General features: G+C 42.3%; 3 protein-coding genes across 6 annotated transcripts in view; 1 reads left to right on the top strand and 2 right to left on the bottom strand.

Moving 5' to 3' along the window:
• Nucleotides 1–9,346: 9,346 nt before the first annotated feature.
• LOC109867359 (excitatory amino acid transporter 2) lies at nucleotides 9,347–69,219 on the top strand. 4 transcript variants are annotated; one of them, XM_031801770.1, is made up of 12 exons: nucleotides 9,347–9,606; nucleotides 37,637–37,802; nucleotides 54,080–54,219; nucleotides 56,569–56,721; nucleotides 56,944–57,194; nucleotides 57,471–57,621; nucleotides 57,937–58,063; nucleotides 58,836–59,069; nucleotides 59,279–59,473; nucleotides 61,268–61,402; nucleotides 61,800–61,988; nucleotides 64,638–69,007. In XM_031801770.1, the coding sequence occupies exons 3-12, from the start codon at nucleotides 54,090–54,092 to the stop codon at nucleotides 64,639–64,641; spliced, it is 1,569 nt and encodes a 522-aa protein (XP_031657630.1). In that variant the 5' UTR covers nucleotides 9,347–9,606; nucleotides 37,637–37,802; nucleotides 54,080–54,089; the 3' UTR covers nucleotides 64,642–69,007. The 4 variants fall into 4 exon arrangements, with proteins under 4 accessions (XP_031657630.1, XP_020312069.1, XP_020312071.1 ...); XM_020456481.2 differs by having other exon boundaries at nucleotides 9,349–9,606; nucleotides 61,800–62,037; nucleotides 64,638–69,219; XM_020456480.2 differs by lacking the exon at nucleotides 37,637–37,802 and having other exon boundaries at nucleotides 61,800–62,037; nucleotides 64,638–69,219.
• Nucleotides 69,220–76,188: 6,969 nt separating this feature from the next.
• Nucleotides 76,189–112,878, bottom strand: LOC109867335 (CD44 antigen). Its single transcript, XM_020456446.2, has 8 exons — nucleotides 112,519–112,878; nucleotides 98,663–98,834; nucleotides 96,010–96,149; nucleotides 95,718–95,816; nucleotides 83,626–84,195; nucleotides 79,936–80,019; nucleotides 79,086–79,164; nucleotides 76,189–78,774 (listed from the first exon to the last, which is right to left on the bottom strand). The coding sequence occupies exons 1-8, from the start codon at nucleotides 112,583–112,585 to the stop codon at nucleotides 78,561–78,563; spliced, it is 1,425 nt and encodes a 474-aa protein (XP_020312035.1). The 5' UTR covers nucleotides 112,586–112,878; the 3' UTR covers nucleotides 76,189–78,560.
• A 21,347-nt stretch (nucleotides 112,879–134,225) lies between these two features.
• LOC109866983 (pyruvate dehydrogenase protein X component, mitochondrial-like) overlaps nucleotides 134,226–144,179 on the bottom strand; it is a 16,599-nt gene continuing 6,645 nt past the window's right edge. The window contains exons 4-7 of the mRNA XM_020455907.1: nucleotides 143,874–143,930; nucleotides 140,968–141,128; nucleotides 135,613–135,677; nucleotides 134,226–134,400 (exon numbers count right to left, since the gene is read on the bottom strand). Coding sequence (XP_020311496.1) covers nucleotides 134,226–134,400; nucleotides 135,613–135,677; nucleotides 140,968–141,128; nucleotides 143,874–143,930 — 458 coding nt within the window. The remainder of the gene's footprint in view (nucleotides 134,401–135,612; nucleotides 135,678–140,967; nucleotides 141,129–143,873; nucleotides 143,931–144,179) is intronic.

Raw genomic sequence — 144,179 nt, forward strand, 5'->3', positions numbered from 1 at the left:
TCAAAAACTGAAAAATTGGGCGTGCAAAATTATTCAGCCCCCTTAAGTTAATACTTTGTAGCGCCACCTTTTGCTGCGATTACAGCTGTAAGTCGCTTGGGGTATGTCTCTATCAGTTTTGCACATCGAGAGACTGACATTTTTTCCCATTCCTCCTTGCAAAACAGCTCGAGCTCAGTGAGGTTGGATGGAGAGCATTTGTGAACAGCAGTTTTCAGTTCTTTCCACAGATTCTCGATTGGATTCAGGTCTGGACTTTGACTTGGCCATTCTAACACCTGGATATGTTTATTTTTGAACCATTCCATTGTAGATTTTGCTTTATGTTTTGGATCATTGTCTTGTTGGAAGACAAATCTCCATCCCAGTCTCAGGTCTTTTGCAGACTCCATCAGGTTTTCTTCCAGAATGGTCCTGTATTTGGCTCCATCCATCTTCCCATCAATTTGAACCATCTTCCCTGTCCCTGCTGAAGAAAAGCAGGCCCAAACCATGATGCTGCCACCACCATGTTTGACAGTGGGGATGGTGTGTTCAGGGTGATGAGCTGTGTTGCTTTTACGCCAAACATAACGTTTTGCATTGTTGCCAAAAAGTTCAATTTTGGTTTCATCTGACCAGAGCACCTTCTTCCACATGTTTGGTGTGTCTCCCAGGTGGCTTGTGGCAAACTTTAAACGACACTTTTTATGGATATCTTTAAGAAATGGCTTTCTTCTTGCCACTCTTCCATAAAGGCCAGATTTGTGCAATATACGACTGATTGTTGTCCTATGGACAGAGTCTCCCACCTCAGCTGTAGATCTCTGCAGTTCATCCATGATCCGTGATCATGGGCCTCTTGGCTGCATCTCTGATCAGTCTTCTCCTTGTATGAGCTGAAAGTTTAGAGGGACGGCCAGGTCTTGGTAGATTTGCAGTGGTCTGATACTCCTTCCATTTCAATATTATCGCTTGCACAGTGCTCCTTGGGATGTTTAAAGCTTGGGAAATATTTTTGTATCCAAATCCGGCTTTAAACTTTTTCACAACAGTATCTCGGACCTGCCTGGTGTGTTCCTTGTTCTTCATGATGCTCTCTGCGCTTTTAACGGACCTCTGAGACTATCACAGTGCAGGTGCATTTATACGGAGATTTGATTACACACAGGTGGATTGTATTTATCATCATTAGTCATTTAGGTCAACATTGGATCATTCAGAGATCCTCACTGAACTTCTGGAGAGAGTTTGCTGCACTGAGTAAAGGGGCTGAATAATTTTGCACGCCCAATTTTTCAGTTTTTGATCTTGTTAAAAAAGTTTGAAATATCCAATAAATGTCGTTCCACTTCATGATTGTGTCCCACTTGTTGTTGATTCTTCACAAAACAATACAGTTTTATATCTTTATGTTTGAAGCCTGAAATGTGGCAAAAGGTTGCAAAGTTCAAGGGGGCCGAATACTTTCGCAAGGCACTGTATACCAAAACATCGCCCGACTGATATTTACACCCTACACACCCTGATAGATAAACATGTCTACCAGAATAATACCAAAATATATGCTTGCTTTATCGACTTCCAAAAAGCATTTGATTCTTTTTGGCATATGTGACTGTTCTACAAAGTTATTGAAAGTGGTGTAGGGGGTAAAACATTTGACATAATTAAATCAATGTATATTGGCAATACGTGCAGCATTAAAATTGTCAAGAAAATAACATATTTTAACCAGGGGCGGGGACTTCGCTAGGGTTGCAATCTGAGCCCTGCACTCTTCAATATTTACATCAACAAATTGGCCACTATTCTAGAAAAATACTCAGCCCTTGGTGTTAGTCTCCACAATTTAGAGGTTAAATGCCTACTCTTCACAGATTACCTATGCCTGCTGTCACCCACAGCACATGGCCTACAGCAGAGCCTGAACCTGCTAGAGCAGTACTGCAAGACCTGGGCCCTGGCAGTAAACCCCATAAATACTAAAATAATGATTTTCCAGAGAAGATCCAGATCTCAGGGAATTAGACCAAAGTTCTCAATTGGTACAACATATACAGAGTACTGCACACACTACAATTACTTAGGTTTAAAAATAAGCTCAACTTGACATCTTAATGAGGCAGTGAATGAACTGAGAGAGAAAGCACACAGGGCATTCTACGCCATTAAAAAAATAATTGAAATACCTATTAAAATTTGGCTAAAATTAATTGAATGTGCCATTGAACCAATTGCACTTTATGGCAGCAAGGTGTGGGGTCTACTTGCAAAACAAGATTTAATCAAATGGGACAAACACCCCATTGAAACCCTGCATGCAGAGTTCTGTAAGATTCTCCTACATGTCTAGAGGAAAACTACAAACAATGCATGCAGGGCAGAATTAGGCCAATATCCACTAATAATGAAAAAATAAAAATAAAATAGCAATTCAGTTTTGGAAACATCTGAAATACAGTGACCCCCTCTCATATCATTACCAAACCCTGCAATGCCAAGAGCAAAGAAAAGAGTCCCCTCATCCAGCTGGTCCTGAGTTCACAAACTTGTTCTACTAACACACTGAAGCCTCAGGACCAGAACATTCAATCAATTAGAATAAACCAAATTACAACACAGTCAAAACAAAACTACATGGCTTATTGGGAAACACAAGCAAAATGCAGTGCTATCTAGAGAGAGAGAGAGAGAGAGAGAGAGAGAGAGAGTGAGGGCGAGAGAGAGAGAGCGAGAGAGAGAGAGAGAGACTTTTTGTCTTTCTTTACTGAAACATTCTCATTTCATTTAACAAAACTCCCCCCTTAAAAATAAACACCAAAATATATCCTGTACTGCATTCATGTACCATACTCACCTTTCCATCTGACCACATGATACAAACCAATATCACAATATCCAAAACAAAACCCACTTCTACAACCGTATATCCAAAACATCTTCCCCAGCTATACAGACAGCCCCCCCAACACACCATATCTCCTGAAACACCTCCACACTTTTTTATCATTCTATAGTACTCAAACTCAACCCTAATGCACGCAGAGACCATCCCATTAAACAATAGTAAAGGGTCTGTTATCCCCCCACCTTTGACCCTGTTTCGCCTTGTTAGCCAAATAGCCAAGTTCGCATGAGCAAACAGAACATTCAACAAAACACATTTGGCCTCCTTAATCGAATACCTGTATCCCATTATAAACATCCCAACAATAAAAACCACCCCCAACCAATCACACAGGCATTCCAACAGAGACATTACTTCTTATGGCTGCAATCCCGTTAACGGGAGCGATATGACAACAGCCAGTGAACGTGCAGGGCATCATTTTCAAAACATCAAGAATCTCATAATTAAAATTCCTCAAACATACATGTATCTCATACCATTTTAAAGCTATTCTTGTTGTTAATCCCACCGCAGTGACCGATTTCAAATATGCTTTACAGCAGAAGCACCACAAACGATTATGTTAGGTCACCACATATAGCCAAAAAAACACAGCCATTTCTTTTCCAGCGAAAGTAAGGAGTTTCAAAAAGCACAAATAGAGATAGAATTAATCACTAACCTTTGATGATCTTCATCAGATGACACTAATAGGACTTCATGTTACACAATACATGTATGTTTTGTTTGATAAGGTTCATATTTATCAAAATTGGCACGTTACATTCACTAGTTCCAAAAACATCCAGTGATTTTGCATAGCCACATCATTCAACAGAAATACTCATCATAAATGTAGATGATAATACAAGTTATACACTTAGAATTATAGATATACCTCTCCTTAATGCAACCGCTGTGTCAGAATTTTTTTTTTAAACGTTATGGAATAAGCCAGCCATGCAATAATCTGAGAAAAATTTGTCACAATTAGCCGCCATGTTGACGTAAACATAAACAAGAAATTACATGATAAATATTCCCTTACCTTTGATGATCTACATCAGAAATCCCAGGTCCACAATAAATGTTTGTTTTGTTCGATAATGTCCGTTTTTATGTCCAAATACCTTCTTTTGTTAGCGTGTTTGGTATACATATCCAAACGCTCATTCTGGTCATAGTTACATCTGACAAAAACTTTAAAAAATGATATTACAGGTCGAAGAAACATTTCAAACTAAGTACAGAATCAATCATTAGGATATTTTTAACATGTAGCTTCAATAAAGTTCCAACCGGAGTATTCCTTCTTGTCTTCATGAGCAATGGAACGCAAGTGGGTACCATGAGGAATAAGCATATCCAGAAAATAGCTGACTGCCAGACACCTGAAAGATTCTGCTATCATTCACTCTCACAACACCATAGAAGTCTCATTAAAATGTATATTGATGGTTGACATCTAGTGGAACCCCTAGGCAGTGCAACATCATTAATATCTCAAGGGGATTTCATTGGGGACTCTGGTGAATACATACAAAGCTCAGATTTATCACTTCCTGTTTTGATTTCTCCTCAGGACTTTGCTTGCCATATGAGTTCTGTTATACTCACAGACATCATTCAAACAGTTTTAGAAACTTTAGAGTGTTTTCTATCCAATACTAATAATAATATGCATATATTAGCAACTGAGACTGAGGAGCAGGCTGTTTACTTTGGACAACTTATTCATCCAAGCAACTCAATACTGCCCCCCAGCCAAAAGAAGTTAATGGCATTAACCTGGTGCACACAGAAAACACATGTGTGTTTTTCCAAAAATATTATTTGTTTAGGACAAATCGCTCCGTTTTGTTCATCACGTTTAGCTACGAAAAAAACCTGTATCCAGGAGTGTAATTATCCCCGCAGCTCATTAGCATAACACAACGTTAACTATTCATGAAAATCGCAAATGAAATGAAATAAATATGCTAGCTCTCAAGCTTAGCCTTTTGTTAACAACACTGTCATCTCAGATTTTCAAAATATGCTTTTCAACCATTGCAAAACAAGCATTTGTGTAACAGTATTGATAGCTAGCGTAGCATTTAGCGTTAGCATTGAGCGATCAACATTTTCATAAAAACAAGAAAAGCATTCAAATAAAATCATTTGCCTTTGAAGAACTTCGGATGTTTTCAATGAGGAGACTCTCAGTTAGATAGCAAATGTTCAGTTTGTCCAAAAAGATTATTTGTGTAGGAGAAATCGCTCCGTTTTGTACATCACGTTTGGCTACCAAAAAAAAAAAGAAAATTCAGTCATCAAAACGCCAAACTTTTTTCCAAATTAACTCCATAATATCGACTCAAACATGGTAAACGTTGTTTAGAATCAATCCTCTAGGTGTTTTTCACATATCTCTTCGATGATATATCGTTCGTGGAAGTCTCCTCTCTCCCCTGAATCACATGGATGAATGCGTGCAGCTTGGAGATTACGCACCAATTTCGACAAAGGACACCGGGCGGACACCTGGTAAATGTAGTCTCTTATGGCCAATCTTCCAATGATATGCCTACAAATACGTCACAATGCTGCAGACACCTTGGGCAAACGGCAGAAAGCGTAGGCTCGTTCAGGGCACATTCACAGCCATATAAGGAGACAATGGAAAACAGAGCCTCAAAAATTCTGCTCATTTCCTGTTTGAAGTTTCATCTTGGTTTCGCCTGTAGCATCAGTTCTGTGGCACTCACAGATAATATCTTTGCAGTTTTGGAAACGTCAGAGTGTTTTCTTTCCAAACTGAAAGGTTACTGGTTTGAATCCCCTGGTTTGAATCCCCTGAATAGGTGAAAAATCTGGCACTGTGCCCTTCAGCAAGGCACTTAACCCTAATTACTCCTTTAAGTTGCTCTGGAGAAGAGCGTCTGCTAAATGACAAAACATTTAAAAATGAGGAGAGGCCAAAACAGTGTGGTAATAGGCCATGTCGATGTTGTTGTGCTACGACTGTAACTGAATCCACATGGTATGGTACAGAAGATAGTCTCATAACCAATTGTGCTATTCTGTATGTTTTTTCGCGTTATTTGTAACTTATTTTGTGATGTTTCTGCCACCGTCTCCTATGACCGAAAATAGCTTCTAGATATCAGGACAGCGATTACTCACCTCGTACTGAACAAAGCTTTTTTTATTTAATGAGTCGGATGCAAAGGATTTACTTCAGACACCCATCAACGCACAAATCCCAGTGATTCGCATGAGAAAGATACGGAGATATCGGGGATGTAGGTCTGCCTCTACCCTCTGTCCTATTAGCCAACGTACAATCATTGGATTACAAAATAGACGAACTACTATCACGAATATCCTACCAACTGGACATTAAAAACTGTAATATCTTATGCTTCACCGAGTCGTGGCTGAACGACAACATGAGTAACATACAGCTGGTGGGGTTTGTGCTGCATCAGCAAGATTGAACAGCCGCCTCCGGTAAGACAAGGGGTGATCGTCTGTGTATAATTGTAAACAACAGTTGGTGCACAAAATCTAACAATAAGGAAGGTTTTGCTCGCCTGAGGTAGAGTATCTCATGATAAACTGTAGACCACACTATTTACCAAGATAGTTTTCATCTAAATTCTTCGTAGCTGTCTATTTACCACCACAAACCGATGCTGGCACTAAGACAGCACTCAATGAGCTGTATACCACCATAAGCAAGCAGGAAACATAAGCTCATCCAGAGGCGGCGCTCCTAGTGGCCCGGGGACTTTAAAGCAGGGAAACTTAAATCCATTTTACCTCATTTCTACCAGCATGTTGAATGTGCACCCAGAGGAAAACAACTCTAGACCACTGTTACTCCACACACAGAGACGAATACAAAGCTCTCCCTCTCCTTCCATTTGACAAATCAGTCCACAATTCTATCCTCCTGATTCCTGCTTACAAGCAAAAACTAAAGCAGGAAGCACCAGCCACTCGGTCAATAAAGAAGTGGACAGATGACAGACGCTAAGCTACAGGAATGTTTTACTAGCACAGAGAGAATATGTTCCTGTAGTCTTCTGAAGGCATTGATGAGTACACCACATAAGTCACTGGCTTCATCAATAAGTTCATCGATGACATCGTCCCTACAGTGGCTGTACATACATATCCCAACCAGAAGCCATGGATTACAAGCAACATCCACACTGAGCTAGTGGGTAGAGCTACCGCATTCAAGGAGCAGGACTTCAACCAGGAAGCTTACAAGAAATCCTGCTATGCCCTTTGACGGACCATCAAACAGGCAAAGCATCAATACAGGACTAAGATTAAATCGTACTACACCGCTTCGACACTTGTTGGATGTGGCAGGGCTTGCAAACTATTACAGACTACAAAGGGAAGCACAGTCGAGAGCTGCCCAGTGAAACGAGCCTACCAGATGAGCTAAATTACTTCTATTCTCGCTTCGAGGCAATTGCACTCCACACATCCCTTTCCCACCTGGACAAAAGGAAAACCTACGTGAGAATGCTATTCATTGACCACAGCTCAGCATTTAACTCCATAGTGCCCTCAAAGCTCATCACTAAGCTAAAGACCCTAGCACTTAACACCTCCCTCTGCAATTGGCTCCAGGACATCCAAATGGGCCGCCACCAGGTGGCAACCGTAGGTAACAACACATCCGCCACGCTGATCCTTAACACTGGTGTCCCACAGGGGTGCGTGCTCAGTCCCCTCCTGTACTCCCTGTTCACTCAAGACTGCATAGCCAAGCATGACTCCAACACCATCATTAAGTTTGCCGACGACACAACAGCCTGATCACTGACAATGATGAGACAGCCGATAGGGAGGAGGTCAGAAACCTGGTCTTTTGGTGCCAGGATAACAACCTCTCCCTCAATGTGATCAAGCCAAAGGAGATGATTGTGGACAACAGGAAAAGGAAGACAAAAAAGGAGGACATTCTCATCGACAGGGCAGTATTTAAGCAGGTTGAGAGCTTCAAGTTCCTTGGTGTCCACATCACCAACAAACTATTATGGTCCAAACACACCAAGACAGTCGTGAAGATGGCACAACAAACCCTATTCCCCCTCAGGAGACTGAAAAGAATTGGCATGGGTGCTCAGATCCTCCAAAAGTTCTACAGCAGCACCATCAAGAGCCATAAGACTCCTGAACAACTAATATGTACCGGTACCCCCTGTACATAGTCTTGCTACTGTTATTTTACTGCTGCTCTTTAATAATTTGTGATTTAAATGTTTTACTTATCTATTTTTTTACTTAAGAACCCACCCTTTTTTTCAATTGCTGCCAAAAATGACAAAAATCGAACTGCCTGTGGCTCAGGACCTGAAGCATGGATATGCATATTCTTGATACCATTTAAAAGGAAACAGTTTGAAGTTTGTGGAAATGTGAAATTTATGTAGGAGCATATAACACATTAGATATGGTAAAAGATAATACAACGAAAAACATGTGTTTGCACTCTCCTCAAACAATAGCATGGTATTATTTCACTGTAATAGCTACTGTAAATTGGACAGTGTAGTTAGATTAACAAGAATTTAAGCTTTTTGCCAATATCAGATATGTCTGTCCTGGGAAATGTTATTGTTAGTTAAAACCTCATGCTAATCATATTAGCCTACTTTAGCTCAACTGTCCCACGGGGGACATCTGCTCTTCACTCAGACATAAAGTAACGATTCATGACAGGTGGATATCATTGGTCAAATCAAATCATTTTTTTGTCACATTCACATTACAGTGAAATGCTTACTTACAAGCCCTTAACCAGTTTTAAGAGAAATAAGTGTTAACAAATGTTCTAATACAGACAAACATACCATATAATAAGTGTGACACTTGGAGTTTTCAAGCAGTAACAGGGAGAGTTAGTCAGGTTTCAGGCAATGTTATGACTGGTTCACCCAACCACCTCTGCTACACTGCGATCACCTTTGACTAAGGCTACTCCATCTCTCCACAACTACCACAGAAATTGATACATTAACTGACATTTCTGATTAAGGCAACAACGGGACCCACTGAAATTGGTGACGAATTTGAATTTGGTCAATTAGCCTGCTGAGTTAAAGAAGGCAGTGGCTTTGGGAGTTTTTAGATCTCAGGCAAGGCTACTTTTTACATGAGCAGTGTTCACCAAATAACCGCTAGTCATTCTAAACCCCCAATATAACCTTTACTACTTCAACAGAAAATAGTGAACTTGTTGTTAAACCCACAATGACTACACCTGACCAGATAATGACACCCATTCAACAAACACACGAACAAACACATGCACAATAGCTTGTGAGTGTGTTATATGAAGGTAAACTTGTTTAACATTTAAATAGATATATAGGTGGGGGGCGTCGAGGTTGCATCGTCAACCAACGAGGAGCAGCATTCCAAAGCACGAGACAGAGAAGAAAAGGGGTGAACAGGAGGAGGGGAGGTGGGGGAAGTGAACGCGCGATAGAGCGAAGTGAGGCAGAGCTCGTTCAGTCGGACTGTTGAGCACCGGAGCTCCACGGATTACTGTGATATAAATCCGTCTGTTTGGTTTCTGCTGCTGCGCTCGCTCATGCCCTGGGCGCACTGACGGCTCGGCTCGGCATTTCAGTGGTCGAACGTCTCTGAAGCGGATGCGCGAGACCCCGAGAAGGGAAAGAAGAGACTGAAACTTATTTTCCAATAACTCCGTGACGAAATTAAAGGTGAGAGGCTATTATTATGCATGTACATTACATGTTTACAGTACATGAGCTTTTGCCTTTAAATGGGATAATAATAATAATAATAATAATAATAATACATTTGCACTACTAGTAATACATGAATGACAAATTATAATTATGATGATCAGCCCACGATAATTAATGATTATTTGATTATAGGCTAATTACTATCATTATTATAATTATTGTCACTATCATTATTCTTCTTACTCTTCTTATTATGTCCATGCTTCTTTACACCAACTTAAAGTAGTCTTAATGTGGTCAGCCATCATATGGTCCAAACGCCCATATACTGCATTTATAATGGCATGGTCAGGAACAGTGTTGGAGCGCTCCTCCCTTAAACAATGGTCTGCACTTCAGATTACGCGCGTGGGCTAAACAGGTGCACGAGGAGTCCATTTTAGGCAGCACATCAATCTGCACTCCCTCTAGAATCCAAAAAACATCTGCCAATTGTTACATTACATTGTCTTCACATTGTTTTATATAAACCTAATAAAGGATAAACCTGCAACTAAAAGCTATAATTCAAGATGTGTTTCTGCCATAAAACACTCTCATCTAGTATAATAGTGAGTCGCCAATGTTTGCAGACAATGTGTCGTAATTACGTCACGGTATATCGTGCATCGGGGCTTCAAATTGCGTTGATATAATCCTTCTACCAAATGTCTCCACGGCTCCATACCTCTGTGCCAAATCGCGCGTTTTGCACGAACTGCATCATATCTGTTGCCCCGCGCAGCATTCCCACGTGTGTGGCAGGTAGCCTGCCAGGTCTTACTCAACCCGAGACAGAGAGAACAATGAAGAGAGATCATTGATTGGAAGTTTGTTTTAGTGTTGTATGTCCAAGTTCTTCTAGCGGTCATTCAGTATCTTATCGGTGTTCAGTATTTTATCAGTTGTCAATGAGCTAATACGTAGTCTTCTACATGGCCATATCCGTTATGTTTGGTAAGCAGAGTTATCTTGCATTGACTATTAGTTATAAAGGCTTTGGTTTCTCGGAGCCTACCTGGTCTGTTGTTACTGTAGCCAAAGGATGGAAAACTGGCGGCCATCAAATCAATAAGTATATATATACAGTACTAGTCAAATGTTTGAACACATCTACTCATTCCGGGGTTTTTCTTAATTTTTACTGTTTTCTACATTGTAGAATAATTGTGAATTCATCATAACTATGAAATAACACATATGGAATCATGTAGTAATCAAAAAAGTGTTAAACAAGTCAAAATATATTTTATATTTGAGATTCTTCAGTGTTTTCACACACACACAAAAGTGCTATATATTTACAATTTACCTCCCCTTCCTTGAACCAATCACTTCGCACCTCCTCCCCTCATTCAATTGCATACTCATGCACACAAGATTTGGTTGGGCCCCCCCCCACCTCATGGGCAAAACATTTTAGTGACACCCCGCTTCTTAACAGTGGAGAGAAACAACGTTTTAAAGTACATTTCCTGGAATTATACACATGTTGCCATGGTGCATCTGGAAATAAAGTTTTCTGTAATTGAATTCATTTTGCCATGGGGTGGAGAGAAAATTGTGCAATTGCATAACACATTTCATGCAATTCTGCCCATTTTGCCATGGGGTGGAGAGACATTTTATCATTTTTAAAGCTAATTCCTGCAATTCTGCCCATTTTGCCATGGGGTGGAGAGACATTTTAGCATTTTTAAAGCTAATTCCTGCAATTCTACCCATTTTGCCATGGGGTGGAGAGACATTTTAGCATTTTTAAAGCTAATTCCTGCAATTCTACACATTTTGCTATTACTTATGCCATATTTATATAATATCTGAGTGACATTGACGAACAAAATCAATGCGGCCGCGGGGGTCCACACACACACACTCTTCTCCATGGAAACATGCTCTCTTGGCACTTGATTGCATTCACATTACTCTGACAGCCTTTCGTTTGAACACAACCAGAGGACATGTTTCCAGATCCAACATCAATCACCACTTGGGTGATATTGGTGGTCGAAGCCGGACAGAGTGGAGGTGTCTTGTCAGGCCTTCAGGGGCTTTGATAAATGCATGTAGAAGATTATGAGTTAATGTTTCATCCTCCAGTGGGAGTCAGTCTGTAGGGACAGTGGCTTGCTGGAGCTTGTGTCTTCAGGCCAGGACCTGATAAAATTGTGGCCGCGTAATTTTAGGGAGAATAGGGAGGGGAAAGGGTCCATGTGTCTAATATGTTTTGTCCCGAGCCCGGAGGCTGCACCCGTAGACTGCAGCACTCGCTGGCTGCTGCCATACATGAATGAATACACTGCAGACATTCAGGGGGAGCTTAATGCACGCCCATTACATGTATATGTGTATCTGGAAAGGGTGCACACAAACGTGTGTGTATCTCGCAAGGGACTGTCTCGAGTGTCAACAGCCGTTTACAATAATCTATATGAATGTGCTTCTGGGAGAATGATTCTAAGGACGAGGCTCACATTAGGTTTGTCATAGTATTCTCCAGTATTTGTACTCCCTGAATGCAGAAATAGACTTCATGGAATTGCAAAATCCATATCTAATCTCCTTGTTGTTTTGTATTGCCTATATTGGTGACTCCATGTGAAAAACCAGAGGAGGAGAAGGAGCTGTCCAGTCCTCATGGATCTTGTGATTTTCTAGAGGGCTCTCTTGGTCTGATTGGGGTGTCTGAGGCTAGTCTGTTAACCTGGGAAAAGGATCTGGATTACTATGGGAGATTATTAGTCTATGGGAGATTATCCAGAATCCTTCCTAGATTACGCTATGCATTGCCTCTGTAGAGGAAAAACAGAAAACGCAATAAGATACATATACACCGAATGCTAATTCTAACCCTAATTGTAACCCTAAACCTAACCCTTAAACTGTCCTAGTGGGAACATTGGTAGTTCAGGTACCGACAAGGATAGTAATACAAGATCACGCCCGCCCGCCCGCCCGCCCGCCCGCCCGCCCGTCCACGCAACCACACCCACACACACACACACACACTAGGTTAAACCCTGGAGTGGTGCTGATCTAAGTGGACAAAGCCAAAACAATATTAAACAGAATCTATTATCTCAAACATCTTTGAAGGCATGTTTACGTACAGTATGTGTGCGGGGGGGGGGGGGGTCTCTGCTTCTGAGAGGGAAAAAACACGTGTAGGGGACAAGGGAGATATAAAAATGAGCTCACGAAGGCACATTGGGAATATGGGAGGAATAAGGAGTAGCTGCTCAAATTTGCCAAAACATACGATCCTATATGCTTTTTTTGCCCTAATTGATCACTCTTTAATATATAGCGAGAACATAGATATGTAATATAGCAGTTATCCAACTAATATTTTCCACTCTAATTGAAAGAGGGTGCCTTCCCCTATGATGCTGTGGAAGTGGGAGGGGAGGAAAATTAAGGGCTGATAGACTGGGAAAGGCCAGATGGTGGATTGGAGTTAACCAATAAACAAGAAATAACTCAAATAAATGAAATGGCCTTCACGCTGGTGCAGATGTTGTTAAAGAAAGACTATACATTAACATCAACACTAGGTTCTCCACATGGGGTAGACAACAAAGTGTTCTTCTTGTTATAACAGCCAGGCTCGTTCACATGGCACAAAGATTACTCACAGTTGAGTGTGTGTGTGTGTTCACTTGGTAATAGAGCTCAGGTAGAATGGAGGGAAGTGATACACTTTCATTTTCTGGCAGCAGAGGAGAGAAATGTATATATGAGAGAGAAAGAGAAAGGGAGAGAGTGAGAGAGAGACAGTGAGAGAGATGGTGTGAAAGTGAGAGAAAGTTAGAGAGGGCGAGAGTGAAAGTGAGAGAGGGAGGGAGGGAGAGAGAGAGAGGGAGATGATGAAAGGGAGAGCGAGAGGGAGGAAGAGGGTACATAGAGTGATCTATCAGGTATTTTATTTGGAGGAGAGGAGATAAATGGGCGGAGGGGTGACAGTGGTGTTGGTGTTGGTGGTGGTGGGTTGGAGGTTGGTGGAGGTAGAGAGACAGTGGGACACTGTTTGATGCTAAGCGTCGCTCTGTGTGCTGAGAGGGTGAGGCCATAAGGGGGTTGCAGGGCAGTGCCATCCTCCTAGACATTAGGCATCTGTTACCTGTCACCTGCCAGTGGTAGTCAACCTCTCTCTCTCTCTTTGCTGCTTCTCTGAGATAGCCAGACCTGGGAAAGACTGCTACTGAAAGAGAGATAGCGAGAGAGAGGGTGTGGGGGGTAGGGAAGAATAGAAAGGAAGAGACAGAAAAATATGCAGTATAGGTTGAGATGAGAGAGGGAAGGCAAGCAAAGATGAGAAATTAGAGTGTGCATTTATGTGTGTGTGTGTGTGTTTCCATTCATAGGGCTTCACTGTGGGCTCGCTGGCATTCTGTAGCATCTAGCTCTTGAGTAATCCTCCTGGGAACATGCAGAAACTGCCAAAGTATAATCCAACTCCCTTTTCACCGTTCACCACCCTATTCTCTCTACATCTCCCTTTACTCTCCCCTGCATATACTGTATCACACTCCCTCCCCTGTCCCGTCAAACCCTGTGTTTCTTCCTCTACTCTCCCCTGGCTATCTCTCTCTCTTCCTCTAATCTCCCCTGTCTCTCCCTCTTATCTCCCATGTCTATCCCTCTGTCTTTCTCTCTAATCTCTCGTCTATCTCTGTAATCTCTCGTCTATCTCTGTCTCTCCCTCTAATCTCCCCTTTCTATCTCTCTGTCTCTACCTCTAATCTTCCGCTGCCTATCTCTGTCTCTTCCTCTAATCTCTCATGTGTCTCCCTTTCTCTCCCTCTTATCTCCCCTGTCTATCCCTCTGTCTCTTCCTCAAATCTCCCCTGTATATCCCTCTGTCTCTCTCTCTAATCTCCCCTGTATATCCCTGTCTCTTCCTCTAATCTCCCCTGTATATCCCTCTGTCTCTCCCTCTACTCTCTGTCTCATCTCTCCTGTCGCTTTCTCTTTCTCCCTGGTCACCCTGTTTCATCATCCCATCTGTTTTTTGCCTCTCTCATTCTCTCCTCATCTCCTTCTCTGTCTTTCTCACTCTTCCCCTGGTCCTTCAATTTCATCAATCCATCTCTTTCCTTTTTTCTCCCTCTCTTTTACTTTCTTCCTTTTCCCTCACTGACACCTTTCTTCCCATTATCGCTGGCACTCTACACTACTATTCTTCCTATCTGCTTTATATGACTCTCCCTTTTCTAAAGGATACTTGCTATTTTTGCAGCTGTAGTCCTCCCTGAGAAAAAATGATAGCCCTTTCCTAAGGGTTGCACAAACAAAAGCCCCTTTCCTTGCTCCTTTTCCCTCTGTATGACTGCACCACAACAGACACACAGGCATTCACCAGCCTGCCTACCCGCCTTCCTGTCTACCGGCCTGCCTGCCTACTCGCCTGCCTGCCTGCACATGGTCGGCACACTAATAGATCTCCGCTGGTCATAGGCAAAAACATTTCCTCTAATTTAGAATATCTATTATTCTGGGTCCCTGCGGATAGCCTGTGTAGGAAAGAATCTAGTCCCAATTGTGTTTTTCATAACTGTTTGCTGTTTCCTCACCTTCTCTCAGCAGTTTGATTCTGTTTTGAATAATGAATCCCTTGAGACTTGCGTTCAAGTTTTTCCTAATTATCCTAAACTGTGCTTCTAGGAAAGATGAATGGCATTACAGCTCACAATTCTTCGAAATATAGTGTGATAAAGCTATCGCTAACACAAACAAGCTATTTTGGTTTTATCTTCCCTGGTTTGGTGTTCAGGAGAGGGGCAAAGTGCACAGGTGGACAGTTGTCACATAAGAACATGTCTTACTGTAGAACATTACAGCACTGTAGCTGAAATGTTGTGTATTCTTTCCTTTTACAGAAAAATAGACATGATTCCCTTATGCATATATTTTACAGTAGTCTGCCTTAGTTGAATGTTATAGTAATGGCTAGTGAATTTGAATTTACTTACAATTTGTAGGCTAGCTGATAACGGTAAAAGCCCAAAAAAGGTAGGAAGTTACAGTTGCAAAGTAGGCCAACTCTGAGGTCAGATCAAATGTCAGTCTAGAATGTCCCTTACAAACATTGATATAGCCATCTAAATCAATATCTGTAAGGATATGTGACAAACTCTTGCAAAGTGTATAGAATAGACTCCAACTCACAGAAATCCATGCATTTTCCTCACATAGAATGTTTGCGTCAGATCCCAACTGTACTTGTGTATTGTTCAATATTCTATAGTTTTAGTGGAATCTTACTGCTCTCTGAATGGTTTCAAGATTTGAAGTGCGCTTCTCTTGAAAGGCATCCTGTCGTATGACATAGATACCCATCGAAGCCCCATATACTACCCACCACTGCGACCTGTATGCACTCGTTGGCTGGCCCTCGCTCCATATTCATCGCCAAACCCACTGGCTCCAGGTCTTTGCTGGGTAAAGCCCCACCTTATCTCAGCTCACTGGTCACCATAGCAGCACCCACCCGTAGCACGGGCTCCAGCAGGTATATTTCACTGGTCACCCCCAAAGCCAATTCCTCTTTCGCCGCCTTTCCTTCCAGTTCTCTGCTGCCAATGACTGGAACGAACTGCAGAAATCACTGAAACTGGAGACTCATATCTCCCTCACTAGCTTTAAGCACCAGCTGTCAGAGCAGCACACAGATCACTGCACCTGTACATAACTCATCTGTAAATAGCCCATCCAACTACCTCATCCCCATACTGTTATTTATTTTACTCCTTTGCTCCTTCTCTACTTGCACACTCATCTTCTGCACATCTATCACTCCAATGTTTAATTGCTAAATTGTAATTATTTTGCCACCATGGCCTATTTATTGCCTTACTGTCACAGCTGTTGAAAGAACTGGACCAAGGTGCAGTGTGGTGAGTGCACATATTCCTCTTTATTTAGGATGAAAGACCATAAACAAAGTCAACTTCCCACAAAGACCGGTGGAAAAAGAGCTACCTAAGTATGGTTCTCAATCAGAGACCATGATAGACAGCTGTCCTTGATTGAGAACCCTACCCTGCCAAAACATAGAAATACAAATAATAGAATATAGAATACCCACCCCAACTCACACCATGACCAAACCAAAATAGAGGCATAAACAGGATCTCTAAGGTCAGGGCGTGACACCCTTATCCTACCTAATTTGCACACATTGTATATAGACTTGTTTCTATGGTATTATTGACTGTATGTTTGTTTATTCCATGTGTAACTCTGTGTTGTTGTTTGTGTCAGACTGCTTTGCTTTATCTTGGCCAGGTTGCAGTTGTAAATGAGAACTTGTTCTCATCTAGCCTACCTGGTTAAATAAAGGTGAAATAAATCAAATAAAGTAATATCAAGGACGGAAGCCCAAGATTAATATTTGTATGGAGGGGGTGGCAGGGGTGGGCTGGGGGGGGGGGGGGGGGGCTAGTACAGACCAGGGATGGGTTATAGTGGTCAGTATTCACAGATGCAATGTGAATGGCTTGCCCCCCTCTCTCTCTTCAAACCCAAACCACCCACGATCCCCTTGGCACCCGCTCCAGCGGAATTCAGGTCAGCAGGGAGGGTGCACTCTTTTTGTTCCTTCTCTTGGCACCAAAGCCCATGCCACTGAGAAACAATCCCCCATTGTGGGTAAACAAAAGAATCATCATTATTAAAGCACATTAAGGAATCATTAAAAACAAATGGAAGAGCTCATCCGAACAATTGTCCCAATATGTAGCACACCAGACTCCGAGCGGCCATCAGATGGACACAGCATTGAGAGTGGGCGTTGTTTTTTGGCACTCACTTTGCACTTTGCACATAAACCAAGCTGTTGGTGAGTACCATATCTTGTTGGTGATAAGATTGGTTGGAGTTTTATGCCATGAATAAAAAATTATACTATTCAGCATATACAGATGTAGTATTTTAATTTGATCTCCCTGTTTTTGCAGGAAATGTCCTGAACAGCAGTGTATTTGAGGTTTAAAAAGGTTTCTAAAGTTTTTCATTTTCACTTAAAAATGTATCAAAACCTACACAAATATCCATTAATGATAATCCACACAATAGTTCACATGTCCTGTTGCTGCAGGATTATTTTCCTGCAGTGGGAAACTGGTCAAATTAAGATCCTACATATGTAACTGTTATTGTAGACAGTAGGAACCCGGTCCCACTAGGCCATCCTGTTTCTCTCCCTCCAGTGAAACCACTCAGCAGGGAACACAAGAGGTGTCTCCACAGCCACTAGGGAGCTGTACAAAAATAATCTGACAAACAATATCTGACCACTCTCAAGCACTGTGGTCCAAGTCGGTAGCAAGCGGATCATGAAAACACACACCTCCTCTCCTCCTCCATCAACGCCCCCTCCCTCCATCTCTCCCCTCCTTCCTTGCTTTCCTCCCTTTTCTCTCTCCCCCAAATCCTCAATTTAGTGCCATAATGGTCCTGTGAGGCAGGTTTGTGTGCTGTTTTGTGCAGCTCAGGGGGATCGGTGGGCATTAATGTCCCTCTTGACTATGTAAATAGCCAGGGCTGTGGGAGCACAGAGCTGAGCTGCCACTTGTCTGCTTAATTGCAGAGAGCTCCATCACTTTCAGACACTCCGGGAGCCAAAAGGGGGACATGCATGAGAACTTCAGCACCAAGGACAATGGCCACACTCTGAAGAGTATCCACGACACCCTGGGCTCACCTCCCTCTCCTTCCGGAGGTTCCCCCTTTCCATCTTTTTACCCCTACTCCTCTCCCCCCGAACTCCTAATGCTTCCCTATCATCCCTACCCCATAGCCCCCAACCTCCCTCGTGTACTCCCCTCTCCCCTTCCCACCCCCATACCTCAGCCTATCCCCAAACCGAGCCGATGGAGCATACAGCCCCATTTTGTTTACCTCACTGCTTTTCCAGCGGAACACACAACAATCCCCTTCATTGCCTGTTTGTCAGACCCCTTTTCAGAACTAAAAGACAAGAGTGAGGGAAAGAGAGGGCGAGAGAGAAAAAATACACAAAAAAACAGAAGAAACAATTAAAAACCTCTTGTGAACCCTGCAATATAGCGGTTTCCCAGCCCTGGGGCCTGTGAACTAACTTGGAGGCCTCTAAAGTGGTCCATTATGCCAGCAGGGCTGGCGTGTTCCAAGAGCGCCTCTCCTCAATTGCTGACCAACACAGAAGGGGTTTTGTTCCAGGCTTCTTGGCTCACCACACCATGTACTGGTTAATTAGGACCTGCATTAATGTATCTACCCATCTGTCCACCTACAGTAGGCCCTGTTACTCCACAACCGTCTCTGTCTAAACCTTGCCCACTCCACCTGTAATTTTTGTTAGACACATTTGGAATTGTGTATCGTGTGCTGCCGTGGGTATTGTATAGTATCGGAGTAGGGAGAGGCAAAGGAAGCAACTGAATGTGTTGTCTCCATAGTTGAACTGCAAGTCAACTAGGGCTGTTGTGGTCATGACATTTTGTCAGCCGGTTATTGTCATGCAAAAGCCTGCCGGTCTCACGGTAATTGAACGTTAGTTAACATAAATACATTTTGCATCTCCAGCCCTCCATCATACAAGATGCATAGAAGCCACTGATACAGGCCTTTGGAACATCTACATTTCAATAAGTCTAATAAATCATTTTAAAATACTCCATCACAATATATACATTATTGGAAACATCATATGAAGAAAATGTATTTCAGAAGAACAGAATATGAGTTGGCCTACTGCATGCTACTGTATCTGGCTATGCTCCATGCCATAGGCTGTAGGCTTTTTCATTTATCTGACAAGATATGCTTTATAGTAAAAAATAATGTAATTAAGCTTAGCTGAATAAAAGAGAAAGGATATTTTTCCCATTCCGGAGCGAGTGTGCATATGAAGTGGCTATGTTGAGCGTAAAAGTGATCACTTAAAACAGGTCCTACAGTATATGCTAGATTTTGAGTTATTTGGCAACTTTAGTTTTGAAAGATACAAACTTTTGAATGTCTTAGAAATCAACACATATATGGGCTGCATGGTGCGACTTAATGATGATTTGAGAAAGTCGCAAAAAAAGGTTGTGTTCTGTTGCTTGCCTTAGGCTGCACAGCTGTTCTCTCATCAAGTGATCATATTTTCACCCATCAGACTATTCTTAATTTAAACTTGTCTTTACTAATATATCAAATTAGTTTAGATTTAGAATGGCTCATTATCAAATGGGAAGGAATAGGTGCAGGGGAATGCACTCGAATAGCGAATGGAGGACGCACGCTTTCCCGAAGGTCCATTTTTCAATTATGCTGGTTAGACTACTTCAGTTTTATAGCGGAGCATCTGCTTAATATTAGCAGCTGAGAAATACATATAACAACACTTATTTCACTCCTAGCATCAACCAATGTTTTAGCAGCATGCTCTCTCTGCGTTCAAGGTGATATTCCACCCAAAATCTATATGCCATGGGCTCTCCAACCCTATTCCTGCAGGTACCCAGTGTTTATTATGGAAACCAGGTGAAATCTGTTCGGGAACATTGATGTAGTAACATGTTTTCACAAACTAAATATGTTTCACTAAACTGTTGACAGCCTACTTGAGAAAGGAATAAAGAAGAGAGAGGAGGCGATGGAAATGCACAGTGGTGAGATATTCTGCCTCTAAAGGTAATGTGTCAGCCTATTCATTATATAAAAAAATGCCCTATTAGCAGGCTTTTCAAAATCAAATACAAATGCAATATAATGTTAGGCTAACTATGTAGCCCTGCACAATCAATGAACCATCAGCATGGCCTAGGCCTATAGGTTCTCTCTCTGACTCATGGATAGAACATTTGGAGCGTAGCATAAGGTAACCAGTCCATCCAGTATGCATAATAATGCAGTCCACACTCAAAGATGATTACTCCAATTCGTTTAATTTTGGAGTAGAGGGTACCAAAGACATCTTCAATCAGTTTTATTTTATGTTTTTCTGGCATGCATAATATGCAGTAGGCTACATATTGTATAACAGTACAAATATAGTTTTAATTCAGGGTTTTCTTCGGGCTTGGGCTCATATTAGCCAATGCATAGGCATAAGCTTTAATATTCATATGGGTGTTTTGAATGAATCATCACCTTAGAAAGTGCTGTCCATTTCGTTGTGTTAGCCTTGGAAACAACATCCACAACGACCATGTTTTACACTCAGTTTCAACCTGCTGTTGAACTTCTTTCTTCAAACTGATCATCACAGTGATGTGAGTTTTAAAAGCCATATACTGTTTTGATGATGTGTGTTTGATGTGATTTTTGAATGCATTTGCATTGATGTCAGAGTGGTTAGAGAGACAATAGAGCCCTGAGTACCAAGTCATTAAGACCTGATGGTTGTTAGCAAGTTGTGTACTACCAAAGCATGTCCAGAGGGCATAACAGGAGAATACAGTGACTGCCCGTTTGGCGGTAATATGGTAACCGCAACAGTCCTGAACTCAACTTCATGTTGAGATGTGTGTGGCCCTCAGGGACCCTCCAAGTGTTTCTCATGCTAATACAATAGCTAACAGCCAGTCTTTGATGAGAGGGATGCAAGGTTTTCTACAGTATAAGCTCTAGGCCAGGATACCCCAACTGGCAGTGGTTTTATTTGGCCCCCCAAGTTTTCTGAGATGTTCTTCATTGTTGGACATACAAGATTGTAAAAACACTAGGAAATCAGCTCCAAGTGATTTTAATTTTGGAAATCTGTTCCCAAATATTCCCAGCATAATAGAGAGATAAATGTGGACTCCCAAGTGGTGCAGCGGTCTAAAGCACTGCATCTCAGTGCTAGAGGTGTCACTACAGACCCTGGTTCTATTCCAGGCTGTATCACAACTGACCGTGATTTGGAGTCCCATAGGGCAGTGCACAATTGGCCCAGTGTCGTCTGGGTTAGGGTTTGGCAGGGGTAGGCCGTCATTGTAAATAAGAAGTTGTTCTTAACTGACTTGACTAGTTAAATAAAATGTAAAAATGTAAGCAAGGTTTAAAATGATGTTTTAGTCAAATATTATATCTGTTTGGGCTTCTTGCATTCAATTTGCAGTCTACAAATGATTTGTAATTATGTTCCAGCCCCCCTACCATGCGCTCAAGAAAACAATCGTCCTGCGGCTGAATCTACAGTAGTTGATGAGTCCTGCTCTTGGCCTTCTTATGGTTGGATGGTTTGAGTGTAGATGGCCCACTTATGGGGTGTGAATTGTTTTCTCATAATCACCTTTAATGTGCAGATGTAAAGGTTTTCATACAGTTTACACTGAAGGCTGTTATAAACTCCGGGAGTTGACATGACAGCTGTAAAAATGTTCTATCCATGTTATTGTATTGATTGATACCTTATCAATCCTTTTAAGTAAATGTATGGAGTGTGCTTGCAACCATATACAGTGCCTTCAGAAATAATATTTACCCCTTGACTTATTCTACATTGTGTTGTGTTACAGTCTGAATTCAAAATGTATTAAATATGTTTTTTTCTCACCCATCTACACACAATATTCCATAATGACATAGTGAAAACATGTTTTTGGAAATTTTAGCAAATGTATTGAAAATAAATCTCATTTACATAAGTATCTGCACACCTGGGTCAATACTCTGTAGAAGCACCTTTGGCAGCAATTAGAGCTGTGAGACTTTCTGGGTAAGTATTTTTAGAACTTTCCACACCTGGATTGTGCAATATTTGCGGATTCTTATTTCAATTGTATTTTTTTATGTCATGCTCTGTCAAATTGGTTGTTGATCATTGCTAGACAACCATTTTCAGGTAGATTTAATTCAAAACTGAAACTCGGCCATTCACTGTCTTCTTGGTAAGCAACTCCAGGGTAGATCTGTCCTTGTGTTTTAGGTTATTGTCCTGCTGAAAGGTGAATTCGTTTCTCAGTGTCTGGTGGAAAGCAGACTGGACCAGGTTTTCCTCTAGGATTTTGCCAGCGCTTAGCTCTATTCCATTTCCATATCCTAAAAAACTCCACATTCCTTAACGATTATAAGCATACCCATAACATGATGTAGCCACCACTATTCTTGAAAATATGGAGAGTGGTACTAAATAATGTGTTGTATTGGATTTGCCCCAAAAATAACACTTTCTATTCAGGACAAAAAATTGCTAATCTAAATGTGTTGCAATATTACTTTAGTGCCTTGTTGCAAATAGGATGCATGCTTTGGAATATTTGTATTCTGTATAGGCTTCCTTCTTTTCACTCTGTCAATTAGGTTATTATTGTGGAGTAACTACAATGTTTTAGATTCATCCTCAGTTTTCTCCTATCACAGCCCTTAAACTCTGTAACTGCTTTAAAGTCACTATTCCTTCCTCTCTGGTAACTGAGTTAGGAAAGACAGCCTGTATCTTTGTAGTGACTGGGTGTATTGATACACCATCCAAAGTGTAATTATTAACTTCACCATGCTCAAAGGGATATTCAATATCTTATTTCTTTATTTTTATCCATCTACCTATAGGTGACCTTCTTTGCGAGGTGTTGGAAAACATCCCTGGTCTTTGTGGTTGAATCTGTATTTGAAATGCTGTCACATTTGTTGAAATGAGCGGACCAAGGTGCAGCGTGGTAGGCGTACATTTTCCTTTTATTTTAAATGACATCGAAAAACAAACGTAAAGCTACATGCAGTGCAGAAAGCATCTAAGCACAAACAAGATCCCATAACTAAAGGTGGAAAAAAAGGCTGCCTAAGTATGATACCCAATCAGAGACAACGATTGACAGCTGCCTCTGAATGGGAACCATACCCGGCCAACAAAAACTAGAATGCCCACCCAAATCACACCCCGACCTAACCAAATAGAGAAATAAAAAGGCTCTCTACGGGCGTGACAAATGCACTGCTCGATTGGGGGACCTTACAGATAATTCTATGTGTGGGGTATAGAGATGAAGTAATCATTAAAAAGTCATGTTAAAAACTATTATTGCACACAGAGCGAGTCCATGCAACTTATGTGATTTTTAAAAATGCATTTTCACCCCTTTTTTCTCCCCAATTTTGTGGTATCCAATTGGTATTAGTTACAGTAATGTCTCATAGCTGCAATTCCCATACGGACTCGGGAGAGGCGAAGGTCGAGAGTCACGCGTCCTCCGAAACATAACCTAACCAAGCCGCACTGCTTCTAGACACAATGCCCATCCAACCCGGAAGCCAGGCGCACCAATGTGTCGGAGGAAACACCGTACACCTGGCGACCGTTTCAGCGTGCACTGTGCCCGGCCCGCTATTATGTGACTTGTTTAGCAAATTTTTACTGCGGAACTTATTTAGGCTTGCCATAACAACGGTTTGAATACTTATTGAGTCAAGACATTTTAGCTTTTCATTTTTTTATGAATTTGTAAAAGTTTCACTTTGACATTATGGGGAATTATGTGTAGGCTAGGGACAAAAAAAATCTCAATTTAATCTATTTTAAATTCAGGCTGTAACAACAAAATGTGGAAAAAGTCAAGGGGTGTGAATACTTTCTGAAGGCACTGTATATTACATGTCTCTCAGATATGGGAAGTCACCTGTCCCAACATCCCTGTCCCTCTCCCCCTCCACTCAGTATTTTTGTTAAACAGAAAACCCAAACATATGGCAGCAGATCCACAAGGTCTGCCATGAGAGGTGACTGTATAGTTCCCTTAAGGAAAAGCACCTTTAGTAAATCAGTTTTCTCTGTGAGAGCTTCCCATGTCTGGAATACACTGCCATCAGACACAGATAACTGCTTCACATATCACACTTTCACAAAATGCTTGAAGACATGGCTAAAGGTCAATCAGATTTTTGAACATAATCCCTAGCTGTGTATTGCCGCTTTCCATGTTGTCTGTTGTCTGTAGCTTGTGAGGTGTGGGGACACTTTGTTGCTTTTATGAATTTTGTCTTGCTGCTCTTTGTCCTATGTTGCTCTGTCTGTATGCTATGTCTTGCTTGTCCTATGTTGCTATTGTCTATATTGTAATTGTTTTTAATAACCTTCCCAGGGACTGCGGTTGAAAATTAGCCGGCTGGCTAAAACCGGCACTTTTACTGAAACGTTGATGTGCACTGTCCCTGTAAAAATAAAATAAACTCAATTAATAAACTCAAACATGAGTGGGTATGCTGTAGCCTAGGTTTCGTGGCCTATGTGATTAGTGGGAAGCAAATAATGTTGACGCACCCTTTACTAATATGCCTGACATTGCATTCAGCTTGTCAACACTTCTTACAAAGACAAGTAGTGATGAAGTCAATCTCTCTTCCACTTTGAGCAATGAGAGATTGAAAGACTGTACCTAAAATTGTGTATAAACAATCATACGAGGTTTTGCAATGATTCCTATGTCGAATGTAAAAAAAAATTGGGTTGGTCAGATGTGTGTAATGAGGAACATCCTCATGCTGCACTTGAAGCATTTATGAAACCGCTTATTCTGTTGACTGATAGTCATACACGGATCAAAAAAGTGACTGCTAGAACTGCCAAATCCCCATGGATAGATGATGAATTGAAAAACTGTATGGCTGAGAGGATGAGGCAAAGGGAATAGCAAATAGGTCTGACAACACAGCAGACTAGCAAACATACAGTCAATTAAATAAATCACATAACTAAACTAAATAAGAAACTATACTATGGGACAAAGATAACTTATATAAAGAATGATAGTAAAAAAGCTCAGGAGTACTTTAAATGAAATTCTAGGCCTATCATGCAAATTCAGTTGTGTGCTGTACAGCAGGGCAGCCGGCTAAGGCCATTATTGTTTTCTGTTTTTACTAATGACCTTCCACCGACCTTGAATAAAGCCTGTGTGTCTATGTACGCTGATGACTCAGTGTACATAGACATAGAGCTCCAGTCAGTTTTAGAAAGGGTAGCTAGTAATGGGCTGAAAAATATCTCAAAAACAATAAGATTTTTTTTTTGACAAATCACTCGCTTAACGCTGAGCCTAATTTAGATCTATAATTTAATAATGTGGCGATTGAGCAAGTTGAGGAGACTAAACTGCTGGGTGTAACCCTAGAAAGCAAGCTGTCATGGTCAACACATATACACTTAATGGTTGCTAAAATGGGAAAAGGTATTTTCATGATAGGGCGTTGCTCTGCCGTCTTGACATCTCATTCGACCACACAGGTCCTACAGACCCTAGTTTTGTTGCACCTGGACTACTGTTCAGCTGTGTGGTCATGTGCGAGAAAGGGGGACATAGGTAAATTGCAGTTGGTCCAGAACAAAGCAGCACATATCACACATGTATGTACACGGTGGACAAGTGTCAGTAACATGCATGTCAATCTATCCTGGCTCAAAGTTGAGGAGAGTTGAGTTGAGTCTTTGTGTGAGGTATTGATGTGTTGAGGGTACCGAACTGTCTGTTCAAGCATTTGGCACACAGTTCGAACAGTCTTTGGTACAACACAAAACATGCAACCAGAGGTCTCTTCACAGTCCCCAGGTCCAAAACAGTTTACATCATGATGTATTTCATTACGGTGTACGTTATCTTCATGCGATATCGTTCTGCCACATTTAATTACTTTTTACTTGTTAGCTGAAGGCTAGTCTATACTAGCGCTAGCAAATTCCACCTAATAATTATCATCAAAAACATGTGTCAATAACATCTCAATGAACTAAAACAGGAGGAAACAGTCATAAAGTATAATTGGCTTAACAGCCAATCTGTATTATTTAACATACTAGTAGAATTGTATTCACTTTTAGGAATGAGTAATTGTTTACAAGTTACTAGCTATCCACATATTTTCATCTTCTTCTGTGGTTTGGTAACTTCCTGTCCTTCTATGAATTTTGTCCGGACTGAAGGGTTGTGACTAGATGGAGTACAGCTACGACCGGCAGTGACTTTTCGTAGCAGGTTAGGATAGCGTTTTAGATAACCCTAACACTAACCCTATCCCTTTTCCTAACCTTAATCTAATTTTCCTAACCTGCTACATTCATTTTCCTAATCTGCTGTGTTAATTCTCCTATCCTGCTGCGTATATTATCCTAACCTGCTATGGAAAAGTAACTTCCTGTCATCACTTCTACCACCTAGTCAAAACTGGACTGAAAAAAACAGTATGACAGTCGTCTCGCAACAGAACCTTCAACCTCATTGTTGCATTGCGACATAGTGGAAGCTAAAGTGCTTGACTCAGATTGCATATATGTTAAGATAGAAATCAATTATACACTGTGTTGTTGGAGAACAGCTGGACATTTCCATAGAAAGCTGTATTTGACAGAACATGGAACAGCGCAGGGAATCACACACAGTTCTGTTGTAAAATGGGATTACTTTAGGCTGATGTTTTTGGCGGAATTTCTGTTGTGTGCCTTAACTCTCAGACTGAGGGTTTAACACTCTCTGAGAGGATTCCCTGGGTGTAGAGATTACGTACTCGAGTATCAGACACTTGACAGGGGAAAAATACATGTAGCTTAAATGTAAGTAATTACAATTGACTCACACTGGTTGTAGTTGACATAAACAGGCGGGAAGAAGCTCCCCAACCCAAGCCCCTTCTCTCTATTTCTCTTTCTCTCTCTCTCTTTCTCTCAAAAGCATTCCAATACTGCTGAAGAAATATTTGGATAGCTTGAAAAAACATGCAGCAAAAAAAATTATGTGGAAAGAAAAACAATGAACTGGGTGCCAGCCACCTCAGGGCATTTCACAAGGTGCAGCAGGCGTCAAAAGGCTTCCCAGTCTCCATCACAACAAAAAGGTTGATATGCATGTTGGCTCAGGCTTGCAAACGCCAAGCAAACCGAGCTTACCCCGTAGGCCCTGGCCTATGCACTACTACAAAAGGCTAGACAAAGTTGCAATTTCTCATTTCATATGTTACATATGTCCCACATGTTTTTTTAAATTGTTGATTGAATGTCGCAGTGCTAGGCTAGTCATTAGGAAAACATTTGGGTCTCGTCCAGCTAGACTTTCCCCCCTAAATTCAATAGCTTTATTAGTATGCTCTCAAATGTTTTGCTCAGACACCAGTTGAGTGGTCCAGATTTTTGGCCAACCTGATCTTTACTAAGAAAATTGATTTCTTATTTGTTCAGACATATCAGCACAAGCAAGACAATGGTCAGCAGCATATCTGGTACTCAAATAGACATAGAAGCAGATAAGATAAATGGAGAGATAGCCTATGTGTAGAGATTAGAGAATGAGAATGGAAGGAAGAAAGAGAGGAGAGAAGTCTCAGGAGCTGAGTCTTGCTACTCCACTGACAGATCCGTCACACTTTTCTGCCTCCCTGATACCAGCCCTCCCCTCCATCCCTCTCTCCCCACAGTGCTAGCAGGCATTGATCTGCATCCTGGTTCAAAAGTATTATCCAACACAGACACAGTGTCACAATTTGAGACAAAACGATGAATGAATACTTGATGCCGTTACTGCCAGCATCTATTAGCCTGGTTGGCGCCATAGAGTTTACACAAGTAGTTCACAGTACTGTATGCTCAGTTTCCACATAGTGTTGTACAACTACTGTGGTACTTGCTATTAAGTGGGCATTAAATTTCTGTCGGTAGATGACATATGGTGCTTCTGTAGGTATGTATCTCTAGAGTAATGTAATTGTAGTAGTATGATATAAGTTGTGTCTGGAGGAATCTGTAGTACAGTCTGTAGATACAGAGCAGCTGGTAGATGACATATGGTGCTTCTGTAGGTATGTATCTCTAGAGTAATGTAATTGTAGTAGTATGATATAAGTTGTGTCTGGAGGAATCTGTAGTACAGTCTGTAGATACAGAGCAGCTGGTAGATGACAGAAACTGTCTGCACTAATGAAGCACATCCTGTAAAAGGTTTGTATAGACACAATGTGTATAATATGTGAACATCTCTGGGGCATTGTGAAGACTGTATATGAGTGGTTTCAGATGGAGTTGGATGTACTGGCTATTACAGTATGTATGCTAAGATATAGCATAGTGCTGCCAGCATATGATGTAATGTGCAGGTCTATTTATGTGCCTGCACTTGTGTGTATATATACTGTATGTCAGTGTAGAGGGATGCTGTGTCTCGCTTGACTCTGAGGTAGTGTGATTGTATTTGTATGTATTAGGGATCCCCATTAGCTGCTACTCTTCCTGGGATCCAAACATATTAAGGCACTTACATTAGACATAAAACAAAGGATAACACAGTACATCATATAACATTATTACACCACTACATATCTACAATACAAAATGTATAATATGTATAACTGTGAAGAGAACAAAAGGAGAGGAGAGTGAGTCTGTGGGGTGAGAAGAGTAGAGGAGAGCTGAGCTGGGTCTGTAGTGTTTAATTAGAGATTGCAATCCCTTCACCCCTCCTTGTATGCCCAGGACCCGACAGAAGGAGATTTATGGCAATATGTATGCTGCTGACAGTATGATTGTGTGTGTGTGTGTGTGTCCCCGCATAAGTTGTGCACATTTGAGAGTGTGGCAGGTGAGCCTAGTGATGTATGAAACAGAAATTGTTTTGTAAGCGCAATAATCACATTTCACGGGGTGAGCCTACTAACACAGATGTCAGCCTCTTCTGTAACCAACAGATGTAATTCCATGCTGGGTCCCTCAAATTCAAATAAACATACACATAAATACTCATTATCCACTTTAATGGATTGCTTTAATCTGGCCTCTCTACCGGTACACTTGAACCATCCACTCCCATTCCCCTCCCTTCCCTAATTTCTCCTTCCCCTCTATATCTCTGTCTCCTAACCTCTCTTCTCCTCAAGCCGTCTATCTCTACATCCCTCCTTCACTCTCTCGTTCGCTACCTCCTTCGCCCCCTCCCTCTCTCCCTCTCATTCCAGCTGATCTGTGCAGTGTAGCGGGTGTAGGAGGGGGTGGGCCTGCCTTCCCTTCCTATCTGCCTTCCTGATTTAATGAGGTCCTATAGGGATTGGACTGAAGCCATCAAAAGCTGCACTCCTCTCCTCTCTGCCATACAGACAGCTGTGTTAAACAGATGTGCTGGCGTTAATGATAGCAGCACTGTCTCATACCCAGCATGTGTGAATGCAGGGATGGGGAACAGGAGAGAAACGAGAGGAAAGAGGGAGAGATGAGAAAAGGGGAGGAGAGGCGCTCTAGCATAGAAACAAAGCTCTTCTCTGATTAAGTGGAGGGAATGAGTGAGAGGAGAGGAGGGGGAAAAGGGAGGTGCGATAAGGGAAATCTCCTAGATTACAGATTACCTGGGGTGAGAGAGGAGAGAATACATTTGGAGGGAGGTGGAGGGAGATTAGGGTAGAGATGGAGAGAGGAGGTGAAGAGGTGTTGGGAGATTTGGGGCGAGATCAAATAAAATAAAATTTTATTTGTCACATACACATGGTTAGCAGATGTTAATGCTCCCTGTTCACCCACGACTGCGTGGCCATGCACGCCTCCAACTCAATCATCAAGTTTGCAGACGACACTACAGTGGTAGGCTTGATTGATTACCAACAACGACGAGACTGTCTGCAGGGAGGAGGTGAGGGCCCTCGGAGTGTGGTGTCAGGAAAATAACCTCACACTCAACGTCAACAAAACAAAGGAGAGGTCAGTACAGGTGCATCAAAGCAGGGGCAGAGAGACTGAAAAACAGCTTCGATCTCAAGGCCATCAGACTGTTAAACAGCCACCACTAACATTGAGTGGCTGCTGCCAAAATACTGACTCAACTCCAGCCACTTTAATAACAGAAAAATGCATGTAAAAAATGTATCACTAGCCACTTTAAACAATGCCACTTCATATAATGTTTACATACCCTACAATACTCATCTCATATCTATATACTGTACTCGATACCCTCTACTGCGTCTTGCCTATGCCGTTCTGTACCATCACTCATTCATATATCTTTATTTACATATTCTTCATCCCTTTACACTTGTGTGCATAAGGTAGTTGTTGTGGAATTGTTAGGTTAGATAACTCGTTGGTTATTACTGCATTGTCGGAACTAGAAGCACAAGCATTACGCTACACTCACATTAACATCTGCTAACCATGTGTATGTGACAAATAACATTTGATTTGATTTAATGCGAGTGTAGCGAAATGCTTGAAGAGAAGTGGAGGGAGGTGGACAGGTGGTTTGGGGGGAGGGAGATAGGTGTAGGGAAGTGAAGAGGTGGAGGGAGATTGGGGTAGAGATTGAGAGGGATGGAGGTACAGTAGGTGGACAGCCCAGACACTAAATCCTCCTGGTGTCTTTGTGAGAGCTAACAAAACCACAAGCTGACAGCAGCATCAGACCATAAAAGACTGGGAGAGAAGCGTGAGAGATGGAAATGGAGAGAGTTTATTGTTAATTAGGATCTATGGGAAACGGAGAGAGAGAAATAAAGAGGAGAGAAGAATATAGGAGAAGGAATAGGAGGTGGATAGAGAGAGAATTGCAGTTCGAGGGAGAGCATAGTAAAAGGGAAACAGGAGAAAAAAGAGAGATTCATTCACTCATCCTCTCTCTCTCTCTCTCTCTCTCTCTCTCTCTCTCTCTCTCTTTCTTTCACTCACTCACTGGGAGAATCTCAATTGCATACTCCTCTCTCCTCGCTTCCTTCTCAAAATCAATTGGAGGAAAAGGTCACAGTGGACGGATCTCTGGCTTCTCATCCAAAAGTTTTTGAGAAGGAGGCGAGGAAAGAGGAGGGAGGATGCGAGGGGATTGTAACTCACTCCCTCTAACTCACCCTTACTCACTCTCTTTGTCTTTATCTCAGCCAGCTCTGCCTCTGTCTTTCTGACCATCCCTCACACACAGACATAGAGTTAAGTAACAGCAGGGGGCCTCAGGATTCCCAGAAGTTTCTCATTATGGGTACAAAGAGGTGGCCCAAACAAAGGCCTAACCTCCGCGCTGTGCTGGGACGCACACAGAGAGGTACGTATGGTTCAATCATGCCTTGTTACCAGGATGCTGATTATGCTTCCCTGGGTTATTTTTCCTGCAGTCAAATGACCAAATTTCCCTCATGGGTGGAATATTATTCATATTTTTTATAACTTCATAATTAATAGATATACTTTTTTTACGTCGAAAATCTGGTGTGTCTATGTCAAACGGTTTCATTATATTTCAGTTTTCTGTGATGTATATAGAGTGTAGTATTGGTATGCAAACTGAAAATGTAATAAATGTCAACTCCATATCTGACATGGTAAAGGTATCTTCTTTTTTAAAGCCCATAACCACGTGTGTGAGGTGTATACTTTTGTTGCGAGGTAGATTTGTTTAAGACCAATAAACACTCTGTCTGATCGTGATTCATCGCACTGAAGTGAAAGGTTATTGTAGCATAAAACAGAGAGAGAGGGTCTGATGTGAAACAGCACAATGAGTTACAGTATCTCACCTTATTCTTAGAGAGAGAACCTTAACCCACCCATCTGATGTCAGCTTAGAAAGGAGAATTTGATGATTGATGGTTTAACTGAGAACGTAATAGAGAAAGAATTGTGTCACACTGTATTGTGTTCCACTTGGACAGGCCTACAGTATCCTGTTTTCATCAGAAGAATCAGGGCAGGATTTGCTCTCACATAGACAAGTGTGTGTGTAAATTGCCTCTGCATGTCACTGTATTTAGCACTAAACTACATCCTAATGGAATTACTGTGTGTTTATAAATGTGAGTTTTGGAACAGGGCCATGGCAAAGCTTTTTGACAGGACTTAGTCTTATCACACATCACAGGCCATGTCACAGGACCTAATGTGGTAATGAGGCTGTCAACCTGTCAGTTAAGAGATGTTGACTGAAATGTTTTATTTTTTGACATTTTTATTTCACCTTTATTTAACCAGGTAGGCCGGTTGAGAACACCTTTATTTAACCAGGTAGGCCAGTTGAGAACACCTTTATTTAACCAGGTAGGCCAGTTGAGAACACCTTTATTTAACCAGGTAGGCCAGTTGAGAACAAGTTCTCATTTACAACTGTGACCTGGCCAAGATAAAGCAAAGCAGTGCGACACAAACAACAACACAGAGTTACACATAAACAAACGTACAGTCAATAACACAATAGAAAAGGTCTATGTACTGTGTGTGCAAATATAGAAGATTAGGGAGGCAAGGCAATAAATAGACCATAGAGGCGAAATAATTACAATTTAGCATTAACACTGAAGTGATAGATGTGCAGATGATGATGTGCAAGTAAGTATACATACTGGGGTGCAAAAGAGCAAGAATATAAATAACAAAATGGGGATGAGGTAGTTGGGTGTGCTATTTACAGATTGGCTGTGTACAGGTACAGGGATTGGTAAACTGCTCTGACAGCTGATGATTAAAGTTAGAGAGGGAGATATAAGTCTCCAGCTTCAGTGATTTTTGCAATAAGTCAATGTTGAAGACATCTCATATGTGTACATCCAGGAGAATTTGACAGGGTTCACAATGGGGATGATATGCAGTCCGTCATGTGAACTACAGAGAGAAAATCTGTGTGTGTGTGTGTGTGACAGAGAGAGAGAGAGAAAGAGAGAGAGTGAGAGAATGTGTGTCTTTGTGCGTGGCCTTGGTATTGCTGATGTTGACTGTCCTCTTTGTCCAGTGCAGTGGAACATCTTGACCAGCAGTAACCCTAGATAAGTTGCTAGCGTCAAACACACACACACATTTCTGACCTGTATTTCATTCATTCATTTCATTCATCTCAAAGGGCAACTTTCCCTTTGAGGCTTTGAAGGCTCTGTTGCATACAGTAGCTGCAAGACTTCACTTTTGGAGAACCGGTGGCTTTGATTGGCTTGAAGTGATCCCTTATGTGGCAATTATCTCAGAGGATTTTCATAGGCCATCAACCTTGTTAGCAAAGAGGCAAGTCAGTAGTTCTCCCCTGGGTCTGGGACTGCCTGTCTAGAGGTGTTTAGAAGATGAGCTCTGAGGAGATTTCATAATCACAGCCACCTGCTGGCTAATCTGCTGTGTGTGTGTGATCTTGCTCTAGCTCTGATAATATGAAGGAGCCAGAGGCCACAAACAGGGTGAAATGTTCAGGAATCCAGAGTTCAATTTGCTCTGGTTGGCTACTAGAAACCATTATGTCTGCTTCTTTACATAAGCATGGACATTTCACAAACACATTAGTTGCAAACTTACTCTGTCATGCCATTTTAATTTAATTTCGTACAGGGATGCCAAATAATTATTACATATTTTATTTTTTATTTTTTTATTTCAACTTTATTTAACCAGGTAGGATAGTTGAGAACAGGTTCTCATTTACAACTGCGACCTGGCCAAGATAAAGCAACGTAGTTTGACACATACAACAACACAGACTTATACATGGAATAAACAAACATACAGTCAATAATACAGTAGAAAAAGTATATATACTGTGTGTGCAAATGAGGAAAGATAAGGGAGGTCAGGCAATAAATAGGCCATGGTGGCGAAGTAATTACAATATAGCAATTAAACACTGGAATGGTAGATGTGCAGAAGATGAATGTGCAAGTAGAGATACTGGGATTCAAAGGAGCAAGATAAATAAATACATACAGTATGGGGATGAGGTAGTTGGATGGGCTATTTACAGATGGGCTATGTACAGGTGCAGTGATCTGTGAGCTGCTCTGACAGCTGGTGCTTAAAGCTAGTGGGGGAGATATGAGTCTCCAGCTTCAGTGATTTTTGCAGTTTGTTCCAGTCATTGGCAGCAGAGAACTGGAAGGAAAGGCGTCCAAAGAGGAATTGGCTTTGGGGGTGACCAGTGAAATATACCTGCTGGAGCACGTGCTACGGTTGGGTGCTGCTATGGTGACCAGTGAGCTGAGATAAGGCGGGGCTTTACCTAGCAAAGACTTGTAGATGACCTGGAGCCAGTGGGTTTGGCGACGAGTATGAAGCGAGGGCCAGCCAACGAGAGAGTACAGGTCACAGTGGTTGGTAGTATATGGGGCTTTGGTGACAAAACGGATGGCACTAGCATTTCATAGCATCTCTACTTGCTCAATCTCAATACAGTCAGTAGTTTTGTATGGCACATTTGCTTGAGTGAGGGTAGAGAAGAAAGGCATTGTTCATAAGAATATGTTATTATGAGAACTTTGATCAACTAGCTAGATATCATTTTCCATTTGAGTGTATGAGGATTCGCCCACTCAGAGGTACAATTTTAAACTAATATCAGATGTTCTCTTTTCCACATCATTATCAGCATCTCTCTGAGCGGTTTTGAGACAGTAATTTAGTTGTTTCCTCAACCGTAACAAAGAGGCAATCTATGCTTGACCGACCATTTACATGTTAGAGAATCTATTCGCCCTATCCACTTCATGGAATAGGTAATCAAGACTTCCTCTACTTTGTAGGCTGTATCTCCCTATTCCTATGCATGGTACAACCTCGAGTGTTTGCTAAGAGGTACATTTAAGCGTGTTCTTTTACAGTCATCCAGGCCAGTGTGTGATCCCATCTCCCATTCCCTCTACATGGCAAGTGGCTAAGAGGCTGGTAGGCAGGGAGGCCCCCGAGGGATGGCCCAGCTCCAATTATCTCTACCTCACAGCTACATTGTGATGCTCCAGTCATGAGAACCGTCATCGGACTCCTTGGAACACACTGGGAAACTGCAGTTCCAGTTTTACATCTCCCTGGCCCTCCCTGGCCCTCTCTGGCACCACATGCAATATAACCAGCAGCACACTGGAAAGTCTAAAGAAGTAGTCGAAAGCAAAAACTCACAATGTAGTTAGATTCACACGAGCCTTGCCTTGCGTGCTATACAGACATTTCACTGCATTGTACAGTGTGGAGTACTGTTGTACGATGTATTGTGCTGTTTTGAATTGGGATAGTTCTTTGGTGTGTGAGAGAGGTGGTGTGGGAAAAGGCTTGTTAAGCTGTGTGTTTAAAGCTGTTTAAAAGGCTGCTGCCATAGTCTCTGGGTATATCTGATGGCTCTATTACTCACTGCGCCTTGAGGTTTTACTTTCTTTAGTTGAAATGAGAATCCAAGGTGCCTACTGCCTCCGTTAATCTATCAAGTGTGTGTTTGTGTGTGTGTGTTTGTGTGTGTGTGTGTGTGTGTGCAGCAGCAGCCAAAGAGCTTCCTCTCTAGTCTCTCTTCCACTTCTCTGTGGTGCGTGGTGCGTTGCTAGGACAACTCCTCTGGGTGCTGGCTGCATCGCTACGTCTCTCTCAAAGCCGGAGCTTGGGGAACCTCCTCGCCCCGGGAACGCAGCATAAAATTGGAATAATCGCTGTCGATTATGGTACACAATGGCCTGCTGCTTCTGAAAGATTCATTCATTCCGGAAAAATAGAACTGTGGAGGGAGGGGGAGGCCAAGGGGTGGCGAGAAAGGGGCACCTCACTCCCCTCTCCGCTCCTCTTCTTTGCTCTCCCACGGTGGGCATAGGCATGACATCAGCGGCCCTCAATGGGACTGGCTTTCTGGACATGCCTGCTGCCCGCTGCCCCCTTCCAACCCTCCATACCCCCCTTCCTCCCCTCCCTCCCTTTCTCGCCCCTGCCAGCTTGGACCCAGTGCTTGGCTGGGTGAGTTGGGGCCAACACCACTGTTTGCGTGAGAGACAAAAGCCCCTCGGAGGGAGAAGAGGGGAAGCAGAGTGCTTCACATGGTCCCAGCCAAAAGCAGGGATGGCTGCCTCCCTCCGCTCTCCTCCTAGCAGGCCTCTCCTTTGGCTTGGTGGTGGTGGTGTGACTCCCGTATGCCTGTATCGTCCTCTCCCCCTCCTACCTCATCCCCAAAATGGTATCTTTCCTCTCTGAGCTAGAGCTCTTTGAAAGAGTATGACATGTCAAGGGATTTGGGATGAGTGATTTCTCATGCCACAACCTCTACTGACAGTGATTGCATTCCCCTGGCTTTTGTTGGGCTGATGACCATTTGTCTGGGAGAGGAAATAGCTTTCCAACACATTTCCTTCATTAGATCTAGAATGATGTGGTACTGCTCTATAGGTTGTGTACTCCCATGCTGCTGTGAGTCAGGGGACAAATCAGTATGACACCCAACTCTAGAGCTTTTCTCCTTAGTCTGTGAAGTCGACTTTCAGTCTGAATGCAGTAATAAATCCGTTTTTGATATTGTCCTCCTAATGTTCCATATGGCCTAAAGTTTCCTTGACAGTAGATACTGTCTGTCACATATGGAAACATGGTTTCTATCTTTATATCAATCTGATGGATAAACTATTATATAACATTAGAAGATAAATATACAGAGACTGAAAAACAGCTTCTATCTCAAGGCCATCAGACTGTTAGCTAGTCAACACTAGCCGGCCTCTGCCCAGTATCCTACCCTGAACTATAGTCTCTATCACTAGCCAGCTACCACCTGGTTACTCAAACCTGCACCTTAAAGGCTGCTGGCTATGTGCATAGAAATGGAACACTGGTCACTTTAATCATGTTTACATGTTGTTTTACTAATTTCTTATGTATATACTGTACTCTAGTCAAGGCCTATATTTAACTATTGCTGTACATGTACTATTCTATCCTATGTATTCTACAGACATATTACCTATACCTGAAATATCCATATACTGTACTGTCCATAATTTCTATACATCCCATCACATATATTTATTTATACTCTGGACCGACATTGCTCGTCCTAATATTTATATATTTCTTAATTCCATTCTTTTACTTTTTAAATGTGTGTGTATTGTTGTTTATTGTTAGATATTACTGCACTGTTGGAGCTAGGAACACAATAATTTCACTACACCCGCAATAACATCTGCTAAATATGTGTATGCGACCAATACAATTTGATTTGATATATACAGTTCTTCATCTCATGTACATGGCAACATTCTGACGCATATACAGATATATTTTAGGATTAAAAGTTGATCAGTAACCATCATGATGGGACTTCTTCCCTCTATATTGTATACTGACCACTATTTTCCTGCATAAAGTTCATCCCTTTGACCTCCTCATTACCAGGAAGCTGAGGACAGCTGATGCAACATTTCCCCCTGCACCAGTATTGAGGACGCTGGTTGACGTCCACCATATATGGTCTGATGACATAGCTGGACACTGCTTCCCATTAACGTCTCCTCCTCTGACCATGACGTCAATGTCAGCATTATATACATCAAATCTTCAGGTAAACATTAAGCAGCTTAAGAAGCACTGACCATGCCATACAATTAGAGAGCTCTCCTTTCTCTCAGTCTCTCTCACTGGCCCATCCAGAGGATATGAAACCCAGACGAGAACTTGATAACCCGGGGGGGTTACAGCTAAAACCAGCCAATGCGGAATAGATGGAGCAACCCCCCCCCCCCCCTCCCTAAACTGGAGTGTTGACTCCTCCCTCTAGCCCCCTGTGTATTGTGTGTGAGTCTGTGTGTGTGAGAGATTGTGTGTAGTTCCTGTGCACAGAAGCCTGGTCCACTTCAATGGTAGTGACAGACATCAGGACAGACTGCGAAGCTTTGGGCAGTGTGGCTGAGGTGGGATGCTTGTCTCTCTCTGGATGCTAACAAAATGCTGCTGGCCTACTATGAACTGTAGCTGAGTTTTTGGAAGATCCAGTTGAATTACACAGAGCTCAATATGCTGAGGTGTGTTGTCTTCGGATGTACTTACGACAATGTCGGGAGCACCAGTGTCTCCACCTTGTCTTTCTACTGGCTGATTGACACTTTCTGTACAGCATAGCATGAGGCAGAATATTATCTAACCTTGGTCAATGTACACAGCACCCAGCTAGCACATGCCGCTGTGAGCACCATATGTTTCTATAGTGGGAATTCCAGTACCTCAGCATAACGTTTTCTACAGGTTTCCTCATTGTTTTATTTAAAAGTCATGTTCTCAGAACATTAAGAAAACTTTCCATGAAAACCATAAGAAAACATTAGTAACATTCAAAGAACGTTCTAAGAATGTAATATAACAACATTTACATTCCATTCTCAGTGTCAACAAAACTCTCTCTATCCTCTATCTTGTTAAGTGTTGCCAGGTGGGTTCGCTATGTCCACTAATTGGCCACACCTGCTCTTAATCTGTTTGAATAGACTAAAATGAACAGTTTTGTGTCAAAACAGTTCAGCTAAGCCAGCATTGTTATTAATAGTCATATTGAAGCATGTTCTCAGAATGTTATTTAACCCTTGTGCTTTGCTGAAGAAAAATGATGTCCATTGTGGTATGGGTCAGATTGACCCGCACAGTTTAAACACACTCAAGGCAGTCAAAGAATCATGTTAAAACAGCCAAGACTTTATTTTGTCTTGTCAAACCTTTCAGAAAGAAGAAATACAATAACATTTTATTTTAAAAAATATTTAAGAACTATTTGTTAAACATATTTCCTTTCTCAAAAACAAGCATTTTCTGTTTGGAGCTCATTTTTGAGTCTGTGTCAGAGATCTGCTGCTCTCACACTGAGAAGGAGAAGCTTGGGAAAGCTCCTTTTCACCCAAACATAATTATAAGAGTGCAGCCAGAACCAGTCTAAACAAAATACATCAAATACACTTGTTTATTTTGGACCTGTCGCAAATATCGAGCTTCAATGCCATACAATGCCATACAACACTCCTTCCGTGGCCTCCAACTGCTCTTAATCGCTAGTAAAACCAAATACATGCTTTTCAACTGTTCGCTGCCTGCACCCGCATGCCCGACTAGCATCACCACCCTGGATGGTTCCGACCTAGAATATGTGGACATCTATAAGTACCAAGGTGTCTGGCTAGACTGTAAACTCTCCTTCCAGACTCATATCAAACATCTCCAATCCAAAATCAAATCTAGAGTCGGCTTCACTCACGCTGCAAAACTTACCCTAGTAAAACTGACTATCCTACCGATCCTCGACTTCGCTGATGTCATCTACAAAATAGCTTCCAATACTCTACTCAGCAAACTGGATGCAGTTTATCACAGTGCCATCCGTTTTGTTACTAAAGCACCTTATACCACCTACCACTGCGACCTGTATGCTCTAGTCGGCTGGCTCTCGCTACATGTTCGTCGCCAGACCCACTGGCTCCAGGTCATCTACAAGTCTATGCTAGGTAAAGCTCCGCCTTATCTCAGTTCACTGGTCACGATGGCAACACCCACCCGTAGCACGCGCTCCAGCAGGTGTATCTCACTGATCATCCCTAAAGCCAAAACCTAATTTGGCCGCCTTTCCTTCCAGTTCTCTGCTGCCTGCGACTGGAACGAATTGCACAAATCGTTGAAGTTGGAGACTTTTATCTCCCTCACCAACTTTAAACATCTGCTATCTGAGCAGCTAACCGATCGCTGCAGCTGTACATAGTCTATCGGTATATAGCCCACCCAATTTACCTACCTCATCCCCATACTGTTTTTATTTTATTTACTTTTTCTGCTCTTTTGCACACCAGTATCTCTACCTGCACATGTTCATCTGATCATTTATCATTCCAGTGTTAATCTGCTAAATTGTAATCATTCACTCCTATGGCCAATTCATTGCCTACCTCCTCATGGCTTTTGCACACAATGTATATAAATTCTTTTTTTTCTACTATGTTATTGATTTGTTTATTGTTTACTCCATGTGTAACTCTGTGTTGTTGTCTGTTCACACTACTATGCTTTATCTTGGCCAGGTCGCAATTGCAAATGAGAACTTGTTCTCAACTAGCCTACCTGGTTAAATAAAGGTGAAATAAAAATAAATCAATCTGTACGCATGAAAGCCTCCTGGTCAAAAGGATCCACAACATCATGTTTGTATACAAAATCTACACAGACATTCCACAACATTTTATTTAATTAAATAATTTAATTTCATGGAGAAAAAGAGAGGTTAACTAGTATTTTAGACAACTCAAAAGTGGAAATGGTTCAAATTGACCCACAATGTTATAGGAGGGTTAATTACCTTCAAATAAGCTATAATTTCCATTCTCAGAACATTAATAAAACCTCCCAGGAAGACTTTCAAGGAACCATAGTAAAACGCTCTCAGAAGCTCCCTGCAACAGAAAAATGTATGTTTCTAGAACAGGAAAAATTTTCACTTCCGTTCTCAGAAAGAAAAAACATTCAGTTTCACTGGTCAGGAAACCTATTTCTTCATTCCCAGAACCAATGGGAAAACAAAAACATACATTCACAGAACTTCCAAGGAACCAAATGTGCTAGCTGGGCACTCACTACACCAGAGATGAAGTGCATTCCTGTAGTCCTCTGCTCATCTCTTTTCATCTCTGGCACATTGATCCTCTTCTTGATCACTGGAAGGTCTTTTGTGGGCTGGTGCCTCCAATGAGCAGAGAAAACCTGCTCTGTGGGAACATGCAGAGGTTTCAATGTGTCTAGTACATTTTCTATAGGCTGTTTATACTCACCTGATAGGGATTATTGTCATAACAATTGATGCTAACTGGTACAAAAATCAAGTCCATGAAACAGAAATATATTTTTGCATGGAAAGATCAAACCTGTGACCTAGTGTTCTAAATCACTATGCACAATGTGACGGTACTGTCTGTGCCTGGAAATATGTCTGGCCAGGGTAGTTCAACCTTAATTCCATTACAGGGAACTAAAGAAAAACAGAAAGGGGATGTTCAGGTTTTTATGGCTACTGTCCCCATGTACACAGAGAGCTAATATTAATATGCAATCTCTCCTGGCTCAAAGTGGAGGAGAGATTGACTTGATCATTACTGGTATTTATGAGAGGTATTGACATGTTGAATGCACCGAATTATCTGTTTGAACTAATGGCACACAGCTCAGACACCCATACTATAAGGGCACAAGGCGAGACCCAAATGCAGACACAAGAGGCAGATGGTTGAGCTCCGATATTTATTATACCAAAAGGGGTAGGCAAAAGGCAGTTCGGGGACAGGCGAGAGTTCATAAACCAGGTCAGAGTCCAAACAGTACCAGGCGATAGGCAGGGTCGAGGTCAGGACAGTCAGGGGTTCAGTGATCAGGTCCGAGTCCAAACAGTACAAGGCTCGAGGTCAGAACAGGCAGAGTGGTCAGGCAGGCGTATTTGGCGTCAGGACAGGCAAGGGTCAAAACCAGGAGCGATAGGAAAAAGCAGAGACTGCGAAAAATAGGAGAAACGCTTGTTGACCTGGCAAAACAAGACAAACTGGCACAGAGAGATGGGAAACACAGGGATAAATACACCGGGACTAATAGGGAAAACAGGAGACACCTGGAGGTGAGTGGAGACAATCACAAGGACAGGTGAAACAGATGACACATGTATACCCCAGAAGACATGCCACAAGAGGTCTCTTCACAGTCCCCAAGTCTAGAACAGACTATGGGCGGCGCACAGTACTACATAGAGCCATGACTACATGGAACTCTATTCCACATCAAGTAACTGAGGCAAGCAGTACAATTAGATTTAAAAACAGATATAAATACACCTTATGGAACAGCAGGGACTGTGAAGCAACACAAACATAGGCACAGACACATACACACACACACACAACATAACATACGCACTACACACACATGTACACATGGATTTTGTTCTGTAGATATGTGGTAGTGGTGGAGTAGGGGCCTGAGGGCACACAGTGTGTTGTGAAATCTGTGAATGTATTGCCTTGGCAGCAGCTTATGGGGATCCATAATAAATACAAATACAAATACATGTCACCTCTCACCTACTGTGTATCAAGACTTTAATGGCCTAGTGAGAAGTGCACCTACTAAGAAACCCAATGTCCTTTTCATGATTGATAATACCAGCATTTATGTGTGACAATGCACCTACAGTGTATATTCTATGTGGCAGTAAAATGATAGACAGCCTACTGTCACACTGAAATGTCACCTTTCCCCATGTGTTCTGATGACACCAATGTGAAGTTAGATGTGCCTAAAAATATATGGATATGGACAGACAGGGTGTTTTCTGCTGCAAAATGAATTTGCCACCAATGCAGGATAATGAAGCTGTCGTTCAACCTGACATTTCCAGGGATACGTCATTGTCATGGTAAAGAAGTGAAAGTGATGGGAGGTGTTCACTGATATACAGGCATCCGCCATGCCCTACTGTATCACAGTGAGTGGATACATGGCTTAGCTTAGTGACTGACACCTTCACATCACCTGGGCCAGCAGCCAATAGCTACTGTTCTGAACTCAAATACTCTGACCAGGCCTCTGAGGCCTCCAATTAAATTAAATTAAATCGAATGAAATGTTATTTGTCAAATGCGACAAATACAACAGGTATAGAAATGCTTACTTGCGAGCCCTTAAATGGAAGGACCCTTTTTTTCAATTTTCGTCTAAAATGACATACCCAAACCTAACTGCCTGTAGCTCAGGACCTGAAGGAAGGATATGCATATTATTGATACCATTTGAAAGGAAACATTTTGAAGTTTGTGGAAAATTGAAATGACTGTAGGAGAATTTTACACATTCGATCTGGTAAAAGATAATATAAACAAAAAAACATGCATTTTATTTCTACATTTTTTTCATCATCTTTGAAATGCAAGAGAAAGGCCATTAAATCACATAGTAGTTTAGGTGCAATTTAGATTTTGGCCATCAGATGTCAGCAGTGTATGTACAAAGTTTCCGACTGATCCAATAAAGAATTGCATTACTGCACAACATTTTGTATCAAGTCTGCCCAAATGTGACAAATTGGTCAATTTATACATTTTAAAGTTCATAATTATAGAGAACATACAAAAATTATATGGTAATAAAACATGTACATGTACACTCCCAAGAATGTCATAAACGATAGATAATTAGCTTCTCTACAGAAAAGACACTAACCTTCACACATCAAGATGGCCGGGAGGGGTGGGTGCGGGGCTAGACACAGCATGGGCTCAAACTGTAGAACCCAGGTCGTACATTTGAATATAAAAATGGATTTTATCAAACAAAACTGTGCTACAATTTATCTCTGGGACCCTCAGGATGACAAATCAGAGCAAGATTACTGAATGCAAGTACATTATTTACCTTCAGATGTGAATGTATCAAACCAGATAAAAGTGTTTTGTTGTTGTGCACTCTCCTCACACAACAGCATGGTATTTAATAGCTACTATAAATTGGACACTTCAGTTAGATCAACAAGAATTTAAGCTTTCTGCCCATATAAGACATGTCTATGTCCTGGAAAGTTTGCTGTTACTTGCAACGTCATTCTAGTCACATTAGCGCATGTTATCAACAACCGCCCTGGTATAGGGACACCGATCCCATAGAGGTTTTAACCAACAATGCAGAGTGCCTATATACAGGGTGTACCGGTTTCAAGTCAATGTGCGGGGATCCAGGTTAGTCGAGGTAGTTGAGGTAATATGTGACCGACTGATTCGATTCAGTCTTATGTAGCAAAATTTGAAATTGTGTTTTTTACATTGGACAAAAGTAGAGACTCAGAGCTAGAAAATGGTATATCATACACTACAGTTGAGGAACGATGTGAAGGTAATTCTGCTTTGAAAGTTGATAAACTTGTAACCTCACTTTTGATAAAAATGTACTAAACAACCAACGATTTATGCCCGGGGTGTAGTGGAGGATTATGTTATGCCCGGGGTGTGGTGGAGGAAGGAGTCAGACGCAGGAGACGCAGGAGAGTTCAGTGTAGGCACTTCTTTATACACCGACCAGGTGAAAACCGACGCCACTCAAAACAAATACCCCAAAACACAGGGGAATGAAACAGTATAACAAAAACAGCTCACGTACACGAACAACCGTGACATACGTGCGTGTACAACGAGTACAGGCGGGCCGGCTGGCTAATAAAGCCCAACTAATAACCTAATTGACAACAAGTGTAACTAATAAACAGACAAGGAGGAGGAGGAAAAGAATCAGTGGCAGCTAGTAGGCCGGTGACGACGACCACCGAGCGCCACCCGAACGGGAAGGGGAGCCACCTTCGGTAGGAGTCGTGACAGATTTCAAGACTAAAGGCTGTCTTATACTACTGGTGTGTTCGTAAATTTAATCTGAAGTGCCAGAGTATGCTCTGCAGGTTCCTAAACTCAGAGTTTTGTCAGATTGTCAGTTCGTAAATTCCGAGCGTTTTGCTCTTGGAGCGTAGGGTTGATCCGAGCGTAGGGTAGTAGAGTTGAGTAGCGGTCTGACCTAACAACAGCAGTCAAGCACCCAAGCTAACTTGGTGTTGGTGACTACAACTTTGTTGCTTGAAAAAAATGTATTATTCTTTTTTGCCAACGTTTACTGACACCGGTATTTTTCAACGTGTGCTGAGCGTTCGTAAATTCATCAGTTATTCTGCGCTCTGGCACACTCAGAAGAGACTGCTCTGAAATCAGAGGAGATAACCAGAGTGAATTTACCAGCTATTTCTATCAACAGTTGTCGCAGTGACATAAACATTCTATTGAAATAGTTACTTTCATGGTGGAGTCTTTTGTTTAGACAAGTAGCTAGCTAGCTAAACAATGAACCATAATCCCAACTCATAACATTACTACCCTGCATGAATCTGCAGGTAGCTAACCAACCAGGTTCAATGTTAGCTAGCTAACATTAGATTGTAAATAGCAATGCAAATGGCTCTGAGATGCAAATAATATTCCTACACAGATGTAACATTAGCTAGGTATCCAGCCAGCTAACGTTAGCTACCTAGCTAACTGTACACTTTACCTTGAAATTAAGCAACTTTCTGACAAAATTATAAATGTGTATTATCTGAAAATGTAGCTAGCTAGACTCTTACCCATATACATGGATGGACGCTTCTCTCTCTATGTCACGGATGCCATGGTTGCCCTTAGTTTGGAGATGTAGTCTGGATACGGGTGTTTTATACAACAGCCTTCTGTTTGTTCTCTTTTCGACTCCTTCTTCATATTTGCAATCAAACGCCAGAATTTTCTCCATCTCCTTAGCTATCATACTCTAATTACACTGATTTCAAAACTCTGTCCTCCAGAAAGTGGAGAGCAACACTACTGCAGTTCTACTACGTGACATCTTTCAACAAAAAAAACACGTTAGAAAGGATTACCTACACATACAAACCAGCTCATATTGGAGACTAAAGTGGGCTAAATGGCAGAACAATCCGAACTCATCTCTCGGCATATCCAGCCCACTCATTATCTCAGCCAATCATGGCTAGTGGGATGCTTGCTGACTTTTTCCGTGGCTTAACCAACTAGGCTTGTAATTTAATAATTGTATTTGTATTTACAGATGGCATACATGTTTGTAATTAAGGCACATGAAAGTTCACATGTTCCAGGAGACATTTCTGTCCAAAAATAGATTTAGACTAAATTGAGAACTGTTGTCCAAATCAGTGTTTCTCAGTTCTCTCCTCATGGACTCCCAGCCGTTAGAGAGTTTGATTCAACTTGTATATTAACACAATAATAACTCATATGGAATTGTAACAATATAATGTGGCTAACCAGAATAACAAAATGTGTTTTTCATAATATTATTTGTAGAACCTTTGAGATTGAGAAAGATACATGTTATGTAAAGATAAATGTTATGTAAAAAAACATTAAAAAGGTTTCTATATACTGTAGCACCAAAAAGGGTTGTAATGATAGCAGAACACTTTTTGGTAATGATAGCAGAACCCTTTTTGGTGATATAACCTATTTTTAATGGTTCTTTATAGAACCTCAGGAAATGGTTCATCATAGCACCATAAAGGTTTCATTCAGAACCTTATGAGCATGTTTTTTATAGAACCTTCAAAAAAGCATTCGATATAGCACCAAAAATGGAGCTGCTATTATTATGACTCAAAGAACCCTTATTTGGCACTATATAGAACAATTTGTTTTAAGTGTGTGTTCCTATCGATTGGTCCAGCTTACCACCTACATAAACATTATGCAACCCTATTTTTACAGCGATAAAGCTGTCATGCAATACAATCTAATTTAGGGTAGCCTAGTGGAGCGTTAGAGCGTTGGACTAGTAGCGTTGGACTAGTAACCGGAAGATTGGAAGTTCAAAACCCCTGAGCTGACAAGGTACAAATCTGTCGTTCTGCCCCTGAACAGGCAGTTAACCCACTGTTCCTAGGCCGTCATTGAAAATAAGAATTTGTTCTTAACTGACTTGCCTAGTTAAATAAAGGTAAAAAGAAAATTGAAGCAATGATGGGTTTAGATCTAATGTTGTGGTTCATCATTCATTCTGCTTTTAAAGTCTCTAAAAAGCTTTGAAATAAGCCCCTCGTTTAGAGTCAGAAGAAAATTGGAACATTAGGAACTCTCATCCTAAACACCAGCAGTCAAATGCACACAAATACTCTATAATACAATCAAAATCAGCCAGAGGCCAGGGAAATACCAACTTGAGACAAAACTCTCCAGGGAGGTTCCCAGTGAGGTAATGGGAGGGGGACTTTAATGGTGAACTGATTTCAGCTGACTTCTCCAGCAGCCCAGAGGAAAACACAGGTTCTCCTTGCGGTGTGCCACGGTCACCCCCTGAGCCTTCACTGAGAGAAGATATAGGGAAAGAGGGGATGTAGAGAGGTGGAGGAGACAGTCTATAATAGGGCCTATTGGAGATGACGGGGAAGGGTACAAGGGTAACAGACAGACTGACTGACAGTTTGATCTCATCTGGACCAAATACAGGATATCGCTTCCTTTCTTTATATCACACATTCTTTCTCAACACCATCCTTTCTCCTCTTTCTCTCTACCTCATATTTTCAATATTTCTAAATTGTATGTCCTGAGGTTCCACTCAGTATGGCCTACAGGAACTTAAATGGAACTGAAATGGGGCTTTTGACCAGTAATTACCAGTCTGTCTATACTCTGCAATACTATTGTGATCACAAACATTAGCAGATGGGAGGAAAGCATGGGCGAATCATGTAGATGTTCTAAGTATCCTAACTAATTGAATGGGAAGTGATTGCTCATTTGACCAGTCTAAACAAGTTGAGTCTATTTCTGTTGAGTTGTGAGTGTGCTAATTGGAAAAATGAGAGTAGATTTATAGACGTAGAGGAGAGGCAGCTGTGGCTGTCACACAACACTTGCTCAGGGATTGAGGAGAATGATGATGACATGTTGGGAAAGAGAAGGATTAGTTGGCTGGAGCACAAGGGCATGTACACACTCAGATTTTTTTAAATATAATTTTTGTAACGTCCAACCAGCCAATAACCGCAGACCAGATGTAACCATGTCAGCCCAGGACCTCCACATCCGGCTTCTTCACCTGCGGATCGTATGAGACCAGACATCCGGACAAGAATTTCTGTACAAACTGTCAGAAACTATCTCAGGGAAGCTTATCTGCATGCTCGTTGTCCTCACCAGGGTCTTGACCTGATTGCAGTTTGGCGTCACAACCGACTTCAGTGGGAAAATGCCCACCTTTGAGGGCCACTGGCACGCTGGAGAAGTCTGTTCCTCACAGATGAATCCCGGTTTCAACTGTACCGGGCAGATGGCAGACAGCGTGTATGCCACGTCGTGTGGGCGAGCGGTTTTCTGATTTCAACGTGTGCCCCATAGTGGCAGTGGGGTTAGGGTATGGGCAGGCATACAGTAAGTTACAGACACCAAACACAATTGTATTTTATCAATGGGAATTTGAATGCACAGAGATACTGTGATGAGATCCTGAGGCCCATTGTCGTGCTATTCATCCGCAGCCTTTACTTCATATTTCAGTATGATAATGCACAACCCCATATCACAAGAATCTGTACACAATTTCTGGAAGCTGAAAATGTCTCAGTTCCTCCATGGCCTGCAAACTCACCAGACATGTCACCCATTGAGCATGTTTGGGATGCTCTGGATTGATGAGTACAACAGCATGTTCCAGTTCCCGCCAATATCCAGCAACGTTGCACAGCAATTGAAGAGGAGTGGGACAGCATTCCACAGGCCACAATCAACAGCCTGCTCAACTCTATGCGAAGGCAAATGGCGGTCACACCAGGTACTGACTGGTTATATGATCCACACCAATACTTTTTTTTAAGATCTCTGTGGCCAACATATGTATATCTGTATTCCCAGTCATGTGAAATCCATGGATTTATTTCAATTGAACTGTAACTCAGTAAACATTTTGAAATTGTTGCATGTTCGGTTATATTTTTGTTCAGTGTATGTATACTATTCTCTCTAGTAAGTTGTTCCTTCCAAGGTGCACCACGGAGCACAGATATGCAAGACAGGACACTAGATACTCTAGTTCATGCAGACAGTATCGTCAGTGAAGGAGGTGAGCAAGTGTTGCGTGACACACACAGCATTTGATTGCAATTTTGCTGCCGGTGATAGGCAGGACTCGCAGGAGGTATGTTTGTAAATTAAGTTTATCAAGCTATGCAGCATATTGATTTCCTTCTTGATTAACAAATATAATGAAAATGTTTTGTTGTTTTACTGTAGTACTAGCCACCTACTGTAGCAATTTCACATTAACTCACATTAACTCACATTAAGCATCTCCAATCCAAAATGTAACCTAGAATCTGCTTCCTATTTCGCAACAAAGCATCCTTCACTCATGCTACCAAACATACCCTCGTAAAACTGACTATCCTACCGATCCTCGACTTCGGAGATGTCATTTATAAAATAGCCTCCAACACCCTACTAAGCAAATTGGATGAAGTCTATTACAGTGTCATCCGTTTTGTCACCAAAGCCCCATATACTACCCACCACTGCGACCTGTATGCTCTCGTTGGCTGGCCCTCGCTTCATATTCGTCGCCAAACCCACTGGCTCCACGTCATCTATAAGTCTTTGCTAGGTAAAGCCCCACCTTATCTCAGCTCACTGGTTACCATAGCAGCACCCACCCGTAGCACACGCTTCAGCAGGTATATTTCATAGGACACCCCCAAAGCCAATTCATGCTTTGGCCGCCTTTCCTTCCAGTTCTCTGCTGCCAATGACTGTAACGAATTGTAAAAATCACTGAAGCTGGAGTCTCATATCGCCCTAACTAACTTTGAGCATCGGCTGTCTTAGCAGCTCACAGAGCATTGCACCTGTACATAGCCCATCTGTAAATAGCCCATCCAACTACCTCATCCCCATATTGTTTTTTTTTGCTCCTCTGCACCCCAGTATCTCTACTTGCACATTCATCTTCTGCATATCTATCACTCCAGTGTTTACTTGCGAAATTGTTTTTCTGTTGTGTTATTGACTGTACCATTGTTTATTCCATGTGTAACTCTGTGTCGTTGTTTGTGCCGCAAATTATCATTGTACATATTTAATTAATTATGACAATTGAACAGTTTGAGGTGTTCTCAGATAACCTATACAGAAAAAAATATATACATAGAATTAGGCATAATGATTATGGCTCTAGATTGCAGGACAAAGCTGTTTCAGGTGTATGATAAATGCTAAATGTTTCTAACTGCCTCCCTCATGACCCCCCTCCCCCCATCGTCATGTACTTTGTGCCAACTCTAAAATAATGGATGCATGATGCCTCTGCTGCGGAGAGTGACATGTCTTTGTATCTCACTTCATACATCTGTATTATGTCATTCTCAATTCACTGTCCCAGCAATTTGTTTTTAAAACATCAGTCAATTATTTTACATACAGAGACTAGAGACAACCAAAATTGGTACTGGGATTGGTCCCAGAACATTTGTTCGGTCACGGCCAATGTTCTCATAACACAAAAACTGTCCAGTTGGGGTGATGCTTATAGAGTGTTTGTATAAAACATTCACCTGATGTTGCTAGAATGTTCCTAGAACACATTTAATCTGTTCTTTAAGCCTCTGCGCCAAGCTGTGGCCTTGTGTGCTTTTTTCAGTCAGATATGATCAATCAGGACACAGAATATAATTTCTGGGTTATTAAAATGTTCCCATCCTCTTCATATATTGTGTACTTGTAACACTGTAATTTATGATTTTCTTTCTTCATCACATGTTGAAAGTCTTATGAAATGTGATTTTAGTTGGATATGGCTTCCTTTAAATAACTTGTATTCTTGTGTATTCATGTGCTTCTTAAATACAGACTCAGAAACTTCAAATCAGATAACCTTTTCTCAATTTCAAAATCACATTTCACAACACTTTCAACACACGTTCTAGCAACGTCAGGTGAATGTTTTATACAAACATTCTATAATCATCACCACGAATGGACCGTTCTTGTTTTATGAGAACATTTGTTGTGACCTTAAGAAATGTTCTGGGAACTTTCACATAACCAATTTTGGTATGCTGGTAAAACATTAATTGTATATTGTGCATTTACATTACCTGGAATCCTAATGTGAACTTTTGGGGAATGTGCTGTGGTAGTTACAGATGTTGTGCTCAACATATTAGTGAATTTTAGGAGAACATTCCAAAGATATTTCATTTCAAATAAAACTATTGAAATAAAAACATTTTGTTATCAAAAACATTCTCTGAATTCTCATTCTCTGAATGTTTTGGGGATGTTATCATCCTAATGTTAGATAAAATTAGAACCTAACTAGAACTTAATGGAAATCTTAGCTAATGTTCTGGGAATGTTCCCGGTTTGCTGGGATGATTGTTTCACTTGTTATCATTGACTCTATTAAGGAAGTGTGACAGTTAATAGATGACAAAAAAGGACAAAGAGGAAACAAACTTTGACCGCACCCCTGGGGTTAGCAGTACCACAGTCACAAATACACTGAGGGTGTCCCAGATGCCTCAATAGACCTCTGTTCCTCACATCCTTACCCTCATGGACAGTAATGGCTGAAAGTACTTGATAGACTTCCACCTCATCATCATTTCTCAAGTATTTTCAGAATTGTAGAGAGAAAGAAGAACAGAACACAGAAAGAGAGCAATGTAGCTAAGAATCTTTATTCTCTTGTAGTACGAAGCCAAAGTATTGACGGATTGATTTTTCTAAACTACCTTATAGGTTCAATGTCGCACAATATTAGAGATTTTTTATTTCACTAGACAAGTCAGCTAAGAACAAATTCTTATTTACAATGACAGCCTACACCGCCCAAACCCAGACGACCCTGGGCCAATTGTGCGCCACCTGATGGGACTCCCAGTCATGGCCTCTTTGTGATACAGCCTGGAATTGAACCTGGGTGTCTGTTGTGACACTTCAAACACTGAGATGCAGTGCCTTAGACTGCTATGCCACTCAGGCATTAGATTGAATCAGATCAAGTGTTAACCGGTGATAGCCGACACCCACATAGCTGATGTTTTGGCGATGTCGGAAGTGTAACTGTGTTGGAGCTTTCAAATTGATGAGAAGCTGCTCTTGATCATTGTCACGAAGCCACACCTCACCCACTTGCGTTAGAAGTTCAGAACAAGAAAGTGTAGGCTATATAGAAATAATAACGTTCAAAATTAAAATGATTTAAGGTCAGACTAATCAAGGTGTAGATTACATCTCACATTCCAGTGTTCAAACTTGTAAACAAAGCTGAATGGTGTTTTTCTTAATGCGACTTAATGTCCGCTTTAGGTATAATGACAAGAGCTGCTTGTGGATTTGACAGCTCTAACACAGTTCCACCTCCAGCACCGTCAACACAACCATTATGCGGATGTCGGCTAAAGCGGATCTGATTGAATAGAGCCCTAATTGGACACACAGGCATTCATACAGTATACGTACACACACAACAACACACGCTAAGGAGAAGACTGAAGAAAGGCAATCTCAGCCTCTATAATGATGTGTATAAGGCTTGGCTACAGGATAAAGCAGCTGGCCTGCTCCCAGGCACACAGATGGAGCAAACACTTCCACTTATTCATTTCCTATTTCATACGTGTGAAATGCAGAAAGGACATGTAAACACCATGCACAGGCACACATTAGTCATCATCACGGCTGTTATTATCGTTTTTTATAAATGACAGAACTAAATAAAAAGTTAGTCACAAAAAAAGTATTGCTTTTGTTTGTTGGAGGAGAAGTCATATTAATTTAGAAGGAAGTGTAATAAAAATGGCATTTATTTGACAATGTAATTTTGAGAGAGCTACTGCATGAATGCTCTTAGTAGAATTTTCCTTTTTCCTCTTTTTTCATTACATTTAGACCGAGGGCGAGGGGGGAGTGGGGAGCGGTGTCAAGGAGGCAGGAGATTACCCACTGGGCACACACTGGTTGAATCAACGCTGTTTCCACGTCATTTCAAGGAAGTTATGTTGAACCAACATTGAATAGACGTTAAATTGACATCTGTGCCCATTGGCTATTCTGATATGATTAACTATGAATGGCACTCACATTAGTTCTCCTGTCATAGTGCTAGCCAATACAAGATGGGATCTAAAACGCACAGAAAAGAACCCTCTGATTCAGCAGAATAACTAATTAGAGCAACTTACAAAGTACAGTAATAGTTACAGTATACAGTTACAGGCACTTAAATCCAGGCTATTTCACTCTCTCTTTCTTTCTCTCTCTCTATTGCTCTCTCGCTCTCTCGCTCTCTTTCTCTTTCTCTCTCCCTCTGTTTCTTTTTCTTGCCTTTATCCCTACTCTATTCTTCTCTCATCATCTCTAATGGGATAGTCAGATTAAGCAGTTAAGGGAACCCTCTTTTCTAAGTATGTAGTGATGGCACACAAAATGTAGTTAACATTTAGTTAACATTTGCCTCAAGTTTACAGTCAAAAAAGGGTTGGAATAAAGTTTAAATACTCCATAGACTGGACTGCCAAGTGAATACAAATATTGACTTTATCTGACAGCTCTGGGACTTGACTTAAAATGCTGCCTCAGATAACAAGACCCTGTCAACAACCGATCTAAGTCTCCAAAATACACCATCTGTTCTGATTAAACAGACTTTGAATTCCCTGCCTCTGAGGGAATTCAGGTTTTTAATCACCATCTCACCATCTGTTGGCTGTCAAAGTAACCCTGGGCCACCTTGTCATGACAACCTGCTAGGCAACAAGCATCACTACAGAGATACCAGAGCACTTATTGCATGACCTGCACTTCTAATGTCCTCTATGTATTTAGCAACTGATCATCTCACATTAGGCAAGTCAGTTAAGAACAAATTCTTAACTGTGGGGAAACTGCCTTGTTCTAGGGCAGAAAAACATATTTTTACTTTGTCAGCTCAGGGATTTGATCTTGCAACCTTTCGGTTACTGGCCCAACACTCTAACCACTAGACTACCTGCCACCCCATATCTCATAACTTAACTCTAGAGATGCAATCTAATCCAGCCTCCTTCCTCACCCTCACAATATGAGGACAGTCGCAATGGCACATGTGCTGATCATATAATGTACATCTATAGCTTCTCCAAACATGTGACTGCATGGGCATGTCAGACGCACGTTATGCATATTAAAGTAACTAACTCTCACTCCCTCTGTCTGTCTCTCTCTGTGGCTCTGTCTGTCTCTCTCTCTTATACAGTGCCGGCATCATGCCTAAGCAAGTGGAGGTGAGGATGCATGAGAGTCATCTGGAGCCCATCGAGGCCAGGCCCAGGAACAAATGTATCAGCTGCTTCTCTTCTCTCTTCAAGAACCTGCTGCTCACACTCACTGTGCTCGGTCAGTACTATTGTCAGCTGTTTTACCAAGCACACAATCACAATCTCTCTCTCTCTCGCTCTCTCTCTCTTTCTCTCTCTCTCTCTTCTTCTCTCTCTCTCTCTCTCTTCTGTCTGTTTGTGTCTTCCTGTTTGCCTGCATGTCTGCCTATCCATATAATGTATAATGACAAAGATGGATTTCTTACTTGATATACCAGAGCCCATGATGTGTCTCAAACACCTCTTGAGACACCAACGGTTTAACGTTGAGGCAGAGAAAAAGACAAGCATGGGGTGGTTTACACACAAGGCAATTCCGACAGATGACACGGTTCAGTATTCTGGCCAGATGTGCTCTGTCCTGTTATGTTAGTGGCCAGGGCAATGGAGAGGAGAGGAGCAGCCATCTGTGCTGGCCCAGCAAGCCAGGTGGCAGGTGCCCTGATCTTCCCTAGCCCAGTACCACCTGGTGCCCCCTCACCACCACCTGGCACCCTCCCTTCCCTTATGTGTAGAGTGAGCCATAGATAGATATAGACTCTGATTATGGATTTATCTGCAGTTCAGGTCATGTGGTCAGGAACAACTCCTGGCCCTAGTCACGTGTAATGTGAGGACATAGCAGGGAAGGATATGATAGTCATTTACTATAATGGAATGATGGGCAGAGTGGTAGTGACGCTAAAAATACCCTTTTTGTTTCAGGTCACAGCGGTTTTGTTTGCATTCCGTGGTTTTATGTGTGTTCAAATGAACGCGTGCGTGATAATAAATGAATGTGTGTGTGTGTCTGTGGGTGTGTCTGTATGTATGTGCGTGCGCGCATGTGTATTCATAATATATACAACAGACCATTTGGCAGAACACTTTCATAGCGGCTCCCTTAGTGGCATCAATAATCTGCCATTATGGAAATTGCATAAGGGCTTGGATGAGGGGTTGGGATGGGGTTAGAGATGTAGGTTGCTCCATGCACAGGAAAACAAATGCCTTCCTCATCCAGCAGGTGTGCAGCACCAGTAGGGTGAGGTTACGTTTCTGAAGCTGTGCGTGAATGTAACACAGCTGACAGATATCTGTGAGATTAAAAGGCTTGAATTGCCCCTCTCAGGGCCTGTGATCTTTGGCAGGGATCTAGCAGCAGAGGAAGTGCAGCCTACAGGGGGTGAGGGGTGGGGGCTTGGGTCTGGGCCTAGCCTTGTCAAGCTTGAGCAGGACAGAGAGAGAGACAGAACCGGGGACAGAGACAGGGACTGACCACAGGGCCAGTGTGCAGACGGGACTGCAGGGGGCAGGAGCATTCAGAGTTCAGCTCTCTCTCTGGGGCACAGGGGGAGGAGGGGGTTGGGGTGGAAGGACACGGATAGAGAGTTTGGGGTGTTGGGGAACCAGGGTCTAGTTTTCTATCTAGGATACATGTAGATTGGATTTGGGAAGTGGGTTAGGGATGTTTTCCAAGGTTGAACCATGGGAAGCAAAGGAGGTCTGATGGGGTTGAGGGCACATGGTGATAAAGTCAGGTCCATTGTAGGATCAGAGGAGTGTGTTATTGTTTTCCTCAGGACTCCCCTTGCTTATAGGCCTACTCCATATACTGGAGTATAGTGAGAGTGATATCATCATACCCTGATGCTAACTGAGTGTTCCTAGAAAACCTGATTCAGAGGGAATAGAGATGCTCCTCTCCCTGTCTGAAGCTCTGACTCCTCCTCTGTCTTCAAAGAGACCCGCTCTTAATCCTCTATCAGACTCTATCAGCCTGTCTCACACTGGGACTCAATTCTGTCTCCCCCATCCACACCTACCCATTGGCCCCTACACATGCAATCCACAGCCTCTGATGACCAGATCCAGACTGTTAAATTCATACGCAACGAGAAGCAGCAATTTAAGGCAGACCAATGGAAATTAAATATTGTTATTGTTTGTTAATATTCCTATAGATGCCTTTATATCATAAGCAAGTCTTATTTGGAAATTATTCTCATTATCGCCAAAATCTCTCTGCACAGTTTTACAGCATGTTTTCTAAATGGAGAAAGTCCTTATCACCCCGGACCTTCTCACAAGGGAGCCAGACACAGCACTCTTGGGTCACTTCAAAATCCCACCTGTTCTTAACTCCTTGGCCCCCGAGTTAGGGACCTATTGCCTTCCCTGCACTAGGGTAATCATGAACACTGTGGCACACAACCTCCTCACTACTGCTTTCTCTCCCTCTGCACTGGTCTCTGTCTCTGGTCACGATGTAGTATTGTTTCCCCTCTCCTCTTATGGTGTCTCTCTCATTCCTCTGGCTGCAGACATAGGGGATTCCCTCTGTATCTATTAGTATTCTTTCACACCCTTCCCCCCTCTCATTCTCCAGGTGTGATTCTGGGGGCTGTGTCTGGGATGCTGCTTCGTTATGCCTCTCCCATCCACCCAGACATTGTCATGGTGATCGCTTTCCCTGGAGACATCCTGATGAGGATGCTGAAGATGTTGATCCTGCCTCTCATCATCTCCAGTTTAATCACAGGTATGATATGGTACAGTCATAGGTTCAATATAGGAGAGAGAACTACTGTTTTTAAATATAGTTTGTTCAGTTTATTATTTATTAGTATCAATCATCATCTTTCACTTTTAGCACTTCAAAGTAACTTAATAGGCCTATACTTATTCCATACTGCTATAACAACACATATTCAATCTGAAAGAGGAAAAATGCCAGGTTTAGAAGTGCTTGTTTTGGCTGTAGGTCTGGCTGGTCTAGATGCTAAGTCTAGCGGTCGCCTGGGAACAAGGGCTATGGTCTACTACATGTCCACCACGGTGATTGCTGCTGTGCTGGGAGTCATCCTGGTGCTGGCCATCCACCCCGGAAACCCCAAGATGAAAGAGCAGCTGGGAGATGGCCAAAAACATGATGATGTGTCCAGCCTGGATGCCTTCTTTGACCTCATCAGGAACCTATTTCCTGAGAACCTGGTACAGGCCTGCTTCCAACAGGTAAAATACACTACAACACCCACATTTATTTAACGAGGTGAGTCAATTTTTAGCAAATGTTTTTAACAACAATGGCCTGGATGAGAGAGTCAATAAGGGCCTGGATGAGAGAGTCAATAAGGGCCTGGATGAGGCAACCCCAGAACAAGTCTTATGAAGACCACAATGACTTAAATGTTTTTGTATTTACATCCTCAGCCCCTTGTTACCAAAAGTTAAGATAGGTTGAGATGTAAGATATTAAGGACTTGTCTGTGTTCTCTTGTCCCACCTCAGATCCAGACAGTCACTAAGAAGGTGGAGAAGGTGATTGAGGAGGACGTCAATGCCACCACCACCCTGGAGGGGCTCCTGTCCAACGCCACCAAGGAACCTGAGTTCATCATCAAGAAGACCCTCCAGTTTAAGAGTGGCATGAACGTGTTAGGTATGGTGGCTTCTCTTTTGGACCAGGCTGCAATTGTTTCTACAACCGCCCAACTGAAAGGAATTGTTCATATAACACTTTTAAAATGGTCTTTACTTATTTGTCTGAGAATAAACCAGTGCATAACATACAGTATCACACTTTAAGTGATCCCTGGGTGGAGCTAATTCTGTCTCACTAACTGTAGCAGTTTTTTATTCATCATAAAAACAACTTCTCCATTCACTATGATCTTCTGTCTTCATATCTCTCCGTGAGCCCAATTTACTCTACTCATTCCCAGCTGTGATTCCCTATCCTGACTGTGTGATGCAGGTGTGATTGGCTTCTTCATTGCCTTTGGCATTTGCATGGGGAAGATGGGAGAGAGGGCCAAGCTCATGCTGGAGTTCTTCAACATCCTCAACGAGATTGTTATGAACCTGGTCATCATGATCATGTGGTAAGAGATCTTTAGCCTTTCAAGCCCATTCTATATGGACCTACGGTAGCCATAGAAACTAGAGGAAGCTGATGGGAGGAGTTATTGGAGGATAGGCTCATTGGGTGGCAGATAGTTCATTGGGTGGCAGGTAGCATAGCGGTTAGAGTGTTGGGCCAGTAACCGAAAGATTGCTGATTCGAATACCTGAGCCATCAAGGTGACAAATATGTCGATGTGTTCTTGAGTAAGGCACTTATCCCCTTATTTGCTCCAGGGGTGCCGTGCTACTAAAACAACACATTTCATTGCACCTATCTGGTGTATGTGACAAATAAACATGTCTTTTTTACTGTAATGGCTGGAATGGAATCAATAGAACGGAGACAAGCATGTTTGATGTGTTTGTTACCGTTCCATTTATTCCTTTCCAGACAATACAACGAGCCCGTCCTCATATAGGTCCTCCCACCAGGCTCCTCTGTTGGAAACATGAGTATTTTTATGATTGCGTTTGGTAATCCGGTATATATTGTAGACGTTGACTGAGAAGGATACCTCTTTCTCTTCAGAGTGTATACAGTGTTAAACACAGGAGGCTGCTGAGGGAAGGACGGCTCATAATAATGTCAGGAATGGAGTGAATGGAATGGTATCAAACAGATGGAAACCATGTGTTTGATGTGTTTGATACCATTCCATTTATTCCGTTCTAGACATTACTGTGAGCACGTCCTCCCCAATTATGTTGCCACTGGCCGCCTGTGGTGTTAAACCTCTCCTCTGCCCCTAGGTACTCTCCCTTCGGTATCTGCTGCCTGATCTGTGGTAAGATCATCTCCATCGATGACCTGGAGGTGGTTGCTAGGCAATTGGGGATGTACATGGTGACTGTAATTGTGGGCTTGATCATCCACGGAGCCATCTTCCTGCCCGCCATCTACTTTGCCATTGTCAGGAAAAACCCCTACACCTTCTTCATGGGCATCTTCCAGGCCTGGATCACTGCCCTAGGGACAGCCTCCAGGTAAGGGCCACAACGTTGGACGCATCAAACTATTTACACTATTTACATCTAACTTCTGTCACTAAATGTACAGGAATGTCATAGAAATATTATAGAAATATTATAAAATTAGTAATATCTTTCATATTACATATGCAGGCTGAACATTGTGGAATAATGAATGCAACACCGTGACTCTCTCATACTGTAGCTGTGTTTGTCTCTGTCAGTGCTGGGACACTGCCTGTCACCTTCCGTTGCCTGGAGGAAAACTTGGGAATCGATAAGAGAGTCACCCGTTTCGTGCTCCCAGTCGGGGCCACCATCAACATGGACGGAACCGCCCTCTATGAGGCCGTGGCGGCCATCTTTATTGCCCAGATGAACAACATCTATCTGGATGCTGGTCAGATCGTCACTGTCAGGTACAGACTGCCATAAAACATACAGTGCCTTCAGAATGTATTCATACCCCTTGACTTATTCCACGTTTTGTCATGTTACAGCCTGAATTTAAGATGGATTAAATAAAAACATTTCTCACCCAACTACACACAATACCCCATAATGACGAAGTGAAAACATGATTTAATACATTTTTGCTAATTTATTGAAAATTAAAACCAGAAATATCTCATTTACATAAGTATTCACACCTATGGGTCAATACATGTTAGAATCACATTTGGTAGCGATTACAGCTGTGAGTCTTTCTCTGTAAGTCTCTAAGAGCTATGCACACCTGGATTGTACAATATTTGCACATTATTTGTTTTAAATTCTTCACTCTGTCAAGTTGGTTGGTGATCATTGCTAGACAACCATTTTCAAGTCTTGACATAGATTTTTTCAAGCCAATATAAGTCAAAATGGTAACTAGGCCACCCAGGAACATTCAATGTCATCTTGGTAAGCAACTCCAGTGTATATTTGACCTTATGTTTTAGGTTATTGTCCTGCTTAAAGGTGAATTTGTCTCCCAGTGTCTGTTGGAAAGAAGACTGAACCAGGGTTTCCTCTATGATTTTGCCAGTGCTTAGCTCTATTGTGTTTATTTTTATCCTAAAAAACTCCCTAGTCCTTGCCGATGACAAGGATACCCATAACATGATGCAGAAAACACCATGCTTAAATATATGAAGAGTGGTACTCAGTGATGTATTATGTTGGATTTGCCCCAAACATAACACATTGTATTCAGGACATAAAGTTAATATCTTTGCTACATTTTTTCAGTTTTACTTTAGTGCCGTATTGCAAACGGGATGCATATTTGGGAATATTTGTATTCATTCATGGAGAAATCCCTGAGCGGTTTCCTTCCTCTCCGGCAAATGAGTTAGGAAAGACACCTGTATCTTTGTAGTGACTGCGTGTATTGAAACAACAAACAAAGTGTAATTAATAACTTCAACATACTCAAAGGGATATTCAGTGTCTGCTTTGATTTTTTTTTTTACCCATCTACCAATAAGTGCCTTTCTTTGCGAGGCATTGGAAAACCTCCCTGGTCTTTGTGGTTGAATCTGTGTTTGAAATTCACTGCTCGACTGAGGGACCTTACAGATAATTGAATGTGTGGTGAGGTAGTCATCATAGTCAGAGATGAGGTAGTCATCATGTTAAACACTATTATTGCACACAGAGTGAATCCATGCGACTTATTATGTGACTTGTTAAGCACATTTCTACTCCTGAACTTTTTTAGGCTTTTGCCATAACAAAGGGTTTGAGTACTTGTTTCATTTTTTTGTTAATTTATAAAAATTCTAAAAACATAATTCTACTTTGACATTATAGAGTATTGTGTGTAGGCCAGTGACATAATATCACATTAAATTGAGGCTGTAACATAACAACATGTGGCTGTGAATACTTTTCTGATCAGGGTGGGAATTTCACTGCCTACCTTATCAATTTAATAAGTAGTGATGTAAATTTCAGCAAATTTAGGGGACACTGTTATTCAAAGACACTTATGGTTACCATACCTAGTTATGTGTTTGTGGATTAGGCAGGAATTGAGTACTCATCCTCAGGGATGCCAGTCCAAAATATCCTGAATCCCCATATTATTATTACAGTAACTGTACCCATTAGCCTCAAGTGCAGTTTGGTTAATAGACACAGTCCTTGGCCTTTGGACTTTTAAATGTAATCTGTAGAGCAGTTTTAACCATGAACTGGTTTCTCTCCTGCCTATCTTTCTCCCCATGCAGTCTGACAGCTACCCTGGCCAGTGTTGGTGCAGCCAGTATTCCCAGTGCTGGACTGGTGACTATGCTTCTGATCCTCACTGCAGTGGGCCTGCCAACTCAGGACATCAGCCTGCTGGTTGCTGTTGACTGGCTCCTGTGAGTGGATCTGCATTGCTAGTGATTCAGAACCAAGTTAATGTAGTCATATGTATTCAAAGTCAAGGAGCTGATTGTGGGGATGGCAGGTAGCCTAGTGATTAAAGCGTTGGACTGGTAACCGAAAGGTTGCAAGATCGAATCCCCAACCTGCCAAGGTAAAAATCTGTTGTTCTACCCCTTAACAAGGTATTTAACCCACTGTTCCTAGGCTGTCATTGAAAATAAGAATTTGTTCTTAACTGGCTTGCCTAGTAAAATAAAAGTGTGTGTATACAGGATATATACCATGCTCTCAGTTAAAGCTGATTTTTTTCTTACCCCTATCCATCCCGTTTTCTGATCTCCACACAACACTTTGGTGTATTCCCACCCATTCCTTTTTTTCCTATCCCAGGGACCGGTTCCGTACCTCAGTAAACGTGGTGGGAGACTCATACGGCGCGGGCATCGTGTACCACCTGTCCAAGGCTGAGCTGGACGAGCTGGACGCTACACATGGCAAGTCAGATGACATTGAGATGATGAACAAGACCTCGTCCTACTATGATGACCTCAAGAACCACCACGAAAACAACTCCAACCAGTGCGTCCAATATGCCGCTCACAATTCAGTAGTGGTAGATGAGTGCAAGGTACAATTCATGCTTGCTGACATAGAGACTGGTATATAGCTGCCTAACATGCTGCATGCTGCACTGCAAATTTTCTTTTCTCTCTTTCATTTTGCATGTTTGTTTGATGCCATTGTAAATACATACACAGTTATTTTAAGAAGAAACAGAAAAATATTAAAAAAATACATGTGTATATATTTCCGTGTGAATTCGCTTGGAATATCAGCTTTTGTGCAATATTTATAAGAATACATTCTAAACTTGCAGCATTTTTTAAAAGTTTTTGTAAATACCACAAACAGCTTATATAAATACCCAAATAATTGCAAACCAGAAAACATGCACCCACAAATATGAGACAGTGTCTCTCACAAGTGCAAATCCAAATCAGTGGGCTTACCCTAATGCCCCTTCCGCCACCACCTCCCCCACTCACCACCCGGCCTCATTCCCTCTCTTTCAACCTGCTGGGGTTGGATCTGAGAGAGAGGGAAAGCCATCTAAGCTGCGCATGCAGGTTTCACCACTATCTCCTTCCCCAAATCCCTTGTCAAATGATGTGGTTTAGGCTCTTTCTCCCGTCTACTTCAGAGGCCGTGCTGGATTATTCCTGCTGCTTTCTAGGCTTCGTTATTAAATTTGTGATCAAATTAGACTTCATAGGGTTTATGAGAAAACACTGTAGATGTGCATTCTCTTCGTACTCTGTTATATCCATTAAAATGACTTAAATTCCTCTGTCTAACTGGATCATTTTAAAGGGATGTCATATAATTGCAGTGAGAGTGATACAGTGCTTCATTAGCACTGCATTTTATGACTGAGCCCTGGCACCCTCCACTGCTATGATGTGGTGGAATTTGGGCTGCTTATTTTGTAGAGCAGCGGGCCTTGCTTTCAAAGGGCCTACTGATGAACCCATTCATTTATTACAGGATCAAGGGTGTTGCCTAGCAACACGGAGGCCCTTGCACTCCAATGGTCTGACCACAACAATATACTGTATTCTGACAGTTTTGTATCCATCCATTAAGCTAGCGAAGCATGGTACAAAGGCTGTTTTCTTCCAATATTTTCTCTCTTTATTTTCTTGTATGTGTTGGGTGTACATTAACTAACTCAAATCACTTTTCTAACATTTAACCAAAGACACAAACCATTGTAGAACGCCTTGCAAAATAACTTGTACAGACTAAAACATAACATTGCACTAATTTTGTAGTATTTTGTACCTTGTTTAATTTGTATCTGTTTTTGTATTTATAACATTTTATATACCGATCTTCTATTTTCATTTAATCACTCTGTTTTCGGAGAGCATTTTCCTGTACAGCAAGAAACACACATTGTAGCGTAGGCAAGGTTAAAAACATTTGTAATTTCAATTTAAACATTTCAGACTGGATTTGATTAAATGTTTCCAGGGGTTGGAACCAAAATAATTTTCCAATCGTTTAGTTATGAACAGAAACATTATTTGTTTCGTTCTGTTCCACTCTTATGACCTGCAAAATAAAGTTCTGAACCAGTTAAAACCCAAATAAAGTATCGGTTTATAGCGTTCCTTTCTGTTACTTTTTAAACCTGTATTTTTTTTAACGTTAGCTCTACATTGAATTACTTCATCAATCAGTGCAAATAGATCAGCTTGCAATAGAGCGGGCAACCTATAGACTTGTTTACATGCTCGATCACAAGTGTAGGGTGTGAGATGCTGTGTCGCAGGTGGCTGTGAACAGGAGACCCATGAGGTAGCGCACAATTGGCCCAGCGTCTTGTCCTTGTCCCATCACGCTCTAGTGACTCCTTGTGGCAGGCCAGGCACACGCATGCTGACTTTGGTTGCCAGCTGTACTGTGTTTCCAACACATTGGTGCAGCTGGTTTTTGGGTTAAGCAAGCAGTGTGTCATGAAGCAGTGTGGCTAGTCGGGGTCGTGTTTCGGAGGACACATTGCTCTCGATATTTGCGCCTCACGAGTCCATATGGGAGTTTTAGCAATGGGACAAGACTGTAACTACCTTATTAACCAGTTCCCATGCTTTTAAAATAACGGTTCTGTTCCGGAACAGAGCACTTTAGTTCCCGGTTCTGATTATTTTCCTCAGTTTATTATTATTTATTTATTTATTAGGTTTTCCAACCCCTGAATGTATCAACCCCTACAAAAATGTCTATTCATTATAATCCGCATAATAATTCACATTTCCTGCGGCTGAATCCTTATTTTCCTGCTGTGAGAAGCAGGGTCAAATTAAGATCCTCTGTATTTCACTGCATGTTAAATTTGTGATTATATGTTGATTGTTCTCAGGTCAGTAAAAAGGTCTGGTGCTCGTTGTTAAGACAGACCACCGTGATTCCATCAGCATGATCCTCAGTGATTGTCCAGGTCTTCCTGATACCTTCAGTATACACCTATCTGTTATATTGTGATCATTCATATCATTGGAGCACAGAACCAATTGTTTCATTATGATAGTCTTTCGTAGAGTAGTTCTACAGTTCTTCTGCTGTCTTTGCTCCAAAGTATTCAGTCCAGGTCATGAAGCATGCACTGTGCCTGTTTACATAGATGTGTAAACCTGCTGTTTAGATGTCCATGATGATTGCTTTCAGGTAACCTCGACCACAAATGGCTCTACCGCTGCGGCGACCATGGCGGAGTGCATGCTTGTTGAGGAGGAACCCCAGAAACGTGAATAAAGCCAGCACACAGATCCCCAGTTCCACATGCTTTCCTATCTGGTGAAAAAAAGAGTCATGCGAACAAAACTACTAATTGTCTTTTTTTAATGTAGTTTTATTTCTTTTTTTAAATGTTTGTATTAGTTCCTACAGTGTTTCTAACCGTCTATCTGACTGACTAAGAGGACTAATACTAATTCACTTATCAGTGAGATGATAACAAAGGTATGTTTTACCTGTTAGAGCACTAATGTGTGCTTCATAGCAAACATTTGCACAACATAAATTATTCCTATAAATATATGCATCTATAAGAGTACTGCATTCAAAGCAGGGGGAAAGCAGGGGGAGTAACAATGGAACAACAGTCCTCCAGAATGTGATTGTAGCTGTGAGTTTGGTACTGGCAATTTGGCAGTCTAACAACAGACAATGTATGGAAGATAAGAGTGTGAGTCATACTAGACTGAAGGAATGCCTGTATCAAACTTGACATTATTACACACGTCATTACTATTACCAATGATACCACAGTAGGCATCTGTTGAGCCCTGGCCCCTTTTTCCTCACAAGTAAACCTTTGACCTATACCTGACAGAGCCCATGTGGCCTATCTGAGTGTCTTTATTACCTGATATTACCCACAATCCCCAGGGGGAATTAGGGTGGTGATACTGTAGAATAGAGAGACACATACCTATAAGGGCAGGGTCTGCAACCTGAGCCTTACTCCACAAGCACATGTTCTCTGGAATTCAAAAGCACAAAACACAAAGGAAACATGGAACCTCTCCTTCCCTTTTTTATTGTAATGTGTTCTTTTTCTACTGTAAGGGAAAGGGACTTCTTAAATGTCGCTTCTAGCTTCTAGTGTGAGATTATATACTGTATCTGTGTGATTTGGGTGTGTGGCTGTGTGTGTATGTGTGGATGGGTTGGGGGTGAGAACATGACATGTCTCCCCAGTTACTAATAGGGACCAAACAGGCATATAATCAATCAAGCCAGAAGCCTTTGAAAAACCTCCATGACTTATTGACGGTCATTTATATGGTCTTTCGGGGTTTCTTACTCTGTACACTATCTATTTGTAGCTATCTCCAAGTGAAGAAGGTGTCTCATTACTCATTTTAACTCCTGCAAATTATATAGCAAGAGGTGCATAAAGATCTCTTCATGCAATTACTGCAATGCCTCAAACAGAAACGTAAAGGTGAAATTTGTCCCCAGATACCAATATATCAATAGCTTCAGTTCAGGGATGTTTTTCATATAAATTAGTCCAAGTACTAAAGTGTAGGAGGTATTTATCAGACCCCTCTCCCTTCCACTGAAGCTATCAATTTGATTATCTGAGGCTAAAAATAATGAGAATCAAGTGTAAATTGTGAAGGATCTAGCAAGATACGATAAATATCTTGATAAATATGACAATTAAAAAATCAAGTTGTTCTAAAACTGAAAATAAATGTAATACTGAGAAGTACAAATAGCACAATTGCAGCTTTGAGGATAAAAGAGTTATAGATCATTTTTTATCCCTTTTTGACACGGGTCTCTTTTCACATTTGACATTTGTAATTCGAAGAACCCAATAAAGGGAAACTATACTCAGGCTGTAGCATTAACTCCTTGGCAGGGAAAGATACACTTTCACCAAGCCCTCAACATGTTTACCTGCTCATGAAAGAAAATCGGATATTGACACGTGCCTTTATATAGCACAACTTAAATATGAAAGCTTTGACTTTGAACACCGACTATTTAACACCTTAATATTTTTTAAAGAGAAACATTTTTTGTATATCTTGCTATATGACAGAGACAAAGTTTCCCTTTACAACTATTACTAAGTAAGATACTTTAAAGAAGGGATTATTTTTAGCCCACAAATTTTCAAATTTTTCCAACTTTACCATTCCAGTGACTCCAATTTTCTTGGCTTCCCTTAGTGCCTGAAAGTACAAACACACATATATTATCAAAGATGCCACAGAACAACCATAGAAGTGAAAAAAGTAATACGACTGCAAGTTTCAACAGGTTGATAACTCACTGCACAACTAGTGGCCAGTTGGCAGTATTTACATCCCAACTATTTTTATCCACCCCAAGAGTGGGGTCTCCTTTGTGAGTAAACAACCTATTACCACAGATGATGACGACTGTTCTCAGAGACCCTGAATGCTGCAGCTGTGTGTATCATTGGTCTCTTATTGTTACTAATGTATAGCAGTCATCTTGCTGCCTGAAAATGGCCACTACAAACATGGCAACAATCAGGTAGGAGAATTCTATCCCCCTAATGGAACCAAACTGGCTAAAAAGATAAACCCACACGAAGTTTGATCACTGGCTGCTAATCATTAATGCATGTATGTGATTGTATGAGAGACATTTTGTGCAGGTGAGGCGTTCTGCAGGTGTGGATTTCTTTATCTGTGTCATGTCCTGCTCTATGGTCTAGTTTTGTTTATTTTGTTCAATGACAACCTTGCTTTGAAGATAACTCCAAACTGTGCAGTCAGTTTGACCGTTATAAAGTCACACTAGAAAACTTAACAAGCATTCATAGTGCAGCACACAGTCATTTAGTTACCTAAAAAACGTTCTCAGTCAGAATATCAATGCCACGTTGCTTTTGAGCTTGTATAACGAAGTGTTCTTCTCTACGCCACAGCACACAATGGTGTTCTGTTGTAAGAGCTGCATGGACACTGCCATCACACACAGACACAATGCACAGACACACACACCCATGCCCGCACACACACATATGCACACACACGTATGCACACTCGCATACATGCACAGACGCACACAACACATACACACGTCCGACACTTGCATGCACACACGCACACAATTAAACCTGGAATGTCACCACACACATTCTAACATGCAATGAGTGAGATGCTGAGCACAGCACTAAAACCCCTGATGGCACTAGGGCTAGGGCCTGACCTTTGACCTTGTGACCTTCAGGAATTTGTCCTCCAATAAGGAGAGGATGCAGACCAGTATGTTACCATAGGGATTGAGTGTTTGAACACTATTCTGTTCAAACTCACTGTTGTAGGAGCATGGAGTTAAAAATTAGGATATTTGTTTTGCACCACTATCTTAAAAGCATGATATTGAAGTGCCTCCTTGCACTTTGTGTACATATTGAGGGTAACAAATATTTTGTTTTATTTTTGGGAGGGGGGGGTTGACATGGTATGTAGGAATAGAGATTAATTGCTGTGACAGTTTTTTGTAATCCTCTAGAGAAATATTATCTATGTTCTGAATAAAAATAGATTAGTCAAAATGTCTAGAAAATCATGTGTAATAAATTGCTTATTTTTATTTGTTAATAGCTGTTAACTAGTTCTCACTTTGCTGCCACACATCAATATATGCATATCTTTTTTTGTATCTAATGTAAGCGTTTTGAATGTTTGTTCCATGGAGATATAAGTTGTGTACATTCATTTTCATTGAACTGGAAAGACAAATAGAAAGAGGAGAAACTATCTGACTAATAAAAGGAGTCCATGTGGGGTGATGTGCTGTTTCTAAGTTGGTGAGATGTGGATGTTATCATGACTAGGTCTCCAGAGGAAGAGGAAAAGGTCAAATGTACTATTAACTAGTGAAACAAGTACAGCTTAGCTTGTTCATTATGACTAAAATAGCAAATCTGATCAGAATGTCTGGCCTAGCATCTAACAAAATATAGCTCCTCGTGGTCACCCTGATCCTGTTCCAGGAATCATCTAGACTTTCTACCAGAGAACACCACACTCACCATCAGTGTCCGCCTCCTGTCTTGTGCTTTATGCATCATATTGTGGTAACTACAAGACATAATTAAATACACCAAACAGTCAGATTTCATGTTTAGATTATTCCTCACGGATAGAGACAGTAACTGTAACGAGCCCCAGTGCCATATCCATACACTAGCCTCTGTCTATCCAGAACTATCAACCCACCAGCACCATTTCATAAACCTATCCACACACATATTGGTAAATTTGCCATTTTGCCTTTCTTCATTTTCATCACAATTGTTTGCACACACACAAACAAACCCAATATTGAGTGAAGAGGATGCTCAAATGGCAATGGGTTGGCACAGTATTTCTAAGATGAGCCAGTATATCTTCAAGTCTGTATTCTGCAGAAGTCTCTGTGTTTCTGATAGGCTCCTCCTGAGTAGACCTGATAACCTGATAGGCTCCTCCTGAGTAGACCTGATAACCCTTCTCACTCCTGCCCTACCTTTCACTCCCTCGCTTACTGTTCTAGGATGTCCCTTATTTGTAAAGCTGTTGCTGTAATTTTGATGTAAAGGGAGAGATTATGTCTGGGGGACAGAAAATTACAAAAGAAAGACAAAAAAATATCTGAATTATTTTCTTTACCAGATCTGTGGTATAAAAGTATGTTCATACATATCAATAAGTGTTGTACCATTGGTGTACATACGATTATGATAACTAATAAATGTTGATTCATAACTAAATGTGGTCTGTCCTTTTAGATTTTTTGATGAACACAATTTACAATGCTGACACTCACATTGAACTGTATATGTGCTACCTTCATTCAGTCTTCTTGACTATCAAGTGATCACTTGTCATGGCATACTGTACTGTACTCTGAGGATTGACTTAAGGTCAGTTGATTGACACACACACACACACACACACACACACACACACACACACACACACACACACACACACACACACACACACACACACACACACACACACACACACACACACACACACACACACAATGAATAATTCACTGCAGCCTTCTGCTTTGGCTCTATTAGACCCCTGTCTCTGTGTTGCTTCTCCAATTAAACTTCAGTAATCATGTGCCCTTTCCCCACATCTCAGAGAGGGAGAGAAATAGACAGCCAAATAGAGAGAAATAGATTGACAGGGGGAACAAAACACCAGCATAACAAAGGTGATTAATTCATATTATATTGATGAAAATTGATAAATTGTATGGACACATTTACTTCATGTACAGTACTATATTACTCTGCATTTCTATAACAAACTGGACACCAAACACACAAAATGGAGGAGTAACAGAAGAAAAAAATAGGTGAGCACACCTGGTGTAAAGAGATCCAGACACTTCTCTATAAGGATAGGACACACCTGCCTCACACATCCACCATGTTAAGTTTAATTATAAACGGGGTGGTTCGAGCACTGAATGCTGATTGGCTGACAGCCGTGGTATATCAGATTGTATTCCAAGGGTATGACAAAACACTTATTTTTACTGGTAGAAAGAAGAGGAAGGGAAGCGCAACTAAGGTACACAATAGTACATTTTGGTAGACTTATTTTTACTGCTCCAATTCCGTTGGTAAACAGTTTATAATAGCAATAAGGTACCTGGGGTTTGTGATATATGGCCAATATACCACAGCTAAGGGCTGTGTCCAGGCACTCCGTGTTGCGTTGTACAGAAGAACAGCCCTTAGACGTGGTATATTGACCAAATACCACACCTCCTCGGTTGTTATTGCTTAACCATAAAATTGCAGTGCAAACAACAGAAGTCAAACCAATATCATGACACACCCAATACTTATAGTTTAAAGCATGTGATGAAGGAATTACAGATTGCAGGTGAGAACCAAAAGATCCGTTTCCAAACTACTTAGAGAAAATCCTTAGTCTTGTGTACTGTCGGTATGTGTGTATTGCACAATGTGAATGGAATTTCAGCCATGTGTACTTTCACTTTTGCTTATGTCTCACAACTCCCCTAAAGGGAAAGTGTGTGTGTATAAAAGGCTGATCATCAATGAGGAGTTGAAAGATAGGATAGACAGAACCTAGTAAACCTGAGCAGGATAGTTCAGACTTACAGACAAGCTGTACTTTAACCTCTTGGTGACAGGGGGCAGTATTTTCACGTCCGGATGAAATGCATGCCCATATTCAACTGCCTGCAACTCATCCCCAGAAGATAAGATATGCATATTATTAGTAGATTTGGATAGAAAACACTGAAGTTTCTAAAACTGTTTGAATCATGTCTGTGAGTATAACATAACTTATTTAGCAGGCAAAATATAATTTTTTTGATGTCAATCTCTTTTCAATGGGTTTTATTGGGAATCCAGATTTCTTAGGGACCTTCTTGCAGTTCCTACCGCTTCCACTGGATGTCACCAGTCTTTAGAAATTGGTTAAGGTTTTTCCTTTGTGTAATGAAGAAGTAGCCCTGTTCAGAACGAGGGTCACTTGTAGTGTACTGTTAGATAGAGGCGAGTGACCAGAAAGCTAGCAAACTGTAGGTTTGTCCTCCTGTATTGTCCTCCTGTATTGAACACAGATCATCCCGTCTTCAATTTTATCGATTATTTACGTAAAAAAATACCTAAAGTTGTATTACAAAAGTAGTTTGAAATGTTTTGGCAAAGTTTACAGGTAACTTTTGAGATATTTTGTAGTCACGTTGCGGAAGTTTGGAACCTGTGTTTTTCTGGATCAAACTCGCAAAATAAATGGACATTTTGGATATATATCGACGGAATTAATCGAACAAAAGGACCATTTGTGATGTTTATGGGACATATTGGAGTGCCAACAAAAGAAGCTCGTCAAAGGTAAGGCATGAATTATATTTTTATTTCTGCGTTTTGTGTCGCGCCTGCAGGGTTGAAATATGCTTTTCTCTCTTTGTTTACGGAGGTGCTGTGCTCAGATAATAGCATCGTTTGCTTTCGCCGAAATGCCTGAAATCTGACATGTTGGCTGGATTCACAACAAGTGTAGCTTTAATTTGCTATCTTGCATGTGTGATTTAATGAAAGTTAGATTTTTATAGTAATTTATTTGAATTTGGCGCTCTGCATTTTCCCTGGCATTTGGCCAGGTGGGACGCTAGCGTCCCACATATCCCAGAGAGTTTAATATTAACACCATGGCAGAAATATTAGTATTCTCTGCCCTGCAGAAGTCTTCCTACATCACAGAGCTGAGTGGAAGAAGTTGATGGTTTCTGAGCAGGCTAGGAGGGCAACCTAAGAGATACTGGAGGATGCTTTGGAGAAGCGCTTCTATGGGTTTCCAGTCAGCTTTGGCTACAGCTGCTCAGAGCCCTTGGACTCCTACCAGTTCTGCTGCATCCCTCAGGGACCAGTTCTGCATGCTCCTCAGGGATCTTCTGCAGTTGATGAAGGAGATGAGCTTCAGAGAGGACTCAGACCCTCGAGAGAGAGTGAAACCTTTGCCTACATCTGTCCCGAAGAAGGGAACAACTTGGTCTATTGTGCAAGGAATTCTGGTCAGCACCAGATGACCTGTGCCAGGATTCTAAACCAGGCACCCCCATCCACGAGGTGTCCCACCTGCTGGGAACAGAGGACATCACCACAGAACTCCTTACTGTGGAGATCCTTGAGCTCTATGGAACATTGCTGGGGGGTTTCCATTGCATTATAGACGAGGATAGCAAGGGACACTTTCGAGAGGAGGTGGCCCAGGTCAATGCCAACTGTCTGGAGCATGAGTTTGAGACCATTATCAACCACGAGAAGAGTTACCAGGATGGTAGATACACATGCTGTGAGGGGACCAAGAGGAACTCAGTCTGTAGATCCAGATCTACAGCACATTACTATTTATATCAGCACTTCGGTTAGTATGACACCAAGAATGCTCCTTCTTTTGCTCAGGCATGTACTGTCTATTCTAAAGAGCTAAATATACTGTAGTTTATGTCACCAGTAAATGTCGGCAAGTATGACAAATGCAAATGTTGATGAATAACAGCTAATAATCGTGCACAGAATAAAATAATAAAGCTTCAGCACAATAATTTGCAAATAAATTCATTAAAAATCCTACAATGTGATTTTCTGGATTTTTCTTTCTCATTTTGTCTGTCATAGTTGAAGTGTACCTATGATGAAAATTACACTTAAAAAAGATGAGAGAACTTGCACAATTGGTGGCTGACTAAATACTTTTTTGCCCCACTGTATATACTGTAACTTTTGCTAAAAGATAAAATATTAGATCAATGTATCTTAACATATTTTGCTGGAGTTACTTAAAAAGTTGATATGAGACAGATGACACTTTGAATCGAGCAAGACTACTGGCATCCAGGGAAACTGTTAAACCCAAAATATTGGTGAAAATGTGGTTTAACCCTGGGGGGACATTTCACCCCAAGCCACCCTGATGTTTGACATGATTTTTAAATGACTACCCCATATCTGTACCCCACACATACAATTATCTGTAAGGTCCCTAAGTCGAGCAGTGTTTTTCAAGCACAGGTTCAACCACAAAGACCAGTAAGGTTTTCCTATGGTTTGCAAAGACATTGAATATCCCCTTCAAAATGGTGCAGTTATTAATTTTAAACTTTGGATGGTACAGTATATCAATACACCCAGTCATTACAAAAATACAGACAAGCCTTAGAAAGTTTGTTGCAATTTCAGTTTAATCCACCTGAAAGGATGGAACAAATAGTATAACAAATGTTGTGGTTAAATTAAAATATACTAATTGATAAAAAAACTGTATTTATCGAAGAAATTTTTAAAAAAGGTTTAATTTTAGTGAATGATATCATAAATATGACTGGTAGAGTGATGTCACACATGCAGCTAACACAGACATATGGAAATGTCTGCTCTACCCAAAATTACAACCAATTAATTGCAGCATTACCACCAAAATGGAAGAGGCAAGTAGAAGGGGAAAAAAGTAAGGAACTTGTATGTCGGCCATGTATTAAAGAACATAAATGGTTAAAGAAAAGTGTGATATATAAAAACATATACCAATTTCATTTAAGGACCAAAAACTTACAGCTGTTCCATATAAATTGCAAAATAGTTGGGAAGAGATTCAAAACTTCTAATTTTTCAATATAAATTACTATACAAAATTCTTGCAACTAATAGAATGTTATATATATGGGGGATACAATCTTCCCATCTCTGCAGATTCTGCTGTGAGGAGGCAGAGTCATTAGATCATTTATTTTGGTACTGTCCATATGAACTTGTTTTTGGTCACAGGTCCAGGAATGGCTGAAGAATTGCAACATTTGCCTACGTAGAACTAACGCTACAGATAGCAATACTGGGTGATTTGAAAAGCCATAGTCAATCAATCAACAATATAATAATTATTTTAGCAAAAATGTTTATTTTTAATTTACAATCTGTAGAATCTATGAGAATAGGAAGGTTCAATTATTTTGTGAAGCATCACATTACAGTTGAAAAATATATGGCAAGTAGAAATCTGAAATGGATGATGTTGAGAGATAGATGGGAGGGGTTGAATGGAGCTGAAGGGTGGGACTAATAACAAGATAAACAATGTAAAGTATATGGGATCTGTAAAATGTATATAGGTTCAGAACTTCTGTGAAATAGCACAGTTACAAATAGACAATAGCCAGTTACAAACTGGATGGACATCAGAAATAGAGGAAGGACTAAACAAACAAGAGAGAACTATTGTAAAGTAGACTGTGTCTGTAAAATGTGTATAAGATGTATAAATTGAAGGTAAAAGCAGAAGTGTTCATTAGTTTACTCCAATTGGGGGATCGGCGGTAGGGTCTGCGGGGAATAATAATAAAGGTACAGTGCTTTGCGAAAGTATTCGGCCCCCTTGAACTTTGCGACCTTTTGCCACATTTCAGGCTTCAAACATAAAGATATATGTTTGAAGCCTGAAATGTGGCAAAAGGTCGCAAAGTTCAAGGGGGCCGAATACTTTCGCAAGGCACTGTATATTCTTTAAAAAACTATGTATGTCTATATAGGTACAGTATGTGTATGTATATATGTGTATATGTATGCATGCGTGTTGTCACGTTCTGACCTTTATTCCTTTGTTTTGTCTTTATTTAGTATGGTCAGGGTGTGAGTTGGGGTGGGCAGTCTTAGTTTTTCTATATTTTCTATTTCTATGTTTGGCCTGATATGGTTCTCAATCAGAGGCGGCTATCTTTCGTTGTTCCTGATTGAGAACCATATTTAGGTAGCCTGTTTTCCTTTGTGTTTTGTGGGTGGTTATTTTCAGTCTTTGTGTGTCTGCACCAGACAGAACTGTTTCGGTTGTTGCTTTGTTGTTTTTGTTATTCAGTGTTCAGTTTTGATTGAACACTAACCACGCTGCACTTTGGTCCTCTCCTTCTTCCTTCCAAGACAACCGTTACACGGGTATGGATATATATATTTACCCAAAAAATATGGCGGATTGGAAATGATGCAGACAATTACATTAGAAGCAACATTCTTTCCGCAATATTAAGCTGATCCTCCGTCTAATAAAAAAAGAAGAAAAAAAAGATACAGATGCCCTTCCTAAATCAGCTGCCTGACAGGAAGGAAACCGCTCAGTGATTTCACCATGAGTTTAAAACAGTTACAGAGTATAATTGCTGAGATAGGAATTAACTGAGGATGTATCAACAACATAAATGACAAAGTGAAAAGAAGGAAGCCTGTACAGAATATATGCATCCTGTTTGTAATAAGGCACTAAAGCAATACTGCAAAAAATGAATGGTGGTGGCAGCATCCTGTTATGGGTATGCTTGTCATCGGCAAGGCCTATGGAGTTCTTTTACAACTAAAATAAATGGAATATAGCTAAGCACAGGCTAAATCCTAGAAGAAAATCTGGTTCAGTCTACTTTTCAACAATAACCTAAAACACGAGGCTAAATCTACCCCCCTGTAGTTGCTTACCTAGACGACATTGAATGTTCCTGAGGGGTATAGCTACAGTTTAGATTTAAGCCGGCTTGAAACTCTATGGCAAGACTTGAAAATGGCTGTTCAGCAATGATCAACAGTCAATTTGACAGAGCTTGATGATTTTTTTAAAAGAAAAATGGGCAAACATTTGTTCAATCCAGGCGTGCAAAGCTCTTAAAGACTTACCCAGAAAGACTCAAAGCTGTAATTGCTGCCAAAGGTGATTCTAACATTTATTGACTCGGGGTTGAATTCATATCTAATCAACATATATTTGTGTTTTATTAAAATATAAAATGTTTCTTCCACTTTGACATTAAAGTATTTTGTGTAGATCTTTGACAATTTAGTCCGTTTTAATCCCACATTTGTAAGACAACAAAACGTAAGTCAAAGGGTGTTAATCATTTCTCAAGACACTGATACTATTTTAGAATATTAGATGACTTAGCTGAAGTCGCTATATGAGACTGGTTTAACCTTTCAAGATGTAATCACAGTGTCTGTGATTACATCTACAAGAACATGGCCTTTGCAGCTTTCAAAATGGCTTTCTTTGTCTTACTGTCTCTCTGTCTTGCCTGGGTAAAAACATACTCTTGCATCATGACTGGGATACCATGGCAACCATACTTTCTCCTTCTCCTGAGCAACCCCTGTTCTCTCCATTCCCTCCCTCCCTCCTGCCCGCTGAATGAACACCACAATCAAACATTTCCTCTATACACATTTATTTCATCCATGACTTTACACATATTTTCTCATTAACAATGTTTTATTAATTCATCATTACACACTCCTACCCTAATACATTTTCAAATTTTCCTCAAAGTGAATCAAATGAGAGCAAGATCGGAGAGGAACAAAAGCAGAGGCAAAAAGCCACACAAAAAAGCTGGGACACACATTTGTCATGCCGCTTACTCAAAAGGCATGACAAATGTACTGTCAAACTGATATGAGAGGATTCATAATATCCACATAATATCCATGGACAATCACACATAAAAGTGATTTGCCTATGAAAGAAAGAGACAGCATAAATATTATAATGTAATCAGATGGAGGTGTGGAGCAATGGGCACATTGGGACCTGGATCAGTATGGAGACACAGAGCTCCTAGCCAGAGACACATGAATTCATCAACCTCCCTCTCTCTGGTGCACATAACAGGGAAAGAAATATGATGGCCTCTGCTGCTTTGTTACAAAGGAGCCCAGAGAAGTAGAATCCAGAGTTGTGCTTAGAGTTCTACTGTTCTGCCCATTACTGTAATATCTGTGTCCAGATCATGTGTTGTTGTCAGTGTGTCCAGCCAAATCAATTATTTTGTCAGTGAGGGACGCGGTCACTCCTCAGGATTGTACATTGATTTTCATGTTGGCCGTTAACAACAGTTATTAGGTTCCATCACAGTGTAATGCATTACTACACAATGCTAGGTCATTGTAAATGGCACATTTCTGTCAATATAGCATATAAGGTGACCTATATGGTAAGTACATGTGATACGTGTACTCCAACATCCACATCTGACCATTGCATTTATTCTCCGAAAGCTGTTGATATTCCATATAATCCTATGCGCTACTCAACACGAATGTATTATTTATACAGACCATGTTAATAGACATCATAAAAAAATGTTTTTAAAATGCACAGTTTTGAATATTATACATGAAGTTGATTCATACAATATCTACTCTGACTATTGCCAATGTTCTATCACAATTGAACACCATAGGTTCTGACTTTGATTAAATAATTCTCAAATATGACAGCTTTCATTTATTCATTAAAGGGCATTGCATGCCAACAAAGATGAATGACAACTGTTGCTAAGGCATTTGGAAAATACGTGTACATTATATACAGAAGCAAAAATATAAAGAAAAATCCAAACTGCATTAATTAAAATACTAACATCTTGTTGTGTTTTCTTGTAAAAACAAAATCCCAATCCACAGGAAACAACTGAAATATACAGAGGGTTAATATTGAACACGTCCCACATTTACCTATCCATAATAAACAATATTAATCCCATGAACATCCAGCCAAATTATTTGACGACGTCTGTTTAGTTTTCACATTTCTGCACGCCTGTTTTTCCAACTCAATGCCTCAAAAGCTTCAAGTGACACATTATCAACAATGTCCTTCCCCTCAACCTAACCCTCAACCTCAACCCCCGACTGGTCTTGGTGGGCAAACCAAGACCCCCACCCCCCACCTTTAAAAACTCCCACTCACACCCCTGTGCCTTTATCAACACCCTTCTTCTCTCCCCTCACACATACATACGGTACATACTGTGCATACACACACACACACACACACACACACACACACACACACACACACACACACACACACACACACACACACACACACACACACACACACACACACACCTCTTCAACATCTCCACTCAGATCCCGGCATAGAGCAGGGATGTCAACCTCCAGTCCCCCACTGTCACAGGATCTGTAGGGTTATATTTCAACCTGTTATTATTATTAAATTAATGTTACTGATTGACTAGAGAAGCCAGACTGATTTTCTCAGATTTAGATTAGACACTGATTGAAAGGCAGGGGTGAATATCAGCATGTGTGTATGAAGCCTGGCTTGACACCCCAGATGAAGCGACTCAGTCCAAACCCTAGGCCTGGGAACTATCCAATCCTAACCACATACCTGACATAACAGGGTAGAAAGTAGCATTCTGCTCATCTTGGCTTTAACAGTCTAGCTAGCCAATCTGAGAGACAGGCAAAGGACAGGGCCAGTTTCCGATGTTGCACCTTAGTAGCAAGGTGACACAAACCAGCCATTCTCCCCAGAATACAACGACAGAATCAATAGAGCATTAACCATCCCTTAAATTTACAAATCCCCCACCCAAACCCAGCTGGCATGTTCAATGTGTCTGTCTTCTTGGTAGCAGGCCAAAGTGTCCATCTCCACCCCCAGCCAGACCTTCTCTAGTCCTGCCCCAGTGTCAGCACCCCCATAGCTACTCATCTTTCTCTATCCTTCTGTCCCCTCTCTCTTCTCCTCCTTGTCCTCCTCCTCTCCTCTCTCATGCCAGCTGTCCTTTCTCTGGGGACTCATCCAGTGTGATGACGGTGAACTCCTCTGTGTTGCCGTTTTCCTGGATCTTCTCTTTGTTCATCAGGGTCACCATCTCCTGCTCTCTCTCCTGGGCGCGGGAGCTAGCCACAGACGCCACCGCCCCATTCCCGTCACTACCATCCTTGTTGGTGATCATCAGGGTCTGCTGCTGACCGCACAAGCTAACAGCCAGAGAGAGAGCGAGAGCGAGAGAGAGAGAGAGAGAGTGAGAGAGCAGTGAACACATTAGAATACTGTCACCAGCTAACAGACAGAGAGGAATCAGTGACCACATTAGCATTAGGATACTGTCACCACCTAACAGACAGAGAAAGGGATCAGTGAACACATTAGGATACTGTCATCAGCTAACAGGCAGAGAGAGGAAGCAGTGAACACATTAGGATACTCCCACCAGCTAAAAGACAGAGAGAGGGAGTAATGCACACAGTTAATTATTGATCAGAATTCCAATTGGTGAAATGAGACCTACCTCTTCCGCTTTGCCACAGCAGCACACACGAGGAGAATAGCGCCCACTGCCGCAACCACTCCCACAATGATCAGCCAATCTGCACAAAGGAAAGAAATGAGAAAGGTTGAATAACATGAATAATTCATGTCTATAATGTCTCTCACTTGGAGGTGTAGCATATGCCCCTTTACAATGCAAAGTGCTATGAAAAGTGCTATATAAATTAAATTGTTTGCACAATTATTAATACATTATGAACCCATTAAACCAGTGGTTCTCAAGTGGTTTTGCCTAGGGACCCAAATTAAACCAGGTGGTCTCAGTCATGACACAATATTTGCATTGCTAAAAAGAATCGGCAAAATACAATCTGGAAAATTATTTGTAATGCTATATTGATATTAAATGTACCAACTGTATGACAAGGAAACAACATTCCCACCTCTTTCATTGTCAATAATTACATTTTGCCCATATTCTTGATGTTGACTGTTAATAAACTCACTGATTTAAGACCACACAATCAACCATAGCGCTGCTAATAGCTCTGTACTGAAAATACTGTGAATAAAGATAAATTGTTTAAACATGTAAGTTCATTATCATTTCTACACACATTCTACCTGGTTTAAGTCATGTCAAGTTCAGACTGGGTTTTCTTTTCATAAAAAAAAACTCAGACACCCGCGACCCACACAAAACCTCCCACGACCCAAATTTGGTTAACGACCCACCAATTGAGAATCGCTGCATTAAACCATATAATACATTGTAATTACATGGCCATGATTCAACTAATCACTCATGACATGTACAATAATAGTATTAATACTACTGGTAGAGATATTAGGGGTAGTGGGCCACTCACCGGGTGTGCTACTATTCTCCTTCCCGGCTGGAGGGGGGGCTACTCCCTCACCTGGATTCATCCTCCCCCTGGGAATGGGCTGATCTGGGAATAGATGGGGAGAACAATGAGATACAGTGTTAAACAAACATCTCCGATGCCTCACAAATGAATTACACATAGATGTCAACTGGTGTCATCAGATGCCATACACGTCCACCCAGGTAACACACACAGAGCCCCTGGAGAGAGTGCAGTAGACCCCACATAATAGTGCTTGGTTATCACACTAAAGTGTGATGAAGACCATCCATCTTGTCAATCAGACAGACGGGCCTGGGTATGAGCAATGACAGACTGTGATTTTGTGCAATGTCATGTGATGATGTAGAACACTATCATGTGATGACCAGAAATCATGTGCTACAACAGGGCTGATGTTATAGCTGTGGAATGAACTGAACCTACTAAGGAATGTGGAACTGTCTCGTTGGGGCAGAGTTGGCATCTGAGAGCGAATGCCAATATTTCATTGCAAAGTAATTGATAAGTTATTGCTGTTATTAAAGTGACATTGTGCTAAGTGTTATAATGAGAACAATATGGTAAACTCCCGAAAACCTTAGCACAGAACAGCACAGTTTATCTGATTAGTATCTCATAGGGTAAATCAATGCCACCCTATTTCTCAGACAGGGCTCTGGTGGAAAGTAGTGCCCATTTTGGGGAGTCATTCCCCCCATAGCAATACATCCTCTACCAGATCGATCCCTACGTCCACACTTCCTAATGTGTCTCCTGTCCTATCCCTACATCCACACGTCCTACTGTGTCTCCTGTCCTATCCCTACTCCCACACTTCCTACTGTGTCTTCTGTCCTATCCCTATGTCCACACTTCCTACTGTGTCTCCTGTCCTATCCCTACATCCACACTTCCTACTGTGTCTCCTGTCCTATCCCTACGTCCACACGTCCTACTGTGTCTCCTGTCCTATCCCTACGTCCACACTTCCTACTGTGTCTCCTGTCCTATCCCTACGTCCACACTTCCTACTGTGTCTCCTGTCCTATCCCTACGTCCACACTTCCTACTGTGTCTCCTGTCGTATCCCTACGTCCACACTTCCTACTGTGTCTCCTGTCGTATCCCTCCTTGCCTCCCCCTCTACTTCTAAACTGTCTCATTGGATCACAGGTGTCAAACTCATTCCAAGGAGGGCACGGGCGTCTGCAGGTTTTCGCTCACCCTTGTATTTGATTGATGAATTATGGTAGCTAATTAGTAAGGAACTCCCCTCACCTGGTTGTTTATAGTAGGTCTTAACTGAAAGAAAAAGAAAAAAAAACCCGCTGACACTCTGCCCTCCGTGGAATGAGTTTGACACCCCTGCATTAAATAATCTAAATACAGAAATACATCTAATGAATAAGAATCCAATTATAATGTAATGAATAATAAAAGGCTGTGGGCCAGCAGTTGTTATATTATAACACAACTTGGGGGTCCTCTTGCTTACACTATTCACTATTCAGGACTAATGTGAATCTCAGTGGTGCACAGTAGTGCACAAACACACCATTATTAAGATAGATTTGACTGAATGATTCAGTGCTTCAAAATACAACTTGATGCCCCATAGGAATACACTATAGGAGAATTGGACCCAAATATTAGCTACTGTGTTGAAAGGGTCTGTGTATTACATTAAATCATTGGATGCAGAGATTGTTTATATAGAGTTCTTGTATTGAGAATTTGAGCCAGTACAGATGGGGAGTTGAGAGGAAGAATCATGCTGAGGCACAGTCAGTGGTGTACTAGTGCTCCTCTCTTTCTCTCCTCTCTTTCACACTCTCCCTCATCCGGTCACAAGAGGGGGAGCCTTGTTCAAACAAACTCCACAGAGGAGAGGACACACAGAGAAAGAAAAACTTTCAAGCCTCCATGGAATATTTCTTCATGAATGGTGGTCAATCTGAGTGCTTATTTTATTTGAAAGTGTCATCAAACTACAACTTTATGTCCCGGCTGTCGTAAGAACGGGACCAAAGTGCAGCGGATGTTAAGTTCCACATATTTAATTCAAAGAGAAACTTAAACAAAACAAAACATATCAATAAACGAATAACTAAACGTGACTACGTGGTGCACATGCACAAACATAAAACAATATCCCACAAACACAGGTGGGAAAAATAGCTACTTAAATATGATCCCCAATTAGAGACAATGATTACCAGCTGCCTCTAATTGGAAATCATACAAAACACCAACATAGAAAATATAAACTAGAACACAACATAGAATTGATAAACTAGAATACCCTCTAGTCACGCCCTGACCTACGACACCATAGAGAAACAAGGGCTCTCTATGGTCAGGGCGTGACACTTTACCATAGAGCTGACTATGCAAATGATTCCTTGCACTTGAATAGTGCCACATGTCTTCTTATATAACTCTAAATGCACACAGATATTACAATACAAACAAGAGTGGAAATTTGAGGTTTAATCTACAATCTTTTTCACACCCCAACACCAGGGGGCGAAGTTAGTTCTTTAACTTCCCAGAGTCGGACCAAACTTTGCTGTGTGTGGGTGGTAGGCTATCTGTTCTAAGTATCCTTCTCTGAGTTCGGACTAAGCACTTTCAAGAAAATGTAAAGGATACTTACTATTTATGTAAAGATAAAAACAGGTAAAGATGGTGCTAGTTATTACAGTCAGAGAAGACTGTATTAGAGATTGCATAATAATGTGTCTTGACAAAAGTGTTGAGGAGAACGACGAACACGGAGATGTATATTTAGAGATTGATATGATTAAATTAATCACCTTGAAAGCACAGATTTTTGAGTCGCCTTGGAAACAGTTGTACAGTATAGCCAGAGGGCAGTGATGTTATATAGATATGTGTTGTCGTGATTCTGGCTAGACTCAGCCAGTTATTAAATGGCTTTGATTAATGATACGACTGAAGATGTACACATCAGTTGATACATCTTTAAACATTTTGTAAAACTTTTAAAACCTTTTCTGTCATTATAGATGAATGTCATAGTATCAAACGTTTCATCATGGAGATGTATCAATTTGTTTTGGTGGTGCTTATACTTTTGTTTACAAAAACGTAGCTAAATACAAATCAAATTTGTGTGGAAGCAAAAAAGGCTATTTGAGATAAACACAGAACGTATCTTTAGTTTAGGCTTCCTAACCATATTCCACCAATTTCCTCTCTCTGGGGTGTAACCAGGGGTCTAAAGAGGAACACCTCATGCAAACATTTATACATACCACACTGACTGGAAAAGGTTGCTGGTTCAACATTTTGCAGCAGCAGCAGAATGATTGGCATCTGCATTAGGACCAAAATGTACAGGGGGACATCCTGCCCTTGAGTATCACAACTGCTATTTTTAGGCTCAGGGAAAGCTTTTCATTCATCCTGTCACAGAAATCATATATGAAAAGTATAATTGTTGCAGGGTAATGCCAGGCACTTGTTTTGTACCTCTTAAGTTTCTCTGTTCTGACATGATATATGATTTAATTGAGATGTATTTGTATTTTAAAGTGCGCTATTTAAATTAAATACATTGTCATTATAATTATGTTCATGATACCAAACTGAGTGACAAAGCAAAGCAAAAAACAGTACTCTGTATGTGATATTATGAATGTAACAAACAGAGTAATTGCTTACCCTCTACCCCCTCCTCCTCCTCCTGCTCTGGCACGATCTCCTGCACATCCTCCTCGCTGGCTGAGCCCTGTGGTTCTCCTGGCTGTCCAACAGGTGGTGCAATAGAAGAGGCCCCCTCCTCAGCGCCAGTCGGTTGCATCCCAGACCCGGTGGTGTCCTCCATCTCAGTGGCCAGCACCCCAGTGCGGCCGGCTGACTGGGTCTCATCCCCCTCAGTCTGCTCTTCCTCCCCACCAGGGCTCTCTGTGGCTGCCCCCTCTGAGCCCTCACCCACAGCCCCAGATGTTGGTTCCTCTGGGCTAGCCTCAGTGGATGCAGGTTGGGTCGGGTCCACTTCCTCAACTACCTCAGTGGTGCTCTCGGCTCCCTGTTTCTCAGGTGCAGAGGTGGTATCCACTGTGTCAGGCTCTGTGCTTGCTCTGTCCTCAGGCTGGGCCCTGTCCTCTGGGGTTCCCTCTGTGGCCTCTGGCTGTACCTGGTCCTGGTCCTCCACCACTGCTGGGGCATATGTCTGGATGTCTGTCTTCTCCTCTGGGACCTCCTCTGTCTTAGGCTGCTCTGTGGCTTCACCTGTGGGAAAGCAGACCAGAAAGATAGATGCATGAGCCCAGTTCTGATATTAAAACTGTTGTAAAACTATAACTATATCAAATTATAACTATATAAAACTATTATTCACAAAACACATCCCCTCATTCCAAAAGGTTATCCCAAATCTGTCATGGTTGGATTGGTGAAAGCAATGGGGGGGTAGACATGCTTTCATCTCTCCAATCACCTACTGTATAGAGCAGTGATTACCATATAGGAATGGAGAAGAGATGGAAGCTTGTGAAGACTAGAGAGACAGCCCTGTAATTGACCTGGAGATGAATAGCCTGTCAGGTAGGTGATTGATAGCTTTTGTTTGTGTCTGCCAAGACTGCCTGGCCAGTGAAAGTTTCCAAGTGGATATCATCACGGTGATAAGCGATCTCACGCCTATCTTTTGACATCCATTATGTAACCTATGACATCATCTGATGTGTACCAGAGTGTAATGATCTGTTTACCGGTCATTACAACGAGTTACACAGTCATTTCCACATGCGTTTACTGTACTGTTTCTGTAGGAAATGAGAACATGGAAGATCGAATTACCAATAAATCATATCATATAAAAGATGTCTGTTGAGACAGCAATTCATATCTATCTCCCTTTTATTAAGACTGTGGTTACAGTATATTTGTCCTATTTCACACATGTGAATGTGTATATTAATATGCATATGTGAATTGTACATTTGTTTTTTGCATATCCCACTCCCCCGGAGACAACCTCGTCGATCACAGCAAGGCCATTATCAACAGCAACCCTGGAGCCAGTAGGGTTAAGTGCCTTGCTCAAGGGCACTTTGACAGATTTTTCCCAACGCCCTAGCGACTAGGATACCTGCTGCCCTGGATGTGTAAGAGATATTAAGCTACTTTTGGAGGACAGTCGGCAGTTGAATACATATTTGCTAATTGACAGACCCAAATTCAGTCAATTTCAGGCGGTTGTAAAGCACATTCAGAGTGAATCTGTTGTGCAGTTATCTGCAATAACCATGGACAGGTTGCTAGCTAATGTCAGCCATGTTGTTTTCATCCAAATTAGACCTGTTTTCCACTGGGGACAATCAGATAATCTTGGGTCACTCTGTGCCTCTCTGCCTCACAACACCTTATTCACCATTGAGAGGAATAGGCTAGTAGCAAGGCCCCCCGAGGTATAACAAAACACAACCATGTTTTTCAATATCTTTAATGTCTCCCATATATGAAATAGATGGTTGAGTAAAACAATTTGACTGCAAAAGTGGTTAAATTGATAGATATTGTGACAGACCCCTTGAACTCAAACAGTGTAGAATAATGCCTGGGTGGAGGGGGTAGGCCACATAAACATGAATGTGTCCTTCAACGGGTAAGGAGACAAAGTAGCCAGTGGTGGTTGTAGTTCTCAGGTCTGACCAGCTTGCATAGCTACAGTGCATTGCGAAAGTATTCGGCCCCCTTGAACTTTGCGACCTTTTGCCACATTTCAGGCTTCAAACATAAAGATATAAAACTGTATTTTCTTGTGAAGAATCAACAACAAGTGAGACACAATCATGAAGTGGAACGACATTTATTGGATATTTCTGAAAACTGAAAAATTGGGCGTGCAAAATTATTCAGCCCCTTTACTTTCAGTGCAGCAAACTCTCTCCAGAAGTTCAGTGAGGATCTCTGAATGATCCAATGTTGACCTAAATGACTAATGATGATAAATACAATCCACCTGTGTGTAATCAAGTCTCCGTATAAATGCACCTGCACTGTGATAGTCTCAGAGGTCCGTTAAAAGCGCAGAGAGCATCATGAAGAACAAGGAACACACCAGGCAGGTCCGAGATACTGTTGTGAAGAAGTTTAAAGCCGGATTTGGATACAAAAAGATTTCCCAAGCTTTAAACATCCCATTTAGCACTGTGCAAGCGATAATATTGAAATGGAAGGAGTATCAGACCACTGCAAATCTACCAAGACCTGGCCTTCCCTCTAAACTTTCAGCTCATACAAGGAGAAGACTGATCAGAGATGCAGCCAAGAGGCCCATGATCACTCTGGATGAACTGCAGAGATCTACAGCTGAGGTGGGAGACTCTGTCCATAGGACAACAATCAGTCGTATATTGCACAAATCTGGCCTTTATGGAAGAGTGGCAAGAAGAAAGCCATTTCTTAAAGATATCCATAAAAAGTGTTGTTTAAAGTTTGCCACAAGCCACCTGGGAGACACACCAAACATGTGGAAGAAGGTGCTCTGGTCAGATGAAACCAAAATGGAACTTTTTGGCAATAATGCAAAACGTTATGTTTGGCGTAAAAGCAACACAGCTCATCACCCTGAACACACCATCCCCACTGTCAAACATGGTGGTGGCAGCATCATGGTTTGGGCCTGCTTTTCTTCAGCAGGGAGAGGGAAGATGGTTAAAATTCATGGGAAGATGGATGATACAGGACCATTCTGGAAGAAAACCTGATGGAGTCTGCAAAAGACCTGAGACGTGTGGCAAAAGGTCGCAAAGTTCAAGGGGGCCGAATACTTTCGCAAGGCACTGTAACTGGTCATTCTGAGCAAGCTACAGCGACAAGGGTAGTACTTCCTGTATGACTGGCGGGGTATTGGGGTTGTGGAGTGATCCGTTTCCATTTCTACAGTTTGCTTGCATACCAAAGAGACCCTTTGACTAACTGGAATGTTATCTCAGTCTGAATGATGCTGGGGATACTCCAGTAGTGGAACGGTTGGTTTTCTGGTTGTGAAGGACAGTCTGTGAAAGGGCTGTCACAAACAGACTTGCCTTTAGAGCTTCCCAATGCATAGTTGGCCTCTGGAGGGAGTTTTTTTAAGTTTAATGTGGCAAAAGGTCCTACAGATCACGTCCCACATTTTTATTTTATATTACTTTGGAAGTCAGGTATGATTATAATTTTGTCGATATTAACTGTGGGTGGTTGGCATTGATTACAGACTGGGGCAAGCCCAGCAGGAGATGTGGAGAGTGACATGAGGGTGACCTCAGGTTACCTAGAGGTTAGTCAAAGTGTAGCTAGGTCATAGACTATGACTAAAAAGTGTTGGTTGTGAGGGACATAGCACGGCTCCACACACATATACACTACCATTCAAAAGTTTGGGGTCAATAAGAAATTTCCTTGTTTTAGAAAAGCACATTTTTTGTCCATTAAAATAACACCAAATTGATCAGAAATACAGTCTAGGCATTGTTAATGTTGTAAATGACCTATTGTAGCTGGAAACGACAGACTTTTAATGGAATATCTACATAGATGTACATTATCATCTACATAGGCCCATTATCAGCAAGAATCACTCCTGTGTTCCAATGGCACGTTGTGTTTGCTAATCCAAGTTGATCATTTTAAAAGGATAACTGATCATTTAAAAACCCTTTTGCAATACTGTTCTGATTAAAGAAGCAATACAACTCTCCTTCTTTAGACTAGTTGAGTATCTGGAGCATCAGCATTTGTGGGTTCGATTACAGGCTGAAAATGGCCAGAAACCAAGAACTTTCTTCTGAAACTTGTCAGTCTATTCATGTTCTGAGAAATGAAGGCTATTCCATGTGAGAAAATGCCAAGAAACTGAAGATCTCGTACCACGCTGTGTACTACTCCCTTCACAGAATAGAGCAAACTGGCCCTAACCAGAATAGAAAGAGGAGTGGGAGGCCCCAGTGCACAACTGAGCAAGAGGACAAGTACATTAGAGTGTCTAGTTTGTGAAACAGACGCCTCACAAGTCCTCAACTGGCAGCTTCATTAAATAGTACCCGCAAAACACCAGTCTCAACGTCAACAGTGAAGAAGCGACTCTGGGATGCTGGCCTTCTAGGCAGAGTTGCAAAGAAAAAGCCATATCTCAGACTAGCCAATAAAAATTAAAGATTAGATGGGCAAAGGAACACAGACACTGGGCAGAGGAACTCTGCCTAGAAGGTCAGCATCCCAAACTTTTGAATGGTAGTGTACATTTGAAGGTGATCCTTCGGCTTTGATGGACAGTAAAAGGGTTGCAGAGGAGGTGGAGCTTGTCAAACATGGTGCACAAAGACCACTATCTCACAGTCAATCCCCTGCCACAGTCAATTCTTATATGGATGTTGGGATTACTGCAGGTTCCCAGACCAATGCATGATTCAAGTGAGTCCAGTTCAGGTGCCTCATGGGCTGGCCAGCCATTGTTGGTAGCAAAATAGGTACATATGAGGACAATGCACGGCAACAATTTCCAGATGGCATTTTGGCTGTTGAATGGCATCCTGGCATGTGGCATCCAGTTCCATGGTCTCTTGTAACTGGAAGGAAGGACTCACAGTGGAGAGGGAAAGTTTATGTGTAGCCCCAGGCTATGTTATTTCATTGTAGTGAACACCTACCTTGTGCAATTGTCACGTGTCGTAGCATCCTCCCCATACAACACAACTGTCACAAGGTCAACATACAGTTGAAGACAGAAGTTTACTTATACCTTAGCCAAATTCAATTAAACTCAGTTTTTCACAATTCCTGACATTTAATCCTAGTAGAAATTTCGTCTTAGGTCAGTTAGGATCACCACTTTATTTTAAGAATGTGAAATGTCAGAATAATTGAAGAGATGATGATTTTTTCACGTTCTGACCTTAGTTCCTTTGTTATGTCTTTGTTTTAGTATGGTCAGGGCGTGAGTTGGGTGGGTTGTCTATGTTCCGTTTTCTATGTTGTGTTTTTGCATTTGGCCTGGTATGGTTCTCAATCAGAGGCAGGTGTCGTTAGTTGTCTCTGATTGAGAATCATACTTAGGTAGCCTTTTCCCACTTGTGTTTCGTGGGTGTTTATTTTTCCGTTTCAGTGTCTGCACCATTCCGGATCGTTTTGGTTTTCATTGTAATTCTCTTGTTCTTTTGTATTTTGTATTCATTCTCATTAAAGCTTGTGGATACATACCACGCTGCATTTTGGTCCGATCCTTGCTACTCCTCGTCAGAAGAAGAGGACGAGAATCGTTACAGATTTATTTCAGCTTTCATTTCTTTCATCACATTCCCAGTGGGTCAGAAGTTTACATACACTCAATTAGTATTTGGTAGCACTGCCTTTAAATTGTTTAATAACTTGGGTCAAATGTTTTGGGTAGCCTTCCACAAGCTTCCCACAATAAGTTGGGTGAATTTTGTCCCATTCCTCCTGACAGAGCTGGTGTAACTGAGTCAGGTTTGTAGGCCTCCTTGCTCGCACACGCTTTTTCAGTTCTGTCCACTAATGTTCTATAGGATTGAGGTCAGGGCTTTGTGATGGCCACTCCAATACCTTGACTTTCTTGTCCTTAAGCCATTATGCCACAACTTTTGAAGTATGGCTTGGGGTCATTGACCATTTGGAAGACCCATTTGAGACCAAGTTTTAACTTCCTGACTGTTGTGTTGGGTCATTGCCCTGTTGAAATACAAATGACAGTCCCACTAAGCATCGCCTGAATGCTGTTGTAGCCATACTGGTTAAGTGTGCCTTGAATTCTAAATAAATCACTAACACTGTCACAAGCAAAGCATCCCCACATCATCACACCTCCTCCTTCATGCTTCACTGTGGGAACTACACATGCGTAGATCATCTGTTCACCTACACTGCGTCTCACAAAGAAGCAAAAACATCTAGTTAGGACACCAGACCAATTTCCACTGGTCCAATGTCCATTGCTTGTGTTTCTTGGCCCAAGCAATTCTCTTATTATTATTGGTGAACTTTAGTAGGCGCCCATAGGGAGTTGTCTGTGTTTGGCCAGTGTAGGCCGTCATTGTAAATAAGAATGTATTTTTTACTGATTTGCCTAGTTAAATAAAGATTAAATTAAGGTTAAATTTAAAAAATGTAAGTAGTGGTTTCTTTGCAGCAATTTGACCATGAAGGCATGATTCACACATTCTATTCTGAACAGTTGTGTCTGTTACTTGAACTCTGTGAAGCATTTATTTGGGCTGTATTCTCAGGTGCAGTTAACTCTAATGAACTTATCCTCTGCAGCAGAGATAACGCTGGGTCTTCCTTTCCTGTGGCGGTCTTCATGAGAGCCAGTTTCATCATAGCGCTTGATTGTTTTTCCACTGCACTTGAAGGAACTGTCAAAGTTCTTGAAATGTCCGCGTTGACTGACCTCAATGTTTTAAAACCTCTTAAGGTTTTGGCCTTTCTAGGGAGTTTTTCCTAGCTACAGTGCTTCTACACCTGCATTGCTTACTGTTTTGGGTTTTAGGCTGGGTTTCTGTACAGCACTTTGAGATATCAGCTGATGTAAGATGGGCTATATAAATACATTTGATTTGATTTGATAGCCCCCCTTTTGTTTACGCCTAAATTACATACCCAAATCTAACTGCCTGTAGCTCAGGCCCTGAAGCAAGGATATGCATATTCTTGGTACCATCTGAAAGGAAACACTGAAATTTGTCGAAATGTCCATTTGAATGTAGGAGAATATAACACAGTAGATATGGTAGAAGAAAATACAAAGAAAAAAACAACCAGTGTTTTTTTACCTCCATCTTTGAAATGCAAGAGAAAGATCACTGTTATAGCCATCACTCTGGTAATTCCGATAGTGTCCACAAGATGGAAGCAGTGTATGTGCAAAGTTTCAGATGGATAACTTGAAGTATGAGCGAACTACATGACATTTAGTGTGAAGTCACCCAGGTACATTTGGGCAAATCGTGGAGAAGACATTTGCATTCATATGATATTTTTCTGCAAGAATATCGTATAATCTATATACTTGTACTTTGACTGAGCTTTTCCAGTATTAGTAGCCGTATTATAAGTTCAACATTTGCAAAACAACCAGTTTTCATAACTTCATAACTCTGAATACATTTTGCGACCAGATACAGGGTTTCCGGATACTTCCGTAAAGCCCAGCTCATTGCCTATCTAGCTAGCTTTGTTTGACCCAGATTGGTGATTATTTGACAAAGTTAAAGTCGATCAAGTGAAGACCACCATGTTTTATAAACTCATGAACACCAGCCAGTTTATCAGCCCGGTTTTGTTAGTTTAGGTGTATTATACTTCTTCGCCACCTGAGGGGGACATTGAGTCATTTTTCATGTCAATTTGATATATTGTGACACTTTCGTTGGCCCATTCCTCCATGCAGATCTCATCTAGAGCAGTGATGTTTTGGGGCTGTTGCTGGGCAACACTGACTTTCAACTCGCTCCAAATATTTTCTATGGGGCCATCGTTGTGCCATGAAGGCACCGGTCTCTGACCAGATTTGGTGTCCTATAGGATATACTACACCCCTACTGATATAGTGAAGTCTGGTTACATTCTAGGATCTCTGAGGAATAGATACAACAGTGATTTGACTGGTTGAAACAACGTTTAGGGTTCGATTTTCAGATTCCTTTCTTTGCAAATTGAACGAGTGGAAATACAAAATCGATCGTGCATGCTATATGGACCTTTTTAGGATATGAAAAACGATTTTATCTAACAAAACAACACTTCATGATATCTCTGGGACCCTTTGGATGATAAATCAGAGCAATATTTCAGAATGTAAGTACACATTTCACCTTCAGAGGTTAATTTATCAAACCTATAGAGGTGAAAAAAGTGTTTTGTTGTTAGGAGCTCTCCTCAAACAATAGCATGGTATTTTTTCTCAGTAATAACTACTGTAAATTGGACAGTGCAGTTATATTAAAACCTTTTAGGGATAGGGGGCAGCATTTTCACTTTGGATGAATTGGCATGCCCATAGTGAACTGCCTCCTACTCTGTCCAAGATGCTAATATATGCATATTATTATTACTATTGGATAGAAAACACTCTGAAGTTTCTAAAACTGTTTGAATTATGTCTGTGAGTATAACAGAACTCATAGGGCATGCAAACTTCCAAACAGGAAGTGGAAATTCTGGGGCTGGTTGATTTTCAAATCATCGCCTATTCACATCCAAATATGATCTGGCAACTAGACATAGAAAATAACCCACGAAATACCCAAAGAAGATGGCTGCCTAAATATGGTTCCCAATCAGAGACAACGATAAACAGCTGCCTCTAACTGAGAACCAATCTAGGCAACCATAGACATACACAAACACCTAGATGGTAAACAACCCCGTAAACACACAAAATCCATAGACAGTACAAAAACACATACGTCACCCATGTCACACCCTGACCTAACCAAAATAATAAAGAAAACAAAGAATTCTAAGATCAGGGTGTGACAGTAACGTTTTTAAAAATCTGACACAGCGGTTGCATTAAGAACCAGTGTATCTTTAATTATATGTAAAACATGTATCTTTCGTCAAAGTTTATGATGAGTATTTCTGTTATCTGACGTAGCTCTCTGTAATTACTCCGGATATTTTGGAGGCATTTCTGAACATGGCGCCAATGTAAACCGAGGTTTGTGGATATAAATATTCATATTATCGAACAAAACATAAATGTATTGTGTAACATGATGTCATATGAGTGTCATCTGATGAAGATTATCACAGGTTAGTGTTTCATTTTATCTCTAATTCTGCTTTTGTGACTCTATCTTTGGCTGGGAAAAATGGCTGTGTGTTTTTTGGGATTTGGTGGAGATCTAACACAAATATATGTTGTGTCTTCGCTGTAAAACATTTAAAAAATCTGACACAATGGGTAGATTAACAAGATGTTTATCTTTCATTTGCTGTATTGGACTTGTTAATGGACTTGTTAAATCTTTCAGAAAAATATGTTTGATTTTCCTGCGCTGCCTTTTCAGCGGAATGTTGGGGGGGTTCCGTTAGCGGAACCTGTGTCCTAGACAGGTTCCGATTGGACATACTGCTAAATGATCACAGACCTGTAACTTCTTCTGTTAAGGCTATGGCAGAATACTGCCCCCTTCGGAGGAATGCGTGCCCATAGTAAACTGACAAAAAATCTGTAAATAATTGCTAATATATGCATATAATAAATATTATTGAATAGAAAACACTCTAAACATTTCTGTCAGCAGAAAAGTTGGCCCAACTTTGACGTCATCGCCCCCACCCTTCCCAACCAGCTACAGATCTGGGAACAGTTCCTATCTCTTCAGCGCGATGTCCTCTTTCAATGGGGTGCTTCATTGTGAAGATTGCGCGCTCCCTCACCCTTTGGCGGCAAGAAACCCTCGGGTCACGCAATAATACGTGCGCGCCTCGGCCTTTTTCTCTCTCTGTTCCAAGATCCACCAAACGAGATAGGCTTGTCCTTTCGGGCTAAGGATTTTTATGTATGATTATAACATGTTTTAGCTCGAATCTGAACTTTGACCAGTTTAGTCGACATATAATATGTAATTTTGAAGTTTTGATGCGCAACCCATAGAATTTTGAGTGCATTTCAGCCGAAATTAGTCGCGTTTGATAACCCAAAGACACACATTTGAAAGGCAAACGCTGGTTTTGGTAAGTATGACTTCTTCCACGACTTCTGATCGAACAACGGCAAAGGTAAGGGAATATTTATGTGGTTATTATGTGTTTCTGTGGACTCCGAAATAGCGAAGCCATATTGCTAATCTATGAGCGCCGTCTCATATTATTGACAAGTGAACGAATTCTGTAACGTTAAAAATAAATGTAACACAGCTGTTTTATTAAGAAGAAGTGTATCTTTCTAACTATATGTAGAACATGTATATTTAGTCAACGTTTATGATGTGTATTTCTGTTATCTGGCAGAGTTATCATAATTTCTCCGGACATTGTAGTAGCATTTTTTGAACATGACGTTCAATGTAAACTGTGATTTATGGATATAAATGGCATATTATTGAAAAAAACATAAATGTACTGTATAACATGTCCTATTCCTGTCATCTGATGAAGATTTTCAAAAGGTTAGTGAATTATTTTTCTTTTAATCCTGCTTTTGTGATTGCATCTATTGTTCTACAAAATGGCTATGTAAATTAGCCTATCTTTTGGTGGTGGTTTGACATAAATATGTGCTATGTTTTCGCCGTAAAACATTTTAGAAATCTGACTTGCTGGCTAGATGAACAAGGTGTTTATCTTTCATTTGAGCTATTGGACTTGTTAATGTGTGGAGGTTAAATATTTCTAAGAATATTTTTGCGTTCTGTGCGCCACTGTGTCAGTTGAGCAGTGGGGGATGGTACCCCTAGAGGTACGTGTGGGGCCATGTATTAAGAGGCTCCTCTGTCCTCCACTCGTTACCTGTATTAATGGCACCTGTTTGAACTTGTTATCAGTATAAAAGACACCTGTCCACAACCTCAAACAGTCACACTCCAAACTCCACTATGGCCAAGACCAAAGAGCTGTCAAAGGACACCAGAAACAAAATTGTAGACCTGCACCAGGCTGGGAAGACTGAATCTGCAATAGGTAAGCAGCTTGGTTTGAAGAAATCAACTGTGTTAGCAATTATTAGGAAATGGAAGACATACAAGACCACTGATAATCTCCCTCGATCTGTGGCTCCACGCAAGATCTCACCCCGTGGGGTCAAAATGATCAAAATAACGGTGAGCAAAAATCCCAGAACCACAAGGGGGACCTAGTGAATGACCTGCAGAGAGCTGGGACCAAAGTAACAAAGCCTACCATCAGCAAGGGCATTGAAGATGAAACGTGGCTGGGTCTTTCAGCATGACAATGATCCCAAACACACCACCCGGGCAACGAAGGAGTGGCTTCGTAAGAAGCATTTCAAGGTCCTGGAGTGGCCTAGCCAGTCTCCAGATCTCAACCCCATAGAAAATATTTGGAGCGAGTTGAATGTCCGTGTTGCCCAGCAACAGCCTCAAAACATCACTGCTCTAGATGAGATCTGCATGGAGGAATGGGCCAAAATACCAGCAACCATGTGTGAAAACCTTGTGAAGACTTACAGAAAACGTTTGACCCCTGTCATTGCCAACAAAGGGTATATAACAAAGTATTGAGATAAACTTTTGTTATTGACATATATATATAGAAGTATGCCAATATATGTAATAATATTCCTCCACAAATAATTCCCAGATCAATACTTTAACTTGCCCAAACGGCATCAGAACATCAATATGAAATGTATTTAGAATTTTGATCTAGCAATACAGCATGTAAAATAAAAGCAGATTTAACCTCAAGAGTTAACCAATGGGTTAGGCAACGCAGGTGTCTATACTTCAACAGCAAAGTTAGATATGACAGAAGTTTATGATGTAGGGCCTTGTAAACAAAAAGAGAGTATTGTAAAGATCCACAGGTCTTAAGCGATAGTGTAAACCTTGTGACAGACTAGCGTCCTGTCCAGGGGGTGTACTTGTACTAGAAAGCTGTCATATGCTACAGAATCAGGAGGCTCCTGCCCCTACGGGCTCGGACAAGGCTTGCTTATTAGATAGTGTAGCCGTAGACTGGCATACTGTATGAAATACAGAGGAGATGGAAAATGTCATGATTTTGTTGATTCTATTGATTGTGGGGTTGATAATGTAGATGGTGAAAAAGACGGGACTGACCTGCAGCATCAGAAGAAAGGTCTCCATCTGTCACCTGAACACTCTCTGGTCCTGTTGAATCAGGATTGATGGCCAAATCACAGTTCTTCATAGACAAATCTATGGGGGGGGGGGGATCATGGATCAGAAATGAAGTACAAATGTGTAATTGCCTCCAGCATTTGTTTACAGTTCAAGTTCTAAGAATTGCAAGAGTCATTAAGATGTACAAGTGTTTAAGTGATTGTCTCTCAAAGGGCTCTGTTCTCATGCCAAACCTGGTCAATATGAACTATGAAAAAGAAAAACTCACCTGATGCATTGAAACAGAAGGCATCAAAGGGTTGGTCTGGAGTGTCATGGTGGAAGAAGACTCCTGTCATGTTCTTGGCACAGTTAACATGGGCATTCTGTCTGAGGATAGTGGTATTTCCGTTGCTGATCCAACCATATCTAAAATCAAAGATTAGCATTTGGATTTCACGACTGTTCGTCACAGATAACTTTTTTTTTAAATGTAGGCGCATGGATCAGAAAACTAGTCACTATATGGTGACCACTAGTTGCCTCATGCTGCACGATACATATCCTTTGCATAGAGTTAATCATGCTGTTGATTGTGGCCTGTGGAATGTTGTCCCACTCCTCTTTATTGTCTGTGAAAAGTTGCTGGATATTAGCGGGAACTGGAAAACGCTGTCGTACTCGTCGACCGAGAGCATCCCAAACATGTTTAATAGGTTACATGTCTGGTGAGTATGCAGGCCAAGGAAGAACTGGGACATGGGACCATGCAATATCATGCTGAAACATGATGATCATTATTTTTTATTGAACCTTTATTCAACAAGGCAAGTCAGTTAGGAACACATTCTGATTTACAATGACGGACTACCCCGGCCAAACCTGGACAATGCTGGGCCAATTGTGTGCTGCCCTATGAGACTCTCAATCACGGCCGGATGTGATGCAGCCTGGATTCGAACCAGGGACTGCAGTGACGCCTCTTACACTGAGATGATATGCCTTAGACCGCTGCACCTCTTGGGAGCCCTGAAATTATGTTGCGGGATGAATGGCACGACAATTGGCCTCAGGATCTCTTCACGGTATCTCTTGACATTGAAAAAATGCAAATGTGTTCGTTGTCCATAGTTTATGCATGCCCGTACCATAACCCCACCGCTACCAAGGAACAATCTGTTCACACCATTGACATGAGCAAACCACTCTCCCACACGACGCCATACATGTGGTCTGCGGTTGTGAGGCCGGTGGAATGGGAGCTGAATGAATCAGTGGTATGGCAGAGTGCCTCAGGCTCGCTCCCGACAGAGTTGGGGCTTTCGTTCCAGTGCTTTTCTTCAGACAATAAAATTCTCCGGTTGGAACCTTATTGCTGATTTCCGTTAAAAACATCTTAAAGATTGATTCCATACATTGTTTGACTTGTTTCTACGACCTGTAATGGATTTTTAAAAGTTTTTGTCTGGACGAAGTGCTCGCGCCTCATGAAGATGGATTACTGGGCTGAACACACTAACAACAAGTGGTTATTTGGACATAAATGATGGACTTTATGGAACTTTATGGAACAAATCAGTCATTTATTGTTGAACTTGGATTCCTGGGAGTGCCTTCTGATTAGGATCATCAAAGGTAAGTGAATATTTATAGTGTAATCTCTAACTTCTGTTGACTCCAACATGGCGGATAATTCTTTGGCTGGATTGGGCCCTGAGCGCCGTTCTCAGATTATGCTTTTACCGTAAAGTTTATTTGAATACTGACACAGCGGTTGCATTAAGTAGAAGTCTATCTTTAATACAGTGAATAACAGTTGAATCTTTTATCAATGTTTCTTATGAGTATTTCTGCAAAATCACCAGATTTTTTGGAATCAAAACATTACTGCACGTAATGCGCCAATGTAAACTGAGATTTTTGGATATAAATATGCACATTATCAAACAAAACATACATGTATTGTGTAACATGATGTCCTATGAGTGTCATCTGATGAAGATCATCAAAGGTTAGTTATTCATTATATATTTATTTCTGCTTTTTGTGACTCCTATCTTTGGCTGGAAAATGGCTGTGTTTTTTTTACTTGGCTATGACCTAACATAATCATATGTTGTGCTTTCACTGTAAATATTTTTTTAAATTGGACGTGATGGGTAGATTAACAAGATGTTTATCTTTCATTTGCTGTATTGGACTTGTTAATGTGTGAAAGTTACATATTGAAAAAAAATATTTTTGAATTTCACGCGCTGCCTTTTCAATGGAATGTTGTTGAGGGGTTGCGCTAGCGGAACGCCTACCCTAGAAAGGTAAGCTTATTGATATTTGAACATTGAAATTGAAAATTTGAGGTAAATAAAAATTGTGTGCTTAAGATACATTTCTGGGATCTTTTATTTCAGCTCACAAAACATGGGACCAACAATTAACATGTTGCGTTTATATTTTTGTTCAGTGTAATCTACCACACGGCTGTTGCTTTTTGCGATGTCCTTTTTCTAAATAGGTGATTAAACAGTAAAGTAGTAAAAAAGTCATTTATATTGACACAGTCAACCAAAACTGCTAGAAGTGTTTAGGTTGAGATAAGGAACATAATAAAGTTGACATAATAATACAATTTCTTGACCATTACCGTTTTGGTTTTAATTTAGAGTAGGTCATTCAATGAGTAAGGAGTCTACTACATATAAAAAAACACATGAAAGATTTACACTTCCATTTTAATATACATGCTATCATATCACACACGTCCTGTAGATTGCTTGATTCTAAATGGTACGCTCGTGTGGATATTGGAACAGTGACTTAGTCTTACAGAGTCCTTTTGCTGATTTCCATTTAATTTCCATTTAATTATTTACCCATTGATAAAGCACATCATGTGAGTCCTAAGAGGACACTGTGTAGTCATAAAGATGGATGTGTGACCTCACCTACAGGTCTCTAGGCCTTGGGCGTGGGCCTCGGTGACCTGTTCCTTGCTGGCAATGGTGCCGCCCAGGCTCTCACACAGGTTCTTGGCCAAGCCAAAGGTCAACGAGTAGCGAGCTTCTCCCTCCACATGGAACACTCCAGCATGGCTGCAGCTACGGGACTTTACTATAGCTGGGGAAAGGAAGAGAAGGTGAGAGAGAGGTTAGTATTGAGGAAATCAACCTGTGAGACACTGTGACTGCATGTCAGCCATTTTTTTACTATACATTTTAAAACTGTTTAACATTTAGACATCGTCAAAGAAAATGAAAGAACACAACGTTGAAGAAAGGTTACTTTTCAATATGTTTTGAAAAGAACTAGGCATTTACTAGCAACGTACATAGCAACAAGACCAACTGGTGACAAACAAAACAGATGGGGTGAAACAAATCAATTTCCTCCTGGCATTAGAAATAAAGTTGGCATTCACAATAACTGTCCCATCATAAATTTGGGTTTACAAGAAAAATGTAAAACAGCTAAGCCAAGTTCCCTTGTAATTATGTAATTTCAACCACCTGTCGTCAGAAAAAGAAATCTGACATAATTATGTTGCTTTTCTAAAACTTCTTAATTAACACTTAGTGTTTTTGAATAGGGGTCTTGGGAAATACCTCTGAAATCAGTAGCTAGTTCTTCTAGTATATCACCCAACAGTAAATGACAAATATGGGACCAGTTGTGACCTCACTGTAGCTCTGACGTACTAGTATTTATCCAGCACTATCATATCCTTAGTGCCTCTATATAAATAGTAATGTCTGTTAGCTTTGTCCTTTAATAGTCTCCTTTAATAGTTTAATAGTCTCCTTTAATAGTTTCCTTTAATAGTCTCTTTACAGTTCATTCATGCTTGGTTTTACAAGGCTTTGTAGAGGCCTATTTTGAGTCTGTTTTACTGTGAAATTAAACATATTTTGCACATTTGAATAACCCTAACTGCCATTATAACGTTTTTGAGGTCGTTGATTGCCATTGTGTCACTCAGCATACATATGACTATGCTCCTAAACAATAGACAGCATACAGACGAATACAACTCATCTTACAAATGTATTCAAGCTAGTTATGTTCATACATTTTCCTATGAGTTATTACATTTCAGAATGCTTTCTATGCAGTCTAAGTGCTGTAAGATATCATGTAATATATCACTCATATAATGTGTTTTAACCTCAAAATGGTTCTGTTTCACAATATTTTTTTTCACTGGAGTAAACACACACACACATACGCACATGTACGAATGCACACAACCATAAATCATGAGCACAAGTTTCTGATTATCTGTCATGTCATTGCTTATTGTCGCTTCAGGGTTATAACATACAGTGCATTCAGAAAGTACTCATACCTCTTGACTTTTTCCACATGTTGTTGTGTGATTAAAATTGATTTATTTTTTTGTCAAATATCTACAGAAAATATTCTGTAATGTCAAAGTCGAAGAAAAATTCTTAAATGTTCTTTTAATTAATGGAAAGTAAAACACAAATATATTTTTGTGAAGAATCAACAACAAGTGGGACACAATCATGAAGTGGAATGACATTTATTGGATATTTCAAACTTTTTTAACAAATCCAAAACTGAAAAATTGGGCGTGCAAAATTATTCAGCCCCTTTACTTTCAGTGCAGCAAACTCTCTCCAGAAGTTCAGTGAGGATCTCTGAATGATCCAATGTTGACCTAAATGACTAATGATGATAAATACAATCCACCTGTGTGTACTCAAGTCTCCGTATAAATGCACCTGCACTGTGATAGTCTCAGAGGTCCGTTAAAAGTGCAGAGAGCATCATGAAGAACAAGGAACACACCAGGCAGGTCCGAGATACTGTTGTGAAGAAGTTTAAAGCCGGATTTGGATACAAAAAGATTTCCCAAGCTTTAAACATCCCAAGGAGCACTGTGCAAGCGATAATATTGAAATGGAAGGAGTATCAGACCACTGCAAATCTACCAAGACCTGGCCGTCCCTCTAAACTTTCAGCTCATACAAGGAGAAGACTGATCAGAGATGCAGCCAAGAGGCCCATGATCACTCTGGATGAACTGCAGAGATCTACAGCTGAGGTGGGAGACTCTGTCCATAGGACAACAATCAGTCATATATTGCACAAATCTGGCCTTTATGGAAGAGTGGCAAGAAGAAAGCCATTTCTTAAAGATATCCATAAAAAGTGTTGTTTAAAGTTTGCCACAAGCCACCTGGGAGACACACCAAACATGTGGAAGAAGGTGCTCTGGTCAGATGAAACCAAAATTGAACTTTTTGGCAACAATGCAAAACGTTATGTTTGGCGTAAAAGCAACACAGCTCATCACCCTGAACACACCATCCCCACTGTCAAACATGGTGGTGGCAGCATCATGGTTTGGGCCTGCTTTTCTTCAGCAGGGACAGGGAAGATGGTTAAAATTGATGGGAAGATGGATGGAGCCAAATACAGGACCATTCTGGAAGAAAACCTGATGGAGTCTGCAAAAGACCTGAGACTGGGACGGAGATTTGTCTTCCAACAAGACAATGATCCAAAACATAAAGCAAAATCTACAATGGAATGGTTCAAAAATAAACATATCCAGGTGTTAGAATGACCAAGTCAAAGTCCAGACCTGAATCCAATCGAGAATCTGTGGAAAGAACTGAAAACTGCTGTTCACAAATGCTCTCCATCCAACCTCACTGAGCTCGAGCTGTTTTGCAAGGAGGAATGGGAAAAATGTCAGTCTCTCGATGTGCAAAACTGATAGAGACATACCCCAAGCGACTTACAGCTGTAATCGCAGCAAAAGGTGGCGCTACAAAGTATTAACTTAAGGGGGCTGAATAATTTTGCACGCCCAATTTTTCAGTTTTTGATTTGTTAAAAAAGTTTGAAATATCCAATAAATGTCGTTCCACTTCATGATTGTGTCCCACTTGTTGTTGATTCTTCACAAAAAAATACAGTTTTATATCTTTATGTTTGAAGCCTGAAATGTGGCAAAAGGTCGCAAAGTTCAAGGGGGCCGAATACTTTCGCAAGGCACTGTATGTACACCTGTTTTGAAAGGCCCCAGAGTCTAAGCAAGGGGCAACACCAAGCAAGCGGCACTATGAAGACCAAGGAGCTCTCCAAACAGGTCAGGGACAAAGTTGAGGAGAAGCATAGATCAGGTTTGGGTTACAAAAAAATATCTGAAACTTTGAACATCCCACGGAGTACCATTAAAACCATTATTAAAAAATGTTAAGAATATGGCACCACAACATACCTGCCAAGAGATGGCTGCCCACCAAAACTCACGGACCAGGCAAGGAAGGCATTAATTAGAGAGGCAACAAAGAGACCAAAGCTCCACAGCGGAGATTGGAATATCTGTACATAGGACCACTTTAAGCCATACACTCCACAGATCTGGGCTTTATGGAAGAGTGGCCAGAAAAAAATAAGCAAACATGTTTGGTGTTCACCAAAAGGTATGTGGGAGACTCCCCAAACATTTGGAAGAAGGTACTCTGGTCCGATGAGACTAAAATTGAGCTTTTTGGCCATCAAGGAAAACACTTTGTCTGGCTCAAACCCGACACCTCTCATAAACCCAAGAACACCATCCCCATAGTGAAGCATGGTGGTGGCAGCATCATGCTGTGGGGATGTTTTTCATCGGCAAGGACTGGGAAACTGGTCAGAATTGAAGAAATGATGACTGGTGCTAAATACAGGGAAAATCTTGAGGAAACCTGTTTCAGTCTTCCAGAGATTTGAGACTGGGACAGAGGTTCACCTTCCAGCAGGACAGTGACCCTAAGCATACTGCTAAAGCAACACTTGAATGGTTTAAGGGGAAGAAAATGTCTTGGAATGGCCTAGTCATAGCCCAGACCTCAATTCAATTGAGAATCTCTGGTATGACTTAAAGATTCCTGTACACCAGCGGAACCCATCCAACTTGAAGGAGCTGGAGCAGTTTTGCTCTATATAGTATCTCTATACTTCCATTCATTTGTATCGTTTACCTTTGTTGTGGCAGAATCAGAATTCTTTAGGTAACATTGATAAAGAAGATTTTTTTAATCAATGTTCATAAGTATGCTTATGCGGAAAGTTACTTGGGGCCCAGAGAGTGGAGAGGTCAGGTTTGTCTTATCTGTGAATGTGTCTGTAACTATTCCTAAACCATGTGAAGGGATGGTGTGATTAATGGGGAACCAGTTAGTTGGCTCCACAATGTCAGTCACAATGTCAGTGTGCCAGTCACTCCTCTCCGTAAGCTTGTCCAGGAGGAATTGTAGTTTTGATGGGAGTATCTAGAATTGACAATCGATATATGCCATTGGATGAGGTAATGTTTTGGTCCTAAGTGGTACCAAGAACGAGAAGTAGAACCTCATCTAAGAGGGCAAACTGAACAATAATGTATAGCTAATGCTGTCTGGCTATAGGATACTCCTTTTTCTGGTAAAAGGTTCTTTGTGTAATGTTCCTAAGATCTGTTATTTGTCATGTTTTGAGTTTTGATGGGTGTGTCTTGGCTATAAATGATACTAAGAACTGTTTTGTAAGCACTCTCAGAGAATTAATTTATAGACACTGAATTGATCTGAGAGTCACAGGGTTATGGTGAAGCTCATATAATTAAAGATGGACTTTATAATAACTCTTAATTGCTCTCTCGTGATTTGGTAATACAGGAAATTTCCACGACACCTTCTGACGAGTCCCGTGACACAAAATGCAGAACGCCATCATGTTTGTGAGTCTCATCTTACCATAGTGTGGTCATACTAGTGTGTAGGCGAAACCGTTCGGAAGTTGGCAGAACAGCGCTACTAACTTCAGACTAGTCCCCTGGGGCTTGTGGTGGTCGATATTCTGAATATTTCATGGTCTGACAAACAGATGCATTGGACTGAGGCGCATCCCATGCAAAAAACATATCTCTAGATTAAACGGACAGATTGTTATTATTATGATTTATTTATACTTTTACCCATTTTACCCTAATTTCGTGATATCCAATTGCTAGTTACAGTCTTGTCCCATCGCTGCAAATCCCCTACAGACTCGGGAGAGGCGAAGGTCGAGAGCCCATACATCCTCCGAAACACAAACCTGCCAAGCTACACTGCCTCTTGATACACTTCTCGCTGAACCCGGAAGCCAGCCTCACCAATGTGTTGGAGGACACCGTCCAGCTGGCGATTTTGATAGGGATTTTTAAATTATGTTACTTAGACTGACGCACACTTAAAGATTTTAACACAGAACTCTATAAACGGAACAAGACACATGCATATTTTATGTTTTCAAATTGCTGACAAGTAAGTGTACCAGAGTAACATGGTCTCAATGCCTACACTATTTGACATTGCTCTATGTTTTGATGTCTCAATGATTCACCACTTGTGTGTCTGACAATTTGCTTTGATCTTCTACCTGTCTGACTGCAGTCTGCTTTGACAACAGCACAGAGTTGTAGAGAGTCATAGTATTGAAGTAGTTCACTTATCAACCTGGAATGTTAACCGATGACATATCCCACTTTGAAAATGAACATTAAACATTTATGGCATCAGTAAAACTGCCTGACCCAGCACTTTGGTGAATACCATAGTACTGGCAGAGAGAGGAGGTTGAGCAGGAAGTTACTTTACCGTTAGTGACGGTTGGGCTCGGAGGGTGTAGCTGTAGCTGTGTGTTTACCATGGAACTCTGCATTAGAGGAAAACACACGCATGCACGCGCACACGCAGCCGCACATACACTGCCCAGAGTGGATCAAAGTGAACACAGCATTTGGATGGCAGAAGAGAGAGGGTAACCAATGAATCAGAGGTGTTACCATTAGCATGCAGGGCGAGTGGCCATGCACAACTTTGTCACTCCAAGATCCTGTTATTCCAAGGCAGTGACTCTCGAAAAGATGCTATTGTCAGTTAATGGACTTGAAAGGGCCAGAGACCACAGAGGGTCTGGATATACAGAGGCTGCTAGTTGGGAGAAAAGGGAGCTTTTACACAGTGCATGCCAGAATCTCCAGCTGCACTGACTGGAACAGACAGGCTCTTCTCTCGTCTCTCTCCTGTAGCTATACACAGCAAATTACACCACACACACTGATACACACTGATACACTCGGCCTCCAACACCACACTCAATGACACACTGGCCTCCAAACCAACATAGACTGATACAGTGACCTCTAAACCAACGCACACTGATACACTGGAATCCAAACCAACAGATTGTGATACACTGGCCTCCAAACCATAAAACATTGATACACTGGCCTTCAAACCAACACACATTGATACACTGGCCTCCAAACCAACACACATTGATACACTGGTCTCCAAACAAAAACATACTGATACACTGGCCTCCAAACAAAAACACACTGATACACTGTCCTCCAAACCAACACACATTGATACACTGGCCTCCAAACAAAAACACACTGATACACTGGCCTCCAAACCAACACACAATGATACACTGGCCTCCAAACCAACACACATTGATACACTGGCCTCCAAACAAAAACACACTGATACACTGGCCTCCAAACAAAAACACACTGATACACTGGCCTCCAAACAAAAACACACTGATACACTGGCCTCCAAACAACACACACTGATACACTGGCCTCCAAACAAAAACACACTGATACACTGGCCTCCAAACAAAAACACACTGATAGACTGGCCTCCAACCAACACACACTAATACACTGGCATCCAAACACTAGCCACCACCACGACTACCACACAAACTGATACACTGGCCTCAAATCCAAGACATCAGTCAATTTGCAGTCTATGCTCTGTCTAGCTACGTACATCTTATCAGGCCTGTAAGCCAAACAGCTTGCTCTTTATCACGTATGTCTGATTTTCTCAGACGCAAATCTCTCTCTTACTATCTTTCTCCCTCTCACACACCCCTCTCTCTCTCTCTCTCTCTCTCTCTCTCTCTCTCTCTCTCTCTCACTCTCTCTCTCTCTCTCTCTCTCTCTCTCTCTCTCTCTCTCTCACTCTCTCTCTCTCTCTCTCTCTCTCTCTCTCACTCTCTCTCTCTCTCTCTCTCTCTCTCTCTCTCTCTCTCTCTCTCTCTGTGTGTGATGTATGTGTTTATTAAACTCTCTCTTAGAAACAACGCCACAGCCACAAATGTAGACTGTCACCATACATTTCTGCAAAATCTGTCTCTTTCTCGCTCTCTGTCAAGATAGTGCAGAGCCAGCATGTTTGTTATGGCTTGCCCTCACTCTGCTGGTCACAGGATCCACAGAGCCAATAGACCGGTGGTACAGGTGAAACATGAGATCCGCCCCCCCCTCACACAAAACTCACCCAGGCAAAGTCACCTGAAGGACTGTTTCTCCTTTTAATTTAGTTTTATTTCACCTTTATTGAACCAGGTTGGCCAGTTGAGAACACGTTCTCATTTACAACTGCGACCTGGACAAGATCAAGCAAAGCAGTGCGACACAAACAACAACACAGTGTTACACATAAACAAACATACAGTCAATAGGAAATAAAAATATCAAAATCTATGTGCAGTGTCTGCAAATGTTGAATAGTAGGGAGGTAGTCAATAAATAGGCCATAGAGGTGAAATAATTACAGTTTAGCATTGATACTGGAGTGATAGATGTGCAGATGATGATGTGCAAGTAGAGCTACTGGGGTGCAAAAGAGCATAAGGGTAAGTAATAATATGGGGATGAGGTAGTTGGGTGTGCTATTTACAGATTGGCTGTGTACAGATACAGTGATCGTTAAACTGCTCTGACAGCTGATGCTTAAATTTAGAGAGGGAGATATAAGACTCCAGCTTCAGTGATTTTTGCAATTTGTTCCAGTCATTGGCAGCAGAGAACTGGAAGGAAAGGCGGCTAAAGCAAGTGTTGGATTTGGGGATGATCAGTGCAACATACATGCTAGAGCACGTACTACAGGTGGGTGTTGCTATGGTGACTAGTGAGCTGAGAAAAGGTGGGGCTTTACCTAGCAAAGACTTATAGATGACCTGAAGCCAGTGGGTTTGGCGACGGATATGTAGTGAGGGCCAGCCAACGAGAGCATACAGGTCATAGTGGTGGGTAGTATATGGGGCTTTGGTGACAAAACGGATGGCACTGTGATAGACTACATCCAGTTTGCTGAGTAGGTTGTTGGTGGCTATTTTATAAATGACATGGCCGAAGTCAAGGATCGGTAGCATTGTCCGTTTTACGAGGGTATGTTTGGCAACGTGAGTGAAGGAGGCTTTGTTGCGAAACAGGAAGCCGATTCTAGATTTAATTTTGTATTGGAGATGCTTAATGTGAGTCTGGGAAGGAGAGTTTACAGTCTAACCAGACACCTAGGTATTTGTAGTTGTCCACATATTCTAAGTCAGAACCGTCCAGAGTAGTGATGCTAGTCGGGCGGGAGGGTGCGGGCCGCAATCGTTTGAAGAGCATGCACTTAGTTTTACTAGCATTTAAAAGCAGTTGGAGGCCACAGAAGGAGTGTTGTATGGCGTTGAAGCTCGTTTGGAGGTTTGTTAGCACAGTGTCCCAAGAAGGGGAGATGTATACAGAATGGTGTCGTCTACGTAGAGGTGGATCAGAGAATCAACACAGCAAGAGCGAAATCATTGATATGTACAGAGAAGAGAGTTGGCCTGAGAATTGAACCCTGTGGCACCCCCATAGATACTGCCAGAGGTCAGGACAGCAGGCCCTCCGATTTGACACACTTAACTCTATCTGAGAAGTAGTTGGTGAACCAGGCGAGGCAGTCATTTGAGAAGCCAAGGCTATTGAGTCTGCCGATAAGAATGTGGTGATTGACAGAGTCAAAAGCCTTGGCAAGGTCGATGAAGACGGCTGCACAGTACTGTCTTTTATCGATGGCGGTTATATCGTTTATGACCTTGAGCATGGCTGAGGTGTACCCATGACCAGCTCGGAAACCAGATTGCATAGTGGAGCAGGTACGGTGGGATTCGAAATGGTCGGTGATCTGTTTGTTAACTTGGCTTTCAAAGATTTTAGGAGGACAGGGAAGGATGGATTTAAGTCTACAACAGTTTGGGTCTAGAGTTTCTCCCCCTTTGAAGAGGGGGATGACCGCGGCTGCTTTCCAATCTTTGGGGATCTCAGATGATACGAAAGAGAGGAAGAATAGGCTAGTAATAGGGTTTGCAGCAATTTCAGAAAGAGATGGTCCAGATTGTCTAGCCTAGCTGATTTGTAGGGATCCAGATTTTTCAGCTCTTTCAGAACATTAGCTGTCTGGATTTGTGTGAAGGAGAAGCAGGGGGGCTTGGGCACGTTGCTGCAGGGGGTGCTGAGATGTTGGCCATGGTAAGGGTAACCAGGTGGAAAGCAGGGCCAGCCATAGAAAAAATGCTCATTGAAATTAACGATTATCGCAGATATATTGGTGGTGACAGTGTTTCCTATCCTCAGTGCTGTGGGTAGCTGGGAGGAGGTGATCTTATTCTCCATGGACAATTTATTTTGGAATTAGTGCTACAGGAAGCAATTTTCTGTTTGAAAAAACTAGCCTTAGCTTTCCTAACTGACTGAGTATATTGGTTCCTGACTTCCTTGAAAAGTTGCATATCGTGGGGGCTATTCGATGTTAATGCAAAATGCCACAGGATGTTTTTGTGCTGGTCAAGGGCAGTCAAGTCTGGGGTGAAGCAATGCGTATATCTGTTCTTAGTTATACATTTTTTGAATGGGGCATGTTTATTTAAGATGGAGAAGAAAACACTTTTGAAGACCAAACAGGCATCCTCTACTGACGGGATGAGGTTAATATCTTTCCAGGATACCTGGGCCAGGTCGATTAGAAAGGCCTGCTCGCTGAAGTGATTTAGGCAGCGTTCTGACAGTGATGAGGGCTGGTCGTTTGACTGCAGACCCATAACGCACGCGGGCAATGAGGCAGTAATTTCTAAGATCCTGGTTGAAGACAGCGGAGGTGTATTTAGAGGGCAAGTTGGTCGGGGTGATATCTAAGAGGGTGCCCATGGTTACAGATTTATGGTTGTACCTAGTAGGTTCCTTGATAATTTGTGTGAGATTGAAGGCATCTAGCTTAGATTGTAGGACCTGGGTGTTAAGCATGTCCCAGTTTAGGTCACCTAACAGTACGAACTCTGAAGATAGATGGGCGGCGATCAATTCACATATGGTGTCCAGGGCATAGCTGGGGGCTGAAGGGGGTCTACAACAAGCGGCAAAAGTGAGAGACTTGTTTATGGAAAAGGGATTTTGTTTAAGTAGAAGCTCAAATTGTTTGGGCACAGACCTAGATAGTATGACAGGACTCTGCAGGCCTCAGTAGATTGCAACTCCTTCGCCTTTGGCAGTTCTATCTTGTCTGAAAATGTTATAGTTAGGGTTGGAAATTGCAGGATTTTAGGTGGCCTTCCTAAGCCAGGATTCAGACACGGCTAGGACATCCGGGTTGGCAGATGAATCAAACAGTGAATTAAACAAACTTAGGGAGGCTTCTAATGTTAACATGCATGAAACCAAGGCTTTTATGGTTACGTAAGCCAACAAATGAGAGCACCTGGGGAATGGGAGTGATGCTGGGGGCTGCAGGGCCTGGGTTAACCTCTACATCACCAGAGGAACAGAGGAGGAGAAGTATAAGGGTATGGCTGAAGGCTATAGGAACTGGTTGTCTACTGCATTCGGAACAGAGAGTAAAAGGAGCAGATTTCTGGGCATGGAAGAATAGATTCAAGGCATAATGTACAGACAAGGGTATGGTAGGATGTGAGTATAGTGGAGGTAAGCCTAGGCGTTGAGTGACGATGAGAGAGGTTTTGTCTCTAGAGACACCATTTAAGCCAAGTGAGGTCACCACATGTGTGGGGGGTGGAGCAAAACGGCTAGCTAAGGCATATTGAGCAGGGCTGGATGCTCTACAGTGAAATAAGACAAAAATCACTAACCAAAACAGCAATAGACAAGGCATATTGACATTAGGGAGAGCCATGTGTAGCCGAGTGATCAAAGGATCCAGTGAGTAGCTAGGCGAGCTGGAGGCACAGAGATTCAGACAGCTAGCAGGCCGGGGCTAGCAGGCTAGCAGATGGGCCTCAGAGGGACGTCGCAATGTAGAAACCCCTCGGATGGTTACGTCGGCAGACTAGTCGAGATTGATCCGTGGGGCTCTGTGTCGGCAGCAAAGGGTCCAGGCCAATTGGCAAAAGAGATATTGAAGCCCAGGAATTGTCTGATGGATCTCTTCAGCTAGCTGAGAGATGGGCCTAGCTCCAGGCTAACTCCTGCCCCTCTTTCCCCCCTTTCTCTGTCTCTCTCTCAGTCACCCATTAATTTTCCCCCTTATGTCTTTCAAAGTCTTTTAGCTTATAGGCTCACAAATCTTACATCAAAATTGAGAGAACCTTTTAGTGGATAAATCCACAATATGACCTTTTAAATGTGTCTATCCTAACCTCTGAACACTTACATGATTATCGACTTGCAGTGAAAGCTCACAGACATCTCTGTGAAAAAATAGACTTAGCTACAGCCGCTCTATTGGTCCCAGATACAAAATGTAGTCTGGTTGGGTAATAGAGATGGTCAGGCTTGCCTCATGCAGTAAGGGTCTGTATACATTACAGAAAGAGGCCTTTGGAGCAGCTTTCCCTTGGCTACAAAGACTTCAGTGTATATGAACAGTGAAGAGAAGGAAGGGGGCGGGGGTACAGCCTGGCTACTGGGGAACCTAAGACTCACAGAGAGGCTTTAAATCATAATCAATAGGTTTAACAGCATTCTTGAAGATACAGTAGTGCTGAAATACGAGGTACCCCCCGTTTAAGATCAGTTTAAAAGCCAATCGGCTTTTGACTGAGTGAAGGGGCCACCAAAAGTACTGGAGAGAAAGGGAGAGAAGGAGGAGAGGAACGGCTCAACTTAGTGGTGGCCGGCATTAAGGCCTATGTGTGATTGGTTGGTAGAGAAGGGTAGAGAAGGGTATAGGAGGGTAGAAGGGTATTGGACAGGGGCCAAACAAGTGCCCACGCAGATCAGATGGCAGGTGACGGTAGTCCAAGCGTGCATGGGCACAAGGCCTCTTTGTGAGGCCCTAGTGCTGGTCCACAGGAACCCCTCACCTTGGAAATGGACACCCAGAGGTACGGGAGGGGTCGTTACGCCAGGGGAGCAAATACAGCCACTGGCATGGGCTGGTCTCTGTGAGGTGTGTGTGCGTGCATGCATGTGTCCAGCCTGGACGGACACAGCCTGCTCTGGCGCTGTGCATACCTGTAGACATCTGATCAATCAGGCCTTGTCTAACGTGCTCTAAGGAGCGGAGTGAAGCTGGCCAACTGCCAAGACACCCTGAGCAAACAACCCAGCAATTGGAACAGCCGTATTAATGCCTAGCTCTTATTTCTGTAACGTAAGCATTATGCATGGATGTCGTTATGTGCATGTGTATTTGTGAGTGAGTGTGTCTAAAGCAAAACCTGCTTTTGAAAAAGTATATCCATTGGACGGCCGCATTAGCCAGAGGGGCTAGGAGAGCAAGTCTTTTCTGAAGGTCAAATTTCAGGGTCCTATTGCTTTGGTCATTTACAGAACCATATGTGGATTGGATCTCCAGTCATGGGAGAAGTCTTGTTAATGGGTTATTGGTTTACATTGATGTCTGGACTGCAGCACATTTAGGGTTCAAAGACTGGGCAGGATGAGCTGTAACTACCCCAGGACTCAACTCACCAGACACCCAATTACTGTGAACACACACATTGATGCACACACACACAGCTATCATCTTCATACAACCCTTCATTCCCTAAGGTTAAACCAAGAGGCATAAACTTGTAGGAATACACAGGGGAAATGTGAACACACATACTATAGCTCCTCTTTGTTTGTTTTTAAACCGGTCAGATTTACAGCTCCACGCTGGCTGTGCTTTGGCACAGAGCCAGAGAGGAGGCACAGCGAGACCCCCCCCCCCCCCCCCCCAGCCAAATCAAAGAGAGCGAGACTAACCCAGACCTGTTTGATTCAGCACCAACTTCCCCTTGTCAGAAAGATGCCGCTCTGAGACACAAATCCAATCAAGAGCCCTTACTGAAAGCATGAGGGAGCGAGAGACAAAGAAAATGAAAGACAGCGAGAGAGAAACAGAGAGAGAGAGAAAGAGAGAGAGAAAGAGAGAGAAAGGTAGAGGAATTAATGAATATCCTTAGAAAATGCAACGTAAAAGCACGGCAGCATAGCTCTCAGCTGTGGTCAGACAATTGAATAGAGCTCTTTCGTATCCTCACATTGATTGAAGTGCAGATAGATGCTTTCTGAAGGCTACAGTGGCCATACAATACCAAGATAACCGGCTGAAGGAATGAGAAATGAGCAGCTGCCCGGCATGGGCTCATTGTTCTCCTCCCTAACACACTCAGTGGTGAGTGTGTATGTGAGCATGTGTGTGAGAGAAAGAAAGAGAGAGAGAGAGGGACTTTCTCCTTTGTGTCTGTGCTGTCATGAGTCTCAGACTGCCAGACGTAAGCCTGTCTGTGCTAGTGTAGCCTAGCACACGCTGCTTTACTGGCGTCTACTCATCCATTCCACAGGCACTGCCTCAGCCTATCCTACTCTCTTCTTACACACACACACACATACACACACTATACATGCTCATCAAGTGCTGATAATGAAAAAAACTACACTGTCTCACCATAAAATCTACCAACAAAGGAGAGTGTTTCCAGGCTGAAAGCAGAGAAAAAAAGCCCCAGACAAAGAGGTGTCTGCTGGGCAGAGAGAGATGCACAGCCTCACCTTGAGCCGGTTCCAACCTGGAGGAGGCCAGTAATCCAAAGGTAACCCCCAAGAGCAGAGTCCACATCTTGGTCTTAGCGTCTGGCGATGGCTGGGTGAGTTACTGGATGAGTAGGAAGTGTGTATGGTCTCTCCAGTTATCCTATCTTCTCTGTGTCAGGAGTGAGTGTGTGTGTGTATGTGTGTGTGTGTGTGTGTGAGTGTGAGTGTGTGTGAGAGAGAGATAAAGAGAGAGAGAGGGAGAGTCCGGTCCTCTAAAGGGAGTGGGTGTCTGGTAGCTATTGGAGCTGAGACAGACTTTGCCCAACTTTTTTCTATTCTCTGCGAGAGAGGGTTTGTGAGCCTTGTGACAGGCAGAATGGGGAAGAGGGTGGTGCATGTGTGTACACACCCTTCTGCCTCTCCCTCTCTTGCTCCCTCCCACCCTACCTTGCGCAGCCTCTCTCTCCATTTTTTCTCTCTCAATCGCTCTTTTTTCTCTTTCCTGTCACTGTCTGCTTCTTCAGTTTTTTATTAGCTTGGAAGGTGCCCCTCTTGTGTTTTGCTAACTATCCTCATCCGCTCCCCCTTCTATCCCTGTTCTACCTTTCTCTCATTCTGTCTATGACAGCAACAGTTGCTGAGAGCGCATCTGGTCTTTTGTTTTCTCCCTGCTCTGCTTTCAATGAATATCCTCCTCCCCACTCCTCTCTCAAAAAAAAGCACCCCCCCCCTCCAATCTCAACAACCAGAATGATATATTGAGTGCCACTATGTCATCGGATTAAATATAGATCACTTCTACTCTTACTAGGGGCTTTATTTCAAGCCCCCTACCTATCCTAGTCTCTTTTCACTGGTAGGTGAACTGGAGGTATTTCAGCCATATTCATATTGCTTTCACCTAGCAAAGTCCTATAGATCAGTGGTCAATGAGAATTCAAGGAGAGCCTAATGAGACAGAACCATGAACTGACTGACTACATAAGCATGAAGGAAACTACATTGATGTTCATGAAGATTTGTTCCAGCTCTAGTCTCAGCTGTGAAGGGCCAAAAATAGCTTTGACCTCATGTTAGATGGAATTTAGATGGCATCTATGCGATGATTAAGGAAGCTGTCAATGGGAGTAATATTTTCACTATGTTCATATTTAGCTTCTAACTGAAAAGACCCAGGTTTTTTCAGGTCTAAAGATAAGAAATCAGACAAAATCTTTTCAAGTCCTTGGTCCTTTCAGTTCTAAAGGAAAGTACTCTGGCAAAATCTTTGTACATTTCCAAGTAAGTACCTACAGCAGGTCAACAACATGAAAGGTGGAGGCCTATTGTAGTTGTCTTGTTTTCTGCTTCTCAACCAAACACGTATAGAGACTGCTGTAATGGCCCAGCCGATAATTTCCAGTAATCCATTGCACCTTTCAAGATAATCAACTAAACACGTGTATATAAAGTATCACCTAGAATCACCTTGAAAATGTGATTCTACATTCATATGAGGTACTGTGTATTTATTTGGACAGTGAAAATAAAATGTTTAATTTGGCTCTATACTACAGCATTTTGGATTTGAGATCAAATGTTTTATATGTGGCGACAGTACAGAATGTCACTTTTTATTTGAGGGTATTTTCATACATATCTGTTTAGAAATGAATGCAAATTATGCATCTAGACGACCTATTGAATGTGTCATAAGTGTTGATACAAATGTACTTATAGTGTATTAAATATAGTAAAATGTTTAGTATTTGGTCCCATATTCCTAGCATACAATGACTACATCAAGCTTGTGACTCACAAACTTGTTGGATGCATTTGCAGTTTGTTTTGGTTGTGCTTCAGATTATGTTTTGCCCAATAGAAATTAACGGTAAATTATGTATTGTGTAATTTTGGAGTCACTTTTATTGTAAATAAGAATATAATATGTTTCTGAACACTTCTACATTAATGTGGATGCCTCCATGATTACAGATAATCATTACTGAATCGTGAATTATGTTGAGTGAGAAAGTTACAGATGCACAAAGATCATGCCCCCAAAATATGCTAATCTCTCACCATTACCAATAACGTTGGAGGGTAGCATTTTAGGTGAGGTATGATTTGTTACATCTCTATTTCGTTTATCCTATATACAATACATAATCTATCTATGTGAGGCAATAGAGGGAACGAGTGGGAAATAAACCACTGTGTTCAGTTCATTAGGGGAGAGATAAAGAGAGCATTGTTATGGCTTATCTTTATCACACCAAATAAAATATGATGGTACAGAGAAATATGGCTGGAACTCCCACCATCTTGATGACAGCTCTAGAGGATTGGCGATGTTACAGTGAGAGGAAACAGCGTGGGAGTGTTGTGAATGGCAAATCGCCCTCTAGGTATTTGCTGTGTAAAAAGCTAAAGTTTTGACATGATAACAGTAAAACAGTCAGGACTGTGTAAAGCAATAATATGGCAATAAAACAAAGTGTGCAAGGTGTTGCATTACACAGTGGATACAGTGCCTTCAGAAAGTATTCATACCCTTTGACTTCTTCCACATTTTGTTGTATTACAGCCTGAATTCGACATGGATTAAACTGATTTTATTTATCACCCGTCTACACACCATACCCCATAATGAAAACGGAAAACATGTTCATAGAAATCTTTGCTAATTTCTTGAAAGTGAAATACAAAAATATCAAATTTACACCCCTGAGTCAATACTTTGTAGAAGCATCTTTGGCAGCTATTATGTCTTTCTGGGTATGTCTCAAAGAGCTTTCCACACCTGGATTGCTGTTGCCCATTATTGTAAAAAAAACATCATTGCTTGGCAACCGTTTTCTAGTCTTGCAATATATTTTCAAGTAGATTTAAGTCAAAACTGTAACTTGGCCATTCAGGAACATTCACTGTGTTCTTGGTAAAGAACTCCAGTGTAGATTTGTCCTTGTGTTTTAATCTCACAGTGTCTGGTGGAAAGCAGACTGAACCAGGTTTTCCTCTACGATTTCTCCTGTGCTTAGCTTCATTCAGTTTCTTTTTTATCTTGAAAAACTCCTCAGTCCTTAACGGTTACAAGCATACGCATAACATGATGCAGCCACCACTATGTTTGAAAATGTGGAGAGAGTTACTCAGTAATGTGTTGTATTTGTAGATTCTTCAAAGTAGCCACTCTTTGCCTTGCTGACACCTGGAATGCATTTAATTTAACCGGCTTGCATTGTTAAAAGTTAATTTGTGGAATTTCTTTCCTTAATATGTTTGAGCCAACCAGTTGTGTTGTGACATGGTAGTGTTACGGTTTTCTTCTGGTGAAAGAGAGGAGGACCAAAATGCAGCGTGGTTATCTTTATACATCTTTAATGAAAGATGGAAAATGAACAATATACAAAAACAAGAAACTTGAAAAACCGAAACAGCCTTATCTGGTGCAACAAACACAGAGACATGAACAATCACCCACGAAATACTCAAAGAATATGGTTGCCTAAATATGGTTCCCAATCAGAGACAACGATAAACACCTGCTTCTGATTGAGAACCACTCCAGGCAACCATAGACTTACCGAGAATACTATACTAAACACAACCCCATTAATACATAGTCTATTGGTAAATAGCCCACCCTTTTCACCTACCTCATCCCCATACTGTTTTTATTTATTTACTTTTCTGCTCTTCTGCACACCAATATCTCTACCTGTACATGACCATCTGATCTTTTATCACTCCAGTGTTAATCTGCAAAATTGTAATTATTTGCCTACCTCCTCATGCCTTTTGCACACATTGTATATAGACCCCCCCTTTGTTTTCTACTGTGTTATTGACTTGTTAATTGTTTACTCCATGTGTAACTCTTTGTTGTATGCTCACACTGCTATGCTTTATCTTGGCCAGGTCGCAGTTGCAAATGAGAACTTGTTCTCAACTAGCCTACCTGGTTAAATAAAGGTGAAATAAAAATAAATAAAAAATCTACAAAACCCCTAGACAAGACAAACACATAATCACCCATGTCACATCCTGGCCTAACCACAATAATAAAGAAAACACAAAATACTAAGGCCAGGGCTTGACAGTACCCCCCCAAAGGTGCGGACTCCCGGCCGCACACCTAAACCCATAGGGGAGGGTCTGGGTGGGCGTCTGTCCACGGTGGCGGCTCTGGCGCTGGACGTGGACCCCACTCCATCATAGTCTTTGTCCACCTCCTTAGCGTCCTTAGATTGGCGACCCTCGCCGTCGACCTTGGCCTACTATTCTAAACAAAGAGCACCACTGGACTGAGGGGCAGCTCCGGACTGAGGGACAGCTCGGGACTGAGGTAGCTCGGGACTGAGGGGTAGCTCGAGACTGAGGGGTAGCTCAAGACTGAGGGGTAGCTCAAGACTGAGGGGTAGCTCAAGACTGAGAGGAAGCTCGGGCAGGTTGACGGCTCTGGCAGATCCTGGCTGAATGGCGGTTCTGGCAGATCCTGGCTGACTGGCGGATCCAGGCTGAATTGCGGATCCTGGCTGAATGGCGGATCCTGGCTGACTGGCGGCTCTGGCAGATCCTGGCTGACTGGCGGCTCTGGCAGATCTACTCTGGCGGCTCCATGCTGACTGGAGACTCTGGCGGCTCCATGCTGACTGGAGACTCTGGCGGCTCCATGCTGACTGGAGACTCTGGCGGATCCATGCTGACGGGAGACTCTGGCGGATCCATGCTGACGGGAGACTCTGGCGGATCCATGCTGACGGGAGACTCTGGCGGATCCATGCTGAGGGGAGACTCTGGCGGATCCATACTGATGGGAGACTCTGGCGGCTCATGACAGGCGGGAGACTCTGGCGGCTCAAGAAAGGCGGGAGACTCTGGCAGCTCATGACATGCGGGAGACTCTGGCGGCTCATGACAGGCGGGAGACTCTGGCGGCTCATGACAGGCGGGAGACTCTGGCGGCTCATGACAGGCGGGAGACTCTGGCGGCTCATGACAGGCGGGAGACTCTGGTGGCTCATGACAGGCGGGAGACTCTGGAGGCTCATGACAGGCGGGAGACTCTGGCGGCTCATGACAGGCGGGAGACTCTGGCGGCTCATGACAGGCGGGAGACTCTGGCAGCTCATGACAAGCGGGAGACTCTGACAGCTCATGACAGGCGGGAGACTCTGGCGGCTCATGACAGGCGTGAGACTCTGGTGGCTCATGACAAGCGGGAGACTCTGGCGGCTCATGACAGGCGGGAGACTTTGGCGGCTCATGACAGGCGGGAGACTCTGGCGGCTCATGACAGACGGGAGACTCTGGCGGCTCATGACAGGCGGGAGACTCTGGCGGCTCATGACAGGCGGGAGACTCTGGCGGCTCATGACAGGCGGGAGACTCTGGCGGCTCATGACAGGCGGGAGACTCCGGCGGCTCCTGACAGGCGGGAGACTCCGGCAGCGCTGGACAGGCGGGAGACTCTGACAGCGCTGGACAGGCGGGAGACTCCGGCAGCGCTGGACAGGCGAGGCGCACTGTAGGCCTGGTGCGTGGTGCCGGCACTGGTGGTACTGGGCCGAGGACACGCAACTCAGGGCGAGTGCAGAATTTTCCAAAGCAGAATTTGGAAAAGGAGTTACAAGCCTCAGATTGCAGCCCAAATAAATGAGTTCAAGTAACAGACACATCTCAACATCAACTGTTCAGAGGAGACTGCGTAAATCAGGCCTTCATGGTGGAACAGTGGAACGGAATGAAAAAAAATATTGATTGGAAAATAATTCCCGTTCCAACCCCTGGATATAATACACAAGAAGATGATGTGAGAGAGTGAATAAAGTGTGATTAATGATGGGATCACTTGAGTGAGGCATACTGTGCTGTAGGATAAATAGGAACTAGCATAAACCACAGTGACTAAAGCAGTCTCCATCCGTCTCCACCACACCCTCTTTCTCTGTATCATACTTTACCTCACACTTCCTCAACATGTTATTTCCTGTTCAGCCGTTGGCATGGCAACACATTTTTGTTTGTTTTCTCTGGTAATGACAGGGTACAAAGCAAAAGCAGATAACGAGACGCCCACATGCCCACACAAAACACTCATTTGTGTTCTCATCAAAAGAGCTGGAGGTAATGAAAGTGCACTTACACGCATGAAAAGACTCCCAGGACTGGAGTTAAGACAAAGAATTATGAAGATTAAATATACAATCTGTATAAACTAGCATGTAGTGTTGAATATGTATCGGAGATAGAGAGAGACAGAAACAGAGACAAAGAGGGAGATCGAGCTAGGCTGAGCTCTAGACCACCAAGCCTAGTTGAGTTACCCTCCAGAGAACAATGGCTGTCCTAGTTTCTTTCTGTGGGGAGACAACAGTGACCCACACGGAAAAGACGGTCCTGTCCTTCATGGGCGCGCTGGGCCTTTTGTGTCATATTTGCTGTTGTCGACTAAGGTCTTTTAAAGCACTTAGGCACACAGCGACTGTCATGGCCAAATGTAGCAGAGACAAAAATGTCTGACAAAATGTCAACAGTGTAGCACAATGGAATAATTCAGATGCTCAAACAGCAAACCATTTCACTTGTGCTTATCTGTTTCTTAGTCAAAAGTACACAGGAACTTGCTCAATAGTGAACATGGCCTTTGACTGAGAGGATAATATTTATTTAAAAGGGGTCAGTTTCATTTCATTGATGTCTGGGATATAAACCCTTAAGGAATAATGAGAGACAGGTTGACAGACAGCCAGTCAATAGAACTAGAGAGAGAGAACACAGAGAGCGATATAGGAGGGAGAAGCAGACAATCAGAGACAAAGAAAAAAGTATTGAGCTGTCTGTGAGCATTCTCAATAATTGAACCAATAGCCCAACAAATCCAACTTGGTTCTGTTCTGGCTCTCCACATGACGTAAGTATGAGTAGAATAGGAGCACAGGAGGTTAACTGGTGTGTGGCAGGCGAGCCTAAACCCACAAAATGTACGGGCTGAGTCAGCCAGTACACACCCAGTAAGAGTTTCCACCGCTCTCATTGGTTTGCTCACAAGCACGCACACGCACAGACACAGACAGACACAGACAGACACACACACACCCACCCACCCACCCACCCTCGTGGTCAAAACTGCTTGTGGTAACGGCCTGGCCGACTAATGGCACTTCCTCAGCATTCTTCTCCAGCAACGTGCCTTTTTCCCTTGGAGCAGCGCATTGAGAGGAATGTGGCTTGACACGATTGCAAGATGTCCATATATGTGCAGAGGGATGAGAAAGCTGGTTTCAAAAATCATTCAACTATGAGGGCAAAGACTCTGGTGAGGATGAACTGTAAGTTAGAGTTGGAGTAGTGGACTATACCTCTGTCACATTGTCAGTAGTGTATGGGCAGATGACATTCGCCCTTGTGGTGATTTAAACAGGCTACTCATACCCGTGCTTCTACACCTGCCTTGCTTGCTGTTAGGGGTTTTAGGCTGGGTTTCTGTACAGCATTTTGACATATCAGCTGATGTAAGAAGGGCTATATACATACATTTGATTTGATTAAACAGGTATCAGTTAATCAGTTAGAGGGAATAAGTAAGGAGGACATGACCTAGACAAGCCTCAGTGAGATCAACTCTTTAGAAAATACCATCAAGAGCTCAGATTCTGTTATATCTAAAAACCATCAAAGCAAACTTATCATTTGATCTGTGTTTTCTCTTTCTGGTAAAAATGTGAGCTTTAAGGACGATGGTGAGGAAATGGAACCATGTTGGTTGCAGTGGCGCAGTTTCCTGTGGGGATTGGTTAACCTCTCTCTACAACCACTTAAACATGATGTGATGTTTACAGAATGAGCCAGAATGGTGTGTGTGTGTGTGTGTGTGTTTGTGTGTGTATCTGTGAGTGTACGTGCGTACCTCTGTGTGTGTGTGTGTGTGTATATGTGTGTATATGTTTGTATACAGTATGTGTGTATATGTGTGTGTGTGTACATGCGGCCCTCTGTCTCTGTGTGTGTGTACCTCTGTGTGTGAGAATGGGATAGGTCAACCTACCTCACCCCTGCTCAGTTGACCCAGCAGGGTCAGAGCCAGAATGAACCGACTGGGCAGAGCATCATGGGAGCATGACTGGGCTGCTTCAAAAAGCCTGGCTTTGCTCTACAATAAACAGAGAGAGCGAGGGGCTTGGCTGGTGTTTGGGTGACGGGACGGTTCGGTTCGGGCAGCCAGGTGAGTCTTCTGTATGACCAGCTGGAATGTCCCGGTGTCATTCACCTCTGGGTCATACAGTACATACTCAGAGGAAAACAAAGAAAGTCACTCACTGTTACACTCCTGTTTGATGCACAGGTGAACCAATCGCAACAATATTTGGGCACAATGTGCTTTTGTCAGACTTAGTGAGTCATGACAGGTAAGCCCACAGGTGCAGTGGTATAGCACTTAAATGCCACTGTACCTTTGGTGCCACCAAACCAGAACCCCTCCCATCCACTACCAATGAATAAGGAAATGGTATGGTTGAGGGGACTGGTAAAATAAATTACTAAGAAGGGACACACCAATATAGAAAGTGTTTTTTAAAGGAAGCAGAAATAGTGAGGGGAGGGCAGAGGAAATCCTGTCCACAATGGTTAAATAAACGTGAGCGTGAGTGTGAATGGGAGTCGGCCTTTTACCAAGTCTGATGATCATTCACAGAGCCTGCTCATCCAGAGGAGTGTGTGTGTGTGTGTGTGTGTGTGTGTGTGTGTGTGTGTGTGTGTGTGTGTGTGTGTGTGTGAGACAGAGCGAGCTGGCTACAAAAGATGTCTAAGCAAACAATTTGAAAACAAAAACAATATAGGCAATATCGCTCGTTGGATTAGTTCTATATGTATGGACACGACTCTGGCAAATTTGAAATATATATATTTTTTTACTGATAAATGCGTTCTTTCATATTGTTTTCTGTGGCAACTGTGGTATGTAAGATTGAAAAAGTCAACAACTTTTTTCATTGTCAACTACTCGTCAACAATGACTATTTTTTTTTTTTTAATTTTACCTTTATTTAACCAGGCAAGTCAGTTAAGAACACATTCTTATTTTCAATGACGGCCTGGGAACAGTGGGTTAACTGCCTGTTCAGGGGCAGAACGACAGATTTGTACCTTGTCAGCTCGGGGGTTTGAACTCACAACCTTCCGGTTACTAGTCCAACGCTCTAACCACTAGGATACCCTGCAGCCCCAGGGTAGCCTAGTGGTATTTATTAATTACGAGGAGATTGCATATCAAACACTAGGCTAGAATCTAGCTAAATAGTTTGTTGCTAGCAAACCTGCCAATATTACAACGAACTGTTCCGTTGTCTGGTTTTAATGGCCTCTGATATTATAGGGTTATATAAATGTAGCGTGGACCTGCTGATATTATAGGTTTTTATAAACGTAGCGTGGGCCTCCTGATATTATAGGTTTTTATAAACCTAGCGTGGGCCTCCTGATATTATAGGTTTGGATAAACCTAGCGTGGACCTCCTGATATTAGAGGTTTATATAAACCTAGCACGTTATCCTGGCACACGGTAGGTGCCTTGAAACCAATTGAGCAATGTTTGAACACCACACCTTGCAGAATCCATTCCCCAAATAATGCAGGCTGTTCTGGAGTCAAAGGGGTGTCTGACCAGGAGCTAGATGGGCGTACCTAATAAACTGGCCACTGACTGTATATAAAACACAGGGACATCACATTTTTGACTGCACTGGGCTTTTAAGATAGGAATGTATGGTTCACTGCCTTGATAAAGTTCAATGGGTGAGGGACAAGGAGGAGTAAGGCAGAGGAAGAGAGAGGGATGGGGTAGGGCGGTATTGAGTAGAGTGAAGGAGTTTGTACCCCTCTCTCTCACCCTGCCTCCAGTCAGAATTTTGAATCAATACCTCCCACCCTTCCCTCCTCCACTGCCCACACAACAGTGAGTAAGTAGCCTGCCTCACCTGCATGTTCCCCGTTGGGTCTGTACTCAAACCTCTCCATTCTGTTAGGCTCCAAGACACTCCTGGTCACATACACACACACTGTCATGACTTTCACTGAAGTCGGTTCCTCTCCTTATACGGAGGCGTTCGGTGGTCGACGTCACCGGCTTTCTAGTCATCGCCGATCTACCTTTAATTTTTCCATTTGTCTTGTCTTGTTTTCCTACAGACCTGGTTTCAATTCCCTCGGTATTAGATGTGTATATAACCCTCTGTTCCCCCCATGTGTCTGTGTGTAATTGTTTGTTGTTTCATTTATGTGCATGATAGACTGGTTTGCGCTGGGTTATGTCAACCCATATTGTGTTTAGTGTTCTTAGTGTCGTTTGTTTTGTTCGCCGAAATAAAAGTCTCCTTTGGCTACCCAACTTCTGCTCTCCTGCGCCTGACTCCTTACAGCCAGTTATGCATATCTAACAGAATTCCCCACCCGACCATGGAGTCAGCAGGAGCAGGTACCCCAGTTATAGGAGTCGAGGAGCGAGTCAGAGAACACGCGGTGATGCTACAACATCTCGGCGTCGGAATGGACATCATCGTTCAGACCATGGACCGCTGGAGGAGTCCCTACAGCGCCTCCATCAGCACAACAGGGGTTACCATTACTCGTCCCTTCTGTTACTGGTCCCAGTGGGATGCGTCTCACCATTCCCAGGGAGTATGATGGGACAGCGGCACGCTGCCAGGGGTCCCTGCTTCAGCTGCACTTATACCTGGGCACCGTTTCACGGCTCCCTCGGTAAAAGAGAGGGTGTCCGCCCTTGTCTCGTGCCTCTCGGGGAGAGCTCTGGAGTGGGCTAACGCCATGTGGGGAGAAGGAGATGCGGCATTGGACAACTTCGAGGAGTTCACCCGCCGCTTCCGGGCAGTCTTCGACCACCCTCCCGAGGGTAGAGCAGTGGGTGAACGTCTCTTCCAGCTGAGGCAGGGGACGAGGAGCACCCAAGAGTTCGCCCTGGAATTTCGGACCCTGGCCGCAGGAGCGGAATGGAACATCAGGGCCCTTATCGACCACTACCACTGCAGCCTGCGCGAGGATGTCCGTTGGGAGTTGGCCTGCAGGGATACCACCCTCACCTTCGACCAACTGGTGGACCTGCATTCCCAGTATAAGGCCGATTCCGGCGCAGCTGGGAATTTTATCGACAGAGCATTTCGCCCATAGGTAAGGGAACCCTATTGTTCCAGTGGTTAGGCCTTTCCCAGTTCACGCTCTGGACAGTCGACCATTAGGGTCCGGGTTGATTCGCGAGGCCACCATTCCACTGGGCATGGTGATGCAGGGGGGTCAAGAGGAGTCTCTTCATCAGTCTCTTCCTCATTGACTCTCCTGCGTTTCCGATTGTACTAGGCCTTCCCTGGTTAGCTCCTTATGAGGGCTCTCACGGGGTGGTCGCGAGAGTGCTCAGGGAGAGAGTCCAGACGAGGTCTCCACCGTGCACATTCCCCCTGAATATGATGATTTGGCTCTTGCCTTCTCCAAAAAGAAGGAGACTCAATTACCACCCTATCGACTGGAGGATTGTGCGATAAATCTACTGGTAGACGCCGCACTTCCCAGGAGCCACGTGTATCCGCTGTCACAGGTGGAGACGGCGGCTATGGAAACATATGTCTCCGAATCCCTGCCTCAGTGGTACATTCGGTCCTCCACTTCACCCGCCTCCTCGAGTTTCTTTTTTGTGAAGAAGAAGGAGGGAGGTCTGTGCCCGTGTATTGACTACCGAGGCCTAAATCAGATAACGGTGAGGTACAGTTACCCGCTACCTCTTATCAACACTGCGATTGAGTCAATGCAAGGGGCATGCTTCTTCACCAAACTAGATCTCAGGAGTGCTTACAACCTGGTGCGTATCTGGGAGGGAGACGAGTGGAAGACGGCGTTCAGTACGACCTCGGGGCATTATGAGTATTACCTCGTCATGCCGTACGGGTTGATGAATGCTCTTGAGGTCGACCGATTATGATTTTTCAACGCCAATACCGATTATTGGAGGACCAAAAAAAGCCGATACCGATTAATCGGACGATTTTTCAAATGTATTTGTAATAATTACAATTACAACCATATTCAATGAACACTTATTTTAACTTAATATAATACATCAATAACAATTTAGCCTCAAATAAATAATGAAACATGTTCAATTTGGTTTAAATAAGTGTTGGAGTAGAACGGCAGATTTCCTCTTCTTCGTCTGAAGACGTGTAGCAAGGATCGGACCAAAACGCAGCATGGTAAGTGTCCATGTTTTAATAGTATAAACTGAACATGACACAATACAAAATAATATAAACGAAACAATCCCGTGTGGCACAAACACTGACACAGGAAACAAACACCCACAAACCAACAGTGAAACCCAGGCTACCTAAGTATGATTCTCAATCAGAGACAACTAACGACAGCTGCCTCTGATTGAGAACCATACTAGGCCGAAACAGAAACCAAACATAGAAACACAAAACATAGACTGCCCACCCCAACTCACGCCCTGACCATATTAAATAAAGACAAAACAAAGGAAATAAAGGTCAGAACGTGACATGGAGAAGAAAGTAAAAGTGCAATATGTGCCATGTAAGAAAGCTAATGTTAACTTCCTTGCTCAGAACATGAGAACAAACATATGAAAGCTGGTGGTTCCTTTTAACATGAGTCTTCAATATTCTCAGGTAAGAAGTATTAGGTTGTAGTTATTATAGGAATTACAGGACTATTTCTCTCTATACGATTTGTATTTCATATACCTTTGACTATTGGATGTTCTTATAGGCACTTTAGTATTGCCAGTGTAACAGTATAGCTTTTGTCCCTGTCCTCACTCCTACCTGGGCTTGAACCAGGAACACATCGACAACAGCCACCCTCGAAGCAGCATTACCCATGCAGAGCAAGGGGAGAGCAAGGGGAACAACAACTCCAAGTTGACGTTTGAAACGCTATTAGCACCCACCCCGCTAACTAGCTAGCCATTTCACATCGGTTACACCAGCCTAATCTCGGGAGTTGATAGGCTTGAAGTCATAAACAGCTCAATGCTTGAAGCATTGCGAAGAGCTGCTGGAAAAACGCACTGTAGTGCTGTTTGAATGAATGCTTACGAGCCTGCTGGAGCCTACCATCGTTCAGTCAGACTGCTCTATCAAATATCAAATCATAGACTTAATAATAAAATAATAACACACCGAAATACAAGCCTTTGGTCATGAATATGGTCGAATCCGGAAACTATCATTTCGAAAACAAAACATTTATTATTTCAGTGAAATACGGATCCGTTCCGTATTTTATCTAACGGGTGAAAACCCTAAGTCTAAATATTGCTGTTTCATTGCACAACCTTCAATGTTATGTCATAATTACGTAAAATTCAGGCAAATTAGTTCGCAATGAGCCAGGTGGCCCAAACTGTTGCATATACACTGACTCTGCATGCAAAGAACGCAAGAGAAGTGACACAATTTCACCTGGTTAATATTGCCTGCTAACCTGGATTTCTTCGTACAACCATTAAGATTAATAGTCAGATTCAACAGAGGATCTCTTTGTTTCTTGGGACCTAGAACAAGCATCTCTGTTTTGTCCGAGTTTAAAAATAGAAAGTTTGCAGCCATCCACTTCCTTATGTCTGAAACACAGGCTTCCAGTGAGGGCAATTTTGGGGCTTCACCAAGTTTCATTGAAATGTACAGCTGTGTGTCATCCGCATAGCAGTGAAAGTTAACATTACTGTATGTTTTCGAATGACATCCCCAAGAGGTAAAATATATAGTGAAAACAGTTGTCCTAGAACGGAACCTTGAGGAACAGACAAAGTGATATCTTTTTTCAACAGATAAGATCTAAACCAGGCCAGAACTTGTCCGTGTAGACCAATTTGGGTTTCCAATCTCTCCAAAAGAATGTGGTGATCGATGGTATCAAAAGCAGCACTAAGGTCTAGGAGCACGAGGACAGCTGCAGAGCCTCGGTCTGATGCTATTAAAGGTAATTTACCACCTTCACAAGTGCAGTCTCAGTGCTATGATGGGGTCTAAAACCAGACTGAAGCATTTTGTATACATTGTTTGTCTTCAGGAAGGCAGTGAGTTGCTGCGCAACAGCTTTTTCTAAATTTTTTGAGAGGAATGGAAGATTCGATACAGGCCAATAGTTTTTTATATTTTCTGGGTCAAGGTTTGGCTTTTTCAAGAGAGGCTTTATTACTGCCACTTTAGTGAGTTTGGTACACATCCGGTGGATAGAGAGACGTTTATTATGTTCAACATAGGAGGGCCAAGCACAGGAAGCAGCTCTTTCAGTAGTTTAGCTGGAATAGGGTCCAGTATGTAGCTTGAAGGTTTAGAGGCCATGATTATTTTCATCATTGTGTCAAGAGATATAGTACTAAAACACTTGAGTGTCTCTCTTGATCCTTGGTCCTGGCAGAGTTGTGCAGACTCAGGACAACTGAGCTTTGAAGGAATACGCAGATTTAAAGAGGAGTCCGTAATTTGCTTTCTAATAATCATGATCTTTTCCTCAAAGAAGTTCATGAATTTATTACTGCTGAAGTGAAAGCCATCCTCACTTGGGGAATGCTGCTTTTTAGTTAGCTTTGCGACAGTATCAAACATAAATGTTGGATTGTTCATATTTTCCTCAATTAAGTTGGAAAAATAGGATGATCGAGCAGCAGTAAGGGCTCTTCGATACTGCACGGTACTGTCTTTCCAAGCTAGTCGGAAGACTTCCAGTTTGGTGTGGCGCTATTTCCGTTCCAATTTTCTGGAAGCTTGCTTCAGAGCTCGGGTATTTTCTTTATACCAGGGAGCTAGTTTCTTATGGGAAATGTTTTTAGTTTTTAGGGGTTCAACTGCATCTCGGGTATTGTGGAAGGTTAAATTGAGTTCCTCAGTTAGGTGGTTAACTGATTTTTGTCCTCTGACGTCCTTGGGTAGGCAGAGGGAGTCTGGAAGGGCATCAAGAAATATTTTTGATGTCTGTGAATTTATAGCACAACTTTTGATGCTCCTTGGTTGGGGTCTGAGCAGATTATTTGTTGCAATTTCAAACGTAATAAAATGGTGGTCTGATGGTCCTGGATTACGAGGAAAAACGTTAAGATCCACAACATTTATTCCGTGTGAAAAAACTAGTTCCAGATTATGACTGTGTCAGTGAGTTGCTCCAGAGACATGTTGGACAAAACCCACTGAGTTGATGATGGCTCCGAAAGTCTTTTGGAGTGGGTCTGTGGACTTTACCATGTGAATATTAAAGTCACCAAAAAAAATTCCGATAGGAATTCAGGGAACTCAATGAGGAACGCTGTTTGTGGCCCAGGATGCCCGTAAACAGTGGCTATAAAAAGTGATTGAGTAGGCTGCATAGATTTCATGACTAGAAGCTCAAAAGACGAAAACCTCATTTTTTTTGAAAATTGAAATTTGCCAGAGACAATTACTCGATGCCGACACATCTTTCTAGCTGATTTACATGCTGAAGCTATGTTGCGCTTGGTGACCTCTGACTGTTTCATCCTAACATCATTGGTGCCGACGTGGATAACAATATCTCTATACTCTCTACACTCGCCAGTTTTAGCTTTAGCCAGCACCCGGGTACGCTACAGAAGCTCCGCCCCTGTGCCACCATCAGTGCTCGGGTTCGCCACTGAAGGTCCGCCCCTGTGCCTTCTTCTCGAGGAAGCTCAGCCAGGCGGAGCGAAACTATGACGTGGGGGACCGGGAGCTGTTGGCTGTTCTCAAGGCTCTGAAGGTGTGGAGACATTGGCTTGAGGGGGGGGGGGGGCTAAACACCCTTTTCTCATCTGGACTGACCACCGCAATTTGGAGTACATCTGGGCAGCGAGGAAACTGAACCCTCGCCAGGTAAGGTGGGCCATGATTTTCACCCATTTTGTTTTCACCCTTTCGTACAGACCAGGTTCCCAGAACGTGATGGCAAACGCACTGTCCCGGCTGTATGACACAGAGGAGCGGCCCATGGCTCCCACCGCCATACTCCCGGCCTCCTGCCTGGTGGCACCGGTAGTGTGGGAACTGGACGCGGACTTTGAGCAAGCGTTACGTGCAGAGCCCGCTCCCCTCCAGTGTCCCACTGAGTGTCTGTACGTTCCATCTGCTGTCCGTGACTGGCTGATCTATTGGACCCACATGTCACCTTCCTCTGGTCATCTAGGCATTGGTCGGACGGTGAGCTGTCTGAGTGGGAAGTATTGGTGGCGCACTTTCGCTAAGGACGTGAGGGTTTATTTTTCCTCTTGCCCGGTGTGCGCACAGTGCAAGGCTCCTAGGCACCTGCCCCGAGGTAAATTACACCCTTACCCGTTCCACCAAGGCCATGGTCGCACCTGTCGATTGATTTCCTTACCGATATCCCCCCATCACAAGGAAACACCACAATCCTAGTTGTTGTGGTTCGTTTCTCTAAGTCCTGCCATCTCCTTCCTCTGCCCGGTCTCCCTACGGCCCTACAGACTGCGTAAGCCTTGTTTATGCACGTCTTCCGGCACTACCGGGTGCCTGAGGATATAGTGTCTGAGGATATAGTGTCGGGGTCTGGATGACATTCATGGAACGTCTGGGGGTCTCGATCAGTCTTACCTCGGGTTTTCACCCTGAGAGTAATGGGCAGGTGGAGAGAGTTAACCAGGATGTGGGTAGGTTTCTGCGGTCTTATTGCCAGGACTGGCCAGGGGAGTGGGCGGCTTTCGTGCCCTGGGCAGAGATGGCCCAGAACTCGCTGCGCCACTCCTCCACTAACCTCTCCCCCTTCCAGTGCGTACTGGGGTACCAGCCTGGTCTGGTCCTTGGCATCAGAGTCAGACCGAAGCTCCTGCGGTGGATGACTGGTTCCGGCGCACGGAGGAGACATGGGACGCCGCTCATGTTCACCTTCAGCGCGCCATGCTGCGCCAGAAAGCCAGCGCAGTGAAAAGAAAGCCAGTGAGGCCCCTGACCGGGTCTGGCTCTCGACCCGAAACCTGCCCCTCCGCCTGCCCTGCAGGAAACTGGGTCTGCGGTTTGTGGGGCCGTTTAAAGTCCTGAGGAGACTGAACGAGGTGTGTTACAGGTTACAGCTCCCCCGATTATCGTATTAGCCCCTCGTTCCATGTGTCTCTCCTCAGGCCGGTGGTGGCTGGTCCGCTCCAGGAGTCTGAGGTGCGGGAGGTTCCTCCGCCCGGTGTACGCCGTTCGCTCCATACTGGGTTCGAGGCGTCGTGTGAGGGGCCTTCAGTAACTCGTGGAGTAGGAGTGGTATGGTCCGGAGGAGAGATGCTGGGTTCCGGTGGAGGAAGTGTTGGACACTTCAATGCTGCGGGAGTTCCACCTTCTCCATCCGGACCGCCCTGCACCTCGCCCTCCGGGTCGTCCCAGAGGCTGGTGTCGGTGCGCTGCTGGAGCTGCATGTCAAGGGGGGTACTGTCAGACTTCCGCCGAAGTCGGTTCCTCTCCTTGTTCGGGCGACATTCGGCGATCGACGTCACCGGCTTTCTAGCCATTGCTGATCCACCTTTAATTTTTCCATATGTCTTGTCTTGTTTTCCTACACACCTGGTTTCAATTCCCTCAGTATTAGACATGTATACAACCCTCTGTTTCCCCCCATGTCTGTGTGTGGAATTGTTTGTTGTTTCAAGTATGTGCATGATAGACTGGTTTGCGCTGGGTTGCCCTTACAGCCAGTTACGCATACCTAACACACACGCCCTCAAGTTGGATCAGAAGGATATCTGGACACTATTATAATTGACAAGCCATCACACCATGAGAGGATTTGCCCTCTTCTGTCTCCATGGCAACTGCCCATGGTACTACTGATGTCACGTGATTCACCCTGCTGTGTGTCCGTGAGTGTGCCCTCCAGCCATACACCCCAGTAACTATAACATGCTGGCCACCCTCATTTCATCGAAACCATGTCCTTCTAAAACAGCCAATTGGATGTGTTCCTCTGCAGCGAGCGGTCCCCGGCTCCAGACGTCCTGGGTTTGGGCTGAATGACAGAGACTTGCAGCCTCCTCTCAAGGGAAATGTCACTCCGTGGTAGGATGCCGCAAAATGTCAGAATCTGTCCTGCCAGGGGGGTTTACGGGGATGAAATTCCTATTTGCATTCTGGAACACTTTCTGACTCCCAGATAAAAGACAGTCCAGCTGTTTGTCAATAGACCAGCAAGGTTGTGATTTGTGTACCATTGCTACATGAGTTACTATTGGCTGTGTGAGTGTATCCACGATAGCAATGCTTCCACCTGTCGAGTGCCAAGGTTTTGTGGTCTTAGCCTTCTCTGTCTGGCATCCCAACTAGAGTCGTGAAAGGATGTGTACACCCCTCTCCCGGAGCAAAGACCACCCCCTTTCTCCCTCCTTTCATCCCTCTCCTCCCTCCCCATGAATCCCCCTAGCATGTGAGAGCCTGTCTTTGATGGACCTCTCCACATCCGCTCCCTTTCTCCTGTGGTTCTGTTGAGTCAGGCCTTTGGCCAGATCTAATCTATGGGCCGATGGTTCTCAGAGGGGAATCAAACCTACCGTATCTGCCTGCAGCAGCTGCTACCTCCCCTGTATCCATATATACACAATATATACTAGGCAGTACAATGGAGGGAAAATGAGACCATTACAATGGACTGGATTACATTTTTAATAAAACGAGATTGGCAGAGATGAGGAAGGAGATTATCTTGTCTGGTGCAGATATACAGTAGGAGGATGTAGGGTTAACATATGGCTTCCTGTGTATAAAGCAAAGCTATATCACATAAAATGACTTACACATATGCTGTATACATAAAAGACCCTATGGCATGGCAATATGAGAAATAATAGCGAGCCCCACTGAATATTCAGATGGCTTTTCAGGGTTGTGTGTGAGTTGGGGACAGTGGGAACAGAATAGGTGGAATTCCGTAACAACAAACACAATGTGTATTTTCCTCCTATTGTAGCTAGTTGGTTATAACAGGGGTGTTTGTCACTCTCTCTCTTTTCACACCTGCCATCGCCGTTGTAACTGGGAGACAGTGGCTGGGTGTGCATGGAAATAGGTGGAAAAACAGAGGGCACACTGTAGAAAGCAGCTGTGTGGTGCCAATTGCCTGTATGCCCCCTGCATCCCCACCCCCTTCGCCTGTCTATCTCCCCCCACTCACCCTCCCTCTCAAAATGGAATGCACACATCTTTCCCTGCTACCAAAGCAACGGCTCAAGCCAACCTCAAAGGAAGAACAAAATGTTCTTTCACCGCAGGTTGTATGCAGCGTAAGGGATGAAAAGCAACACTGTCACCGGTGAAATAGTGGGAGGGGGCTCTTAATTGGATCCTGGTAATTGTAACCAGTATAGTTTGAGTGGAGTTCAGGTTTCAGTTGTGTGTTCTTTTCTCATTCACATGGCATACCATAGCCCTTTCTGAGATATTAAATATATAGCTAGTCTGAATTTCCTGTATCTACCGTAGATAGCATCAGTCATTTCCTGAAAGTAAGGACAAGTAAAAATTAGAACACTTCTAGTGTGTCCAATGACACTATCAATATCCAACACATTTTCTGAACCCTAATAGAGCTCTTTGTGACCCTAACAGAGCTCACCTTATTTACATCAGAGGTGCTCTATCTAATTCTGATTGGAGATCATAGGCATTCCCTGATTCGTCTCAGGCCCACGTGAGACATCACATGCCCTGGGGATGGCACTGGGACCTGTTCAGTACACAGAACGTAACAAATGCATTGAAATAGGAGGTCATAGGTGGACATGTCCAATGAGAACCCTCATTTCCTTAGAGGCCCTACTCTCCAACATTTCTTTACATGCTACCTATCCCACAACACACTACATACCTACAGAAGAACATGTATTTTTTGTAGGATTACAGTGCCCCACCAGTACTGACACACATAAATAGCTTTTCTAAACATACACTACATGACCAAAATCATGGGCATTAATATGGAGTTGGTCCCCCCTTTGCTGTTATAACAGCCTCCACTCTTCTGGGAAGACTTTCCACCAAATGTCAGAACATTGCTGATGGGACCTGCTTCCATTCAGCCACAAGAGCATTAGTGAGGTCAGGTACTGATGTTGGGAGATTTGGCCTGGCTCGCAGTAGGCTTTCCAATTCATCCCAAAGGTGTTCGATGGGGTTGAGGTCAGGGCTCTGTGCAGGCCAGTCAAGTTCTTCCACACCGATCTCGACAAACCACTTCTGTATGGACCTCGCTTTGTACACAGGGACATTGTCAAACTGAAACAGGGCCTTCCCCAAACTGTTGCCACAAAGTTGGAAGCCCAGAATTGTTTAGAATGTCATTCATTGTATGCTGTAGCATTAAGATTTCCCTTTACTGGAACTAAGGGGCCTAGCCCGAACAATGAAAAACAGCTCCAGACCATTATTCCTCCTCCACCAAACCGTCGGACTGCCAGATGGTGAAGAATGATTCATCACTCCAGAGAACGCGTTTCCACTGCTCCAGAGTCCAATGGCGGCGAGCTTTACACCACTCCAGCCAACGCTTGGCATTGCGCATGGTGATCTTAGGCTTGTGTGCGGCTGCTCGGCCATGGAAACACATTTCATGAAGCTCCCGACGAACAGTTCTTGTGCTGACGTTGCTTCCAGTCGCAGTTTGGAACTCGGTGGTGAGTGTTGCAACCAAGGACAGACGTGCTACATGCTTCAGAACTCGCGGTCCCGTTCTGTGCACTTGTGTGGCCTACAACTTCTCGGCTGAGCCGTGGTTGCTGCTAGATGTTTCTACTTCACAATAACAGCACTTTCAGTTGACTCTGGCAACTCTAGCAGGGCAGACACCTGACAAACTGACTTGTTGGAAAGGTGGCATCATATGTCGGTGGCGCATGGAATGTCAATGAGTTGTTTAGTAAGGCCATTCTACTGCTTTGTCCATGTGTATTTTTGACATCTGTTTTCTTGGGGTGGTTATAATACAGTTTTTAAATACAATAAATTAGAATATATCATATAGACAATCTTGAGAGATTTCAGTGGATTTTGTTTCTCCTCGTAACCCTTCAGGAGACCTAACAGAACCTACAATCCCAACAAAGTCTTTAGTCAGAATGTTGAGGGAAATTTCAAAGTACCACTCACTCTGTCAGGAAAAATGTATTCACACAGGAGAAACGCAGTGCAGTCCATGGCCATTAATAAATACATGAGAGTACAAAAACATAACAGTCAGCATCGGTTTGCATTGTCCAGGTGAATGGATAAGAACTCATTGAGACATGGGTCGTAGCATTGGCACCTCCATCAAAAAGCCTTATCATTGATTATGATGACATAGCAGAGGTCATAAAAAGTCATATCTGCTGTATCTACGGGGCGGCAGGTAGCCTGGTGGTTAAAGCGTTGGATTAGTAACCGAAAGTTTGTAAGATCAAGTTCCCGAGCTGACAAGGTACAAATCTGTCATTCTGCCCCTGAACAAGACAGTTAACCCACTGTTCCTAGGCTGTCATTGAAAAGAAGAATTTGTTCTTATCTGACTTGCCTTGTTAATTAAATAAAGGTCAAATAAAACATATATGTACAACTAGCCATGGCAATGTTCATTTAGTTCAAATAAGACAGCTGCTCCTTTGCAGAACACACTATAAGTTTCACGATGGAAGAGTTCCCTCTCTCCTTCCTTCCCATTCTCCATCCCTCCATCTCAGGTTAGTGACATGCACTGCGGCCTATCCAGATTGACACAAAACTTGTCCACTAGACAGGGTGACGGTGCTCAGGGCACCGGTCTCCTCGGTCAGACGGTGCACAGCCTTGGAGGTGCCCAGGGACAGGATACACACCTGCGGAGGGTTAATCACCGCACTGAACCCACTGATACCAAACATGCCCAGGTTAGAAATACTGTCAGGGAGAGACAGGAAGGGAAGGAGAAAGACAGAGATTTCACCATTTGAACCAATAAAGCTCATTTTAATTTGTGAGAGGAATTGGGAGGAATTAGTAGGGGGAGGAGAGAGAGAGGGAATGAAGGAGGAAGAGAGAAAAAAAGACGAAGGAGGGTGGTAAGAGACGAAGGGAGGGGAATGAGAGAGAGAGAAATTGGGCATTGCATCATTAGTCTGGCTCAGCCAGGGAAAATATGCAGACAATTAACCAAGGGGAGATTACAGCCAGACATAATGGGGCCTTATTGCTACCTATTCCCTGTTACTAATTCAGTCAAGACAGCATGCACTCAAAACACAAAGAGGCTGTGTGTGAGGTGAATTAAGGAGAATACAAAAGAGGATACCAGGAGACATTTCCTCAATAGACACATACAGACATTGTGCCACTTCCAACAGCCTGAGGTGAACTCACAGAGAGAGAGAGACCATCCTATCTCTGTGTTTAGTGGGCAATAACATCCACAGGCAATTTCCTGTGAGGGTTAATAACATAGCCAGGCCTGGGGGATGGAGGGATGGATAAAGGGAGGGATGAAGAATGCATACATCTTCAAGAAGAGATAGAAAGAGCTTGCATCCTTTATAGAAATGAATTATCCTCCTCTCTGACACAGAAACCCCATTTATGTCTAAATTACCCAATTAATTCAAATGAGTTAAAACAGCCCGCCCTCCCCTGGAATGGATGGCCACGTAATTGATGGCTCTTGTCGTCTGGCCACATTTTATCTTCATGCCTGCATGTGATAATGTAGAATCTGTATATTATATGGACTAACTGTGATGGTTGTAACTTTAATAGCAGGACATTAATGATTGCTTCCCTACCAGTAGCCTACTGACCTATTCAGGAAACGATTAGCTTAGCGCCTGGTACAAACGCTGCAGATTGTCAGCGGTGATCCAGATACAGTTATTGAACACCTTTCTCCCACACCGTAGACCTGTATGTCTGCATATTCAAACGTTTGACTATGTTGAAGTGCTAAGTAAGAACCTGAGTCAAACACCACCAGTTCACCGTCTAACAAGCCAAGAGAGAAATCCCACAGCCAAGTCTACACAGCATTTGTTCAAAGCATATCTATGTAAATAATATTCCAGGTGTAAAGGACTGAGGGTTAGTATTATCTGGCTCCCAGACAATAAGGTGTGTTGTGTTTACCTGTATGAGCCTCTCTGGTACTCATGAGGAAGCAGCTTCCCATCCCAAGCATTTTGGGCCAGTGCCTAGAGAAAACAGATCAGCAGTCAGTCATCTACTGTAGTCAGAGGCAGGGATCCACTGTGAGCCATAGGCTAATCAATGATCTACTGTCTAGAGGTGGTGATGGTTCAATCAGATCCATCAATCACGCTTCTAGCCGTCTCAGTGATACAGTATGGACCTCATGGTTCAAAGATAATGTTGAAATAATGTTATGCTGATAACCTCCCTTCAGCTTGTCATAGTCAACACTCCAAGGCAGCCCTCACTCAGCCCTCAGTTCAGACTGCATACTCCAAATGCTTCACACAAGAGCTTCTGTTAGCATTACTTAAATAAATCCAGGCATCAACACACACAGAGCTAGAGCAGAGTGCAGTTCAATCCCACTGTGTTGAACCTGTTAGGTTCTAAATAAATAAAGTCAAAAACTCACGGACGCTTAATCAAGCTCAAACTGAGTTTATTCACCCACTGGGTCATACAGTTGCATAAGAAAAAAACATATTTCCACCAGTGGTAGTATAAATACTCCAATTTGGGTGGAGTCTCCTCCTTCTCTCTAAACATCACATCTTTATTGCTAGGCAGGAAGTTAAGTGATGCGAGCAATAAACTGTACCTAACCTGACCTAACCTCGACCCCCTTCCTCACTACACCACATCTCTCCACCCTTATCCGTGCCTGCCACTTGTGATTGCCCTTTCTTTACTCAATACACTCCAAACTTAATTGCCTCCACCATATACATTCCTCCTACAGATAACCGTTGACTTCTGATGTAGACCCTAGACTATAGCACTCAATATTTCAATAGGACAGTTGATAATTAACAATATTCCAAGTTTAATCAGCACTCATCAAACCCCATCGAAGGCAACACTTTTACATTTACACAATGAAAACTAAATTGGCTGAGCAGGAAGAAACAGTGCAGGCAATTGCTTTTAAAGAAAAATCATTGAAAGGTAGTCTTTAGGAGGGTTCCAAGCAGGCCATATGGGGTGGAATGGGACTGCACTAGAATAATTACACATTTTTATTGACCACTTTGTCTGAATGCATGCAGACCTACTGCATCATCAATGTTTAACCCCGCTGATTCCAATTCCAGGGTCTTCTACATCAGACCCTACCCTATTCCACTATTGTAGAATATATATTTTCCTCTCCTGCATACAGTGGTGTGTCAGTCCAAGTTGCTGCTCGCCAAATTGATCTTGTGTGTACTCTCTGTATTGATCTGAGTGGGCTTTCTCCGCCTGTGGCTTGGCAAGCTGGAGTAAGGGAATTGACATGACTCAGTGAGCAGTGAGAAGACGAGTTCTCTAATGTAATGGTGCTTAAGAAACAATTAAACACCCCCCTGTCTTCCATCACTCAAAAGTCAACATGAATCAATATGCTACTAGAGCACAAATCAATACCCTACATAAAGAGCTTGGAGGCTGCACTGTTGCACTTTATATAGGTGTGTGTGTGTGTGTGTATTTTCTGGATTATTGAGTCTCATCCCAGTGCATGTGAGGTGGAAAACCATCCATATGTTCTTCACATTCACACATTACTAGTGTGCGGTTCAGGTGTTTGTTCACCCACACCCGCCTTTAATTGCTAATAATGCATTCGCAACCGCCCGACTATAGGAGATAAAGTGAAAATCTGAGGCCTGTACCTGGCCCTAACTCGCTAATATAGATATATGCTCTGTACACTACTGTCAGAGACGGCAGAAACATTTTTTGACAGGGGGTGGCAGGAATTTATTTGCCGATTTAGATATGTTTCTGTTTATACTTTCCAACATTTTGGTTATTTGTTAGTCAACTTGTCTATAATTAGATATTGTACATGTAGCTTCCCTCCTGTTATTATATGTTGCCCTAAAAGACTAAATAAACCCTGTCTCACCAGAATGTCAGAAATCAATTGAAAAAAAGCTTCCATCTAGTTGACCGATAAAGTTCTCTGCCATATCAGCTTCTTTTTCAGAGCAAAGACGTTTACGAACCAGGGAGAAAAAAACTGGAAAGATTCTCTGTGCAAAATTTCTAATGACATCAGTTTGACCGGTTGTAAGGAAATAGAAATCTGTGAAAATGTCCCAACATGTATCTGATCAGATTTTAAATCGGCATGGATCCATATTTTATGTGGTTGAAATACTCTCAGTGTTTATGAATCTAACTGTGCATTCGCATTCTCTCAAAATGCTGAAAGAAAGAAATCATATTTCTTCACTCCTGTCAAAATGTAGCCTACATTTGGTGTGTCCTTTTACTGCAAGAAATGCTTAATTCTGCATGAGTTAATATTAAGGCTATGTGAAGGCTATGTGAGAGATTTTAGACCTACAGTCAGTGTCCATAATTTAAGTTTCTATTGACCCATCTGAACAGTATTGGCGACTCTACAGTTCCTTTATGTGCCATAGGCCTATTTGAAGTCCTGATCTTGTGTCAAATTTTATTGCGCTTCACAATCATCACACATACACTGCTGTCATCCCCTTATAGCACTTCACCAAATCTTTCCCAAACATTACTTTTCTTGCCCTCCCTTTTAATTATTTTCAACATTTTGCAGTTTTTACTCTTGCTGAATAATTTTTGCCTCCATGGATCGAAGTTAACTTTTTCTACCCAGTCCCAAAATAATTTGGCGATTGGCGTGTAGGCTATTTTGTGCGCTTATAGTTAGGCCCTGAAGCTTAATTAAGCGTATGCACTAATACCAGCCTAAAATAAGGAAATAAAAACCTCAATGTAGCACATAGATATAAATTGAACAACAAAGATACATTTATGGATTTTTTTAAGGTACTGTTTTTTATGTTTATTCAACCACCCACCCGGCCTTTATCTACACAATATTTAATGATCCGCCCCACCCTGCGGATATAACCGTTGGGACACAGAGGCTCCACAAGTATACACAAACACAAACAGTACACACACAGGCCTATGCATTGAAGCATGTCATACAACCCTATGTAAGATACTCTCTTAATATTCTATTTTCTATGGGCCAACATGACAACCCTGGACCAAATATAGGAAATCATTGGCAGCAGATGTGCAATAATACATCTAACACGCATGCACGTCATGCTCATTCAAATGGAAATTTACTTTAGAGATATTGTAGAGACACTGCTTTTATCTAAAAAAAACAGTATGTCAAAAGACCCAGAGACACATTAGAATACATGGGGAAACATTAGCGATAACAGCATCGAAAGGAAAAGCAATCATGTGTTTTGTGGGTTCAGGCATGGTAGCCACTGAGCGCTCTGTGCCCCTTCCAGACCACATGTTGTATTCAATTAGCTGCTGATAAGGGGTTTACATTCTGCCCTAACTCAAACCAGGCTTCTGACTCTGGGTGGGAACACACGGACAGGAGACCACTGTGCGTGCGTGTGTGTGTGTGTGTGGCACTGCAAGTGTGTATGTGTTTCATAAATGTGTTGTGGCAGGCTACAGATCGGTAGCACACGTTGTCCTTTGCAGGGAATACATTGGAATTACATTGTCACATTCTCTACTTCTTAAGCTGGCACACTGGTGTGTGTGTGTGTGTGTGTGTGTGTGTGTGTGTGTGTGTGTGTGTGTGTGTGTGTGTGTGTGTGTGTGTGTGTGTGTGTGTGTGTGTGTGTGTGTGTGTGTGTGTGTGTGAGTGTACCCAGCTGCTGAGGCATATGTACCCGCCCCCTATTTAACCCTCCATCGCTTTTAATGATCTAGCATTGTACATTTATGTATTCATAATCATGGCACGTTCACTTCATAGCTGGCTGCTGAAATGGAGAGAACTACAGTGTCTATAGTGTCATATCATACAGACATACAGTGGGAAGAACAAGTATTTGATACACTGCTGATTTTGCAGGTTTTCCTACTTACAAAGCATGTAGAGGTCTGTAATTTTTATCATAGGTACACTTCAACTGTGAGAGACGGAATCTAAAACAAAAATCCAGAACATCACATTGTATGATTTTTAAGTAATTAATTAGCATTTAATGCGATTCGATGTTCCAAACATATTGCTCACCATATGACTGCAGAGGGAAAAGCGAGTCATGAGAAAACAAGTTTTGATTAAACATGGATATTAAATTGCTGAAAACAAATTTGGCTCACTATTTAAAAAGAAGTAGGTGAGCTTTGGTGTAGGTACAACTGACTAGCAGCCGTAAAAATAATATTGCGATATTGTCAAAAATAATATGCCATATGTACTGTATTGATTTCCCCTCCCCCATCACTAGTATGGTTATCTACTGTGTCAAAACAATTGACTAAGTTATTTTAGCAATCCACCTTCATCACCAAAATCATTATGAGAAGCCCAATGGTGGCAGATTTAAGAGCTGCAAAAAATGATGCAGATAATGGTCTGGTTTAACCGTGCAGTACAACAATCTCTGGTCCCTGTCCAGGAATGTAAACACCACCAACCCTGATAATGTGTTTACCTAGAGAGTGATTCATTCCCAGCCTGAGCTTTCCAAAGAAAGCACCTGAGGAATGCAGTTACACACTGAATCTGAAACCAGCCCCTCGCCCCGACCAACTCGATTGGAGGGACCTCCGTTGTCAAATGTTGCTGACAAAACTCTGAGGGTGACTTCAATACTGGCGAAGGGATCAAATAAACCAATCAACTTCGGGACACACTCGTGACTTGAATTATGAAATTCATGTTCCACATTTAAATTATAAAATTAGCATGAAATTCAAATGGGAAAATTCCCACTGTCGTTTTACAAGATATAAACCTCAGTAATAGTTTTTTATTTGATTTCCAATGTTACTAGTGTCATTTCTCCAAATCTGACGAACAAATACAGGTGGAAAATGTTTTGTGTATAAAATTGTGCAAGCTAAAATATTATGCAGTGAATTATGGGATACCACTTCACTCTGAAGGCGGCAGCATAGCGGACTATGTCAAAGTGGCTATTGGAGGGTCTAATTAGCCCCTACACCCTCCATTATTTTCACAACCTCAGCTTTGGGACATGTGGATATTGTAGAGGCACACGTGATTTAGCAAATGGAGGGTCAAGGGTGATTTGGGATTCAGCCACAGTCTCAAGGTAAGGGGGCTGCTGGTGATATTATCATTCTTCACTCATTTTATAGAACTTTAATTTGAGTGCTTTGTAACTGCCACTAAATAATTGAGACAGCTAGTTCCATTTCAGATACTGTAACATTTCATGATTTTATTTCTCCAACAGCACAGGCCCTGATTCTGAACTATGAGCTCCACACTACCCAGGTATCAGTAGAGTTCCACCCTACCTTGGCATTAGCGGAGATCTCCTGCACTCCCTTGTCAGCAGCGTTTGTGATGATGGGGGTAATGAGGCCCTTCTCAGTCGCCACAGCGATGGAGATGCTGATGGAGTCCAGCGCCTGGGGGGCCTCCCCCGTCCAGGTCACGTTGATCTCCGGCAGAGCCTAAAGGCCAAGGTCAGAGGTTAGGACAGATTCTGCTAGATGGGATTCAAGGAGGAGGAGAAGAGGACTGAGGGGAAGAGAGAGTGGAGGGATGGAAGAGGAAAAAGGACTAAATTACACTCCATCCATGGCCTTCACAAGACAGGACAGAGAATTTTGGTATACCCTGTCCTATCCCCGCGATTGATAAGATAAGAGACTAGATATGATAATGTTTCCACAGAAGTAAGGGAGGGTCAGGGTGAAAGGTGAACGGCCCAGTGTTACAGTAGATTCAGTGGTCTGACCAAAGGCAGGACCACAGGGCCTAACAAAGTGGTGAGAGATGGTCTCATCTTCTTTTCACCTATGTCTCTGTTTCCATGGATACAGTCAGTCACACAAAGGAGCCACATTCATACTCAAAATGCACATTATGAAAATCAAATCAAAGCTTATCCTAGCCAAGGCACCCAGCTAAATCCAAGGGAGTTTGTTTGGTGATTACATTCCCAGTCTTCACACAGAGGGTAAGAGGAGAGAATGAGAAAGAGGGGGAGGGAAAGAGTGTCATGTGTTATATTTTTCCTACATAAGGAACTACAGGGGAAAGGACGGAATAAGGCATTGAAATGTATCAAGGAGAGCCCCAGGTAAAACACAGAGAAAGGAAGATCTACAGACATTTCCCTACTAAGACGAGACAAGGATGCATTTTTTCTTTCTCTCTCTATCCTCTCCATAAATAATTTAGAAAAGGAATTTAAAAAACCTGTCTGGTTAGAGATGAATACTCAGCCAATTTCCTCAGAATTCCCATCAAATGGCGGAAAGACAGGATAGAATATACTGGGAATTGGTGTCTATTTATAGATCTGTCCACCAGCCAGACAATAGCAGGCTCTGTGCCTCAGCCTGCCACCAGTTAAAGTCAGTTGATAAATATACATGGGTGTGTTTGAACCAGGGATGGTTGTAGAGGAATGGCTTCAGGGGATCTGTAACGGTGACGTGATGTGGCTTTGTTGCTCAGGAAACTGAAGCCGAACAACACATTTACCTTCCAGGCTGTGAGACAAAACTGTGATATTTGTGCAAAGGATTGCATACTTTCTATGGGCACTGTAGATAGAGTGCATTTGGAAAGTACTCAGTACTTTTTCCACATTTTGTTACGTTACAGCCTTATTCTAAAATGATTAAATAAAAATTTTCCTCATCAATCTACACACATAATCAATCTACACACATAATGACAAAGAGATAAAACTGTTTTTTATACATTTTAGTTAATTTTTTAAACATAAAAAACATATATACCTTATTTACATAAGTATTCAGACCCTTTGCTATGAGATTCGGAAATTAGCTCAGGTGCATCCTGTTTTCATTGATCATCCTGTTTCTACAACTTGATGGAAGTCCACTTGTGGTAAATTCACTTGATTGGACATCATTTGGAAAGGCACAAACCTGTTAATATAAGGTCCCGCAATTGATAGTGCATGTCAGAGCAAAAACCAGGCCATGAGGTCGAATGAATTGTCCGTAGAGCTCCGAGACAGGATTGTGTCGAGGCCAAGATCTGGGGAAGGGGACAAAAACATTTCTGCAGCATTGAAGGTCTGCACGAACACAGTAGACTCCCGCCATCATTCTTAAATTGAAGAAGTTTGGAACCACCAAGACTCTTGGTCACTAAGGCCCGCTGGCCAAACTGAGCATTCGGGGGAGAAGGGCCTTGGTCAGGGAGGGGACCAAAAACCCGATGGTCACTCTCACAGAGCTCCAGAGTTCCTCTGTGGAGATGGGAGAACCTTCCAGAATGACAACCATCTCTGCTGCACTCCACCAATCAGGACTTTATGGTAGAGGGGCCAGATGGAAGCCAGTTCTCAGTAAAAGGCACATGATAGCCTGCTTGGAGTTTTCCAAAAGGCACCTAAAACTTTCAGACCATGAGAAACAAGATTCTCTGAAACCAAGATTGGACTCTTTGGCCTGAAAGTCAAGCATCTGGAGGAAACCTGGCACCATCCCAATGGTGAAGCATGGTGGTGGCAGCATCATGCTGTGGGGATTTTTTTCAGTGGCAGGGACTGAGAGACTAGTCAGGATCAAGGGAGAGATGAACGTAGCAAAGTACAGAGAGATCCTTGATGAAAACCTCCTCCAGAGTGCTCAGGACCTCAGACTGAGGCGAAGGTTCACCTTCCAACAGGAAAACGACCCTAAGCACACAGCCAAGACAATGCAGTAGTGGCTTCGGGGCAAGTCTCTGAATGTCCTTGAGAGGCCCAGCCAGAGCCCGGACATGAATCCGATTGAACATCTCTGGAGAGACCTGAAAATAGCTGTGTAACGCCGCTCCCCATCCAACCTGACAGAGCTTGGGAGGATCTGTAGAGAAGAATGGGAGAAACTCCCCAAATACAGGTCTGCCAATCTTGTAATGTCATACCCAGAAAACTTGAGGCTGTAATCCCTGCCAAATGTTCTTCAAAAAAGTACTGGTCTGAATACTTAAGTAAATTAAATAATACATATTTATTTTTTCTAACTTTGCAACATTTTCTAAAAAAGAGTTTTTTTTGTCATTATAGGTACTTGTTTGCAGATTGAGGAAAAATAAGCATTTCAATCCATTTTAGAATTAGGCTGTAACGTAACAAAATGTGGAAAAATTCAATGGGTCTGAATACTTTCTGAATGCACTGCATATCGAAACATGAACATTGTTAGAAACTGGAAGGGTAGTTAATACTCCATGAGTGTAGCAGCTTCTGCCTTGATGATAAAATCATTGACGGACACTTTGATCTCTGCTGGAAAGAAAGGAGACAACAGTTGTCAAACACTACAGATATGTAATTCAAGTGCTGTTAGTCAGGTAAGTGTTAGAGATTCTTTTGCATATGTTTTAGCCCATAGTTCTGAAAGTAGCACTCAAGCCAAAAGTGGTCCCCGAAAATTGTGCACTACGTCACATATGTGCAGATATGTGCACTACGTCATTGCTCTCTCTCTCTCTCTCTGCTGTGTCCACTGCAACCTCATTGGATAACCCTGGGCAG

Source organism: Oncorhynchus kisutch, linkage group LG22 (genome assembly GCF_002021735.2).
Source record: "Oncorhynchus kisutch isolate 150728-3 linkage group LG22, Okis_V2, whole genome shotgun sequence".
NCBI lineage: Eukaryota > Metazoa > Chordata > Actinopteri > Salmoniformes > Salmonidae > Oncorhynchus > Oncorhynchus kisutch.

What these genes read in the sequence shown, in the direction of transcription:
- LOC109867335 (XM_020456446.2), bottom strand. Translation starts at nt 112,585, where the DNA reads ATGTGGACTCTGCTCTTGGGGGTTACCTTTGGATTACTGGCCTCCTCC. An exon ending in CAGGTTGGAACCGGCTCAAG is followed by an intron (nt 98,835 to 112,518) that starts GTGAGGCTGTGC and finishes TCCTTTCCCCAG; the next exon opens with CTATAGTAAAGTCCCGTAGC. An exon ending in CCTTTCTTCTGATGCTGCAG is followed by an intron (nt 84,196 to 95,717) that starts GTCAGTCCCGTC and finishes GCTTTCCCACAG; the next exon opens with GTGAAGCCACAGAGCAGCCT.
- LOC109867359 (XM_020456480.2), top strand. Translation starts at nt 54,090, where the DNA reads ATGCCTAAGCAAGTGGAGGTGAGGATGCATGAGAGTCATCTGGAGCCC. An exon ending in TACAGGCCTGCTTCCAACAG is followed by an intron (nt 57,195 to 57,470) that starts GTAAAATACACT and finishes GTCCCACCTCAG; the next exon opens with ATCCAGACAGTCACTAAGAA. An exon ending in GGTCAGATCGTCACTGTCAG is followed by an intron (nt 59,474 to 61,267) that starts GTACAGACTGCC and finishes CTCCCCATGCAG; the next exon opens with TCTGACAGCTACCCTGGCCA.